The following is a 144,179-nucleotide window of genomic DNA, read 5'->3' on the forward strand; positions in this document are numbered from 1 at the left end:
GTCTTCTGTTGTCTGATGAGATAGGACTTCTCACTCAAAGTTTGCCCCCACTCCCCACAAACATGGGCCTTCTCCCGTGTGTGTCTTCTGGAGTCTAATGAGACTGGACCTCACACTGAAGCTCCACCCAGACCACTCACAAACTGGGCTTTGCCCCTGTGTGTTCTCTGGTCTCTAATGAGAACTGATTCTAACTGAAGCTTCACCCACACTCCCTACAAACATAGGGTTTCTCCCTGGTGTGTGTCTTCTGCTGTGTGAGGACACCTGGCTTCTGACTGAAACTTCGCCCACTCTCTCCACAAACGTAGGGCTTCTCCCCTGTGTGTGGCTTCTGTTGTCTGATGAGATAGGACTTCTCACTCAAAGTTTGCCCCCACTCCCCACAAACATGGGCCTTCTCCCGTGTGTGTCTTCTGGAGTCTAATGAGACTGGACCTCACACTGAAGCTCCACCCAGACCACTCACAAACTGGGCTTTGCCCCTGTGTGTTCTCTGGTCTCTAATGAGAACTGATTTCTAACTGAAGCTTCACCCACACTCCCTACAAACATAGGGTTTCTCCCTGGTGTGTGTCTTCTGCTGTGTGAGGACACCTGGCTTCTGACTGAAACTTCGCCCACTCTCTCCACAAACGTAGGGCTTCTCCCCTGTGTGTGGCTTCTGTTGTCTGATGAGATAGGACTTCTCACTCAAAGTTTGCCCCCACTCCCCACAAACATGGGCCTTCTCCCGTGTGTGTCTTCTGGAGTCTAATGAGACTGGACCTCACACTGAAGCTCCACCCAGACCACTCACAAACACGGCTCCACACCTGTGTGTTCTCTGGTCTCTAATGAGAACTGACTTCTAACTGAAGCTTCACCCACACTTCCTACAAACATAGGGTTTCTCCCTTGTGTGTGTCCTCTGCTGTGTGAGGACACCTGGCTTCTGACTGAAACTTTGCCCACTCTCTCCACAAAATTAGGGCTTCTCCCCAGTGTGTGGCTTCCCTGATCAGAGGGGAATTCTGACTGAACTTTGCCCACACTCCCCACAAACATGGGGCTGCTCCCCTGGGTGTGTCTTCTGGAGTCTGGTGAGACTGGACCTCAGACTGAAGCTTCACCCACACTCTCCACAAACAGGCCTTCTCCCCTTACTGTTGCTAGTCTCTAATGAGAACTGACTTCTAACTGAAGCTTCACCCACAGTCCCTGCAAACATAGCGTTTCTTTCACCCCTCCCCTCTGTGTGTACACTGGTGTGTGAGGACACCTGACTTCTGAGACTTGGCCCACACTCTCCACAAACATAGGCCTTCTTCCCAGTGTGTGGCGTCTCTTGTTTGATGAGATGGGACCTCTGACTGAAAGTGGGGGCCTACACTCCCCACAAACATGGGGCTTGTCCCCTGTGTGTCTTCTGGGGTCTGATGAGATTGGAACTCACACTGAACAGTCACCCACACCCCCCCCCCGGCCCAGACAGTGCTTCTCCCCTGTGTCTCCTCTGGCCTCTGAGAACTGACTTCTACCTGATTCTTCACCCAGACTGCCTACAAACGTAGGGCTTCTCCCCCGTGTGTCCTGTGGTCTCTGAGACCTGACTTCTACCTGAAGCTTCGCCCACACTCCCTGAAAACACAGAGTTCTCTCCGCTGGGTGTGCTCTGGTCTGTGATGACCCCTGACTTCTACCTGAAGCTTCACCCACACTCCCTGCAAACATGGGGTTTCTCCCCGGGGTGTGTCTTCTGCTGTGTGAAGACACCTGCCTTCTGACTGAAACTTTGTCCACACTCCCCACAACATGGGGCTTCTCCCATGTGTGTGTCTTCTGGAGTCTTATGAGACTGGAACTCACCTGAAGCTTCACTCACACCCCCAACAATCAGGGTTTTCCCCTGTGTGTCCTCTGGTCTGTGAGAAATGACTTCCAACTGAAGCTTCACCCGCACTCTCTGCACACTTAGCGTTTCTCCCCTTTTGTGTGCACTCTGTTGTGTGAGGGCACCTGCCTTCTGTGACTTCGCCTACAGTCTTCACCAACACGGGGCTTCTCCCCTGTGTGTGTCTTCTGGAGTCTGATGAGACTGGACCTCACACTGAAGCATCACCATCGTACCCCAGAAACAGGGCTTCTCCACTGTGTGTCCTCCGGTCTCTAATGAGAACGGACTTCTAACTGATGCTTCACCCACACTCCCTGCAAACATATGGTTTCGAACTGGTGTATGTGCCTTGCTGCGTGACGACACCTGCCTTCTGAGTGAAACTTCGTCCACACTCTCCTCAATCATAGGGTTTCTCCCGTGTGTGTCTGCTATTGTCTGGTGAGATGTGACTTTTGACTGACTTTTGCCCACGCTCCCCACAAACATAGGGCCTCTCCCCTGTGTGTGTCTTCTGTTGTCTGATGAGATGGGACTTGTGACTGAAGCTTTGTCCACTCTCTGCAAACATAGGGCTTCTCCCATGTGTGTGTCCTCTGGTTGTGATGAGACTTCACCTATCCTTGGAGCCTTACCCGCACTCTCCATACTTGACTCTTATAATCCCTGAGACCCCTGCCCCCATGAGTAATTTGCCTGTTTCTTCTACATTCAGTTTCTGACTTGTGCTGGGCTGTTATGTCATTCTCTCATGCACCTCAGAACTCCCCATTTGTCTTTTGGGTGAGTAGGAAGAGGCCATTGAAATCCTCTTCAGCCTTATGCAAAATGTGAGGCCTTTCAGCAAAGGATGGGGACTTTTCTTGCCCTCTCGTTGCTCCAGTTTGTCACTCGGGCTATGTAGATCAGAATAGCACAGCTGCTGATTTTGATCGCCTGGGCAGGGATCCTCTGGTTGGAGGTGGTCTCTTGCAGATGGTCTCAGGAGGATCTGAGTGGAATTTTTGACTTGAGAAGGCCAGAGAGCTGGATACACAGGGTAGACCTTAGGCTTTGGTTCTGGTGAAAGAGGAAGCTTTTAGTCAGGTAGCTGGTTTGCCATGGTACGGCCTGCCCCACTGATCATCTTAGTGTTGACAGTGCACGATTTGTCTCCCATCAAGTGTGCCTTTACAGTCCTCTTTTCCATTCCATTCTTATTCTCTACAACTACAGAAATCCAGGAAGCCTGTGTTAATGGCCTTTTCTACATATTACCCAGACTAGGGACCTTGCAGTAGCATCAGAGGCAGTGTCTCTCCTGATAGAGGTGGATCTGCAGGGACCTTTCCCTGTGTGTATCTGAAAAGTGATGTCACAGTGGCCATAGGTATTTTACCCTACTAAGAGATAAGACTCTTGGTGACTTAGGTGGAATCTCCCTGAAGGGCTCCCTGTGAGGGGAAAGAGACTGTTAAGTTAGGAGTGCCTGGCCTGGAGCTCACTGCATATGGGAGGCAACACAGGGGGTGATTAGAGCAGGTGTCAGTAAAACTGAATTTGAGACTCCTTGTTCAAAGAGTAGTCTTTGTGTTGATCTCTGCAGGAAGTGGGTTTCAGACTGGATGAGACCAAGAGGCCCAGGTCCCACTGACTACAGGTCTCTGGCTCCTGCTACCCCAATTGTTTCATAAATTGCTCCTCTCTGTTTTCCGTAAATCATAAAATAAAGATGTGTCCTTTCTCAAGCTCACCAGTACTCACTCCTCATTTATTTCACTCAGTTTTAGTCCATTTAACATGCACTAGGAAGCCCTGGTTAAAAATACATCTTCAATCAGACTCCTCACACCCTCACTCCCATGCATCTTCAGTCAGCCCACTCTTCCCTCATGTCTGGAAAGGAACTGACCTCTGAGGGTACTCCCTGCTGCTGTCTCTTTCCAAAAATGAGCTGCAGCATTGTCTTTGCACAGAAACCATGCCACTTGCAGCTGAAAGCTGCACGGTTGCTCTGTCTCCAGGAAGACCCCTGGGGGCCTGCACGTGGACATGGATGCCGAGGCTTTGGTGTTCCATCCAGCCTCCTTCCTCTCTCTCTGTGCTTGCTCCTGCTATCACTGGCATGACTTCTCTTCCCGGCCCTGTGGCTGCGCCACTGGTTGCTCCGCTGCCGGGAATCCTTACCCAGAAGTGTCATCTCTGCAGAGACCCTGCCCCACCATCCTCCACCACACCCAACCCTCTGCTCATACTGACCCAAGGCACTGTTCCTGCACTGGTCTTCCTCAGAGCACCAGCCCCTGTCTGGTATGAAGCCAATGCTGCCCCAAGGGAGTAGTTCTGTCTGTTTCAGTGCGTGGAGCCCTGTCTGGCACAGAGTATGAACTCACTTGACAACAAACTGAAACAGTACTGAATGCAAATCATTGTATGCATGTCACTCAGATATGTGTAGGAAATGAGGAAGAAACAGGTAAAGGTGAGAGGGCTGGTATGTGCTAGAAAACTTGCTTTTCACTTACACGCCTTTCAGCAGAAAGTGTATTACACATTTTTTTGCATGAAATATTGAACATTAGAACTAACATTTTTAATATAAACAATTTTCCTAACAGTCATATGAAATAAAGCAAATTCTGAGGCATTTTAGTTGCAACTTGACTGACTCTAGACTGGATTGTACTCTGCTTCAGAATTGGACCAAGGAGGCTCCCCAGGACGTGATGGAGGCACTGGAAGAGGGGTGGCACTCACCTTTCCCAGCCACGAGCTCGCTCTTTTCCCTGCTGTCCTGCTTCATGCCAAGTTCCTTGCCACACTCGTCTGCATATCAGACCTGAAGTTCACAGCCCGGCTGACCACCTGGCAGATTTGGTAGAAGATCTGCCATACTGCAAGGCCATCAGGTTCTGCTCCTCGTCGTCCCAGGCACAGTTCACATACCTGGGGTATAGGCCAGGAAGGGGAAAGAAACCACAGGAGACGAGTCCCCTCCACTGTCAGACCATGCCCAGCTCCTTGCCTTCAGGCTCTGAGGCCACCATGGCTCCCACCACCCCTCATAGGGGCCTTCTGTTCACACCTTCGACCAGGCCATGTGAATTCCCATTTCCAGATCCTGTTTCTGACCCTCTTCCTGGTTGGAATGCTTTTCTTTCCTTACCTAATTAGCCATTGTCCAGGGCCCAGTTCCAGACTTGTCTCCACCTGGACTGTCCGTAAGACTGGTGATCTCCAGCTCCTCTAAACTCTAAACTAAGTTCTCCTTCGTTCCACAGGACTTGGTGCTCCTAAGCTAGCATGCACCACTCAGCACTCTGCCCAGCCTGCCTTCTTTCCCGAGGCTTTTCTCCAATCTCCCCACATGTATCCAGGGTCCTATTCACTTGCCCACCCCCTCCCAAGGACACTTGGAGAGTGCTCTGACGTAGTTTGAGACACACAACAGTAAGAGTTTGTTCACTTTCTGCCTGCCCTGATGAAAGGAGAGGCACTCAGAAAATGGCCATGCTCATGGCCATCTTGCCCTCCGCTATTGCTTCCCAGGCCTCAGGGCCCTCTTCTCACTGGAACAGAGCCTGGAGAGGTTGTTGCCCACATGGACTCAACATCTCCCATGTTAGATTACCCTGGTGCTCTGGAGTTATTAAAAAATATAAAAATTAAGGTTACTACTCCTAAAACCGATTGGCTGAAGTCTGTCTGCAGTATGTTCTCCAAAAGAACATGGGTTGTGTGATCTGCTTCAGTAATGAAGTTCACTGTCTAAACTGGGACACAGAGTGCTTGGTAAGTGTCAATTAAGTGAGTTAAAGTATCCCTGGTGAATCTAAACTCCTCAAGTTGTTTTCAAGTACCTCAGTTTTGTTGAGAATATAGACCTATTTTGAGAGCACAAGCTATATTTTTCTTTCTAATGTCTTTTGAAATTAAAGAGCATGATATGGAGGGAAAAGAGGAAAGAAGATGTGAAAGCTAGTGAGGGAGATGGGTTGAGAAGGAAAGGGGTGTGGGCTTGAGGGAGGAACGTCGTCTACAAACTGCAGACTCACTGCACTCACCTCATCCAGTTGACCAAAGGTGTGTCCTTTCCACCCACATACTCATAGTGGTTTCTCCCTTTGGTAAGCTGAGTGTCAGAAAAGAGATACAAGCTTTCTTCTCTCTTTGATTTTTTTTTGGCAGCAAATAATAGAAGAGGTATTTCCCTCTGCTGTCACTGATGCTCTTCAGCCTGCATGGATTCAACTGTCAGTCGAACCATATGGTAAGCTCTTTAATCATCATTTCAAGTCTGAGTCTACTGAGATTGAAGGCAAGGGCTCCACAAGTGAGGAGTCACTTCTGTATTCCTGTACAACTGTCTCCCACCTCTCCTCTGATCTTTAGATAGAAGCCCTCTGTGCCTATACACTGATAGACATCCTATGTGCCTGTACCGCTGTCTCCCACCTTCTTCTGATCTTTAAACAGAAGTCCTGTGTTCATGACCAGTGCACACAGTACACAGGGCTGACTGTGTCATTGATGACCGTGTCATCATCATTTGCACCCTTGCATGTAGATATGAAGTACCCCCACTACCACACACAACCGATTAGAGGCCAGAGGACAGGGAAGCAGGGTTATTTCTCACCAGCCAGGAGCATCCACTGTTAGCGGCCTCTTCATCGTCTGGCCCTCTTAGGGGTCAAAGTGCAGGCCCAAAGACAGATCAGATGCTTCGCTCCACGCTCCAAGCCCAGCCGCAGGGATGCCTGATGGTCTGATACTTAACCCAGGGGGCAGAGTGAGGGCTGAGCATTTGGCGTGCACATTTTCCACTGCAGAGTCCTTTACAAAGGTCGGGGGCCTGTGGGCAGCACAGCTGTCAATCAAGAAGTTCTGACACTCCTCACAATCTGGAGACGAGAGCAACAGAGATGAGGGGAGGTATAGTTATGCTGCTGGTTGTAAAGACCTTCAGAAAGAACTGGGACACTCATAGCATTTGGCCTCGATCCTGTACCCCAAGTCATAGAGAAAGGGTACGATTGGGGTACAAATGGTGAGGTGAGGCTACTGTACCAAGGCCTTATAACCCCTTCTCTGTGAATGGGCCAGCGGGGTCGTCATCCTGGGGCCCTCTGACCTCTTAGTACACATGGCCCTTTCCTTCTCATAGACTATACCTCTTCACTTCAGTCTCCTTTCTTCTGAGTTCTAAGATGGAGAACAGAAGTGAAGCAAGGCTGGTGGGGCCTGGAGAGTTAGCCCTTGTTTTATCACAAAGTGTGAGATCTCCTACTTGTCCATCTACACACTTTGCCAAAACTTTTTTTTTATATTTATTTTTCAAACTTTTACTTTTATATTTTTAAGTTTCAGTGTTACATTATTTATTTATTGGCCACGCTGCATGGCTTGTGGGATTTTAGTTCCCCGAACCAAGAATGGAACCCCCACCTCCTACAGGGGAAGCATGGAGTCTTAACCATTTAACCATCAGGAAGCCCATTCTCCCTTTTAACTATGGTTCAGGAGACAGACGTGCCACACTGAACACAGATGCCCAGTTCAGTGTTAGCTTCCTGTGCTTCCCATTTGTAGGTTTAACTTCCCAACCTTCTTCCATAGGAAATAGTTCACCAACACATTTACTCAGAAAATACATGTGAAGGGCACATGACACATAAGGCAATGAGCAGAGATCTGGGCGTAAACACTAACAAAGCAGGGTCCCTATTATCACAGCTGGATTTATTGGACTACTTGTAGTGTCAGCAGTTTTGCATTTAATGGAATGCTTTCAAACACTGTATGAGTTATGTATTCTCACCTCCACTTCACAGATGTGCAACCAGGACCTCAGAAAATGTATAACATTTTCCAAAGGCCTTAAACCAACACCTACCCAAAGTCCACACCAGACACCCAGGCCATACTTATTAGCTTTTCTACAGGGATAAGAGGAACTAACTAGAGGAACTCCCCAGATTTTCTCTTGCCAAATGTTGTCTGGGGTGCTGTCCAGGGGTCCTTGATTCTCTGGGAGGGGGCACTGGTTTCTAAGCCTGCTTGGAGCCATTTGTATTCAGCAGCTTTGCTGCTCATAGCAATTTCCTCAAGCTAGATACCTTAATCAATAGTCACCTGGACATTCCCTTCCACGTGAGTAAAAGACAACAGGCATTTCTTTAGTTCTTTAGGATATTATGAAGTGTTTCACATGCATAATTTGCAGTACAGTTCAGTCGCTTACTCGTGTCCAACTCTTTGTAACCGCATGAATTGCAGCACTCCAGGCCTCCCTGGCGTCCATCACCATCTCCCGGAGTTTGCTCAAACTCATGTCCATCGAGTTGGTAATGCCATTCAGCCATATCATCCTCGGTCGCCCCTTTTTCCTCCCAGCATCAGGGTCTTTTCCAAGGAGTACTCTTCGCATGAGGTGCCCAAAGTCTTGGAGTTTCAGCTTCAGCAGCACTCCTTCCAATGAACACCCAGGACTGATCTCCTTTAGGATGGACTGATTGGATCGCCTTGCAGTCCAAGGGACTCTCAAGGGTCTTCTCCAACATCACAGTTCAAAAGCATCAACTTTTCAGCACTCAGCTATCTTCACAACCAACTCTCACATCAATACATGACCCCTGGAAAAACCATAACCTTGGCTAGACGGACTTTTGTTGGCAAAGTAATGTCTCTGCTTTTTAATATGATATCTAGGTTGGTCATAACCTTCCCTCTAAGGAGTAAGCATCTTTTAATTTCATAGCTGCAATTACCATCTGCAGTGATTTTGCAGCCCCCCACCCCCGCCCCCAAAAACTAAAGCCTGACACTGCTTCCACTGTTGCCCATTAATTTACCATGAAGCGATGGGACCAGATGCCCTGATCTTAGTTTTCAGAATGTTGAGCTTTAAGCCAACTGTTTCACTCTCCCCTTTCACCTTCATCAAGAGGCTTTTTAGTTCCTCTTCACTCTCTGCCATAAGGGTGGTGTTATCTGTATATCTGAGGTTATTGATATTTCTCCTGGCAATCCTGATTCCAGTTTGTGCTTCTTCCAGCCCAGCGTTTCTCATGATGTACTCTGCATATGTTAAATAAGCAGGGTGACAACATACAGCCTTGACATACTCCTTTTCCTATTTGGAACCAGTCTGTTTTTCCATGTCCAGTTCTCACTGTTGCTTCCTGACATGCATATAAGTTTCCCAAGAGGCATGTTAGGTGGTCTGGTATTCCCATCTCTTTCAGAATTTTCCACAGTTTACTGTGATCCATACAGTCGAAGGCTTTGGCATAATCACTAAAGCATAAATAGTTGTTTTTTTTTTTCCCTAGAACTCTCTTGCTGTTTCCACGATCCAGTGGATGTTGCCAATTTGATCTCTGGTTCCTCTGTCTTTTCGAAAACCTGCTTGAGCATCTAGAACTTCATGGTTCATGTATTGCTGAAGCCTGGCTTGGAGAATTTTGAGCATTACTTCACTAGCGTGTGAGATGAGTGCAATCATGCGATAGTTTGAGCATTCTTTGGCATTGCCTTTCTTTTTTTTTTCCCATTTATTTTTATTACTTGGAGGCTAATTACTTTACAATATTGTAGTGGGTTTTGTCATACATTGACATGAAACAGCCATGGATTTACATGTATTCCCCATCCCGATCCCGCCTCCCACCTCCCTCTCTACCCAGTCCCTCTGGGTCTTCCCAGTGCACCAGCCCCAAGCACTTGTCTCATGCATCCCACCTGGGCTGGTGATCTGTTTCACCATAGACAATATACATGTTTCAATGCTGTTCTCTCAAAACATCCCACCCTTGCCTTCTCCCACAGAGTCCAAAAGTCTGTTCTGTACATCTGTGTCTCGTTTTCTGTTTTGCATATTGGGTTATCGTTACCATCTATCTAAATTCCATATATATGTGTTAGTACACTGTATTGGTCTTTATCTTTCTGGCTTACTTCACTCTGTATAATGGGTTTCAGTTTCATCCATCTCATTAGAACTCATTCAAATGAATTCTTTTTAACGACTGAATAATATTCCATGGTGTATATGTACCACAGCTTCCTTCCCCATTCGTCTGCTGATGGGCATCTAGGTTACTTCCAGGTCCTGGCTATTATGAACTGTGCAGCGATGAACATTGGGGTACACGTGTCTCTTTCAGATCTGGTTTCCTCAGTGTGTATGCCCAGAAGTGGCATTGCTGGGTCATATGACAGTTTGTATGGAAATACAAAAAGCCTCGAATAGCCAAAGTAATCTTGAGAAAGAAGACTAGAACTGGAGGAATCAACCTGCCTGACTTCAGGCTCTACTACAAAGCCACAGTCATCAAGACAGTATGGTACTGGCACAAACACAGAAAAATAGATCAATAGAACAGAATAGAAAGCCCAGAGATAAATCCATGAACCTATCTTGGACACCTTATCTTCAACAAAGGAGACAAGGATATACAATGGAAAAAAGACAACCTCTTCAACAAGTGGTGCTGGGAAAACTGGTCAACCACTTGTAAAAGAATGAAACTAGAACACTTTCTAACACCAGACACAAAAATAAACTCAAAATGGATTAAAGATCTAAATCTAAGACCAGAAACTATAAAACTCCTAGAGGAGAACATAGGCAGAACACTCTCTGACACAAATCACAGCAGGATCCTCTATGACCCACCTCCCAGAATATTGGAAGTAAAAGCAAAACTAAACAAATGGGACCTAATGAAACTTAAAAAGTTTCTGCACAACAAAGGAAACTATAAGCAAGGTCAAAAGACAGCCCTCAGATTGGGAGAAAATAATAGCAAACGAAGCAACAAAGGATTCATCTCAAAAATATACAAGCAACTCCTGCGGCTTTTTTATTCCAGAAAAATAAATGACCCAATCAAAAACTGGGCCAAAGAACTAAACAGACATTTCTCCAAAGAAGACATACAGATGGCTAACAAACACATGAAAAGATGCTCAACATCACTCATTATCAGAGAAATGCAAATCAAAATCACAATGAGGTACCATTACAAGCCAGTCAGGATGGCTGCTATCCAAAAGTCTACAAGCAATAAATGCTGGAGAGGGTTTGGAGTAAAGGGAACCCTCTTACACTGTTGGTGGGAATGCAAACTAGTATAGCCGCTATGGAGAACAGTGTGGAGATTTCTTAAAAAACTGGAAATAGAAATATATATTATTTTCTTTGTTTCATTTAATTAATGTGCTTTAATTCCAGGTTACCTACTTTACAATTTTGTCGTTTTTGTTTTTTGGGTGGTGGTGGTGTTTTGCCATACATTGATATGAATCAGCCCTGGGTGTGTACGTGTGTCCCACCCCCGCCCCCCGAACCCAATCGCACCTCCTTCCACACCCCATTCCTCTGCACTTTCCCAGTAAACCAGCTTTGAATGCCCTGCTTCATGTAATGAATTTGCACTGGTCATCTATTCGACATATGGTAATAAACATGTTAAAATGCAGTTCCCTCATATTGTCCCACCTTCAGCTTCTCCCTCATAGTCCAAAAGAATATTTAACATCTGTGTCTCTTTTGTTCTCTTGCATAAAGACTCATCCTTACCACATTCCAAATTCCATATATACGTGCTAATATACTATATGGGCACTTCTGCTTCTGGTTTACTTCAATCTGTATAATAGGCTCCAATTTCATCCACCTCATTAGAACTGACTCAAATATGTTCTTTTTTATAGCTGAGTAACCAGCCGTCAAAAAGAATTCATTTGAACCAGTCCTAATGAGATGGATGAAACTGGAGCCCCTTATACAGAGTGAAGTAAGCCAGAAAGACAAAGAACATTACAGCATACTAACACATATATATGGAATTTAGAAAGATGGTAATGATAACCCTATATGCAAAACAGAAAAAGAGACACAGAAATACAGAACAGACTTTTGAACTCTGTGGGAGAAGGTGAGGGTGGGATGTTTCAAAAGAACAGCATGTATACTATCTATGGTGAAACAGATCACCAGCCCAGGTGGGATGCATGAGACAAGTGCTCGGGCCTGGTACACTGGGAAGACCCAGAGGAATCGGGTGGAGAGGGAGGTGGGAGAGGGGATCGGGATGGGGAATAAGTGTAAATCTATGGCTGATTCATATCAATGTATGACAAAACCCACTGAAACGCTGTGAAGTAATTAGCCTCCAACTAATAAAAAAATTAAAAAAATATATATATATATAGCTGAGTAACAATTCATTGTGTATATTTACTACAACTTTCTTATCCATTTGCAAACTGATGGACATCAAGAGTGCTTCCACTTCCTGAATATTGTAAACATTTTTCCACTTAACATTCAAGTACATATCTCTCTTTCAATTCTGTTTGCCCTGGTGTATATGCCCAGATGTGGGGTTGCTGGGTAATATGGTAGTCCTATTACAAGTGTTTTAAGGAATCTCCACACTGTTCTCCATAGTGGCCAAAGTACCTTGCAGCCCTACCAACAGTGTAAGAGGATCCCTGTTTCTGCACACCTTCTCCAGCATTTATTACTTATAGATTTTTTGATGGCAGCCATTCTGACCAGTGTTAAATGGCACCACATTGTGGCTTTTATTTGTATTTCTCTGTTCATGAGTGATGTTGAGCATCTTCTCATGTGTTTGTCAGCCATCTATATTTCTTCTTTGGGAAAAGGTCTGTTTGGCCATTTTTTTTTTTTTTTTAAATGGTCATTTATTTTTCTGGTGTTGAGCTGCATGAACTGCTTGCTCATTTTGGAGATTAATTATTTGTCCGTTGCTTCATCTGTTATTGTTTTCTTTTATTCACAAGGGTGCCTTTTCACCTTCCTTGTGAGCGAAAGCTTTTTAAGTTTCACAGAACAAGATAGTGGAGTAATAGGTGAACATGAAATGTATCTCTCTCCATGGATACGTCAGGAAAACCTTCAGACACAGACATGCATGAAGAACACCAGCTGAGAATGGACAGGAGGAGCTGACCAGAGGACAAGAAGATATAGAATCATGTAAAGTTATCAGAATGAAAGAACTAGGAGGAAAACCAGGAGTGTTAGCAGGACATGACCTGCTCAAGGTGGATGGGGGAACTGAAGCAAGGGTCCAATCCCCACATCAGGGTAACCGTCTGAATCAGAGAGGAAACATTTAAGACTGCCACTGAAACAGCTGTACTGTGGCAGCCTAAACAGAATGAGAAATCAGACAGTCCTTGCCACAGCCATACACACCCTGGACAACAAAATGGGTCCCCTGGACCCATGCCTGGGACCTGGAGTTTGGGGACTGTGAAGGAATCACAGGATGAGGGCCTATATTGACTGTGGAGAGACAAAGAGAGGGGATGTAAGGGAGGAGCCTGTGATGGGAAATGCTTGTGTAGAAAAGCCTGGCAACCATGGAAGCAAGGCAAATACTGCTGAGTCACGTGTAGGGGGGTGAAGGCATCACTATAGATTCTCTCTCCCCACACAGCAGCACTGGCAACTGAACAATAGAGAGGCTGGCACATCAAGAGCCTGACACACTAAACTACAGATAGGACCCCACCCAGGGTGTCCTTTTATGTGTCTGATGCACAGATCTACTGAATAGTATCCCAGGCAGAAGGTCCCTCTATGTGCCTAACCACATGGAGCGACAGAGAAGGAACCCAGGCAAGGGAGCCCTCTACTTGCCTGAGTGGGCAGAATCCCAGAAAATGACTGGTCAAAGAGGCCGTCTGATCGCCAGCTACAAGAGGCTCAAAGAAAGACTTGATAGGGCCATAATTCCTGTGGTGGAGGCAGTCCGTGTCCCTGCAACACTTGGAACCACCAGAGTGTCCTCAAGCCAATCAGCTATGCCACCTTCATTCTCAATACTCACTAGGTCAAAGCTGCCACGGGCAACACATATCTTGCGTCTATGCACTCAGGATCATTCGGGCAGTTTCCCACTCTTTTAGGCCCAGTAGACTGTGCCCCGTCAGACTTTTTCTGTCAGATGGGAGAGTGGTCTCCAGGCAAGAATACTGGAGCATATTTATCAATAATGGTTGCCATACCTTTCTAGAGCACTTTATTTCCTTCTGCCCTAACTGATAACTCCCCTCTGAGTAGCTGGTGCTGCCAGGATCCCTGGGACTCAAGCAGCTGTACCACCTCCACACCTAGCCCTAATGGGACAAACACATGTCCTCCAGGTCAGCCCCAAAAACAAACCCTAATGGCCAACCCGCATGCTGAGTTGGAAATAAAATCACAATTGAAACCCATGGGAAGAGGCTGTGGAAGAATAGACAAAAACCTCCCACCAGCTGTACAAGCTGCAGATTAAATCCACATGATCAACTAGTCAGACTCTGTGTCTAAGGAATATATAAAAGGTAACTGATAGCTCCCACAAAAGAAACCATACTGGTTCTGATAGCTGTGGGCATTTGAGCCAAGAACACACAGGAGTAGGTCCACATTGGAATCTGAGCTGCCTCCACAGCAGATCCAGAGATCAGCAGAGTGTTGGAGGGCATCCTAGGGAGGGGAGGTGAACTGTGACTCCCAGTGAGGGAAAGGACTCTGACAGCATTCACTCAAGAGAAACGTTTCTCTTTCTTATATTTTGACTTGTTCTGCAGGTCTTTCAGAATTTCTTTTTTTCTTCTCCCCCTGCCCCACCGCATCCCCTGTGTTGTAGTTGTTACCTTTTTTTTTTTTTTTGGCAATATGGAATCTAATTAAGCTTTTGAGGGTTTCTTTTCCCCAGTCACTCTGTTTTGTTGTTGTTGTTGTTATATACCTCTTCCTCTACGTTGGCCTTGGTAGTTTTATAGAGTTTGCCTTTCTCTTTCTTCAAATTTTAATTTTTAACCCTAGGATTATTTTCTACATTTACTCCTTTACTTGCTTTTCCTACTGTTCTTTCCCCCTTGCAGTTATCTTTAATGTGTATAAATCTTCCTTATCAGCCTCTATTTAACTTTGCAAAAACTATACTTTCATTCTTTACTTCCCTTTCCTCTCAATGTGTATGTTAGGCTCATTTTCATGGCTTTATTCCTCAATTGGCCCTTTGCTTTAGCTTTGTTTTCCAGTCCATGTTGTATTTGGTTAATTTTGTACCGGTGTATTTTTTTTTTTCCCTTTTATTTTTGAGGGAATGTTTTGATTTTGCTTGTGTGTCAATATGTACATGTATATATTTAGTCACATTTTTTATTGTTACTATAAACCTCTGCCTCTACATTGGGCTTTGGCACTTCTGTGGAGTTTTCCTCTTTTCTTTCATCTTCTTCTGTTTTTGTTTTTTCTTATTAAAATTTTAATTTTTTAAAACCTATCATATCTTCTCACATTCATTCATTTTTCTTTTCTATAGCTCTTTGCCCCATGCATTTAATCTTCAATGTATATAAAATTTCTTCATCTAATGCTATATAACTTTGCCTTTATATTTTTTTCTTTCTTCGCTTTTTTTTCTTTCCTCTAAACATATGTAAAATTTTATTTCATTGCTTTATAACCCACTCAACACCCTGCTTTAGTCTGTTTTCCAGTTTGGTTAGTTTTCTTAACATTTTAACATAACTTTTGTTTGACAGTTTTACCAATTCAATCTACTGTACTTTATTTTTTTGAACTGTTCTGACTTTGCTTATAGGCACATAAGTAAATGTGTATATTCCATTTTATTTAATTATTATGTGTCGTATCTTAAAACTGCCTTTTGTCTGGGATTCATCTTTTGTTTCTTATTTTTGGACACTTGTTTGATCTCACATAATGTCGTAACAAACCACTGGTGGAATCGTTATTTCTGACCAGAGATCAAGCCCTGAGCCATTGGAATGGGAGCACTGATTCCAAAACCCTATATGGTCAGATAATGCACCTTACTGAGTATTAAACAGAGAGAACTTACATAAACTAAACCACTTGAATACAAGACCCAGCATCACCCAAGAACAACCAGTGGTAGCACCCTCTGCAGGACTCATGTAAACAACAACAAAAAAAAAACAAAACAAAAATACAAACCCAATCATCAGCAGACAGGATTACTATAACTCATTTCAGCTAGCCCTTAAGAGGAAAAACAAACAAACAAAAATTCAGCACAAATCCCACCCTATACGAAGATCACAGAATCCACTAAAACAGCCTTCAGAGGGCAGAAACCAAACAAAAGAAAGAATTCAAACTTGAAGCCTAGGCAAAGGAGAACTCAGACACAGAAAGTTTACTTTAAAAAAAAAAAGAAAGAAAGAAAATGCAAGACCCATCACAAGCAAGGAAATCAAAACTGTAATCAAAAATCTTCCAGCAAACAAAAGCCCAGGACCAGATGGCTTCACAGCTGAATTCTACCAAAAATTTAGAGAAGAACTAACACCTATCTTACTCTAACTCTTCCAGAAAATTGCAGATGAAGGTAAGCTTCCAAACTCGTTCTATGAGGCCACCATCACCCTAATTCCAAAACCAGACAAAGATGCCACAAAAAAAGAAAACTACAGGCCAATATCACTGATGAACTTAGATGCAAAAATCCTTAACAAAATCCTAGCAAACAGAATCCAACAACATATTAAAAAAATCATACACCATGACCAAGTGGGCTTTATCCCAGGAATGCAAGGATTCTTTAATATCCGCAAATCAATCAATGTAATACACCACATTAACAAATTGAAAGATAAAAACCATATGATTATCTCAATAGATGCAGAGAAAGCCTTTGACAAAATTCAACACTCATTTATGATTAAAACTCTCCAAAAAGCAGGAATAGAAGGAACATACCTCAACATAATAAAAGCTATATATGACAAACCCACAGCAAGCATCACCCTCAATGGTGAAAAATTGAAAGCATTTCCCCTGAAATCAGGAACAAGACAAGGGTGCCCACTCTCACCACTACTATTCAACATAGTGTTGGAAGTTTTGACCACAGCAATCAGAGCAGAAAAAGAAGTAAAAGGAATCCAGATAGGAAAAGAAGAAGTGAAACTCTCACTGTTTGCAGATGACATGATCCTCTACATAGAAAACCCTAAAGACTCTACCAGAAAATTACTAGAGCTAATCAATGAATATAGTAAAGTTGCAGGATATAAAATTAACACACAGAAATCCCTTGCATTCCTATATACTAACAATGAAAAAACAGAAAGAGAAATTAAGGAAACAATACCATTCACCATTGCAACGAAAAGAATAAAATACTTAGGAGTATATCTACCTAAAGAAACAAAAGACCTATACATAGAAAACTATAAAACACTGATGAAAGAAATCAAAGAGGACACAAACAGATGGAGAAACATACCATGTTCATGGATTGGAAGAATCCATACTGTCAAAATGGCTATTCTACCCAAAGCAATCTATAGATTCAATGCAACCCCTATCAAGCTACCAACGGTATTTTTCACAGAACTAGAGCAAATGATTTCACAATTTGTATGGAAATACAAAAAACCTCGAATAGCCAAAGTAATCTTGAGAAAGAAGACTGGAACTGGAGGAATCAACCTGCCTGACTTCAGGCTCTACTACAAAGCCACAGTCATCAAGACAGTATGGTACTGGCACAAACACAGAAAACTAGATCAATGGAACAGAACAGAAAGGCCAGAGATAAATCCACGAACCTATCTTGGACACCTTATCTTCAACAAAGGAGGCAAGGATATACAATGGAAAAAAGACAACCTCTTCAACAAGTGGTGCTGGGAAAACTGGTCAACCACTTGTAAAAGAATGAAACTAGAACACTTTCTAACACCAGACACAAAAATAAACTCAAAATGGATTAAAGATCTAAATCTAAGACCAGAAACTATAAAACTCTAAAGGAGAACATAGGCAAAACACTCTCTGACATAAATCACAGCAAGATCCTCTATGACCCACCTCCCAGAATATTGGAAGTAAAAGCAAAGATAAACAAATGGGACCTAATGAAACTTAAAAGCTTTTGCACTACAAAGGAAACTGTAAGTAAGGTGAAAAGACAGCCCTCAGATTGGGAGAAAATAATAGCAAACGAAGAAACAGAGAAAGGATTCATCTCAAAAATATACAAGCAACTCCTGCAGCTCAATTCCAGAAAAATAAATGACCCAATCAAAAACTGGGCCAAAGAACTAAACAGACATTTCTCCAAAGAAGACATACAGATGGCTAACAAACACATGAAAAGATGCTCAACATCACTCATTATCAGAGAAATGCAAATCAAAATCACAATGAGGTACCATTACAAGCCAGTCAGGATGGCTGCTATCCAAAAGTCTACAAGCAATAAATGCTGGAGAGGGTGTGGAGAAAAGGGAACCCTCTTACACTGTTGGTGGGAATGCAAACTAGTACAGCCACTATGGAAAAGAGTGTGGAGATTTCTTAAAAAACGAATTACAACTGCCATATGACCCAGCAATCCCACTTCTGGGCATACACACTGAGGAAACCAGATCTGAAAGAGACACGTGCACCCCAGTGTTCATCGCAGCACTGTTTATATTAGCCAGGACATAGAAGCAACCTAGATGCCCATCAGCAGATGAATGGATAAGGAAGCTGTGGTACATATACACCATGGAATATTACTCAACCACTGAAAAGAATTCATTTGAATCAGTTCTAATGAGATGGATGAAACTGGAGCCCCTTATACAGAGTGAAGTAAGCCAGAAAGATAAAGAACATTACAGCATACTAACACATATATATGGAATTTAGAAAGATGGTAACGATAACCCTATATGCAAAACAGAAAAAGAGACACAGAAGTACAGAACAGACTTTTGAACTCTGTGGGAGAAGGTGAGGGTAGGATGTTTCGAAAGAACAGCATGTATATTATCTATGGTGAAACAGATCACCAGCCCAGGTGGGATGCATGAGACAAGTGTTCGGGCCTGGTGCACTGGGAAGACCCAGAGGAATCGGGTGGAGAGGGCGGTGGGAGGGGGGATCGGGATGGGGAATACGTGTAACTGTATGGCTGATTCATATCAATGTATGACAAACCCCACTGAAATATTGTGAAGTAATTAGCCTCCAACTAATAAAAAAAATTAAAAAAAAAAAAAAAAAACAAAAAAAAAAAAAAAAAAAAAAAAAAAAAAAAAAAAAAATCTATGGCTGATTCATATCAATGTATGACAAAACCCACTGAAAAATAAATAAATAAAGGAGAAATGGAAAAAAAAAAAAAAGTTAAGACAACCTAAAAACTGACTAGATAGTTAATGTTATTAAAGAATTATTATTAAAAAAAAAAAAAAAAGAAAGAAAGAAAATGCAGAGAAGTACTCCAAAATTGGAGGAACAAACTATAAACACAGGAGTTCAAATAAATGAAGTGGAAATAGGCAAACGACCTGAAAAAAAAAATAAAGAAAAATAACAGTAAAGATGATCAGAAACCTTGTAAACAAAATAGAGAACATGCAAAGATCAATTAACAAAGACCAATAAGAACTAAAGAATAAACATACAGCGACAAACAACACAATTACTGAAATTAAGACTACTCTAGAAAGAATCAACGACAGCATAACTGAGACAGACGAAGGCATCACAGAGCTGGAATGTAAAACTGTGGAAGTAACCTCTGAAGAGCAGGATAAAGTAAAAAGAACGAAAAGAACTGGGGATAATCTCAGCAGCCTCGGCGACAATAGGAAACTCACCAGCATTTGAATTATACAGATCCCACAGAACAAGACAGAAAGAAAGTGTATGAGAATATTTTTCAAAGGATTATTGTTGGAAATTTCCTTTTCCTTTGCTCAAGTTCAACCTCCACAAAAAGGTCTCCCCTGCCCATCCTGTTTTAATAACAATACCTCTACTTCTTCACCCAAGACTTTATTTTTCCTCACAGTACTCATCACTACCTACCAGTATATTACATTATTTATCTGTTTATTATTGCTCCATGGCAGCAGGGATTCTCTCTTCTCCGTGTGTACCTCCCACATCTAGAACAGTGCCTGGAATATAAAAGACCCTTTATTTCATCCCCACTCTCCAATACCATGATTCACCTCCAACACAGTAATAAGTTCTTTCACCGTATCTGCCTTTGCATAAAGTTCCTTCCAGTCTGAAATACCCTTTAAAGGCAATTCTGGTAAGAATTCAGGAATTTTTTTTTCCACAATCCATAAGTATATTCACACCTTCTCCAGTAAAGGTTACTGACCATTACTTCTTCCTGCTATGTTATCAGTTCAATGGAAAAATTCTTTGACTAGGAAACAGAATCTAGACTCTGGTTTTAGCTTTGTCATGAAGTACTGCATCTGTCCTCTAAGCTCCTATGACACTTTGGAACTATTAATGCCAGTTTTTAAAATCCAACCAATCTTCCACAGTCCACCTCAACTCTCAGTTACTCCAGCCTAAAGAGACTTTTTTTTTTTTTTTTTAACTTCTAAACATTCTTCACCATAGATAATCTACAGCAGAGGTTTAACTTTTTTAGGCTGGGAAGAATCTAAAGTCACAGTGCTTTCTGACACCTAAAACTCAAATTATAAACACATGTAAATAAAATGTCATTGTGTATTAGAACTAGAATAAAGTGATTTTTAAGTGTCAAAGATTAAACACACACACACACACACACTCTATTCTCAACACACAGTAGAGAAAGCTGAAGATGAGAAAATTGTAATTAGTTTCTTTCTTACACGTAGAGGGAAAACAGTGAGAGACTTTACTGTTGGGACAATTAATCTATTCTACCAAACATACAGTATGAAAACCACTAGTCTATACCACATAATTCAAAATTATATCATATACTCTTGTTCACAAGACTCAGCTATTTGACTTCAAATGTATCACCAAGAGATTACTCCATAAATATGCTGACAATATTTAAAGTGATAAACATCCATGTCAGTTGACAGTACTATGTTAAACACTTTCATGCAAAGTGGTAAAACCCATTTCAAGTAATTAAGTCTACCACACATCATATGCAAGCTCCCATATGATAAACAAACAAAAAAACCCAGCAAGCTGAAAATGTACCTATTTACAAAATTCTTCATCAAGCTTCATATTCTTTCACTGACCTTCTAAACTCTGAGTAGCAAGTAAATTAAAATTATGACAATGCTAGAGAAACTGTATTATACATTCTAAACACCAGAAAATCTAGAAATTAATCATTTGAAAGGATTTAAGTGAAAATATTCCCTTTGTTATAAACTCAAATTATATGTTAACTCTTTACATGTTACATGTTAACTATATGTTATATGTTAACTATTTATAAAGTCATGCTGATTTTGGAATGCAAAAGCGTGCTTGGTGTATCAGCTGAATAAATGAAAAATTTACCTATTAAATTTCAAAGCTATAAAATAAGGCATGTTCTCTAAAATCACTAATTTATACACTAAAAATATATCACCAAGTATAAGATACCGCCCTTCAACAAGATTAAAATGCAATCAACCAGCACAGTGTGTCATAAATGATAACACTGCTTTATTTGCATTATACGTCAAAAAATTATCCTGACAAATCAGTAATAGTGAATTCTACTTAGTAGAAAGGAAGTTGCTACTAAGAGTTAATTTTGTTATATTTATTTTTGAATGCTCACACACACAGACATGATTAAAAGATGAAAGATATATGCCCTTAAATAAACTTGCTGCAATCATCTCTTATTCAGATCACTCTATGAGCAAGAAATGGTTCCTATAAAACTGTTTCAGAAAAATATCTTTGTACTGATACATGAAAAGTGAAAGATTACTTGTCCAAATATACAATAAAATGTTAGGAAAGAGATGAAAATTTAATGTTTACAAAGATCAAAACAGGCTTTTCCAAGACTAAGCTGGCATATAAAGCAAAATACACAAAGTGACAAAAGATTTAACCTTTATCTTACAAATTATTAATGTAACAGTACAGAAAGTTTGAAACAGAAAGGTATGGGACACCTAACATTATTAATCTCACACCCTACCAAAACCATAATTAATTTGTGCACTAGCAAAGGCAAAGGAGAAGAAGAACCCTGAGATAAAGGTGGTACCAGAACCAAAGGGTCCTGCCAATCATACTGTGAGCAGATCCATTACTTTAAAAATCTACATGAACATTATGCAGATGAAGAGTTGGAATGTGAAGAATGAGACGAAGAAGAACAAGTAACAAGACCATGGAAGCTGAGCCCAGGATGATATACCAGCTGTGACAAGAGGCTAAAGTAGTAGCTGAAAACGGATGCCCGTGCAAAGCATCTAGCCTTGCAAAGGATAAAGCAAGACACAGTAATTTAAAACAGTAGATCATAAACCTGGCAAAGAAACAGAATCCTACAGAGACTAAGAGATTTCAATCAAGAGGATGAGAAGATAAGACAGACTGGAAGAAAATACTTACAAAAGACACATATACCTGGTAAAGGACTGCTATCCAAAATACACAAAGAATTTATAAAACTCATCAATAAATTTTAAAACTGGCAAGACCAGGACACCTCACCAAAAGGATATTCAGATAGCAAATAGGCATATAAAAAGATGTTCAGTCTGAATTAAAATAACAATGGGATGCCACCACACATCTATTAGAATGGCCAAAATCCAAAACAAGGACAACACCAAATTTGGTGAGGATGCAGAGCAAGAGGAACACTCAATCACTGCTGGGAGGGATACAAAATGATACGGCCACTTGGGAAGACAGTGGCAGTTTCTTACAAAACTAGACATATTCTTACTATGGGATCCAGAAAATTACGCTCCCCAGAATAAATACCAAAGGAGTTGACAACTTACGTCGCCATAAGATCCCCCACACTAATGTTTACAGCAGCTTTACTCGTAACTGACAAAACTCATAAGCAAACAAGATGCCCTTCAGTAGGTGAATAAACAAACTGCGGTACATCCAGACAATCGAGTATCATTCAGCACTAGAAAGAAATGAGCTATCAAGCCCATGAGAAAAAAAAACAAAAAGATGCAGAGGAACCTTAAGTACATACTACAACGTGAAAGAAGTCAATCTGAAAAGGCTACATACGATATGATTCCAACCACATGACCTTCTGGAAAAAGCATAACTAAAGAGACTGAAAAAAAGATCTGTGGCTGCCAGGGCTGAGGGTGAAAGGAAAAATGAATATGCAGAGTATAGAGGATTTTTAGGGCAGTGAAAATATTCTGTATGCTACTGTAATGGTATTTCATTACACAGTTGCCAAAACGTATAGAATAAACACCACCAAGAATAAACATCATGTAAATGATGGACTGCGGGTGATAATGATAAGTCAGTGTAAGTTCAACATTGTAACAATCATCAATACTGTAACAATCACACCACTCTGGCAGGGATGCTTGTGGTAGGGGAGACTGTACATGTGTCAGTGGGCATACAGGAAATCTCTACACCTTTTGCTCAATTTTGTGTGAATCAAAAACTGCTGTAAAAAATAAACTCTATCTTAAAAACCTTCTCTGGTAGCTCAGATGGTAAAGAATCCACCTGCAGTGCAGGAGACCTGGGTCAGGAATATCTCCGTAAGGAAACAGCAACCCACTCCAGTATTCCCGTCTGGAGAACTCCACGCACACAAGAGGAGCCTGGCTGGCCACAGTTTCATGGGGCCGCAGAGTTGCACACAACTGAGAGACTAACACACACACAAAAAGTCAAGGGCCCACACAGGATCTAAGAGAAAGAGAACCTGGGTATTTTTGTTTTTAAAGAGCTACCCAGGTGATTCTGATGTTAACAGCCAGGATTAGGGAGGGGACCACTGACTTAAAGAGCCACACCAGCCATTTCTGTTCCTTCCCTGTGCAAAAAGTTCCTCAACATGAATGTTTTTATATAGTTATAATAATAATAATCATACTATATGTGGCTCTAAGTGCGGATCTTCTTAAGCCATCGTTAACATTCAACATTAACTTTCACTTTAGGAGACAAATTTCCTGCTGTATCATTTCATTTCCAAAGCACCACAATAATTAAAGAAAAAGGGTATAGCAGAATGAAAAAAAAAGTCATCTGAGATTTAAACAATTTTCAACCTAACACCAAAAGCATGAGCCATAAAAGAAAAAAATGATAAAATGGGCTCCATCAAAATTGAAATCTTTTGTTCTACAAGTACTGTTAAAACAATTAAAAAGACAAACTACTGACATGGAGAAAGTATCAAATGACTTGTACCAAGAATAAAAACAAAAAACCCCAAACTCTTACAACTCAAGAAAGCAAGCAAACAGAACTTTTAAATGGCGGAAAGACTTGAACAGACACTCAACCAAGTAAGATATAAAAAGGCAATTTGGCACATGAAAAGATGTTCACCAACCTTAAGCAGAAAGGAATAAGGCAAATTAAAAGCATGATAAGATACCACTACACACACCCATTAGAATGGCTACAATACTGACAGTGTCAAGTCCTGACACAGATTCTGAACAGCTAAAACTTTCATACATTGCTAGTGTGGATACAAATGGCACAGTCCCACAAGAAAGCAGTCTGGCAGTATCTTATGAAGTTAAACACACACTCACCACATGACTCAGCAATCCCCCACTCCTAGGGATTTATCCTAGAGAAACGAAAACCTGTATCCACACAAAAACTTACACAAAAATGTTCACAGCAACTCTATCACAACCAGAAGCAACTATACAGCCCAAATGTCTTGCAATAAGCAGGTAAATGGATAAGCAAACTGATACACTGATAACAAGAGAGTATCACCCAGCAGTAACAAGGAACAAACTACTGATATACACAACAGACTGGCTCAATTACAAAATAATGATGTGAATGAAAGAAGTTAGTCTCAAAGGCTACGAACTGTATGATTCCATTTATATAACATTATTGACAAAACAAAACTACACTGACAGATCAGTGGTTGCCAAGTATTAAGGGTGGAAGAAGGATGTGACTACAAAGGAAAAACAAATTTTCTGGGGCTGAAGGATATTCCATACTGACTGTGATAGCAATTACATAAACCTATAAATGGGCTAAAATTCACAGAACCGTACATGAAATTAAAAGGCTCATTTTATTGTATATTGATTTTTTAAAATTTGCAATGTTTATGTTCTCAAATTGGGTCCTGTTTCATTACTGTATTATTTACATAAGCAATGATGCCACAACCATTATTCAAAAAAGCAACCTGAATGCCAAACAATGAAGAATCATTATTTTTGAGCACACCAACCTTTACTGAGGCCTCTGCAATAATTCAAATGGACATACTACATCCTCCATTTCTGTGAACACAGCTTTCCCTGTCCTTTTTATTACACCCTTGGCAAAGATTAAAGTGGATTAGTAAATCAAAACAAAACCTATATTTTTCAATGCCATAATAACATAAGTTCGCTGTGTTCAATGATAAACTGACATCCAAGCTGTAAGAAATACATCTTCAAATCAATCAAATTACTGGCGAAGGGAAGAAGGTGGAAAGGGTATGACAGGAGAGGCTAGCAGGTAGGAGCATGAGTGGGAGCTGAAAGGACTGACAAGGTCCTGACTGACCCAAGGTCCAGGAGCTCATGGCTAGAGAGCCGAAGGATATTAATAATCTATACATTAACCCCCCACCCTCTAACACACACACATTTATTTTTAATCATTAATTAAAGCTTTTTCACCCTCTAAGTTTAAATGCCTGGGGCAAATCCCAGCAAGCCAATCCTAATGTTTAGGTAACACCAAGAAATTTTATCAACTAAAAGTAATAATTCAGATTTTAATTCTCAGCTTTACTGAAACCAGAACTGAGCCATATAATTAATGATGATATGGACTACTGAAAAGGACTTTCTTCTTTAAAAAATCTTCAAACTCAGGACAAAACTTAATTCCAATATAGATAAACCTCTGAAAAATACAGACATTTGTATTTGGCACTATTTTGCACTGAAATATACACCATGTATTAAAAACATCAAATGGTACATGAATAATACGGTGCATGTGCTAAAAAGAAAAAAAAAAGAAAACGTTTAAGGTTACCACAGACACACTATCATGTTAAGAGGTGTGTGTGACTTCTTAGAAATCTGAAGCATTTCAGTGTTCACCCAGGAGCTAAACAATCAAATTTGTATTTGCAGACAGTTACCCAGGGCAGTTACAAAACTTTGACTAAGTTACTTAACCTATACATTCTGTAGTTCCTCTTCCTGTAATATGACAGGTTGATCAGATCAATGGCACTCAATGCAATGCCTCAGAACCATTCCAGGGTGGGCTGTTTCCCCTAATTGGTATGATTTATACTGGCTTTGTGTGATTTTAAAAGTAGGGTTTTCCACTGTTTTAAAAATATAGGCATACCTTGAAGATACCATGGTTCTGATTCCAAACCACTGCAATAAACCAAGCATTGAAATAAAGCAAGTCACACAAATTTTTTTGTTAAAGCGAGTCTCATGAATTTTTTGGTTTCCTAATGCAAATAAAACTTACATTTACATTATATAGGCTATTAAGTGGGCAATAGCATTATGTCTAAATAAACAATGCACATCTTAATTTTAAAATACTTTGTTGCAAATAAACACTAACCATCATCTGAGTCTTCAAAGTGTTATAATCTTGTTGCTGGTGAAGATCTTGCCAAGGTGTTGATGGCTGCTAACTGATCAGGGGTGGCTGGTGACTGCTGGGATGGCTGTGGCAATTTCTTCAAATAAGATAACAATGAAATGTGCCACATGAATAAACTCTTCCTTTCAACAATGATTTCTCTGTAGCATGCAACGCTGTTTCACGGCATTTTACCAACAGTAAGAAGTGGAGTCAGTCCTTTCAAACTTGCTTCATCAACTAAGTTTATGTAAAAAATCCTTCGTTGTCATGTCAACAGCCTTCACAATATCTGTACCAGAAGTACATTTCATCTTAAGAAACCATTTTCCACAAAAAAAACAAAGAAAGAAACCATTTTCCTTGTTCACCCATAGGCTTCCCTGGTAGCTCGGCCAATAAAGAATCTGCCTGTGATGCTGGCAACGCAGGAGACGCAGGTTCAATCCCTGGGTCAGGAAGATTCCCCTGGAGAAGGGAATGACAACCCACTCCAGTATTCTTGCCTGGAGAACACCATGGACAAAGAAGCTTGGCGGGTTCCAGTCCTTGCGGTCACAAAGAGTTGGACATAACTGAACGACTAACACAATTTAAGGTTCCAATACTAATTCTAGTTTTTCTGCTACTCGCACCACATCTAAAGTTACTTCTTCCACCCTGTGAGCCCTTCAAAGTCATCCAAGAGGGTTGGAATTAACTTCTACCAAACTTGTGTCAATACTGGTATTTTGACCTCTTCCCACCTATCAGGAATGTTCATCAGAAACACACTGAAAAGGGTTGCCATAAACCTTCAATTTGTAAAAAAAAAAAAAAAAAAATGCAGTTATCTGCTAAGTGCAGTAAAGCAAAAGCACAGTAAAACAAGGTATGCCTGAGACTGCCAGAGCCACTTGATACTCACTAAGTTATCTTTTCCTTGGCTCTAAATTCCAAAACATACTGCTTGTTTTACCTGATGAAACCAAGTATTCACAAAAATAGGCAACATTTTCCATGATCAAAAATAGCATTGAAGTTCTCACAACATTTGAATTTTTCAGAGCCCTACATATATAATAATGGGAACTTATCATTTTACAAATTTTACCAGTTACATAAATCCTGTTTTTCCTAAAAATGGGCTATCCTAGTGGCTTAGCAGGTGAAGAATTCGCCTGCTATGCAGGAGTCACAGGATACGCAGGTTCGATCGCTGAGTCGGGAATATTCCCTGGAGAAGGAAATGGAAACCCACTCCAGTATTCCTGCCTGGAGAACTCCATGGATGGAGGAGCCTGATGGGCTACATTCCAAAGGGTCACAGTCGGACACAACTAAGCAAGCAGGCAGGGATTTCCTAAAATTGCCATTAAAAAATAATTCCTGAAGATCTCAAAATACGAAGTGATGTGATATAAACCTATCAATAAATGTGGCTTAATATATAGGTGAATCTCAACAGCAGCCAAGCCATGAAGTGTAGAACGTATCTCTCCTAATCAAGACTACCCCCAAGAAAAAGAAAGGCAAAATGGTTGTCTAAGGAGGCCTTACAAATAGCCAACCAAAGATGAAAAGCAAAAGGCAAAGAGAAAAGGAAAGATATATATACCCATCTGAAAGCAGAGTTCCAAAGAACAGCAAGAAGAGATAAGAAAGCCTTCCTCAGTGATCAACGTAAAGAAATGGAGGAAAACAATAGAATGGGAAAGACTAGAGATCTCTTCAAGAAAATTCCGATACCAAGAAAACATTTCATACAAAGATGGGCACAATAAAGGACAGAAACAGTATGGACCTAACAGAAGTAGAAGATACTAAGAAGAGATGGCAAGAACACACAAAAGAACTATACAAAAAAGATCTTCATGACCCAGATAACCACGATGGTGTGATCACTCACCTTGAGCCAGACATCCTGGAGTGCCAAGTCAAGTGGGCCTTACGATGCATAACTACAAACAAAGCAGTGGAGGTGATGGAATTCCAGCTGAGCTCTTTCAAATCCTAAAAGGTGATATGTGAAAATGCTGCACTCAATATGCCAGCAAATTTTGAAAACGCAGCAGTGTCCCTGGTGGCTCAGACAGTAAAGCGTCTACCTGCAATGCGGGAGACGTGGGTTCTATCCCTGGGTTGGGAAGATCCCCTGGAGAAGGAAATGGCAATCCACTCCAGTACTCTTGCCTAGAAAATTCCATGGATGGAGAAGTCTGGTGGGCTACAGTCCACGGGGTCACAAAGAGTCAGACACAACTGAGTAACTTCACAGCAGTGGCCACAGGACTGGAAAAGGTCAGTTTTCATTCCAATCCCAAAGAAAGGCAATGCCTAAGAATGCTCAAACTACTGCACAATTCCACTCATCTCACACACTAGCAAAGTGATACTCAAGCGAGACTTGTAGACAACTGTAGACAATTACTTGGAGACAAGTAATTCTCCAAGCGAGACTTCAACAGTACATAAACCAAGAACTTCCAGATGTTCAGGCTGGATTTAGAAAAGGCAGAGGAACCAGAGATCAAATTGCCAGCATCTGCTAGATCATCATAAGAGCAAGAAAGTTCCAGAAAAACATCTACTTCTGCTTTAATAGCTAGGCCAAAGCCTTTGACTGTGTGGATCACAACAAACTGTGGAAAATTCTGAAAGAGATGGGAATACCAGACCACCTCACCTGCCTCCCGAGAAACCTGTATGCAAGGCAAGAAGCAACAGAAAAAACCAGACATGGGGAAAAGAAAACAAAAAAAAGAACCAGACATGGAACAACTGACTGGTTCCAAATTAGGAAAGGAATACGTCAAGGTGGTATACTGTTGCCCTGTTTTTTCAATCTGTGAAATGCCAGCTGGATGAAGCTCAAGCTGGAATCAAGACTGCCAGAGAAGTATCAATAACCTCAGATATGCAAATAACACCACCCTTACGGCAGAAAGTGAAGACGAACTAAAGAGTTTCTTGATGAAAGTTAAAGAGGAGAATGGAAAAGTTGGCTTAAAACTCAACATTCAAAAAACTAAGACCATGGCATCTGGTCCCATCACTTCATGGCAAATAGATGGGAAACCAATGGAAAGAGTGACAGACTTTATTTTCTTGGGCTCCAAAATCACTGCAGATGGTGACTGCAGCCATGAAACTAAAAGACACTTGCTCCTTGGAAGAAAAGCTATGACCAATCTAGACAGCATATTGAAGAGCAGAGACATCACTTTGCCAACAAAGGTCCATCTAGTCAAACCTATTATTTTTCCAGTAGTCATGCATGGATATGAGAGTTGGACTAGAAAGAAAGCTGAGTGCCGAAGAATTGATACTTCTGAACTGTGGTGTTGGAGAAAACCGTTAACAGTCCCTTGAACTGCACGGAGATCAAACAGTCCCTCCTAAAGGAAATCGGTCCTGAATGGTCATTGGAAGGAATGATGCTGAAGCTCCAATGCTTTGGCCACCTGATACAAAGAAATGCCTCAATGGAAAAGACCCTGATGCCGGGAAAGACTGAAGGCAGGAGGAGAAGGGGATGACAGAGGATGAGATGGTTGGATGGCATTACCGACTTCATGGACATGAGTTTGAGCAAGCTCTGCAAGTTGATGATGGACCTCCTGTCCATCCTGGACAGCCTGGCATGCTGCAGTCCGTGGCATCACAAACAGTCAGACACAACTGAGCAACTGAACTGATCTTCAGAATGCACCCGAAACTAAGTCCTCACTTCTTCCTCTGTTACTAATCTAGTCCAAACCACCATTATCTCTCAGATTACTACAACAGTCTCCTAATTGGTCTATTTCTGCTCTTGGCCCACTATCATAAAGCAATCCGAGTGACCCTTCTGAAAACAAGCCAAATCATGTCACTTGGTTGCTCACAACCCTCGGTGGGTGACTTCTCTTGGAGTTAAAGTCAGAGTCCTAAGCACTATCCTACCAACTCTTAATTGACCCGATAATCTCTGTTGACTTCATCTATCCTTCTTCCTTGCTCTGTCTATTCCAGCCCTACCAGCCTCCTTGTTATTCCTTGGAACATGATTAACAAGTTCACTTCAAGGTGGTTTTTGCTATTCTCTCTGTCTGGAAATGGCCTTCCCCCAGATATCTGCACGGCTCATGCCCTTATCAAACACTAACGCTGCTCAACCTTTAATGAAGTCACCTTAAAATGAAGTTTTAACTATCTACTCTATTTAAAGCAGCAGCCTCCTCCTACTTGCTGCTGTCGTCTCCCACTCTCTGCAACCCCATGGACAGTAGTCCACCATGATCCTCTGTCCATGGGGTTTCCCAGGCAAGAATACTGGAGTGGGTTGCCATTTCCTTCTCCAGGGGATCCTTCCTGACCCAGGGATGGAACCCATGTCTCCTGCATTGATTGGCAGGCAGATTCTTTACCACTGAGCCACCAGGGAAGCCCGTCCCTCCTACTAGTGACCATCAAATTCCAACCTCACATTATTTCTTTTCCTGGCCCCTCTCTTCCCAGTCAAATATCAGTTCCATGAAAGCAGGGATTTTCCTCACTACTGAATAAACTCAGCCATTAAAATAATACCTGGCATTTAATAAACACTTGTTGATAAATTTTCTACTTATCTCTCAGTAAGCAGCCACATAAAACCTACAAGTTCTCTGTTACAACCGGGGAAACACTACATCAATTACTCATCTGATTCATGTCTACTTCTGACTTGAAATGGATAAGATACTTAACTAATAAAATCCTCTCCAAACAGGGCTGGAAGAAAATTTGGAGGTGATGGATATATTTATTGCATATATTGCAATCTCTTCACAAATGAATACTTACCTCCAAGCTCATCAAGTTGCATATGTTTAATAGGTACAGCTTATCTCAATAAAGAAAGAGATTTTTTTTTAAGACATTAAAAAAAAAAAAGAAAAAAGAATCCTCTTCAAGTCCTGTCCAACGGGTATGAATGTGAAAAGAGGAAGGAGTAGGCAGGCAAAAACAGTTTTTTCAGTCAAACAAGTTCAACTCCCAGTCAAAAGGATTCTTAGGCAGATGACTCAAACTAAGTCTTATTATTTCTAATCTTTTCTGGAGAGCTTTAAAATGAACTCTTTAGAAAACAACAACTATCTTGTTTCTCAAACTTTATTCAAATCCAGGTCTATCAGAGACTGCTATGAAACAGCCTTAAGAGACTTTACTGTTATATCTAAACTACAACCTATTTGATACCCTCATACAGAGGATGCCATCCATATAAAATATAAATAAGATGTGGCTTTTTACAACTTTGCACAAATAAAGGCCACAAGACAATGTGATAATGATGGCCTCGAACAGTCCATACATGTGAAATGTGTTTTTTTTTTAACAGTTTGCTGACAGTATATATAGAGGTTACAATAAGGCAGACTAAGACACCATTCCTGAGGTTAAATACTGAACATACAAAGAAGAATGTTCGAAACAAAGAAAGAGCAGTTACTGTGGACTGAAAATGCCAGAGATAATTATACTGCTAAATAAAAGTTCAGCAAAACCTTAAATGATCTTTTCAGGCTCTGTAACAAAGATCCCATGGAAGCTAAAAATAACATATAGAAGGGTCTCTACTCAGCATGAATTACTAAATTTTCTATTAGAAAGTAAAGTATTTTTAAGATACTTTTAGTATAAAATGTAGAAGTTACTAAGATAAACTAATAAGTTTCAAGTACTGTACAAATGCTCTTACATTATAATGAAAGAATCATTTCTCACATATACAAATTATTTTAAAATCCAAGAAGTTCATGTATATTTTCCTCAGTATTTGTGCATTATAGGTAGAGGTGAAGACACAGGACAAAATGTTTCTTCTCGTGACTGCTGAAGCATAAAAATGCTCAAACAAAGACAAAAACAGACCCAGAGAAGTTAAATGACTTACCCCAAAATCAGAGAGCTGGAGTCAGAATCCATATTTTCAAATCACTGGACTCACCTCCCATCCCTCTGTGCTAACTGGGTAAAGCAGTACTATCAGTAATCACTGACAATCTTGGTAAACACAGTACAGTTTATTATTAATAGTAGAGAACACAGATTTTGCTGCCCACCATGCCTAGATTTGTCATGGCTTTGCTAAATGCACAAGCCATGCAACGCTGTGCAAAATTACTTAACTTCTCTAAATCTTTATTGAGGTTTCCCTAGTGGCTCACTGGTAAGGAATCCGCCTGCCAATGCACGACATGTGGGCTTGATCCATGGGTTGGGAAGATCCCCTGGAGGAAGAAATGGCAATCCAGTATTGGAGAATCCTTTAGACAGAGGAGCTACAGTACACGGGGTAGCAGAAGAGTGGAATGTGACTAACAAACAACAAACCTTTATTTCCTCACTTTAAAGTGGGTTTAATTTAATAACAACATCTATCTCAAAAGACTATCACGAGGATTAAATGCAAATATTGGTAAATTCAGCCCAGGCCAGGGCACCATATAGCCAGCCCTCCATATCTATGGAACTCACAGATACAGAGCAGACTGTACTCTGGCATCGTATACAAGGGACTTGAGCACCTTCAAGGGCTTCCCTGACAGCTCAGCTGGTAAAGAATCCGCCTGTAATGCAGGAGACCCCGGTTTGATCCCTAGGTCGGTGAGATCTGCTGCAGAAGGGATAGGCTACCTACTCCAGTATTCTTGGGCTTCCCTGGTGGTTCAGCTGGTAAAGAATCCACCTGCAATGCAGGAGACCTGGGTTCAATCCCTGGGTTGGAAAGGAAAGGCTACCCACTCCAGTATTTCAGTCTGGAGAATTCCACGGACTGTATAGGATAATCCATGGGGTTGCAAAGAGTCGGACATAACTGAGCGACTTTCACTTCACTGAGCACCCTCAGATCCTGGTATCTTCAGGGGTCCTATAACCAGTCCCCCACGGACACTAAGGGACTACTATATAATCCCTCACATGCTGACCAACAGTGACAGGATCTCTTAAACTCTCATCTACAGAAATCAAATGTCAGGGAAAAAACATAGTTTTTCAAGCTTAGCAAACAAACAGCTAAAACAAAAGTACCTTAAGAACACAACTGTGATTCTGAAGCCGAAGAAGATAAAGTCTGCCACTGTTTCCAGTGGGCCATAGTCCACAAGGAAGCCTAAAAGTCAGACACAACTTAAGGGACTGAACAAGAGCACAACTATGCTAAATGCAAGTCAATAAAATGTCGCCTTCTTTCAAAAACAGTATCCTCCTACTTCATATCGCCTATTCTTCCAGTGTCATTTACATGATTTTAATCCCTAGAGTTCTGTCCTTGGTTCTTCTATTCACTCTGCACTGGGTCCGCATGCATTTCCATTCATCATAATGGTCCCAACTACTATGAACAATCCCAGGATTCTAAAATGTACAAAGTTTTACGAAGTTCTGCAATGAAATCTTACTAAGAAATGACTGAATCAGAAAGCAATACAAGGCATCTTTATATTACAAACAAAATCAATGAAGACTTAGGAGGATAAACATCTAGCATTCTAAGAAATCCCCAATTCTGACTGCTCAGAGCGATAGGATTCTCACACTCTCTTTTTTTCTATTAAAGATCTCTTCCTGCTTGTTTCCAGACTTCTTTCACTCCTTTAATGCTTGCTTTCTTCACACATTTCCAGTATTCGTAAGACGAAAAAAGTATTCTTTAATGAAGACATGTTGGCATCTGTCAGAAGGCCTAGAATTAAAGAATGCTTTGACTTTGGTAAGATGGACAACCTGGTCATGCACAGTGTCTAAGCTGACTCAAGGTCAGATCAACCTGCGAGCCCCAAAGCTCCTGGAGGTAGATTAAGTGACAGCATTTCAGGTTTCCTACCCGTCCCTTATGTCTGAGACTTCTTTTATATATATTTCAGTGAGCTGTAAATTAGTTGTCTTCAAAGTAATATGTAAATTTCAGTATTCCACCTGGCAACTATAAAGTATTTATAAAGATAAAAAATAAGTAAATAAATAAAATGTACAAAGTTTTACTCTCCTCCACCGCTGCCGCCACCTTCTTCTGCCGCTCCTGGTGCTGCTTGTGTGCTCGTTCCGTGCGGACCTGGTACCTCTTTTGTGAAGCGGCAGCTGAGGAGACTCCGGCGCTCGCCATGGCGGACGAAAAGCCCAAGGAAGGAGTCAAGACTGAGAACAACGATCATATTAATTTGAAGGTGGCGAGGCAGGATGGTTCTGTGGTGCAGTTTAAGATTAAGAGGCATACACCACTTAGTAAACTAATGAAAGCCTATTGTGAACGACAGGGTTTGTCAATGAGGCAGATCAGATTCCGATTTGACGGGCAGCCAATCAATGAAACAGACACACCTGCACAGTTGGAGATGGAAGATGGAAGATACAATTGATGTATTCCAGCAGCAGACAGGGGGTGTCTACTAAAAAGGGAACCTGCTACTTTACTCCAGAATTCTGTTCCTTCAGACCAAGAAGACATTCTCAATTAGAAAACCGCAATTTGGTTCCACCACATCCTGACTACTACAGTATAGTTTCTCTATTCTTTCATTTTCCCCTTCCCCATTCCTTTATTGTACATAAAGTAACTGGTGTATGTGCACAAGCATATTGCATTTTTTTTTTTTAACTAAATGGCCAATGGTATGTTTTGATCGACATCAAATGGAGATGGGATGGGGAAAAATACTGATTCTGTGAAAATACCCCCTTTTCTCCATTAGTGGCATGCTCATCAGCTCTTATCTTTATATTCCAGTAAGTTATTTTGCTCTCACTGTTTAACAAAAAAAAAGAACAACATAAAAATTCTTGCATACCTTGTTCGATTGGAGAATTTTAATGTTTTTCATTTATCATTGTAAAACCAAGGACAATTTTATAACTTTTTTGTACGTAGCTGTTACATGTAGGGCAATCTGTCTTTAAGTAGGGATAAATTACTCTAAAAGAAATGAATCCTACATAGTTTTCCCTTCAAGTCAAGCGTCTTGTTGTTTAAATAAACTTCTTGTTTAAACTGAAAAAAAAAAATAAATAAATAAAATGTACAAAGTTTTAGACTGGCAATGGATTCTGGAGTCCCCTAAAACTGCATAGAAAATTTTGCAAAATTTTGTGTGTGCACTTCTTTTCTGGATGGTGGGTCAATAGCTCTTACCAGATTTCTGAAGAAGTTTGGTCCGTATCTCAAAGAAGATAAATTAGTGGCTAACGTGTTAATTACTCCCAAATCTATACTGCCAGCCAAGAAGTAATCCCAAAGTCTAAACTATGGTATGCTGGACATGCCCAACAAAATCCTCCAGACACAAATCAAATTTATCATGTCCAAACTTTCTGGTAAACTCACTCTTCAAACCCACCCAAATCTTTCTGTATTCTCTAGTTCAGTAGTGGCCAACACAAACCACCTAGTTATACAAGCTGAAAGCATAAGCCTTAACTTTTCTTCTTTCCTCTCTCTCATCCAATCACCAAGGGCTACCAACATCAGGCTCAAGAGATTTCTCAAACATGCTTCCAATCTTTCATCCTGAATACTGCTGCCCTAAAACTTTCTTCTAGATGACTGCAACAGTCTTCCAGGCATCATGAACTGAACTCTAAAAACCTTTTAGAAACTATTTTCCTCAAAATCCACCCTTTAAAATAAAACACATGAGCATCACAGCCCTGTTCAAAACCCAGCTCCTATTAGCACGGGTGGGAGGAGGCAGTGGCCCTTTAAAAAGCGAACACAACACTTGATGATCCAGTCTATGCCTACTTCATCTGTCACTCACTGCAACCTATCTTACATTCACTTCCTGCACTGCCATACCTCCCTTCCACACACCACCCTCTCATGTCTTCTTTATACGCCCCTCTTCTGCCTCTTGATATCTTATACAGCTTCTGAACACAGTTCAAGTGTCACATCCTCCAAAAATCTCTCCCTGAAATCCTCAAGCAAAGCTAACAACTCTTTCTCAACTTTTTCATAACACTCAGGTTATATCTATCACTACACTCACATGCTGCTGCTGCTAAGTCACGTCAGTCGTGTCCAACTCTGTGTGATCCCATAGACGGCAGCCCACCAGACTCCCGTCCCTGGGGTTCTCCAGGCAAGAATACTTAAGTGGGCTGCCATTTCCTTCTCCAGTGCATGAAAGTGAAAAGTGAGAGTGAAGTCGGTCAGTCGTGTCTGACTCTTCACGACCCCATGAACTGTAGCCTACCAGGCTCCTCCGTCCATGGGATTTCCCAAGCAAGAGTACCAGAGTGGGGTGCCATTGCCTTCTCCCTACACTCACATACTACTCCATAATTATCCATTTACAAATCTTTTTCCTCCATTAGACTATGAGATACTTAAGGGACTGTGCATTTTTCTTCAATGTCACTTAGAAGGCCATAAACAAATGTCTGGGGAATGCTGTTTTACCTATGTTATACCAATGCAATTTTGAAAACACAAACATTTGAGTTTACTAAGCACAATGAAACAGAAATATTTTAATGTGCTTATGTAATAGTGTAATTTTAATCTTAAAATAATCAACTACCTTTTCCAAATAATGTACAAAGGATTCTCAAATTTCATATATCAAGTATTTTCAGATTTTCCCACTCACCTAACTAAATGACTCAGAAGGATGTTTAATCATTAATTTTATTAGTTAATGTTAACTAGGAGAAAAACAGTGGATAAAAAGGCTCTTCAGGAGGAGCCCACAACTATAATCTTTCCCTAAATCAAGTAAGTCCAAAAACAATAAACCCAAGGAAATACACTTCAAGTGCAGGTTCCCACATGCTTTGGTCTTGGCATCAGTGAACATGTCAACAACAGTGGCCAGATAACTACACTGGTGATGAATTGATGCCATGAATGTCTCACCCATCTTTGATAGAGAACACAACTTTAACTGTCAGTGAAAGTTAAAAGGACTAAATGTTAAACTCTGAAGTCATCAATGTCAACCACTAAAAAACACCAGAGTCATTTAAAAGCCCTAACACTTTAAAGTAACTTTCCAAATTATTTGAGTAGAATTTTAATCGCATTGGAGAAACCGACTTACTCAAGTTGCAATAACTGCAAATACACTCAGCAATGTGCTAACAATGCTTCAGCAAAAGAATAAAATGCACACACATACACATCTATATACACATTTAATGTTTGCTAATTTCAGGTACATGGAGCTTCTCAGGTGGCTCAGTGGTAAAGAACCTGCCTGCCAATGGAAGAGACACGGGTTCAATCCCTGTGTTGGGAAGATCCCCTGGAGTAGGAAGTCCAACCCACTCCAGTATTCTTGCCTGGAGAATGCCATGAAGAGAGTAGCCTGACAGGCTACAGTCCATGGGGTCACAGAGTTAGACACAACCAAGCACACACAATTTTAGGAACATACTGCATGCTTCCCCAACAAGTTCAAGTTACAAAGTGTTCAGCAAAATAAATTCATTTAGCAAGAAAAGAAAGGTTTACTGAGACCTCTTAGAAACCAAATTAACACTATTTTTTAAAACTGACCTTCAAACAAATAAAATAAAATATTAAAAAAAAAAAAAAAAAAAGGGACTTCCTTGATTGTCCAGTGCTTACGACTCAAGCTCCCAATGCACAGGGCATGGCTTCGATCCCTTGTTGGGGAACTAAGATTTCACATGCCGTGTGGCCATAAATAAATTAATTTTTTTTAAGTGACCTTCAAAGAGTAATAAAAAGAGAAAAGAAAAAAAACAGTGACCTTTACTCCCTTACCTGTACCCAATCCAGGATTATAATGTCCCTGCTAGTAAGTATAAATAAGAAAAAATAACACTAACAATCTCTTTTCTTTCACAAACATCTGTCTTTTCATCTACATTAAAAGATATAAAAACATAACCTTCAAAATGCTACACTTAAAAGGATGTCAGTCTATTATATACTTACACATCTTGAAAGTTCTGTAATTACTGAGAGCTGGAGAACCGCAGCATGAGCCAATTAAAACTAAAATGAAGAAAACTGTCTTCTTCACATTCACTACACATAGAGGACAAGAAGTCTTTAGTCCCCTGTGAGTAATTTTCAACAAGAAATTTAGAACAGGGTGGGTGGGGGGAAAAGGGTGAGAATTCCCCCCTTCGAAATTCCAGGCAATTCAGAATGACACAGCTAGAAAAAAATAAACAAGGAAAAATGCTTGATCTTAATTTTGAGCTTCAGCTTCAAAAAAAAAAAAAAAGTTGCTTTGGTACAAGTATCTGTGGAATGGCAATATTCTAGACAAATATAACTAAAACCATAAATTCTGTAAGGACACTCCCTCCCAGATTATAAGCATCTCAAAGTAATATCAAGTCTGTTCTCTTATTTTACCATATCCTTTTTAATACATGTCATGATGCCTAGATAATGTGAAGGCATTCCCGTTAAGAGTTAGTAATAATGATGAATTTTATTTGATGACCCACGGCTACACAACGACTTATGATGTCTACAATAATCCCATTTGCTCATCACTTAATCTTTAAGTATCCTCAACCACCAAAAAGATAGTCACAGATCCAAGCTTTGAGGAAAACAGCGCAGTGGGACACACTCAGACTTTGGGCAAGTTATTTAAACTTTCCAACTTCACTTTCCTCATCTGCTTGTAAGAAGAGAAATGGGAGAAGATGGTATACTGTGCAGCAATTAAGAAAGTTTGTGAAAGCATCTGACATATAACCCTTGCTCAATAAATTTCTTTCTTTCCTACAAAGAAGAAACACACAGCCTTCTGTGCTGGAATTGTGCTGCCAAAAGTAACGACCGATGTCAAGGAAGGAAAGAAAGAGTATCAATTAGAAAAGCACAGTAGCCTGAAACAATACTATGAAATTACAAATTAAGTCTGATCTACACTCAACTGGCATCTAACATCACTAAATTACACAACAGTAACATTTATAAAGAGAAAGCTAAATCATCAACAGAAGGTTCAATTATTATAATCTGCATTTCAGTTCTCAACATGAGTGCTGTTCAAAAATCAATTTAAAATTTTGAAATAATTTCTTTCAGAAACGTAGGTTAAGTTTTCAGATTAGCCTGTAAAGTCAAGTCACAACTGACAACAAGTATGAACAATATTCTTTCAACTGTTATCTCTGTGAGTGATTTTATGTGAAAAAATGTATAACATGTCATAGTCTGATAAGGACCACAACAAGTAAGATGCAACTGTTACATATTTTCATTGAGTCAAGAAGGCTATCACTATTCTATTGGTGCTACTTCTCTGATAAAGACGTGTTACTCGGCATTCTGAAACACCTTTTATCCAGAGAATACAACATTTATATTCACTGGAACTCTTCAAAGACTCTCCTTGTTCAGAAAATTAGTTATTACACCTATAAGATCAACAATTTAAAATAAAAACATTTCCTATTTTCTTAATATACAATTAAATCCCAAACATTAACAATAAGAGGTCATGAGTATAAACCAACTCTTTAAACATCTACCCGGAAAACGAAAATAATAGAAAAGCAAGAATCATATATTTTGGATGGAATCCCAAAGTAGTAATAGCAATGCTTCAGACAGAAATACTTCATGTCTAAACGCATGTCTGAGTTTCATATTTCTATCCTACAATCTAAAACTATGAATTTCAATTAAAAAATGACAATCCTTTCTTCTCTGTAGCTTCATCTCTATAAAGTTTTATTCTTAGTGGGTAAACCCAGTTTTTCTAAAACTATGATAATGTGTGGGCTTCCCCTGTGGCTCAGCTGGTGAAGAATCCACCTGCAATGCCGGAGACCTGGGTTCGTTCCCTGGGTTGGGAAATAATGTGTACAGCTGTATACACTGTTTACACCATTAAATTAAATAAATTAATTAAATTTAATTAAATAAATTAGTTTACACCAGAATAAGCTACACATAATCCAAAGGGGGGGTGGGGGGAGTATAACAGTATAAGCTGCCACAGTTGCTTAGTTTTGTCTTTGAATGACTCTAACTATAAACCAAATGTGATAATGCAGCAAAAGGCCTAGCTCATAAAATTATTACAAAAATCTGACAACACATCTCAAAACTGCTCTAAAACTACCAACTTACAAAAAAAGAAGTATGTAAGAACATAATCAACTTTTCCGCTCCTTCGTATTAGCATTTAATCATCATCTAATCATTTAATCATCATCACTGAAACATACCATTCTTATTCTAAAGAAATTCTAAAGCTGAAAAGACAGGTGACATTTGCAACATCACAGAATGTTCTAAGGCACGGGAGAACACACCAGCATTCAGTTTCTAGACTGAAATTTTAAGAACAGAAATGAGCCTAAGGAAACCCCAATTTAAAACCTCTTAATTTTACAAATGAAGAAACTGAAGCTAGAGCGTTTATCCAAAATTATTCAGTTAGTTAAAGCAATGAAGGAATCCATGTGTCCTGAGCTAAGGAACCTTCTGTTAAACCATGTTAACTCAAATCACCTGAGTGTCTGATACTACAAAATCAACTAATAATTCATAGGCTAATGTTAACACCAAATTACCAAGGCTATATGCTTTTCTTTAGTTTGGCCTAGAGAAAAGAGTTTTTAACCAGAAACCAGGCTTTTAAGTCATGGTTCTTCTGTAAATTCAAGTCATGAGAATCCTCTGGGTAAATCCTCTCCAGTTCTCCGCTTCCCCGTCTATTACATAAGATTTAGAACAGATTCTCTCTAGCCTTTTTAGCTTTTAACAATTAAAATATGAAAACAAACAGGAGCAAATACATTACTAGAGATTTTTTCAAGAAAACTGGAGATATCAAGGGAATATTTCATACAAACACAGGCACAATAAAGGACAGAAACGGCAAGGATCTAACAGAGGCAGAAGAGATCTGCTTTCAGGAGGTGGCAAGAATACTCAGAGGACCTGTACAAAAAAAGGTCTTAAGGACTCAGATAACCACAATGGTGCCGTCATGCACGAGAGCCAGACATCTTGGAACGTGAAGTCAAGAGGGTCTTAGGAAGCATTACTACAAACAAAGCTAGTGGAGGTGGGGGAATTCCAGTTGAGCTATTTCAAATCCTAAAAGATGCTGCTGTTAAAGCGCTGCTGCACTCAATATGCCAGCAAATATGGAAAACTCAGCAGTGGCCACAGGACTGGAAAAGGTCAGTTTTTATTCCAATCCCAAAGAAAGGCCAATTCCAAAAAATGTTCAAACTCTCATTTCACATGATAGCAAGGTAATGCTCAAAATCCTTCAAGCTAGGCTTCAACAGCATGAACCAAGATCACAACAAACTTGAAAATTCTTCAAGAGATGGGAATATCAGACCACCTAACCTGCCTCCTGAGAAACCTGGTCAAGAAGCCACAATTAGAACCGAACATGGAACAATGGACTAGTTCAAAATTGGAAAAGGAGTACATCAAGGCCGTATACCGTCACGTTGCTTATTTATCTGCAGAGTACACCATGTGAAATGCTGGACTGGATGAATCCCAAACTAGAATCAAGATTGCCAGAAGAAATCTCAACAACCTCAGATATGCAGATAATACCATTCTAATGGCAGAAACCGAAGAGGAACTAAAGAGTCTCTTGATGAGGGTCAAAAGAGTGAAAAGGCTGGCTTAAAACTTAACATTCAAAAAACTAAGATCATGGCATCCAGTCCCATCACTTCAAGGCAAACAGATGGGGAAAAAGTGGAAACAATGATGGATTTCATTTTCTTGGGCTCCAAAATCACCACAGACAGTGATTGCAGCCATAAAATTAAAAGACGCTTGCTCCTGGAAAGAAAAGCTATGACAAATGACACATACTAAAAAAAAAAGCAGACATCGCTTTGCTGACAGAGGTTCATTGAGTCAAAGCTATGGTTTTTCCAGAAGTCATGCATGGATGTGAGAGTTGGACCATAAAGAAGACTGAGAGTCCAAGAATTGATGTTTTCAAATGGTGGTGCTGAAGACAACCCTTGAGTCTCCTGAAGCTGTCAATCCTAAAGGAAATCAGTCCTGAATAGTCACTGGAAGGACTGAGGCTGAAGCTCCAATACTGTGGCCACTGGATGCCAAGAGGCAACTCATTGGAAAAGACCTTGATTCTGGTAAAGACTGAGGGAAGGAGAAGAGGCAACAAAGGATGAGATGGTTGAATAGCATCACCCACACAATGGATATGAGTTTGAGCAAACTCTGAGAAATAGCGAAAGACAGGGAAACCATGTCCTCTACAAAGAGCTGGACATGACTTAGTGACCGAACAACGCTCATCAAAGTAATACACTTCTTTCATATCTCATTTGCATATACCATGAAGAAAAGCAAACTATTTTAAAGTATCTGATCCTTGTACTCCAAGATTCATACACTATTTAACCTACACTTCTTAGTATATTCTGAGACACAAAAAATTATATATAAAAGTATTTAAACACACTAACTTCAAGGAATCACTTTTTTGAAATATTTAACAAGATAAATTTCTAATAAATGAAAAAAGTTTAACAATGTGTACTATGAATCTTCTATGAATCTTCAACTTAAAAAGCAAAGTGTTAACTTAGAAATACATTAACTAATGTATCTTTCTTATAGGCTATGATTTTGACCACTTTATTAAAGTCAATACACACTAGGACCCCCTTAAGCACTATATATAGTCCAATTTTACTGAACAACATAGGATTCCATTGAGTTAAAGTTCTTATAACTTGCACGCAAGAGGTACACACACTTTGAATCTAGTGAGGTTTAAACTTGCAGAAGCTCCTTCCAAGACCTGAAAACTAATTTTAAATTCTTTTATAAAGAGAGCACTGAAGTGTATAAGTTTCAGGGGCCATGGATCCACCCCTTGGTAATCATTTAAAGGGCAAGCTTAGAATTAACTTCCCAATATATTCCTATTAGGAAAGTAAATATTTCAGAAACTAGTAAATTCTTTTTTTAAACCAGTACTTTTATTATATTTTGCAAGGCAGTTTAGTTGCTAAGTTGTGTTCTGACTCCATGCGACCCCATGGAATGTAGCCCGCCAGGTTCCTCTGTCCATGGGATTTACCAGGCAAGCATACTGGAGTGGGTTGCCATTTCCTTCCTCAGAATCTAGCAAGTTTTTGACTGAATATAATTAAGGCAGTGTGATGTAATGGAAAGAACATGAATTTCTGAGTCAGATACACCTGGGATCTGAATCCCAGCTCTGCCCTTCCGTAGGTGTATATGGAATACACATTACTTTACTAGAAATGGCAACCCAGTCCAGTATTCTTGCCTGAAGAATCCCATGGACAGAGAAGCCTGGTGGGCTACAGTCCATGGGGTCGCAAAGAGTCAGACCCAGCGGAGCGACTTTCACTTCACTCTGAGCCACAGGACAGATTTAAAACAGTTCAGTTCAGTTGCTCCGTCATGTCCGACTCTTTGCAACCCCATGGACCGCAGCACATCAGGCCTCCCTGTACATCACCAACTCCCGGAGTTCACCCAAACTCACATCCACTGAGTTGGTGATGCCATCCAACCATCTCATCCTCTGTCATCCCCTCCTCCTCCTGCCCTCAATCCTTCCCAGTATCAGGGTCTTTTCAAATGAGTCAGCTCTTCACATCAGGTGGCCAAAGTACTGGAGTTTCAGCTTCAACATCAGTCCTTCAGAAGTAGCATCTAAAGACTGTTGTGAAAATTTGAGATAATTATAGTTCACAGAGCCTAAATCAGAGCCGAGCTCAAAGGAGACATTCAACATGATGCAGTTATTAATCTCATAAATCAACTTCTCATACTATTAAATTGAAAAGGAAAGGGGGAAGAGTTTTTCATTATTACTTTCAAGAGGACGGGGAGAAGAGAAGACTGGCTAAGTATTGCTCAGTTAAGAGCTGCTTTAGATAAGAATGACTTGCAATCAGTATGTTAAAGCATTCCTCTTAGAAATGATGGCTTGCTTTTACAGAAAAGCATCTCTAAGGAATCTTGTATTTTCTTAAACTAGGTAAAAGGTATCTCTTTGAAGTCTTTATTCACTTGCTTAGCCAGAACCTTTCTCATCTAAAGAGCAAGCTCAGGTCCATATCCTACCCAAAGTTCACTTAAATAAATGGAAGTCAAATTAAGAAATTTTAATTACATTTTCAACTTTAAAAACAGAAAGAAGGCATGTTTTCTTGTAGCAAAAGGCTCTGGATTAGTGGTTAAAGCAACTTCAGAATCTGTTCTCAATTTCTCATTAATGGCATCAACTTGGGAAAGTAGGACTCTCAACTTTAAAAATGCTGGATTGTTCACTGATTTTAAAGCAACAGAACTTTTTAAAATGAAATCTTCTATACAAAGAACAATATGAAAATGGCTCTAAATGGCTAGAGAGGGAGATTTCTGAAGATACCTACTCCACCACTCTTAGGCTTCCCAGGTGGCTCGGATGGTAAAGAATCAGCCTGCAATGCAGGAGACCTGGGTTTGATCCCTCAGCAGGGAAGATCCCCTGGAGAAGGGAATGGCGATCCACTCCGGTCTTCTTGCCTGGAGAATCCCCATGGACAGAGGAGCCTGGCGGGCTACTGTCCATGGCGTCGCAAAGAGTTGGACATGACTGAGCGACTAAGCACAGAGACCCTATAAGAGTTTGACAATACCTGTTCTACATGAACACACTACGTTTATGCTTGGAAATACTAACTTTATGATTAGAAAATGATTTTAGCAGCCTCAGTGATCTTACTGTTTATTAGCAAGCACTTTCTAATATTTCTTTTATTCCTCACAGTTAATCTGTGAGAAAGACTGCTATAGTGCCCATCTAAAGGATGAGAAAACAAACTATAAAGAGTCTGTCAGCTCATTCACTCAACATTGTTGGATGCTACTGTACCTCAACTCTTCCCACCCTTCTAGGTCATCACAGGTCATCACAGAGCACCGAGTTGAGCTTCCTGTGCTTTACAGCAGGTTCCCACTTGCTGTTTTATACATGGTGGTGTATATATGTCAATCCTAATGTCCCAGGCCATCCCCTCCTCCCCTTCCCTGCCTGTGTCCACAAGTCCGTTCTCTAAGTCTGCATCTCCATTCCTGCCCTGGAACTATATTCATCAGTATCATTTTTCTAGATTCCACAATGTTTATTGCAACACTATTTACATTAGCCAGGATACGGAAACAATCTAAATGTTCAACAACAGATGAATGGATAAAGAAGATGTGGTACATGTTTTACAGTGGAATATTAACCCAGCCACTAAAAGAAATGAAATAGGGTTATTTGTAGAGACATGGATGGACCTAGTGTCTGTGATACAGAGTGAAGCAGGTCAGAAAGACAAAAACAAATATCGTATATTAATGCATTTATGTGGAATCTAGGAAAAGCATTACTTTTGAAAAAAAAACTTTAGGCATGCTTTATCTAGTAGTGGAACTGATGTCTTTGGGCTGAGAATGGGGTGCCATGGGGGCTTGGAGAGACAGCACAGAAACTCACTTCATATTCCATGGCTGGCTAGCTATCTATCTTGTCCATCCAAGCAGATGGCTAGTTTGATTTCTCTGTGTTTTTGTGTATTTCATTTCCTTTGTTTTTGAGGGCAGCATTTTGGTGGGTGGAGAGGCCTCTTCATGACCTGTCATGTTGCTCTGTGTGGGCACCCATCTTGTGCGCATTTGCCTGTGGTGATCCTGATCTACAGATCCCATTAAAGCAGGCAGCAGAGAATAAGCTTTCTTCAGTACCTCTGAGAGAGAAGCCTGTGACCCCTGAGAGAAGTCTGCAAGGGTGTGCGTACATGTGCACACCCGTGGCATGTATTTGAAACAAGCTGCATCTTCCTGTGGATCCCTGGCTATGATACACTTCTCTTTGATTTCCTTTTCTGGGTTTGAGAGCTATCCTTTCATTTCAGTGTAGGTTGAGGCCTGATATCATGCCCCTTTATTCACACACACACACACACACACACACACACACACACACACACACTTCCCTTTCCCTAAACTTAATCTCCATGTAGACTCTCTTCACAGATAAATAAATGTGTTCTGTACTAATAGTTGACTCCCAAAATCCATTTTACCCCAACGGTTAGTATAAACTAAGGTCACTCTCCTTGCTACTGAGTGGGTTAAAATACACATGTAATCTAGTCGTGGCCAATGAGCCACAAGAGAGTCTCCTGCTTCTGGGAACAGCTTTCTGGCTCATTACAGAGAGAGACAATTCTCTCCTTCCTGCACTGTTGACTTTGTTGTGTCTGCAGGTGATACAGACACAGACACAGAGGTGACTGCAGCCACCTCTCCATCAGCCCAAGACCAGGGCCAGGAAGACTGTCACAAGGCTGGGCTGGAGGCTTGATGTACCATACCTAGAGCCCACACTAACTTTGGAATTACTATGTGAGACAGCAGATTTGATTGTTGCATATGCCTATCTGAGTTGAGTTTTCTATTACTTGCAACAAAAATTAATTTGGCTGATTCAGATGCACTGGTTTTTAAAATTTCGTATATTATTTGTTTTTGCCTGCGCTGGGTTTTTGTTGTTGCATGCAGGCATTCTCTAGCTGTGGTGAGCGGGCTTCTCACTGCTATGGCTTCTCTTATTGCAGAGCACAGGCTCTAGGAACATGGGCTTCAGTAGTGCGGTGCAGGGGCTCATTAGCTGTGGCTCATGGGTCATAGAATATGCAGGCTTCAGTAGTTGTGGCTCACAGACTAGTAGTTGTGACACATGAGCTTAATTGCTTCACGGCAAGTGGACTCTTCCTGGACCAGGGATTAAATCTGTGTCCCCTGCATTGGTATGCAGATTCTTATCCACATCACCACCAGGGAACTCCTCAAGTGTGCTATTTTTACGGACAACCATAGCTGTTCCGTGGCTTTGGTATAACCACTTGATAACTGCTAACATTCCTTGAGTTTAGACCATATGCCAGGTATTTATATAAAGGAGAGTGTGCTGACTTGTTTTAAAAAGTGATGTTTCTCATAACCAGTTCATTCATAATCCTTCTCCATTCCTACCCACGGACACTTGTTACCACATTAGTTAGTATAACATCAAATGGTAGATGTGTAAATGCACCAAAAACTGATGGTAAATGAGTTGATCAAACAGGAGTCTTGTGGACCATTTCTATTACTTCTAAGAGTCTGGACACAATTATGGAAAGAACTGCCTACTTATCAATAGATATAAAAATACTTTAGATTTTAATATAGCATCATACTTTCAATCAAAACCATAAGGATGAAGTTATTATCTGAGATTAAATCAATGCAAGAGTGTCAAGAGGAGTTTGCTATCCACTAGTTTTAAACTGAGGCTTCCCAGGTGGCTCAGTAGTAAAAAATCCTCCTGCCAATGCAGGAGATGTGGGTTTGAGCCCTGTGCTGGGAAGACCCCCTGGAGAAGAAAATAGCAACCCACCCTAGTATTCTTACCTGGGAAATCCCATGGATAGAGGAGCCTGGCAGGCTACAGTACATACAGTTGCAGAGTTGGACACCACTGAGCGACTAAGCATGCACGCCTTTTAATTTTGCATCCTGTTGATATTATTGCCAAGTATTAGGATTAAATGAAAAATTAAAAACATGTGCTGAAATATAATACAGGTGAAAAATGATGAGAACACAAAAAGCTTAAGGATGAATTTAATTTGTCATGTACTTAACACTGACATGAGACATAAGTTTTCAGTTGTCATGATGTCAGTTTGAGCCTTGCTGCTAACTTCTGCACAACAAAAGTGACATGGCAGTGGAGAGAGAAAAGTGGAAGTGCAAATGATGATGAATTGCACCACATGTAATTTACATATCCAAGGTTTGTGCTTTGTGTGCCTTGGAAGGTAAGAACACAGCAGAAGACAGATCATGAGAAGGGACAGTCAGGTTACACTGCTTTGTGTGTTTATTTTTTCAAGTCCATTGTCGGCCCTTAAAATAAGCATAGCAGATTTACAATTTTAATTCTAGAATTGTGGTAAAATCAAATCTTAAAGTACAGAAAGGATATCTTAATAGTATAAAAGTTATTGAAGATTTTGACATGGCTGGAAAGTCAAAGCAAAATTCCCATCATTGTGTCTCCTTTTCGGTTGTTTTTAGAAAACTTGCTGCTCCTGAGTCTCCCTGGGAAGACAGATACCTTGGGAGCAACCTTCATAGGTTAAGGGACAGCTAGGAAATAGGCCTAGAGAAGCAAAAGTTGCAGGGAAAATGAAAAGCTGATTGGAAAGTGATATGACTGAGAGGATGATGGTAGTGTTAGGTACCAGATACAGATGACAGAAAGGCTACTGTGTAAGTGGTGATGGTACTGGTGCCACCGGGGACGAGATCAAGCAAACAGGATATGATGGTGGCTGCAGGGTTAGAAATCAACCATGGAACAATTGTTCATGTTCTTTGAGTTCAAACTGCCTGTCGGTGTTGTGCCAAATACTTTACCTCCACTGTTTCTCTTAATCCTCATGTTAGCCTTGCGAAGCTGGTATTATCATTAACCTAATTTCACTGATGAAAATAAATGGTACAATTATTGATACAATGGACATGAACCTGGGCACACTCCAGCAGATGGTGAGGGACAAAGAAGCCTGGAGTGGGGCAGTCCATGGGGTCTTGAAGAGTCAGACACAGCTAAGTGACTGAACAACAATAAAAACTGATGCCTTGCAGAATTTGGTTTAGAATCCAGGTGGTCTGATTTCGGGGTGGGCATGCTTAACCATGGTGCTATATTCTTTCATAGTTTAAAATTTTAATGTATGGGTAATGCAATCACTGTTTGTCTACATGGTAGGTTTTCAAAATAATTTTATTTAGTTGTGCTGCGTGGGCTTCTCGCTGCGGTGGCTCCTCTTGTTTCAGAGCACAGGTTCCCGGGCTCTAGAGCACAAGCTCAATAGTTGCGGCACATGGACTTCGTTCCTCTGTGGCACATGGGATCTTCCAGGACCAGCAATCAAACCTGCATCTCCTGCTTTGGCAGGTGGATTCTTTAACACCGAGGCACCAGGGAAACCCTATATGATAGTTTTAATACAAATTAGAAAAGACCAAGGGGCCCTGCCCACCACTGAGGGAAACACAGACTCACAGCTGAAGTTTAGCGGGCAGTTGGCACCTCTGATCAAGGAAATAGGTTTCCTTCCTTTAAGTAATGACAGCCCTTGCAAGTGCACCTGCTTTGGATATCAGTGCACCTGCTTTGGATATCAGTGCCTCCTCAGCGAGGCATCTTATTGCACACAGACTTTACAACTACATGAAGGGGTTTAAAAAAATGTGTATTTTAATCAGTTGAGTCTTATTCACAAGCACTCTGCACAGATATTCCCTGTTCCCTTCTCTATTCTGCTCTGTGCTCAGAAAGGCTGACCTTTATGGGCCCCATTAATGGGCTTCCTTGCCTTCTGGCTTCCAGTTAGCTTCATCCAATGGGAGGTTACCAGCCAGAAGTCTGGAGGAAGGAGAAGAGTGAGGCTGGGGTATTTTCTACCCTGTCTGCCTCCCTATTGAGCCAGAAGCTTGGGTCCTCTCCTAAGGTCTCAGCTTCTCAGACAGCTTTTGGTTCCATAGCTTCAGAGAGAATTCTGTCTCCAGGTCCTGGTGGCCACTTCTTGTAGCCCTTCTAGCCTGGAAGGGATGCAAAGTTCCCTTCTGTTGTTAAGTCTTCAGATGCTTCATCATTCCATGGTCACTCCCTAACTCTGCCCACACTTCTGTAAATAGTCCCTGAATTAAATTCGCCTCAGTTTCCCTGTATGAGTGAGCCATTTGTTTCTTGCCAGGACCCTACACAGTGGAAACAAACTTTGACTATTTTAAGTGAAAATAGAAATTGGGGAAAGCATGTTAGGAGTCACAGAAAGGCGTGGAGGTGGGAAGATCAGGGTGGGAGATAAAGCAGGAACCCAGGGACCTCTGGAAAGCTGAAGAGCAGAAATGACACTGAAGTCATTCAGTGGGAGGAGCCTAGGCCACCCACTGCCACTGCTTGTATGCCCACCAAATGTCCCTGTGTCCTTCAGCCACCAACTCAAGGAGAAGGCCCACTTGCCTGAGTCTACATGACACATCCCCATGTTGAGCTGGGCAGTGGAGAGTGGGCATCAGGCCCCTTTGGCTATTGTGATAGGAAATGGACTCCATTACCCATCAAGACCACACCCAAAAAAAAAAAAAAGACCACACCCAACAGTTGAATACTTTAAAACAAGGAATCAGGAGATGCTAATAGCAAGTACCACTCCCCAAACAAGGACAAACATAACTATAAAAATAAAATAGTGTGAAACTGCCTTAACAATACGAGCATCTAAAGCAAATTTTCCCAAAAGATGAAGCTTCATGCAGAGGTAGGCACTTCTCAACAAAGTGCCTCAGAGAGAAGGACCATACCTAAAGTTCTTATACATGAAAAAGCTTTACAAGGTTTTAACCTTGGCGAGATATAAAGTTGCCTGTTACATCTTAACAAGGTGTCCACATTGCCCCTTTCTTAGAACCATCCTTTCAGTGGATTGTCTGCCCAAAAACCAGCCATTCAAGAACCAGGAGGTTCAGATACCAGTAACTTCAAATCAACTTATTGCTAGGGATTAATTGATCATATCAACTTGGGGCTAGAAATCGGCCCCAACAATTTAAAAAAAAAAATCTGTAAGTTTCTTAAAGTTAATTCTTCATTTCTATCATCACTATTGAAAATGTAACAATAAAGAATATAGGTTTTACTGTGAACTCAAAACAAACAGCTTATTGAAGAAGTTGAAAGATAATACTATTTTATTATATTTGTTGACTGTTGTATTTATAGTTCACACAATTACCAAATCTAGCATAAAATTTAGACTATTTACATTTATAGCCCTCTGGAACTGCATTTTACCTCATCTTCAAAATTAACTTACTTCACAAAGACAGAGCTGAAGAGTTATAAATTTGAATATGCGTTTTACTCATCATGAAAGAGAGCGCAATACATATCCATAATTGCCCCCCAGAGGTTTCTTTATATAGTTACTGTTATCAGTAAGAGGAAATTATTTGTTTTCAAAATAAAATTACATTGACATGATGCCTATAATTTTTAATTGAGAATATGTATTCTGTTAAATTAGGTTTGTCGGTTGTATAGACATTTTTATTTTTAAAATATTAATTTACTGGATAAATGTGGAGTAAACAGAACATGTCCAGGCCAGTGAGAAGATTTCCAGAGCTGCCAGTGAGATGATTTTGTTTAGCATGACATGTGATAAACAATTGAGATGGGCTTTTATGATACAATGGGCATTTAAGATTTTAATTCAAGATGTAACCTGTTTCCTATGCTCATAGGTCTTACATGCTCTTGTGTAGACGATATACATACAAAAAACAGTAAAAAGTAGAAAAGATCTACAGTTTTTCTGTGATTATGTTGTCAATCCAATACTCCTATAACCTGTCATCTTATAAAGCAAACATGAATGCTACTGCTCTAAACATGTACAAATTTGATGGCCTACAATACTTACCAGTTGCCTGCTGGAGACAAGGAAGAAAGTAGATTGAGCCCTTCTTTTCAAGGAAGTGATAATATCTACGAATCGTTCCCTTCCAATTTGAAGAACGTGCATCTTCCCCTAACACAGCCTTTGCTGTTTAAAGCCAATGAGCAGATCTTTCCAAATAAATTGGTAGGCTGTCAGCTGTTTTAATAAGCAACATCTGCAAAATCAAATCACTAGGTACGATTCAGTGATTAATGTGGCTCGGTATCCTGGATACCTGGAAATTCACGGCCAAGAAGAAGCTATTGCCTTTCACTGGCTTCTCACAGTCTGTACTGCCCATCTCTAGACTGGGATGTAGAAAAGAGGCTGGTCCACTCAGCCTCCTGGCTTCTCTGACTGCACGTGCTCCCTGCAAATAAATGGAAATGGGCCACAATTCTCCTGTGTCAGGACACGGTCAGCATAAGTGGGAATACCAACTGGTAGGCCTGTAACATCTAGTAGGTTCCTAGTCCCGCGCTCCTTTCTCTGCTGGATCAGGTCGCACTTGAGAGAAAAAGGAATATCCTGAAAGTTCATTTGCTATTTGCAGGTCAGGGAACACGACTGGATTAGGAGAATGGTCTACTGCTGCTTTAGAAGATATTTCATAGGCATTTTTGAGGATGCTGATTTTCTAGGAAGGAAAAGCTCTGATTTCTGGACTACAGTGTACAAAAAAGTTATTGCCAAATCCAGCATGGACCTGTCATTTCCAAATTTTGGGGATGGGGGAGGGAGGAAGGGCTATGTATTGTGATGGTAGGTCTCATCTGTCTTATCTACCTTACCACCTGATATATGGCAGCCATTAACTAAATATTTCTTAAGTAAATGAATAAACAAATAAGCAGTAAAATTTTTTATGGCAGTGGCAGACAAATTCATTTTGAAGAATTTTTCTGGGTCTTTGTGGTTAACAACCTAAAGGGAGACAGTAGAGAGTGATTCTTTAAAATGCTGCTAAATTTTGCTTAAGTAAAACCATAAATGAAAATCTGAGTTCACAAAACAAAAGGAGATTATACGCTTCACAGTTACATGGACATATGCTTTAATGAAGGGGGGGTTCCTAAATGCTGGCTTTTAGTGTGGTGTTAATGCTGGTGTTTTCTCAGGTTCACACTCAAAGAAGAAAAATCAGCTCAATGCATTGTTCTAAAGAACTGTTCTTCATTCACAAACTGACCTTCCTCCATTTCTGTGGTTAAAATACTTAAAAAAGCAAAATAAAATAATGAAGCTAGTCTATACTTCTGGTTGTTTATTTTCTTTTAATGCTCTTTGTTGTTGCTGTTTTACTGGCTAAGTCGTGCTCAACTCTTTTGTGACACCATGGATTGTAGCCTGCCAGGCTCCTCTGTTCTTGGGATTTCCTGCGCAAGAATACTGAAGTTGGTTGCCACTGTCTTCTCTGGGGGATTTCCCCAGGCCAAGGATCAAACTGGCATCTCCTGTGACTCCTGCATTGGCAGGGGGATTCTTTACCACTGAGCCACCTGGAAAGCCCTCTAATGCTCTTACTTGCCAAATAAAGTTGACAACCCTACACGGGTTCTCTAGTGATTTAAAACACTACTTAATTGGTTTCTGAAATCCAAGTAAGATTCATTTTGTAAAAGCATACAGCATTCTTAAAGAAACCTACATATTGAATAAAGGAAGACAGTATAAGCTGGGCCTTAATTACTGAAGACAATAGCAGCCGACAGGTTTTGAGTGACTGCTCTGTGTTGAGCACTGCTTTCAGGGTTTTTAAAAATGTATTTATCATCTAAATTTTAGAGTAGCCCAAGGAAGAAACATTATTTTTATCTCCATTTCACAGATAAGGGACTCTAGACAAACAGCCTAGCCCTTGCCCCCAAAGACACAAACTATATCCAGTAAAAGAGTAGAAGGGCTTCCCAGGTGATTCAGTGCATAAAGAATCCTCCTGCAATGCAGGAGATGTGGGTTTGATCCCTGGGTCAGAAAGATCCCCTGGAGGAGGGAATGGCAACCTACTCCAGTGTTTTCGCCTGGAGAATCCCTTGGACAGAGCGGTGCTTACATTACAAAGAAATTGAGCGACCTGACATGGCAACCAATACAAAAACATTGCTTGTTAACATCGTCTAATGATTATGGAAATGAAGTTTCAATCAGCATACAGATTATAATCTCCTATCCAAGACTCCTAGTAATTTACATTTAAATCAGAGTCCCTCCCATTGTTAATTTATCAACAAAATTCTTGACCTATTTTCAGCTTCAGTATTTACATAGGTATTGCTTCAAGCAACATCCAAATTGCTTAGTGAAGTCGTTCAGTCGTGCACGCCTCTTTGCGACCCCATGGACAGTAGTCTGCACCAAGCTCCTCCATCCATGGGATTTTCTAGGCAAGAGTACTGGAGTGGGTTGCCATTTCCTTGTTTCTTAAGCTCTGTTTTATTAACAAGTAACAGAAAACAGAACAAGAAAATGTTTTCAGTGGAGCATTTCAACCAAGTAAGGGGTGAAAGCACAACACTGGTCAATCTAGTTATCAGGATTAAGTAAATTTAGGGAAAATCCAACTTACAGCGAACAAATCCAAAAGTTACATTCCAGTTCATTTATTAAAAAAAAAAATAAAACCCCCATCTTCCAAATGCTTAAAAAGAATTAAACTTCAGCTTAAAAAAAGCATTAAAATAAATTTAGAAAGTATTAATCTTCTATTAATATTCATCCCAACAGGTTCTTACTTAAAATGATATCGCAAACTTTAGTGGGAACTCACATATTCCTCTGCAGTCAGAAATCCAAATATAACAATACAAAGAGGTCAACTAGGATGCAAAATCCATAATAAATGAAAAGCAAAACTGATCAAACTAGACTTTTTGAACGCAATGCCAAACTTTCCTTTCCCCAAATTATCAGCAAACTGAAATGAAAGACAAAAATTTTTGCTTTCAAAACGTATCATACTCTTGTAATGGAAAAAATGATTTGGCAGGTTAAGGTTAGGTTTCTATCATTCTATTTTCTATTTAACACCATTAACCAAAATATTGCACTGCGTTAAGGGAGTTGTTATTTCAATGGCAACGAAATACAAATTTTAATACTAGTAAGTTCTAGGTCTCTCAGACAATAGTGAATCAAGAGCTTATGCAGTTTAAGGAAATTTTATGGATTTCCATCCCTCAATCCCGACAGCTGGAGTGTGCACATCCAATCCGAATACCTTGTTAGGCATACAGGACTCTACTTTCCGACACTGCATATATTAATAACTCCTGCACAAACTCTTTCAACTTTCTGGCTTCTGGTCAAGTACCCACCCCTAGTCCACATGCTCTAGAAAAACACAGGAACCAGTTTCAGGACATGGTTACCCACCTAGTACCCTACGCTCCACCCCGAGACTACCGTCCTCCCGCTCTAGCCCAGCCCAGCGAGGTCGGCCCAGCCAAGCGGAGCCGAACACTGCCTACTACGGCCCAGCTCCGGCTCTCGGAACTTCCCCCGCCCACTCCGTCCACGTGAGCAGCACCCCGCCCCCTCACCGGCGCTGCACCAATCAGCAGCCCCCTTAACCAGGCCAACGCTCGGCTTTCAAAAAGTCAGCTTACTCCTCCCACCTCAGTCCCGCCCCTTTCCTACCTCTCCGCCCCGCCGGCCCCTCCCACCTCCCCAAATCCTCGTTCCCTTCCTCCTCTCCCGTTGCCCGCTCCCTCTCTCAGGCTTCGCCCCGCCCCACCCGGGAAAGCGCGCTCGCTCTCTTCTCGCGAGATTTGAGCGTCCCCCTCCTCCTGCCGCGGCCGCCCGCCTCTCCCTCCGGTCCTCCCACCGCCCCTCCCCCCAATCTCGCCACTCTCAGGCTCTCCTCCCTCCCTCCTCCCCCGCTCCACCCTCTGGGCCGGATCTCGTCTCGCTGAGGCGGAGGAGGAAGAGAAGGAGGAGGAGGAGGAGGACGTTCGACCTGCGCAGTGAGATGTTTGTACGTCGCCGCCGCCGCCGCCATCGCGGAGGAGCGCGATAAAGAGCCGAGCTGGGCGTGAGGTGGGTACCCCGCGGAGCCGCCGCGCCAGCGCAGTCCCCCAGCCGAGCCCGAGGTGCCGGAGACCGAGCCGCCGCTGCCCCCGCCGCGGCCGCCCAGGGGCCGGCCAGCTCCCCAGCCCAGGCCGGGGGCCGCGCCGCCGCCTCCCCCAGCGTCGCCCCTCGCCTGCCTGCCCGCCTTAAATGTGACACCGGCGCCTCGGAGTGCGACCCGAAGCCGCCACCGGGGAGGGGACGAGCACCATGTCGAATCTAAGCAAAGGCACGGGGAGCCGGAAGGACACCAAGATGCGGACCCGGGCCTTTCCGGTGAGTCTCTTCTCGGCGCCTGGGACCCCGGGTCGGGGGACCCGGCCGACAGACGAACGCGAGGCCCGGGCTGACCTCCCCCCCCCGCCGCCCCCGAAACAGACCCCAGGCCCGGCCTCCCATCCCCCACGCCGCCGGTCGCGGGGCGCTAGCTTTCCCGGCAACCGGGTGGCGCGGGGCCCCGGCGCGGCCGCCCTCCCGGGCCGTTCCCCGCGCCCCCGGCGTCCTAGGCCGGCGCCGCGCCCCCCACCCAGAGCTGCGCCTTCGGTCGCCCCGCGGGCGTCGGCTGCGGCCGGGGCCCCTCAGCCGGTCCCGGCACCTCGCCGCGCTCCTGGGGTGTAGGCCCAACCCCTTGCACCCCGCTCCTCGCTGCTGCTCGGTCCCCGGGGCTCCCAGCCCTGCGAGGACGGGGACCGTCTACGTTCTCCCGGTGTGGGGTGTGTGTGTAAGTTTTCACGTGAGGTTTCGCAGCAGTTGAAAAAAAATCACCATGCCTAAAGGATGGCCTGCCAAAAGATGCCGGGGACGGACCTCTCCCGCTCTTCCCCTCCCCGGGAAGAGCTCTGCCGTCCACCTACCCTCGACGCGGTGACAGACGTTCCGCGCAGTGCTCTGTAGTAATACGCTAACAACGCCGGTGTGTTTACAGAATCTTTCATCCGCAACCTTCCAGTGCACTTTACAACCTCCTGTGCAGGAATGGCCTAGCCACTCAAGGGGAAGTAAGAGAAAACAAATGGGACGGTTGGTTCTTCATTTCCTAGCCATGGAAGCCCAAAAGAATAAGTAATCACCACCGTGAGTTGCTTTACTCTAGGTTTTAGTGACAGCAAAAGTATTTTTGTTTAGAAACTTTTTTGGCCTTAAATTAAGTCATACCCCTTTGGTGTTAAGTATTATAGGGTATAACTTTGGATGTCATGTGTGAATCAGATAGCCCATGGCAAGCAATTAGAGTGTAGTCTTGGGACAGAGAAACTGGGCATACTTGCTCGTGTCGCTTCTGTAACAGGTAGACGTCAAGGTGGACAGACTAGCAATTGAATAGAAGATTTTAAACCGGGACAACTAGAGAAGAAGCTGTGGTTTCCTGTCTTAGAATCACAAGCAGGTTATATTGTGTGGTGGGGGGCGGTGAAGAGAGGGTTTGTATTCACTTCTTAAAGCATGCTTTTTCTAAAGTGTAGTTTTCACTTCAGAGGAAAGATTAATGTAATTGTCTTAGTTGAGTAAGAAACCGCCCTAGAGAACTTGAGGACCTCCTTGGATTCTAAAAATTTAGAAGGAAAAAATAGACCTGATGCAGAATTCCCAGATGGTAATAAGAAAAATGTTAATGCCTATGTGAAGACTCTTCAGACTTTATGTAAATAAAGGTAGGCTATAATCAGGAGAATTAGATGTTTTAGTGCACATTAAAGGGATTTTGGATATCTGAAGTTTTTTCCCTAAGTAATCGTGAGAAAGTACAGAGAAAGTAACAAATGTTGACAGAAGAGCTCTGATCAAGCTCACTTGCACGTTTTCCTTTATAATGATAAAAAGTGAACTGGGTTTATGAATTTGTGAGTAGTGATAGTTTTCTTACTGAATCAGTTCCTACTAAATGAGCAGAATCTAGAATTATTCAGAATTTCAAATAGTGTTGTAAATTTTAAAGAAAAGTTTGCTGTTCTTGAAGTCTTGTCTTTTTCTAATAGAAGGTTATTGTTAAAAGGTGGAATAGCTCACATTTGACATCAACACAGTGTTGTGGATATTCTGATTAATCAGCTCTACCTTTATCTATGTGTAATCAACTCTCTGATCTCTTGTTTTGCCTGTCCCTACCTGTTCTTCCACTCCTTGATTCATTTAGGAAATACTGAGGACTGTGTGCCAGGAACTGTGTTATGCCCGATGTCCGAATCCCCGAGCGGGAAGAGAGAAGGCTTTCAAGACAATGCAGTTCGCAAAAAGGGAAGTTTATTGCTGACTCGAGTCAGGGCTCCTGCCGCACAGTGGCCGTGGGGTCAGAGAGCCCTGAGCCCACGCTGTTACCAAATTTATAGGGTGTGCATAAGCAGTTGGTAGCTGGCTTAAACGGATTGGTTACATGTTTGCAAAGCAATCTTATTGGCCCAAAGCTTGGCGTGCTTTTTTTCAAACTTGGGCGGTTGGCGGGCGTTTCAGCTTTCCCCTGATAGGTTCCCTCTTTCTTACTAGGCGCATGTTGATTGGCTGGCTCCAGGCCTGATAATCATGTTACCCCGGAAAACCAGGCCTACTCCTAATCTAGGCTGCCTGTCATGGCGTTAGCCCTGGCAGCCTTACACTGTTCTGGGGTCTTGGGATGTATCAGTACAGCTTCAGAGACCAATATCCCTCCTGTCTGAATCTTGTATTGTTGGGAAGAAGCTGTGGGAGAGAATTTTTCTTGTTTTAGCTGAAGAGTATCAGAGTATGTGACAGGTTACCACACAGCCCTGAAACTGACTTTTTTTTTTCAGGGGTATTATGGTCATGAGCTAATTGAGGCCTTTTCTTATCTGTAACTTGTTGCCGTCTTAAGTTTCTCTAAAATCCTTAAATGAGGTTTGCAAGTGGCTAGTGTTTGATATTCAGTACTTAGTTTCTGCTAATATTTAAAAGTGTCTAAGAGTTTTAAATTTTCTCATGGGTATTAACATCACTCATAAGTAGTTCTTACTGAAAAGAACCATTGCATTTTTTTAATATATACATTTAAAAATCACAGTTCTGTGAACTTTCATAAGGATGGCTACATAAAACCTCAGTGGTGTGATATTTCACTGATTTATTTGGTAAATAAACACGTAGAGAATTTCAGAATTTTTTTTTCCTTCCAGGTTAGCAGTCATTTACACAACTGTAGTCTGCATGGATTGCAAGTCAGAAGTAATAAATGCATCTTATTCCATAAAGAAAATGCTTTTTGTGTATTCATGTGTGCACACCTAAAACTACTGTATTTTACCATTTGAGATAAACAACTACTCTAAGGGAAATTGTAGTGTAAGCAGAGGCTTCAAATACTCCTTTCAGAGTGTGTTTTATAAAGCTGATGTGTGCAAAAGTATAAAAATATGTTTGAAGATTGTTTTGTTATCTTTACAAATTAGTAAGTGATGGTACAGGATATTTTGTAAATGTGTAAACCTACGGCAGTTGCAGTCTCATCAGTAAAATCAGGTTCTGAGAAGTTGGTTCTTTTTAAGACGGAAAACAATGAAGGACTTTCTGTATGTAACAGAGTGACGATGGAGGAAATATTTTATTTCAGTTTGTAAACTTTGCTGCAGTGGATAAAATATATAGCATCTCACATCTTTTGGGGTTTTTTGGTACCCAAAGTGACAGCAAGGGACACAAAACTTTTTAAAGAAAGGAAGCTGTAGTTGTGAAACTCCTGGAAACTCTGTGGCTTTGGACCCAAGAACGCTGTCCCAAGAAGTTCCTGCCCATATTTCCTTGCTGTTGCCATGTGTCTCACTCCTGCGCTTTTGTTTCACTCTGTAGGATTAGTTGCTGTCAGGTGAACTTTTTGTTCTTATCTTTGTAATAGTCATTCCTCACTGTCCGTACTGTAGTTGGGTGGTTTGTCCACATGGGCTTGAACAGCTTGGTTGTATTGGAGGGGACATGGTTGAATGGGAATACTGGTCTCTCCTCTGATTTGCCTTTTTTGACTTAGACCTCAGAGTTTCGGAGACAAATGGTGAAAGTGATTGTCATTAGAATGTGATCTGAAAATGGTTTCACTTATTGGTTGATAGACGCGTCCTCAGTCATGATAAGGAATCTCTGGCTGTGATGTGCATGCAATAATTCCACCTGTGTGGTATGGACAATTAATGGTAGAGAAGTTACTGTTAGATGGAACCCACAGAATGACTGATACTCGTTTGTTGTGTTCTTAAATACTTAAGAGCACAAGAATTTAAGGACAAGAGGGAAAGTTAATGTTTTTGTTTCTCTTAGCTGTAGTGATATTTGTTAGATTTAAGGGAATAGCTTTGATGTTCAAAATAGGTTTCTCTTATTTAGAATAAGTAGCTGTTGCCTAAACTACCTGGACTGTACATACAGAAAGATTGAATGAGTTGTGCAAATCGCACAGGGTGTGGAATTAACCTTTAAGTTTGGCTTGTTTTTTATTCTTTAATATTTTCTTACAGGGATGTTATGGAAATCTAGCATTCATTTAAGTATTGCTTTCACTTAGACTGACTTTTTTTCTATTTAATGGTTTTAGGCAGCTAAAACAGCTGGTTTTAGCCAGCTGTGTTATAGTTAGTATCTCACAGGCTTTAGAAGCTTAAAAATAAAAAGATACAGTAGTTATAAAGTGTCTTTGAAAACAGTTCTGAGGGGCCAAGAAAATTATTGCTACCAAATTATTAGTGCTAAAGTTATCAAATTTGAAACAGTTTTAATAGTATAGAGTATAACATGAGAATTTGACTTGTTAAAGAATACAGTAGTCACAGGGCAAGTTCGTTGAAACAAAGTAGAGAAAGTTTCATTCATTAAATGTAGCTAGGTAATAACAGTGTTTTCTCTGTTGCAACAAGATTATATTATTAAGGCTGGAGAAAATAGTGTGTCTTCCCTTTGTGATATAAATTGGGAGACCTCAGAGATAATTTTTGCTGTTATTTGAAAAAAATTATCTGTTAAGCTTAACAGAAAAAAAAATTTTGCTGTTAATCTTGGTGTTAGCAGTTTTGCTAGAGTTGTATAAAATATTATTGGACAATTTGTAGCTTTAAATAACGGAACTTTCATAGTAGTTCTTGTTTATCATTATAAAGTCAATAAAAAAGGTGCCACTAGTAAGAAATCGCTGAGCTAAAACATGAATTACAGTTAATGTGTCTATAAGTATATTGTGAAAATTATTCATTTGTAGTCTAGCAAAGCTATGAACTCATTTTAGTGGCTTTTCTAGTTATAAAAGTGATGCATATTCATGATAGAAAACTTAATAAGTGTCTGAACATCTAAGTAAGCTAATGAATCACCTGTAACCCTGCCACTTGGAAGTAAGCTGTATTAACATTTTGATGTGTTTCCTTATGATCTTACATATATGTGTAAGCACACAGTAAATTTGAGGTACCATCTTTTTATTTACTGCTTTTTAAAAAATACAGTATCTCACTATACATTTATTTCCATGTTAAATATATCAAAAACATGATTTTGAATCAGTACCTAATACTCTGCAGTATTTTGACTTATCCATTTCCTTGCTGACGGGTTTGATTGATGCCAGTGAATACGTGCTTTCTGTATTACAGAGAATGCAACTGTGGTTATTTAGGAGCTTCCTTGGTGGCTCAGACAGTGAAGAATCTGCCTGCAATGCAGGAGACCTGGGTTGAATCCCTGGATAGGGAAGATCCCTGGAGAAGGGAATGGTTTTCTACTGCAGTATTCCTAGTCTGGAGAATTCCGTGCACAAAGGAGCCTGGCAGGTTATGCAGTCCATGGGGTTGCAAAGAGTTGGACATGACTGAGGGACCAGATAGTTTCACTTTTTCACTTATGATTATGGAATTACTGGACTCAACATAACTAATACATTGACCAACCACTTTGACCTCTAGAAAGGTAGGAATAATAATAGTTGCACTTGCTGAATGCTTATAATGTGCCACACGCTGCTCTTTGTGCTTTGCATGTGTAAACTAATTTAATTTGGATAGCTCTAGGATTCTGTTATCATCTTTTTTACAAAAGAAGTCTTGAGACATTAAGTTTTGCTTAAGGTCACTTTGCTTGGAAGTAGCAGAACTTAAGGTTCTTTTTAACCTAGGCATTCTGGCTCTAAAGTGAATGCTTTAGGAATTAATTACATCTCAAGGTTGTATCAGTTTAACTTCTACTGTATCACAGTGTCTTAGATATCTTTAATTTCATAGGTGAAAAAATAGTACTTGAATGTTTTAATGTGTATTTCTTTGCCTACTTATAAGAGTAAAACTATGGATAGTCTGTAGGGAATTTTCATTTAGTTTTACATTAGAGTATTCAGCACAGGTTTTAGAAACCTGACTAAAAAGTAGAGAGACTAGAGAGCATGATAGTTAAGAGTGTGGGCTCATACACTATCAAGAGTTTGAATGTCAGCTCTACCTCTTTCTAGTTGTGTTATCTTCAACAAGTTACTTCGCCACTTCTAACCTCAGTTTTCTCCTCTGTAAAATGAGATTGTAGGACCTGTCTTACATGGCTGTTGTGAGATAGAGAGTCAAGCATTAGAACAGGACCTAACAAACAGTGAGCAATTGTTGTACCAATATTTAGTCATGATTCTGCCACAGTTTTGGAGAAGGGAATGGCACGGTATTCTTACCTGGAAAATTCCATGCAAAATTCCACAGAGGAGCCTGGTGGGCTCACAGTTCATGGGATCGCCAGGGTTGGACACAACTAAGTGACTGAGCACACATGCCACAATTTATATGTTAAAATTGAAGGTTATTTTTGCACGTAATTTTATTTACTATACAGTTATTTTTTAAGAAGCTTACAGATTCAATTTGTGGACCACGTTAAGAAATCAGTCTCAAAGTATATATGGGTTTGGTACTGCTGGGGTGTTTCAAAAGAATGCCACTGGCTCTTGCCGGGTAGGGGTAGATTCAAAAGAGAAAATACAGTAGTGATAGTTACTTAGACATTGGAGTAAGTGTATAACCTTCCTGGGATAACTTTATTGAAGGAGTAAATACTCACTTTGTGTGTACATTCTAATATGTACATTAAAGTAAGTGTTAGTCGCTCAGTCATGTCTCAACTCTTTGCGGCCCCTTTGACTGTAGCCCGCCAGGCTCCTCTGTCCGTGGGATTCTCCAGGCAAACGGGCTGCCATATCCTACTCCAGATATGTACATTAAGTGTTTATCTAAAACTACATTTTGTTTTTATTTCCTTCCTTCCTTTTCTTCCACCCTCTTTTTTTTTTTTTTTTTTTTGTTTCACTCATGAACTAGGTTGTGGTCCCTGCCCGAAGTTTATACCAGGTCCCCTTTTCAATCCTGAAGTATTAGACACAGTGTGGATGAGTAGTGAATGATTGATTAAATGAGCAACTAATCCTTGAAGCCAAACCACAGTAATCGATGACTTAGCTAAGTCGATTCTGGGAGTATTCCAAAATATTTGAACTCTTGCAGCTGTAAGTGAAGCCTTAATTTGTAGGTCATTAATGATCGTGTGGCAGTTTTCCTTAAAGGTTAGTTAGGCTAGTCTCCTAAAAACAGTGACTTGAAGGTAAAGATGTAGGTGTGTATTGGCAGTTACTTTGGATTGCGTGTCAGAAGACCTACTTGCTAGTCTAGTCTTTTCTGTTTACTAGCTTTCTCTACATTTTACTCGCTCCACTGTGACGCCTTCCTCCCAGCCAGTTAACCATACCTGGCAAGGCCCTTCTTTCATGGCAGATTGACTACCATCTGTCACCTCTACCTGTTGTGGGAATTTGTCACCCTCTTTTCATCTGAAATTTACCTTTGACCTGAGGATACAGGCTTATCTTCTTGAATTGAGGTGTCCTATTCCCTTGTAGCTCAGTTGGGAAAGAATCTGCCTGCAATGCAGGAGACCCGGGTTCGATTCCTGAGTCGGGAAGATCCCATGGAGAAGGAAATGGCAAACCACTCCAGTATTCTTGCCTGGAAAATCTCATGGACAGAGGAACCTGGCAGTCCATGGGGTCACAAGAGTCAGACATGACTTAGCGACTACACCACCACCATTTCCTTATAGTCCATGAATCTTTGGGCCCAGATGCTAATGATTGCCGCATCTATCACTCTTGTGGCTTGGGCCCTTCTGTACTGTTCTTTGAGTGATTCCTTTGACTGTCTCCTAACTTCTTACACATGTTCCCTCAGTCATTGAAGACTTGCATGCATTCTTCACAGATATTCTCTCTAGTTTAAGTTGTAACTTTATCCAGTGCGTGTGGGCAGACATTCATTTATTCATTTTAATGTATGTTTATTATGTGTTCCTACTGGCACTAAATAGTAATGGGGATAGATCTGGCCTCTTCTCTATTACTGTGGTCTTCACTCTGTCTTGAAACTTGTTTTCCAGCTACTTTAGAAATGTTAAAACTTCATACCACATTCTGTTCTAGTCCCTTCATTTATTAGGTGTAAGACTTAAGCGAACCACTTAACCTCTGCCTGTTTTCTCTTTTGTAAAAGAGAAGAAAACAACAGTACCTACCTCATAAAGTGGTTGTAAGGATAGAGTCGATAACATATAAAGTTCTTACAAGTGTCACATAATAAACACTATAAATAAATGCAACCTGTTATTATTGAATTATTCTATCCTACGTGTTGCTTGTTTTCTTCTCACATTAAATGTGCTCTGGGATCTCAAGAAGACCCAGACTTCATTCTCCCAGGCTCTGGGGCCTGTTACCAGTTGCCACTTTTCCTGTTGTCTCCCAGGGCAAGGTCGGAAATACAAGCGAAAAGCATCTTGAACCATTCCATTCATCTGTCTTCACTGCTCATATTTTTTAAGACTATGGGGCACTCCTGGAGAAAATTCCGAGATTGTGGTCTCTAACCTTGCTGGACTTTCAGTGCCTCTGGGCAATTTTTTGTGTCCCTGTAAGCTCCGGCTCACTTTTTGCTGCTTGAACTATTTCTGTCGTTGTCCTCAAGCTCTTTATTGAGAATTCTCTTATCTCTCTTCTTCAGGAAACTTAACTACCAACGTTATCTTGTGTAAGTACATTTAGCTTTGATCTTTTTCAGTTTCATTCATTAACCTGTATCTTTACTTATTCTCAGCTCCTTCCCTTGGGACTCAGAGAAGTAAGATGTTCCTTTTTCTGTCTTCTCTACCATGGTAACTACCATCCCATCTCCTTTGATAGCCCCATCTTCAGAGAATAGTCAGTATCTCCTTTATTAGAATATGATTTTCTTTAGAGAAGGCAGCAGGTCTCTTGGTATTGATCTTTGTCAGTGCTTTACAGTAGCATCCAACAATGTTGAGTGAATGAGCTGACAGACTCTTTATAGTTTGTTTTCTCATCCTTTAGATGGGCACTATAGCAGTCTTTCTCACAGATTAACTGTGAGGAATAAAAGAAATATTAGAAAGTGCTTGCTAATAAACAGTAAGATCACTGAGGCTGCTAAAATCATTTTCTAATCATAAAGTTAGTATTTCCAAGCATAAACGTAGTGTGTTCATGTAGAACAGGTATTGTCAAACTCTTATAGGGTCTCTGTGCTTAGTCGCTCAGTCATGTCCAACTCTTTGCGACGCCATGGACAGTAGCCCGCCAGGCTCCTCTGTCCATGGGGATTCTCCAGGCAAGAAGACCGGAGTGGATCGCCATTCCCTTCTCCAGGGGATCTTCCCTGCTGAGGGATCAAACCCAGGTCTCCTGCATTGCAGGCTGATTCTTTACCATCCGAGCCACCTGGGAAGCCTAAGAGTGGTGGAGTAGGTATCTTCAGAAATCTCCCTCTCTAGCCATTTAGAGCCATTTTCATATTGTTCTTTGTATAGAAGATTTCATTTTAAAAAGTTCTGTTGCTTTAAAATCAGTGAACAATCCAGCATTTTTAAAGTTGAGAGTCCTACTTTCCCAAGTTGATGCCATTAATGAGAAATTGAGAACAGATTCTGAAGTTGCTTTAACCACTAATCCAGAGCCTTTTGCTACAAGAAAACATGCCTTCTTTCTGTTTTTAAAGTTGAAAATGTAATTAAAATTTCTTAATTTGACTTCCATTTATTTAAGTGAACTTTGGGTAGGATATGGACCTGAGCTTGCTCTTTAGATGAGAAAGGTTCTGGCTAAGCAAGTGAATAAAGACTTCAAAGAGATACCTTTTACCTAGTTTAAGAAAATACAAGATTCCTTAGAGATGCTTTTCTGTAAAAGCAAGCCATCATTTCTAAGAGGAATGCTTTAACATACTGATTGCAAGTCATTCTTATCTAAAGCAGCTCTTAACTGAGCAATACTTAGCCAGTCTTCTCTTCTCCCCGTCCTCTTGAAAGTAATAATGAAAAACTCTTCCCCCTTTCCTTTTCAATTTAATAGTATGAGAAGTTGATTTATGAGATTAATAACTGCATCATGTTGAATGTCTCCTTTGAGCTCGGCTCTGATTTAGGCTCTGTGAACTATAATTATCTCAAATTTTCACAACAGTCTTTAGATGTTACTTCTGAAGGACTGATGTTGAAGCTGAAACTCCAGTACTTTGGCCACCTGATGTGAAGAGCTGACTCATTTGAAAAGACCCTGATACTGGGAAGGATTGAGGGCAGGAGGAGGAGGGGATGACAGAGGATGAGATGGTTGGATGGCATCACCAACTCAATGGATGTGAGTTTGGGTGAACTCCGGGAGTTGGTGATGTACAGGGAGGCCTGATGTGCTGCGGTCCATGGGGTTGCAAAGAGTCGGACATGACGGAGCAACTGAACTGAACTGTTTTAAATCTGTCCTGTGGCTCAGAGTGAAGTGAAAGTCGCTCCGCTGGGTCTGACTCTTTGCGACCCCATGGACTGTAGCCCACCAGGCTTCTCTGTCCATGGGATTCTTCAGGCAAGAATACTGGACTGGGTTGCCATTTCTAGTAAAGTAATGTGTATTCCATATACACCTACGGAAGGGCAGAGCTGGGATTCAGATCCCAGGTGTATCTGACTCAGAAATTCATGTTCTTTCCATTACATCACACTGCCTTAATTATATTCAGTCAAAAACTTGCTAGATTCTGAGGAAGGAAATGGCAACCCACTCCAGTATGCTTGCCTGGTAAATCCCATGGACAGAGGAACCTGGCGGGCTACATTCCATGGGGTCGCATGGAGTCAGAACACAACTTAGCAACTAAACTGCCTTGCAAAATATAATAAAAGTACTGGTTTAAAAAAAGAATTTACTAGTTTCTGAAATATTTACTTTCCTAATAGGAATATATTGGGAAGTTAATTCTAAGCTTGCCCTTTAAATGATTACCAAGGGGTGGATCCATGGCCCCTGAAACTTATACACTTCAGTGCTCTCTTTATAAAAGAATTTAAAATTAGTTTTCAGGTCTTGGAAGGAGCTTCTGCAAGTTTAAACCTCACTAGATTCAAAGTGTGTGTACCTCTTGCGTGCAAGTTATAAGAACTTTAACTCAATGGAATCCTATGTTGTTCAGTAAAATTGGACTATATATAGTGCTTAAGGGGGTCCTAGTGTGTATTGACTTTAATAAAGTGGTCAAAATCATAGCCTATAAGAAAGATACATTAGTTAATGTATTTCTAAGTTAACACTTTGCTTTTTAAGTTGAAGATTCATAGAAGATTCATAGTACACATTGTTAAACTTTTTTCATTTATTAGAAATTTATCTTGTTAAATATTTCAAAAAAGTGATTCCTTGAAGTTAGTGTGTTTAAATACTTTTATATATAATTTTTTGTGTCTCAGAATATACTAAGAAGTGTAGGTTAAATAGTGTATGAATCTTGGAGTACAAGGATCAGATACTTTAAAATAGTTTGCTTTTCTTCATGGTATATGCAAATGAGATATGAAAGAAGTGTATTACTTTGATGAGCGTTGTTCGGTCACTAAGTCATGTCCAGCTCTTTGTAGAGGACATGGTTTCCCTGTCTTTCGCTATTTCTCAGAGTTTGCTCAAACTCATATCCATTGTGTGGGTGATGCTATTCAACCATCTCATCCTTTGTTGCCTCTTCTCCTTCCCTCAGTCTTTACCAGAATCAAGGTCTTTTCCAATGAGTTGCCTCTTGGCATCCAGTGGCCACAGTATTGGAGCTTCAGCCTCAGTCCTTCCAGTGACTATTCAGGACTGATTTCCTTTAGGATTGACAGCTTCAGGAGACTCAAGGGTTGTCTTCAGCACCACCATTTGAAAACATCAATTCTTGGACTCTCAGTCTTCTTTATGGTCCAACTCTCACATCCATGCATGACTTCTGGAAAAACCATAGCTTTGACTCAATGAACCTCTGTCAGCAAAGCGATGTCTGCTTTTTTTTTTAGTATGTGTCATTTGTCATAGCTTTTCTTTCCAGGAGCAAGCGTCTTTTAATTTTATGGCTGCAATCACTGTCTGTGGTGATTTTGGAGCCCAAGAAAATGAAATCCATCATTGTTTCCACTTTTTCCCCATCTGTTTGCCTTGAAGTGATGGGACTGGATGCCATGATCTTAGTTTTTTGAATGTTAAGTTTTAAGCCAGCCTTTTCACTCTTTTGACCCTCATCAAGAGACTCTTTAGTTCCTCTTCGGTTTCTGCCATTAGAATGGTATTATCTGCATATCTGAGGTTGTTGAGATTTCTTCTGGCAATCTTGATTCTAGTTTGGGATTCATCCAGTCCAGCATTTCACATGGTGTACTCTGCAGATAAATAAGCAACGTGACGGTATACGGCCTTGATGTACTCCTTTTCCAATTTTGAACTAGTCCATTGTTCCATGTTCGGTTCTAATTGTGGCTTCTTGACCAGGTTTCTCAGGAGGCAGGTTAGGTGGTCTGATATTCCCATCTCTTGAAGAATTTTTAAGTTTGTTGTGATCTTGGTTCATGCTGTTGAAGCCTAGCTTGAAGGATTTTGAGCATTACCTTGCTATCATGTGAAATGAGAGTTTGAACATTTTTTGGAATTGGCCTTTCTTTGGGATTGGAATAAAAACTGACCTTTTCCAGTCCTGTGGCCACTGCTGAGTTTTCCATATTTGCTGGCATATTGAGTGCAGCAGCGCTTTAACAGCAGCATCTTTTAGGATTTGAAATAGCTCAACTGGAATTCCCCCACCTCCACTAGCTTTGTTTGTAGTAATGCTTCCTAAGACCCTCTTGACTTCACGTTCCAAGATGTCTGGCTCTCGTGCATGACGGCACCATTGTGGTTATCTGAGTCCTTAAGACCTTTTTTTTGTACAGGTCCTCTGAGTATTCTTGCCACCTCCTGGAAGCAGATCTCTTCTGCCTCTGTTAGATCCTTGCCGTTTCTGTCCTTTATTGTGCCTGTGTTTGTATGAAATATTCCCTTGATATCTCCAGTTTTCTTGAAAAAATCTCTAGTAATGTATTTGCTCCTGTTTGTTTTCATATTTTAATTGTTAAAAGCTAAAAAGGCTAGAGAGAATCTGTTGTAAATCTTATGTAATAGACGGGGAAGCGGAGAACTGGAGAGGATTTACCCAGAGGATTCTCATGACTTGAATTTACAGAAGAACCATGACTTAAAAGCCTGGTTTCTGGTTAAAAACTCTTTTCTCTAGGCCAAACTAAAGAAAAGCATATAGCCTTGGTAATTTGGTGTTAACATTAGCCTATGAATTATTAGTTGATTTTGTAGTATCAGACACTCAGGTGATTTGAGTTAACATGGTTTAACAGAAGGTTCCTTAGCTCAGGACACATGGATTCCTTCATTGCTTTAACTAACTGAATAATTTTGGATAAACGCTCTAGCTTCAGTTTCTTCATTTGTAAAATTAAGAGGTTTTAAATTGGGGTTTCCTTAGGCTCATTTCTGTTCTTAAAATTTCAGTCTAGAAACTGAATGCTGGTGTGTTCTCCCGTGCGTTAGAACATTCTGTGATGTTGCAAATGTCACCTGTCTTTTCAGCTTTAGAATTTCTTTAGAATAAGAATGGTATGTTTCAGTGATGATGATTAAATGATTAGATGATGATTAAATGCTAATACGAAGGAGCGGAAAAGTTGATTATGTTCTTACATACTTCTTTTTTTGTAAGTTGGTAGTTTTAGAGCAGTTTTGAGATGTGTTGTCAGATTTTTGTAATAATTTTATGAGCTAGGCCTTTTGCTGCATTATCACATTTGGTTTATAGTTAGAGTCATTCAAAGACAAAACTAAGCAACTGTGGCAGCTTATACTGTTATACTCCCCCCACCCCCCCTTTGGATTATGTGTAGCTTATTCTGGTGTAAACTAATTTATTTAATTAAATTTAATTAATTTATTTAATTTAATGGTGTAAACAGTGTATACAGCTGTACACATTATTTCCCAACCCAGGGAACGAACCCAGGTCTCCGGCATTGCAGGTGGATTCTTCACCAGCTGAGCCACAGGGGAAGCCCACACATTATCATAGTTTTAGAAAAACTGGGTTTACCCACTAAGAATAAAACTTTATAGAGATGAAGCTACAGAGAAGAAAGGATTGTCATTTTTTAATTGAAATTCATAGTTTTAGATTGTAGGATAGAAATATGAAACTCAGACATGCGTTTAGACATGAAGTATTTCTGTCTGAAGCATTGCTATTACTACTTTGGGATTCCATCCAAAATATATGATTCTTGCTTTTCTATTATTTTCGTTTTCCGGGTAGATGTTTAAAGAGTTGGTTTATACTCATGACCTCTTATTGTTAATGTTTGGGATTTAATTGTATATTAAGAAAATAGGAAATGTTTTTATTTTAAATTGTTGATCTTATAGGTGTAATAACTAATTTTCTGAACAAGGAGAGTCTTTGAAGAGTTCCAGTGAATATAAATGTTGTATTCTCTGGATAAAAGGTGTTTCAGAATGCCGAGTAACACGTCTTTATCAGAGAAGTAGCACCAATAGGATAGTGATAGCCTTCTTGACTCAATGAAAATATGTAACAGTTGCATCTTACTTGTTGTGGTCCTTATCAGACTATGACATGTTATACATTTTTTCACATAAAATCACTCACAGAGATAACAGTTGAAAGAATATTGTTCATACTTGTTGTCAGTTGTGACTTGACTTTACAGGCTAATCTGAAAACTTAACCTACGTTTTTGAAAGAAATTATTTCAAAATTTTAAATTGATTTTTGAACAGCACTCATGTTGAGAACTGAAATGCAGATTATAATAATTGAACCTTCTGTTGATGATTTAGCTTTCTCTTTATAAATGTTACTGTTGTGTAATTTAGTGATGTTAGATGCCAGTTGAGTGTAGATCAGACTTAATTTGTAATTTCATAGTATTGTTTCAGGCTACTGTGCTTTTCTAATTGATACTCTTTCTTTCCTTCCTTGACATCGGTCGTTACTTTTGGCAGCACAATTCCAGCACAGAAGGCTGTGTGTTTCTTCTTTGTAGGAAAGAAAGAAATTTATTGAGCAAGGGTTATATGTCAGATGCTTTCACAAACTTTCTTAATTGCTGCACAGTATACCATCTTCTCCCATTTCTCTTCTTACAAGCAGATGAGGAAAGTGAAGTTGGAAAGTTTAAATAACTTGCCCAAAGTCTGAGTGTGTCCCACTGCGCTGTTTTCCTCAAAGCTTGGATCTGTGACTATCTTTTTGGTGGTTGAGGATACTTAAAGATTAAGTGATGAGCAAATGGGATTATTGTAGACATCGTAAGTCACTGTGTAGCTGTGGGTCATCAAATAAAATTCATCATTATTACTAACTCTTAACGGGAATGCCTTCACATTATCTAGGCATCATGACATGTATTAAAAAGGATATGGTAAAATAAGAGAACAGACTTGATATTACTTTGAGATGCTTATAATCTGGGAGGGAGTGTCCTTACAGAATTTATGGTTTTAGTTATATTTGTCTAGAATATTGCCATTCCACAGATACTTGTACCAAAGCAACTTTTTTTTTTTTTTTGAAGCTGAAGCTCAAAATTAAGATCAAGCATTTTTCCTTGTTTATTTTTTTCTAGCTGTGTCATTCTGAATTGCCTGGAATTTCGAAGGGGGGAATTCTCACCCTTTTCCCCCCACCCACCCTGTTCTAAATTTCTTGTTGAAAATTACTCACAGGGGACTAAAGACTTCTTGTCCTCTATGTGTAGTGAATGTGAAGAAGACAGTTTTCTTCATTTTAGTTTTAATTGGCTCATGCTGCGGTTCTCCAGCTCTCAGTAATTACAGAACTTTCAAGATGTGTAAGTATATAATAGACTGACATCCTTTTAAGTGTAGCATTTTGAAGGTTATGTTTTTATATCTTTTAATGTAGATGAAAAGACAGATGTTTGTGAAAGAAAAGAGATTGTTAGTGTTATTTTTTCTTATTTATACTTACTAGCAGGGACATTATAATCCTGGATTGGGTATAGGTAAGGGAGTAAAGGTCACTGTTTTTTTTCTTTTCTCTTTTTATTACTCTTTGAAGGTCACTTAAAAAAAATTAATTTATTTATGGCCACACGGCATGTGAAATCTTAGTTCCCCAACAAGGGATCGAAGCCATGCCCTGTGCATTGGGAGCTTGAGTCGTAAGCACTGGACAATCAAGGAAGTCCCTTTTTTTTTTTTTAATATTTTATTTTATTTGTTTGAAGGTCAGTTTTAAAAAATAGTGTTAATTTGGTTTCTAAGAGGTCTCAGTAAACCTTTCTTTTCTTGCTAAATGAATTTATTTTGCTGAACACTTTGTAACTTGAACTTGTTGGGGAAGCATGCAGTATGTTCCTAAAATTGTGTGTGCTTGGTTGTGTCTAACTCTGTGACCCCATGGACTGTAGCCTGTCAGGCTACTCTCTTCATGGCATTCTCCAGGCAAGAATACTGGAGTGGGTTGGACTTCCTACTCCAGGGGATCTTCCCAACACAGGGATTGAACCCGTGTCTCTTCCATTGGCAGGCAGGTTCTTTACCAATGAGCCACCTGAGAAGCTCCATGTACCTGAAATTAGCAAACATTAAATGTGTATATAGATGTGTATGTGTGTGCATTTTATTCTTTTGCTGAAGCATTGTTAGCACATTGCTGAGTGTATTTGCAGTTATTGCAACTTGAGTAAGTCGGTTTCTCCAATGCGATTAAAATTCTACTCAAATAATTTGGAAAGTTACTTTAAAGTGTTAGGGCTTTTAAATGACTCTGGTGTTTTTTAGTGGTTGACATTGATGACTTCAGAGTTTAACATTTAGTCCTTTTAACTTTCACTGACAGTTAAAGTTGTGTTCTCTATCAAAGATGGGTGAGACATTCATGGCATCAATTCATCACCAGTGTAGTTATCTGGCCACTGTTGTTGACATGTTCACTGATGCCAAGACCAAAGCATGTGGGAACCTGCACTTGAAGTGTATTTCCTTGGGTTTATTGTTTTTGGACTTACTTGATTTAGGGAAAGATTATAGTTGTGGGCTCCTCCTGAAGAGCCTTTTTATCCACTGTTTTTCTCCTAGTTAACATTAACTAATAAAATTAATGATTAAACATCCTTCTGAGTCATTTAGTTAGGTGAGTGGGAAAATCTGAAAATACTTGATATATGAAATTTGAGAATCCTTTGTACATTATTTGGAAAAGGTAGTTGATTATTTTAAGATTAAAATTACACTATTACATAAGCACATTAAAATATTTCTGTTTCATTGTGCTTAGTAAACTCAAATGTTTGTGTTTTCAAAATTGCATTGGTATAACATAGGTAAAACAGCATTCCCCAGACATTTGTTTATGGCCTTCTAAGTGACATTGAAGAAAAATGCACAGTCCCTTAAGTATCTCATAGTCTAATGGAGGAAAAAGATTTGTAAATGGATAATTATGGAGTAGTATGTGAGTGTAGGGAGAAGGCAATGGCACCCCACTCTGGTACTCTTGCTTGGGAAATCCCATGGACGGAGGAGCCTGGTAGGCTACAGTTCATGGGGTCGTGAAGAGTCAGACACGACTGACCGACTTCACTCTCACTTTTCACTTTCATGCACTGGAGAAGGAAATGGCAGCCCACTTAAGTATTCTTGCCTGGAGAACCCCAGGGACGGGAGTCTGGTGGGCTGCCGTCTATGGGATCACACAGAGTCGGACATGACTGACGTGACTTAGCAGCAGCAGCATGTGAGTGTAGTGATAGATATAACCTGAGTGTTATGAAAAAGTTGAGAAAGAGTTGTTAGCTTTGCTTGAGGATTTCAGGGAGAGATTTTTGGAGGATGTGACACTTGAACTGTGTTCAGAAGCTGTATAAGATATCAAGAGGCAGAAGAGGGGCGTATAAAGAAGACATGAGAGGGTGGTGTGTGGAAGGGAGGTATGGCAGTGCAGGAAGTGAATGTAAGATAGGTTGCAGTGAGTGACAGATGAAGTAGGCATAGACTGGATCATCAAGTGTTGTGTTCGCTTTTTAAAGGGCCACTGCCTCCTCCCACCCGTGCTAATAGGAGCTGGGTTTTGAACAGGGCTGTGATGCTCATGTGTTTTATTTTAAAGGGTGGATTTTGAGGAAAATAGTTTCTAAAAGGTTTTTAGAGTTCAGTTCATGATGCCTGGAAGACTGTTGCAGTCATCTAGAAGAAAGTTTTAGGGCAGCAGTATTCAGGATGAAAGATTGGAAGCATGTTTGAGAAATCTCTTGAGCCTGATGTTGGTAGCCCTTGGTGACTGGATGAGAGAGAGGAAAGAAGAAAAGTTAAGGCTTATGCTTTCAGCTTGTATAACTAGGTGGTTTGTGTTGGCCACTACTGAACTAGAGAATACAGAAAGATTTGGGTGGGTTTGAAGAGTGAGTTTACCAGAAAGTTTGGACATGATAAATTTGATTTGTGTCTGGAGGATTTTGTTGGGCATGTCCAGCATACCATAGTTTAGACTTTGGGATTACTTCTTGGCTGGCAGTATAGATTTGGGAGTAATTAACACGTTAGCCACTAATTTATCTTCTTTGAGATACGGACCAAACTTCTTCAGAAATCTGGTAAGAGCTATTGACCCACCATCCAGAAAAGAAGTGCACACACAAAATTTTGCAAAATTTTCTATGCAGTTTTAGGGGACTCCAGAATCCATTGCCAGTCTAAAACTTTGTACATTTTATTTATTTATTTTTTCAGTTTAAACAAGAAGTTTATTTAAACAACAAGACGCTTGACTTGAAGGGAAAACTATGTAGGATTCATTTCTTTTAGAGTAATTTATCCCTACTTAAAGACAGATTGCCCTACATGTAACAGCTACGTACAAAAAAGTTATAAAATTGTCCTTGGTTTTACAATGATAAATGAAAAACATTAAAATTCTCCAATCGAACAAGGTATGCAAGAATTTTTATGTTGTTCTTTTTTTTTGTTAAACAGTGAGAGCAAAATAACTTACTGGAATATAAAGATAAGAGCTGATGAGCATGCCACTAATGGAGAAAAGGGGGTATTTTCACAGAATCAGTATTTTTCCCCATCCCATCTCCATTTGATGTCGATCAAAACATACCATTGGCCATTTAGTTAAAAAAAAAAAATGCAATATGCTTGTGCACATACACCAGTTACTTTATGTACAATAAAGGAATGGGGAAGGGGAAAATGAAAGAATAGAGAAACTATACTGTAGTAGTCAGGATGTGGTGGAACCAAATTGCGGTTTTCTAATTGAGAATGTCTTCTTGGTCTGAAGGAACAGAATTCTGGAGTAAAGTAGCAGGTTCCCTTTTTAGTAGACACCCCCTGTCTGCTGCTGGAATACATCAATTGTATCTTCCATCTTCCATCTCCAACTGTGCAGGTGTGTCTGTTTCATTGATTGGCTGCCCGTCAAATCGGAATCTGATCTGCCTCATTGACAAACCCTGTCGTTCACAATAGGCTTTCATTAGTTTACTAAGTGGTGTATGCCTCTTAATCTTAAACTGCACCACAGAACCATCCTGCCTCGCCACCTTCAAATTAATATGATCGTTGTTCTCAGTCTTGACTCCTTCCTTGGGCTTTTCGTCCGCCATGGCGAGCGCCGGAGTCTCCTCAGCTGCCGCTTCACAAAAGAGGTACCAGGTCCGCACGGAACGAGCACACAAGCAGCACCAGGAGCGGCAGAAGAAGGTGGCGGCAGCGGTGGAGGAGAGTAAAACTTTGTACATTTTATTTATTTACTTATTTTTTATCTTTATAAATACTTTATAGTTGCCAGGTGGAATACTGAAATTTACATATTACTTTGAAGACAACTAATTTACAGCTCACTGAAATAAATATAAAAGAAGTCTCAGACATAAGGGACAGGTAGGAAACCTGAAATGCTGTCACTTAATCTACCTCCAGGAGCTTTGGGGCTCGCAGGTTGATCTGACCTTGAGTCAGCTTAGACACTGTGCATGACCAGGTTGTCCATCTTACCAAAGTCAAAGCATTCTTTAATTCTAGGCCTTCTGACAGATGCCAACATGTCTTCATTAAAGAATACTTTTTTCGTCTTACGAATACTGGAAATGTGTGAAGAAAGCAAGCATTAAAGGAGTGAAAGAAGTCTGGAAACAAGCAGGAAGAGATCTTTAATAGAAAAAAAGAGAGTGTGAGAATCCTATCGCTCTGAGCAGTCAGAATTGGGGATTTCTTAGAATGCTAGATGTTTATCCTCCTAAGTCTTCATTGATTTTGTTTGTAATATAAAGATGCCTTGTATTGCTTTCTGATTCAGTCATTTCTTAGTAAGATTTCATTGCAGAACTTCGTAAAACTTTGTACATTTTAGAATCCTGGGATTGTTCATAGTAGTTGGGACCATTATGATGAATGGAAATGCATGCGGACCCAGTGCAGAGTGAATAGAAGAACCAAGGACAGAGCTCTAGGGATTAAAATCATGTAAATGACACTGGAAGAATAGGCGATATGAAGTAGGAGGATACTGTTTTTGAAAGAAGGCGACATTTTATTGACTTGCATTTAGCATAGTTGTGCTCTTGTTCAGTCCCTTAAGTTGTGTCTGACTTTTAGGCTTCCTTGTGGACTATGGCCCACTGGAAACAGTGGCAGACTTTATCTTCTTCGGCTTCAGAATCACAGTTGTGTTCTTAAGGTACTTTTGTTTTAGCTGTTTGTTTGCTAAGCTTGAAAAACTATGTTTTTTCCCTGACATTTGATTTCTGTAGATGAGAGTTTAAGAGATCCTGTCACTGTTGGTCAGCATGTGAGGGATTATATAGTAGTCCCTTAGTGTCCGTGGGGGACTGGTTATAGGACCCCTGAAGATACCAGGATCTGAGGGTGCTCAGTGAAGTGAAAGTCGCTCAGTTATGTCCGACTCTTTGCAACCCCATGGATTATCCTATACAGTCCGTGGAATTCTCCAGACTGAAATACTGGAGTGGGTAGCCTTTCCTTTCCAACCCAGGGATTGAACCCAGGTCTCCTGCATTGCAGGTGGATTCTTTACCAGCTGAACCACCAGGGAAGCCCAAGAATACTGGAGTAGGTAGCCTATCCCTTCTGCAGCAGATCTCACCGACCTAGGGATCAAACCGGGGTCTCCTGCATTACAGGCGGATTCTTTACCAGCTGAGCTGTCAGGGAAGCCCTTGAAGGTGCTCAAGTCCCTTGTATACGATGCCAGAGTACAGTCTGCTCTGTATCTGTGAGTTCCATAGATATGGAGGGCTGGCTATATGGTGCCCTGGCCTGGGCTGAATTTACCAATATTTGCATTTAATCCTCGTGATAGTCTTTTGAGATAGATGTTGTTATTAAATTAAACCCACTTTAAAGTGAGGAAATAAAGGTTTGTTGTTTGTTAGTCACATTCCACTCTTCTGCTACCCCGTGTACTGTAGCTCCTCTGTCTAAAGGATTCTCCAATACTGGATTGCCATTTCTTCCTCCAGGGGATCTTCCCAACCCATGGATCAAGCCCACATGTCGTGCATTGGCAGGCGGATTCCTTACCAGTGAGCCACTAGGGAAACCTCAATAAAGATTTAGAGAAGTTAAGTAATTTTGCACAGCGTTGCATGGCTTGTGCATTTAGCAAAGCCATGACAAATCTAGGCATGGTGGGCAGCAAAATCTGTGTTCTCTACTATTAATAATAAACTGTACTGTGTTTACCAAGATTGTCAGTGATTACTGATAGTACTGCTTTACCCAGTTAGCACAGAGGGATGGGAGATGAGTCCAGTGATTTGAAAATATGGATTCTGACTCCAGCTCTCTGATTTTGGGGTAAGTCATTTAACTTCTCTGGGTCTGTTTTTGTCTTTGTTTGAGCATTTTTATGCTTCAGCAGTCACGAGAAGAAACATTTTGTCCTGTGTCTTCACCTCTACCTATAATGCACAAATACTGAGGAAAATATACATGAACTTCTTGGATTTTAAAATAATTTGTATATGTGAGAAATGATTCTTTCATTATAATGTAAGAGCATTTGTACAGTACTTGAAACTTATTAGTTTATCTTAGTAACTTCTACATTTTATACTAAAAGTATCTTAAAAATACTTTACTTTCTAATAGAAAATTTAGTAATTCATGCTGAGTAGAGACCCTTCTATATGTTATTTTTAGCTTCCATGGGATCTTTGTTACAGAGCCTGAAAAGATCATTTAAGGTTTTGCTGAACTTTTATTTAGCAGTATAATTATCTCTGGCATTTTCAGTCCACAGTAACTGCTCTTTCTTTGTTTCGAACATTCTTCTTTATATGTTCAGTATTTAACCTCAGGAATGGTGTCTTAGTCTGCCTTATTGTAACCTCTATATATACTGTCAGCAAACTGTTAAAAAAAAAACACATTTCACATGTATGGACTGTTCGAGGCCATCATTATCACATTGTCTTGTGGCCTTTATTTGTGCAAAGTTGTAAAAAGCCACATCTTATTTATATTTTATATGGATGGCATCCTCTGTATGAGGGTATCAAATAGGTTGTAGTTTAGATATAACAGTAAAGTCTCTTAAGGCTGTTTCATAGCAGTCTCTGATAGACCTGGATTTGAATAAAGTTTGAGAAACAAGATACTTGTTGTTTTCTAAAGAGTTCATTTTAAAGCTCTCCAGAAAAGATTAGAATAATAAGACTTAGTTTGAGTCATCTGCCTAAGAATCCTTTTGACTGGGAGTTGAACTTGTTTGACTGAAAAAACTGTTTTTGCCTGCCTACTCCTTCCTCTTTTCACATTCATACCCGTTGGACAGGACTTGAAGAGGATTCTTTTTTCTTTTTTTTTTTTAATGTCTTAAAAAAAAATCTCTTTCTTTATTGAGATAAGCTGTACCTATTAAACATATGCAACTTGATGAGCTTGGAGGTAAGTATTCATTTGTGAAGAGATTGCAATATATGCAATAAATATATCCATCACCTCCAAATTTTCTTCCAGCCCTGTTTGGAGAGGATTTTATTAGTTAAGTATCTTATCCATTTCAAGTCAGAAGTAGACATGAATCAGATGAGTAATTGATGTAGTGTTTCCCCGGTTGTAACAGAGAACTTGTAGGTTTTATGTGGCTGCTTACTGAGAGATAAGTAGAAAATTTATCAACAAGTGTTTATTAAATGCCAGGTATTATTTTAATGGCTGAGTTTATTCAGTAGTGAGGAAAATCCCTGCTTTCATGGAACTGATATTTGACTGGGAAGAGAGGGGCCAGGAAAAGAAATAATGTGAGGTTGGAATTTGATGGTCACTAGTAGGAGGGACGGGCTTCCCTGGTGGCTCAGTGGTAAAGAATCTGCCTGCCAATCAATGCAGGAGACATGGGTTCCATCCCTGGGTCAGGAAGGATCCCCTGGAGAAGGAAATGGCAACCCACTCCAGTATTCTTGCCTGGGAAACCCCATGGACAGAGGATCATGGTGGACTACTGTCCATGGGGTTGCAGAGAGTGGGAGACGACAGCAGCAAGTAGGAGGAGGCTGCTGCTTTAAATAGAGTAGATAGTTAAAACTTCATTTTAAGGTGACTTCATTAAAGGTTGAGCAGCGTTAGTGTTTGATAGGGGCATGAGCCGTGCAGATATCTGGGGGAAGGCCATTTCCAGACAGAGAGAATAGCAAAAACCACCTTGAAGTGAACTTGTTATCATGTTCCAAGGAATAACAAGGAGGCTGGTAGGGCTGGAATAGACAGAGCAAGGAAGAAGGATAGATGAAGTCAACAGAGATTATCGGGTCAATTAAGAGTTGGTAGGATAGTGCTTAGGACTCTGACTTTAACTCCAAGAGAAGTCACCCACCGAGGGTTGTGAGCAACCAAGTGACATGATTTGGCTTGTTTTCAGAAGGGTCACTCGGATTGCTTTATGATAGTGGGCCAAGAGCAGAAATAGACCAATTAGGAGACTGTTGTAGTAATCTGAGAGAGAATGGTGGTTTGGACTAGATTAGTAACAGAGGAAGAAGTGAGGACTTAGTTTTGGGTGCATTCTGAAGATCAGTTCAGTTGCTCAGTTGTGTCTGACTGTTTGTGATGCCACGGACTGCAGCATGCCAGGCTGTGCAGGATGGACAGGAGGTCCATCATCAACTTGCAGAGCTTGCTCAAACTCATGTCCATGAAGTCGGTAATGCCATCCAACCACCTCATCCTCAGTCATCCCCTTCTCCTCCTGCCTTCAGTCTTTCCCGGCATCAGGGTCTTTTCCATTGAGGCATTTCTTTGTATCAGGTGGCCAAAGCATTGGAGCTTCAGCATCATTCCTTCCAATGACCATTCAGGACCGATTTCCTTTAGGAGGGACTGTTTGATCTCCGTGCAGTTCAAGGGACTGTTAACGGTTTTCTCCAACACCACAGTTCAGAAGTATCAATTCTTCGGCACTCAGCTTTCTTTCTAGTCCAACTCTCATATCCATGCATGACTACTGGAAAAATAATAGCTTTGACTAGATGGACCTTTGTTGGCAAAGTGATGTCTCTGCTCTTCAATATGCTGTCTAGATTGGTCATAGCTTTTCTTCCAAGGAGCAAGTGTCTTTTAGTTTCATGGCTGCAGTCACCATCTGCAGTGATTTTGGAGCCCAAGAAAATAGTCTGTCACTCTTTCCATTGGTTTCCCATCTATTTGCCATGAAGTGATGGGACCAGATGCCATGGTCTTAGTTTTTTGAATGTTGAGTTTTAAGCCAACTTTTCCATTCTCCTCTTTAACTTTCATCAAGAAACTCTTTAGTTCTTCTTCACTTTCTGCCGTAAGGTGTTATTTGCATATCTGAGGTTATTGATACTTCTCTGGCAATCTTGATTCCAGCTTGAGCTTCATCCAGCTGGCATTTCGCAGGTTGAAAAAACAGGGCAACAATATACCACCTTGACATATTCCTTTCCTGATTTGGAACCAGTCAGTTGTTCCATGTCTGGTTCTTTTTTTTTTTTTTTTCTTTTTTCTTTTCCCCATGTCTGGTTCTTACTGTTGCTTCTTGCCTTGCATACAGGTTTCTTGGGAGGCAGGTGAGGTGGTCTGGTATTCCCATCTCTTTCAGAATTTTCCACAGTTTGTTGTGATCCACACAGTCAAAGGCTTTGGCGTAGTTATTCAAGCAGAAGTAGATGTTTTTCTGGAACTTTATTGCTCTTATGATGATCTAGCAGATGTTGGCAATTTGATCTCTGGTTCCTCTGCCTTTTCTAAATCCAGCCTGAACATCTGGAAGTTCTTGGTTTATGTACTGTTGAAGTCTCGCTTGGAGAATTACTTGTCTCCAAGTAATTGTCTGCAGTTGTCTACAAGTCTCGCTTGAGTATCACTTTGCTAGTGTGTGAGATGAGTGCAATTGTGCAGTAGTTTGAGCATTCTTAGGCATTGCCTTTCTTTGGGATTGGAATGAAAACTGACCTTTTCCAGTCCTGTGGCCACTGCTGTGAAGTTACTCAGTTGTGTCTGACTCTTTGCGACCCTGTGGACTGTAGCCCACCAGACTTCTCCATCCATGGAATTTTCTAGGCAAGAGTACTGGAGTGGATTGCCATTTCCTTCTCCAGGGGATCTTCCCAACCCAGGGATAGAACCCACGTCTCCCGCATTGCAGGTAGACGCTTTACCATCTGAGCCACCAGGGACACTGCTGCGTTTTCAAAATTTGCTGGCATATTGAGTGCAGCATTTTCACAGTATCACCTTTTAGGATTTGAAAGAGCTCAGCTGGAATTCCATCACCTCCACTAGCTTTGTTTGTAGTTATGCATCGTAAGGCCCACTTGACTTGGCACTCCAGGATGTCTGGCTCAAGGTGAGTGATCACACCATCGTGGTTATCTGGGTCATGAAGATCTTTTTTGTATAGTTCTTTTGTGTGTTCTTGCCATCTCTTCTTAGTATCTTCTACTTCTGTTAGGTCCATACTGTTTCTGTCCTTTATTGTGCCCATCTTTGTATGAAATGTTTTCTTGGTATCGGAATTTTCTTGAAGAGATCTCTAGTCTTTCCCATTCTATTGTTTTCCTCCATTTCTTTACATTGATCACTGAGGAAGGCTTTCTTATCTCTCCTTGCTGTTCTTTGGAACTCTGCGTTCAGATGGGTATATATATCTTTCCTTTTCTCTTTGCCTTTTGCTTTTCATCTTTGGTTGGCTATTTGTAAGGCCTCCTTAGACAACCATTTTGCCTTTCTTTTTCTTCGGGGTAGTCTTGATTAGGAGAGATACCTTCTACACTTCATGGCTTGGCTTCTGTTGAGATTCACCTATATATTAAGCCACGTTTATTGATAGGTTTATATCACATCACTTCGTATTTTGAGATCTTCAGGAATTATTTTTTAATGGCAATTTTAGGAAATCCCTGCCTGCTTGCTTAGTTGTGTCCGACTGTGACCCTTTGGACTGTAGCCCACCAGGCTCCTCCGTCCATGGAGTTCTCCAGGCCGGAATACTGGAGTGGGTTTCCATTTCCTTCTCCAGGGAATATTCCCGACTCAGCGATCGAACCTGCGTATCCTGTGACTCCTGCATTGCAGGCGAACTCTTCACCTACTGAGCCTCTAGGGTAGCCCATTTTTAGGAAAAACAGGATTTATGTAACTGGTAAAATTTGTAAAATGATAAGTTCCCATTATTATATACGTAGGGCTCTGAAAAATTCAAATGTTGTGAGAACTTCAATGCTATTTTTGATCATGGAAAATGTTGCCTATTTTTGTGAATACTTGGTTTCATCAGGTAAAGCAAGCAGTATGTTTTGGAATTTAGAGCCAAGGAAAAGATAACTTAGTGAGTATCAAGTGGCTCTGGCAGTCTCAGGCACACCTTGTTTTACTGTGCTTTTGCTTTACTGCACTTAGCAGATAACTGCATTTTTTTTTTTTTTTAACAAATTGAAGGTTTATGGCAGCCCTTTTCAGTGTGTTTCTGATGAACATTCCTGATAGGTGGGAAGAGGTCAAAATACCAATATTGACACAAGTTTGGTAGAAGTTAATTCCAACCCTCTTGGATGACTTTGAAGGGCTCACAGGGTGGAAGAAGTAACTTTAGATGTGGTGCGAGTAGCAGAAAAACTAGAATTAGTATTGGAACCTTAAAGTGTGCTAGTCGTTCAGTTATGTCCAACTCTTTGTGACCCCAAGGACTGGAACCCGCCAAGCTTCTTTGTCCATGGTGTTCTCCAGGCAAGAATACTGGAGTGGGTTGTCATTCCCTTCTCCAGGGGAATCTTCCTGACCCAGGGATTGAACCTGCGTCTCCTGCGTTGCCAGCATCACAGGCAGATTCTTTATTGGCCGAGCTACCAGGGAAGCCTACGGGTGAACAAGGAAAATGGTTTCTTTCTTTTTTTTTTGTGGGAAATTTCTTAAGATGAAATGTACTTCTGGTACAGATATTGTGAAGGCTGTTGACATGACAACGAAGGATTTGTTACATAAACTTAGTTGATGAAGCAAGTTTGAAAGGACTGACTCCACTTCTTACTGTTGGTAAAATGCCATGAAACAGCGTTGCATGCTACAGAGAAATCATTGTTGAAAGGAAGAGTTTATTCATGTGGCACATTTCATTGTTATCTTATTTGAAGAAATTGCCACAGCCATCCCAGCAGTCACCAGCCACCCCTGATCAGTTAGCAGCCATCAGCACCTTGGCAAGATCTTCACCAGCAACAAGATTATAACACTTTGAAGACTCAGATGATGGTTAGCGTTTATTTGCAACAAAGTATTTTAAAATTAAGATGTGCATTGTTTATTTAGACATAATGCTATTGCCCACTTAATAGCCTATATAATGTAAACGTAAGTTTTATTTGCATTAGGAAACCAAAAAATTCATGAGACTCGCTTTAACAAAAAAATTTGTGTGACTTGCTTTATTTCAATGCTTGGTTTATTGCAGTGGTTTGGAATCAGAACCATGGTATCTTCAAGGTATGCCTATATTTTTAAAACAGTGGAAAACCCTACTTTTAAAATCACACAAAGCCAGTATAAATCATACCAATTAGGGGAAACAGCCCACCCTGGAATGGTTCTGAGGCATTGCGTGAGTGCCATTGATCTGATCAACCTGTCATATTACAGGAAGAGGAACTACAGAATGTATAGGTTAAGCAACTTAGTCAAAGTTTTGTAACTGCCCTGGGTAACTGTCTGCAAATACAAATTTGATTGTTTAGCTCCTGGGTGAAATGCTTCAGATTTCTAGGAAGTCACACACACCTCTTAACATGATAGTGTGTCTGTGGTAACCTTAAATGTTTTCTTTTTTTTTTCTTTTTAGCACATGCACCGTATTATTCATGTACCATTTGATGTTTTTAATACATGGTGTATATTTCAGTGCAAAATAGTGCCAAATACAAATGTCTGTATTTTTCAGAGGTTTATCTATATTGGAATTAAGTTTTGTCCTGAGTTTGAAGATTTTTTAAAGAAGAAAGTCCTTTTCAGTAGTCCATATCATCATTAATTATATGGCTCAGTTCTGGTTTCAGTAAAGTTGAGAATTAAAATCTGAATTATTACTTTTAGTTGATAAAATTGCTTGGTGTTACCTAAACATTAGGATTGGCTTGCTGGGATTTGCCCCAGGCATTTAAACTTAGAGGGTGAAAAAGTTTTAATTAATGATTAAAAATAAATGTGTGTGTGTTAGAGGGTGGGGGGTTAATGTATAGATTATTAATATCCTTCGGCTCTCTAGCCATGAGCTCCTGGACCTTGGGTCAGTCAGGACCTTGTCAGTCCTTTCAGCTCCCACTCATGCTCCTACCTGCTAGCCTCTCCTGTCATTCCCTTTCCACCTTCTTTCCCTTCGCCAGTAATTTGATTGATTTGAAGATGTATTTCTTACAGCTTGGATGTCAGTTTATCATTGAACACAGCGAACTTATGTTATTACGGCATTGAAAAATATAGGTTTTGTTTTGATTTACTAATCCACTTTAATCTTTGCTAAGGGTGTAATAAAAAGGACAGGGAAAGCTGTGTTCACAGAAATGGAGGATGTAGTATGTCCATTTGAATTATTGCGGAGGCCTCAGTAAAGGTTGGTGTGCTCAAAAATAATGATTCTTCATTGTTTGGCATTCAGGTTGCTTTTTTGAATAATGGTTGTGGCATCATTGCTTATGTAAATAATACAGTAATGAAACAGGACCCAATTTGAGAACATAAACATTGCAAATTTTAAAAAATCAATATACAATAAAATGAGCCTTTTAATTTCATGTACGGTTCTGTGAATTTTAGCCCATTTATAGGTTTATGTAATTGCTATCACAGTCAGTATGGAATATCCTTCAGCCCCGGAAAATTTGTTTTTCCTTTGTAGTCACATCCTTCTTCCACCCTTAATACTTGGCAACCACTGATCGGTCGGTGTAGTTTTGTTTTGTCAATAATGTTATATAAATGGAATCATACAATTCGTAGCCTTTGAGACTAACTTCTTTCATTCACATCATTATTTTGTAATTGAGCCAGTCTGTTGTGTATATCAGTAGTTTGTTCCTTGTTACTGCTGGGTGATACTCTCTTGTTATCAGTGTATCAGTTTGCTTATCCATTTACCTGCTTATTGCAAGACATTTGGGTTGTATAGTTGCTTCTGGTTGTGATAGAGTTGCTGTGAACATTTTTGTGTAAGTTTTTGTGTGGATACAGGTTTTCGTTTCTCTAGGATAAATCCCTAGGAGTGGGGGATTGCTGAGTCATGTGGTGAGTGTGTGTTTAACTTCATAAGATACTGCCAGACTGCTTTCTTGTGGGACTGTGCCATTTGTATCCACACTAGCAATGTATGAAAGTTTTAGCTGTTCAGAATCTGTGTCAGGACTTGACACTGTCAGTATTGTAGCCATTCTAATGGGTGTGTGTAGTGGTATCTTATCATGCTTTTAATTTGCCTTATTCCTTTCTGCTTAAGGTTGGTGAACATCTTTTCATGTGCCAAATTGCCTTTTTATATCTTACTTGGTTGAGTGTCTGTTCAAGTCTTTCCGCCATTTAAAAGTTCTGTTTGCTTGCTTTCTTGAGTTGTAAGAGTTTGGGGTTTTTTGTTTTTATTCTTGGTACAAGTCATTTGATACTTTCTCCATGTCAGTAGTTTGTCTTTTTAATTGTTTTAACAGTACTTGTAGAACAAAAGATTTCAATTTTGATGGAGCCCATTTTATCATTTTTTTCTTTTATGGCTCATGCTTTTGGTGTTAGGTTGAAAATTGTTTAAATCTCAGATGACTTTTTTTTTCATTCTGCTATACCCTTTTTCTTTAATTATTGTGGTGCTTTGGAAATGAAATGATACAGCAGGAAATTTGTCTCCTAAAGTGAAAGTTAATGTTGAATGTTAACGATGGCTTAAGAAGATCCGCACTTAGAGCCACATATAGTATGATTATTATTATTATAACTATATAAAAACATTCATGTTGAGGAACTTTTTGCACAGGGAAGGAACAGAAATGGCTGGTGTGGCTCTTTAAGTCAGTGGTCCCCTCCCTAATCCTGGCTGTTAACATCAGAATCACCTGGGTAGCTCTTTAAAAACAAAAATACCCAGGTTCTCTTTCTCTTAGATCCTGTGTGGGCCCTTGACTTTTTGTGTGTGTGTTAGTCTCTCAGTTGTGTGCAACTCTGCGGCCCCATGAAACTGTGGCCAGCCAGGCTCCTCTTGTGTGCGTGGAGTTCTCCAGACGGGAATACTGGAGTGGGTTGCTGTTTCCTTACGGAGATATTCCTGACCCAGGTCTCCTGCACTGCAGGTGGATTCTTTACCATCTGAGCTACCAGAGAAGCTTTTTAAGATAGAGTTTATTTTTTACAGCAGTTTTTGATTCACACAAAATTGAGCAAAAGGTGTAGAGATTTCCTGTATGCCCACTGACACATGTACAGTCTCCCCTACCACAAGCATCCCTGCCAGAGTGGTGTGATTGTTACAGTATTGATGATTGTTACAATGTTGAACTTACACTGACTTATCATTATCACCCGCAGTCCATCATTTACATGATGTTTATTCTTGGTGGTGTTTATTCTATACGTTTTGGCAACTGTGTAATGAAATACCATTACAATAGCATACAGAATATTTTCACTGCCCTAAAAATCCTCTGTACTCTGCATATTCATTTTTCCTTTCACCCTCAGCCCTGGCAGGCACAGATCTTTTTTTCAGTCTCTTTAGTTATGCTTTTTCCAGAAGGTCATGTGGTTGGAATCATATCGTACGTAGCCTTTTCAGATTGACTTCTTTCACGTTGTAGTATGTACTTACGGTTCCTCTGCATCTTTTTGTTTTTTTTTCTCATGGGCTTGATAATAGCTCATTTCTTTCTAGTGCTGAGTGATACTTGATTGTCTGGATGTACCGCAGTTTGTTTATTCACCTACTGAAGGGCATCTTGTTTGCTTATGAGTTTTGTCAGTTACGAGTAAAGCTGCTGTAAACATTAGTGTGGGGGATTTTATGGCGACGTAAGTTGTCAACTCCTTTGGTATTTATTCTGCGGAGCGTAATTTTCTGGATCCCATAGTAAGAATATGTCTAGTTTTGTAAGAAACTGCCACTGTCTTCCCAAGTGGCCGTATCATTTTGTATCCCTCCCAGCAGTGATTGAGTGTTCCTCTTGCTCTGCATCCTCACCAAATTTGGTGTTGTCCTTGTTTTGGATTTTGGCCATTCTAATAGATGTGTGGTGGCATCCCATTGTTATTTTAATTCAGACTGAACATCTTTTTATATGCCTATTTGCCATCTGAATATCCTTTTGGTGAGGTGTCCGGGTCTTGCCAGTTTTAAAATTTATTGATGAGTTTTATAAATTCTTTGTGTATTTTGGATAGCAGTCCTTTATCAGGTGTATGTGTCTTTTGTAAGTATTTTCTTCCAGTCTGTCTTATCTTCTCATCCTCTTGATTGAAATCTCTTAGTCTCTGTAGGATTCTGTTTCTTTGCCAGGTTTATGATCTATTGTTTTAAATTACTGTGTCTTGCTTTATCCTTTGCAAGGCTAGATGCTTTGCACGGTCATCCGTTTTCAGCTACTACTTTAGCCTCTTGTCACAGCTGATATATCATCCTGGGCTCAGCTTCCATGGTCTTGTTACTTGTTCTTCTTAGTCTCATTCTTCACATTCCAACTCTTCATCTGCATAATGTTCATGTAGATTTTTAAAGTAATGGATCTGGTCACAGTATGCTTGGCAGGACCCTTTGGTTCTGGTACCACCTTTATCTCAGGGTGCTTCTTCCCCTTTGCCTTTGCTAGTGCAAAAACTAATTATGGTTTTGGTAGGGTGTGAGATTAATAATGTTACGTGTCCCATACTTTCTGTTTCAAACTTTCTGTACTGTTACGTTAATAATTTGTAAGATAAAGGTTAAATCTTTTGTCACTTTGTGTATTTTGCTTTATATGCCAGCTTAGTCTTGGAAAAGCCTGTTTTGATCTTTCTAAACATTAAATTTTCATCTCTTTCCTACCATTTTATTGTATGTTTGGACAAGTAATCTTTCACTTTTCATGTATCAGTACAAAGATATTTTTCTGAAACAGTTTTAGAGAACCATTTCTTGCTCATAGAGTGATCTGAATAAGAGATGATTGCAGCAAGTTTATTTAAGGGCATTTGTCTTTCATCTTGTAATCATGTCTCTGTGTGTGAGCATTCAAAAATAAATATAACAAAATTAACTCTTAGTAGCAACTTCCTTTCTACTAAGTAGAATTCACTAATATATTACTGATTTGTCAGGATAATTTTTTGACGTATAATGCAAATAAAGCAGTGTTATCATTTATGACACTGTGCTGGTTGATTGCATTTTAATCTTGTTGAAGGGCAGTGTCTTATACTTGGTGATATATTTTTAGTGTATAAATTAGTGATTTTAGAAAACATGCCTTATTTTATAGCTTTGAAATTTAATAGGTAAATTTTTCATTTATTCAGCTGATATACCAAGCATGTTTTTGCATTCCAAAATCAGCATGACTTTATAAATAGTTAACATATAACATATAGTTATATGTTAATAAATAGTTAACATGTAACATATAAAGAGTTAACATATAACTTGAGTTTATAACAAAGGGAATATTTTCACTTAAATCCTTTCAAATGATTAATTTCTAGATTTTCTGGTGTTTAGAATGTATAATACAGTTTCTCTAACATTGTCATAATTTTAATTTAATTGCTACTCAGAGTTTAGAGGGTCAGTGAAAGAATACGAAGCTTGATGAAGAATTTTGTAAATAGGTACATTTTCAGCTTGCTGGGTTTTTTTGTTTGTTTAGCATATGGGAGCTTGCATATGATGTGTGGTAGACTTAATTACTTGAAATAGGTTTTACCACTTTGCATGAAAGTGTTTAACATAGTAGTCAACTGACATGGATGTTTATCACTTTCAATATTGTCAACATATTTATGGAGTAATCTCTTGGTGATACATTTGAAGTCAAGTAGCTGGTCTTGTGAACAAGAGTATATGATATAATTTTGAATTATGTGGTATAGACTAGTGGTTTTCGTACTGTATGTTTGGTAGAATAGATTAATTGTCCCAACAGTAAAATCTCTCCGTTTTCCCTCTACGTGTAAGAAAGAAACTAATTACAATTTTCTCAGCTTCAGCTTTCTCTACTGTGTGTTGAGAATAGTGTGTGTGTGTGTGTGTGTTTAATCTTTGACACTTAAAATCAATTTATTCTAGTTCTAATACACAATGACATTTTATTTACATGTGTTTATAATTTGAGTTTTAGGTGTCAGAAAGCACTGTGACTTTAGATTCTTCCCAGCCTAAAAAAGTTAAACCACTGCTGTAGATTATCTATGGTGAAGAATGTTTAGAAGTTAAAAAAAAAAAAAAAAGAAGTCTCTTTAGGCTGGAGTAACTGAGAGTTGAGGTGGACTGTGGAAGATTGGTTGGATTTTAAAAACTGGCATTAATAGTTCCAAAGTGTCATAGGAGCTTAGAGGACAGATGCAGTACTTCATGACAAAGCTAAAACCAGAGTCTAGATTCTGTTTCCTAGTCAAAGAATTTTTCCATTGAACTGATAACATAGCAGGAAGAAGTAATGGTCAGTAACCTTTACTGGAGAAGGTGTGAATATACTTATGGATTGTGGAAAAAAAAAATCCTGAGTTGTTATCAGAATTGCCTTTAAAGGGTATTTCAGACTGGAAGGAACTTTATGCAAAGGCAGATATGGTGAAAGAACTTGTTGGAGGTGAACCTTGTTGGAGAACCTTGTTGGAGGTGAATCATGGTATTGGAGAGTGGGGATGAAATAAAGGGTCTTTTATATTCCAGGCACTGTTCTAGATGTGGGAGGTACACACGGAGAAGAGAGAATCCCTGCTGCCATGGAGCAATAATAAACAGATAAATATGTAATATACTGGTAATTAGTGATGAGTACTGTGAGGAAAAATAAAGTGTAGGGTGAAGAAGTAGAGGTATTGTTATTAAAACAGGATGGGCAGGGGAGACCTTTTTGTGGAGGTTGAACTTGAGCAAAGGAAAAGGAAATTTCCAACAATAATCCTTTGAGAAATATTCTCATAGACTTTCTTTCTGTCTTGTTCTGTGAGACCTGTATAATTCAAATGCTGGTGAGTTTCCTATTGTCACCAAGGCTGCTGAGATTATCCCCAGTTCTTTTCATCCTTTTTACTTTATTCTGCTCTTCAGAGGTTACTTCCACAGTTTTACATTCCAGCTTATTGATGCCTTCGTCTGTTTCAGGTATGCTGTCGTTGATTCTTTCTAGAGTATTCTTAATTTCAGTGGTTGTGGTGTTTGTCGCTGTATGTTTATTCTTTAATTCTTATTGGTCTTTGTTAATTGATCTTTGCATGTTCTCTATTTTGTTTACAAGGTTTCTGATCATCTTTACTATTATTTTTCTTTATTTGTTTTTTCAGGTCATTTGCCTATTTCCACTTCATTTATTTGAACTCTTGTGTTTATAGTTTGTTCCTCCATTTGTGGAGTACTTCTCTGCATTTTCTTTCTTTTTTTTTAAAGTAAACTTTCTGTGTCTGAGTTCTCCTTTGCCTAGGCTTCAAGTTTGAATTCTTTCCTTTGTTTGGTTTCTGCCCTCTGAAGGCTGTTTTAGTGGATTCTGTGAGCTTCCTATAGGGTGGGATTTGTGCTGAATTTTTGTTTGTTTGTTTTTCCTCTTAAAGGGCTAGCTTAAATGAGTTAGTAATCCTGTCTGCTGATGATTGGGTTTGTACTTTTGTTTTTTGTTTTTTTGTTGTTTACATGAGTCCTGCACAGGGTGCTACCACTGGTTGTTTCTTGGGTGATGCTGGGTCTTGTGTTCAGGTGGTTTAGTTTATGTAAGTTCTCTCTATTTAATACTCAGTAAGGTGAATTATCTGACCATATAGGGTTTTGGAATCAGTGCTCCCATTCCAATGGCTCAGGGCTTGATCTCTGGTCAGAAATAAAGATTCCACCAGTGGTTTGTTACTACATTATGTGAGATCAAACAAGTGTCCAAAAATGAGAAACCAAAGATGAATCCCAGACAAAAGGCAGTTTTAAGATAAGACACATAATAATTAAATAAAATGGAATATACACATTTACTTATGCACCTATAAGCAAAGTCAGAACAGTTCAAAAAAATAAAGTACAGTAGATTGAGCTGGTAAAACTGTAAAACAAAAGTTATGTTAAAATGTTAAGAAGAAAACTAAATAAAGCCAAACTGGAAAACAAACTAAAGCAAGGTGTTGAGTGGGTATAAGGCAATGAAATAAAATTTTACATATGTTTAGAGGAAAGAAAAAAAAAGCGAAGAAAGAAAAAAATATAAAGGCGAAGTTATATAGCATTAGATGAAGAAATTTTATATACATTGAAGATTAAATGCATGGGGCAAAGAGCTATAGAAAAGAAAACACATGAATCAGTGTGAGAAAATGTGATAGGTTTTAAAAAATTAAAATTTTAATAAGAAAAAATGAAAACAATAGAAGAAGAAGATGAAAGAAAAGAGGAAAACTCCACAGAACTGCAAAAGCCCAATGTAGAGGCAGAGGTTTATAGTAACAATAAAAAATGTGACTAAGTATATACATGTACATATTGACCCATAAGCAAAATCAAAACATTCCAACAAAAATAAAAGGAAAGAAAAAATATATACTCCGGTACAAAATTACCCAAATACAACACGGACTGGAAAACATAGCTAAAGCAAAGGGCCAATTCAGGAATAAAGCCATGAAAATGAGCCTAACATACACATTGAGAGGAAAGGGAAGTAAAGAATGAAAGAATAGTTTTGCAAAGTTAAATAGAGGCTGATAAGATTATACACATTAAAGATAACTGCAAGGGGGAAAGAACAGTAGGAAAAGTAAGTAAAGGAATAAATGTAGAAAATAATAATATGGTTAAAAATTAAAATTTAAAGGGAGAGAGAGAAAGGCAAACTCGACAAAACTACAAAGGCCAACGTAGAGGAAGAGGTGTATGACAACAACAACAACAAAAGAGTGACTGGAAAAAAAAGAAAAGCTCAAAAGCTTAATTAGATTCCATATTGCCAAAAAAAGTAACAACTACAGCACAGGGAATGCAGTGGGGCCAGGGGGAGGGGGGAAGAAAGAAATTCTGAAAGATCTACAGAACAAGTCAAAATATAAGAAAGAGAAACGTTTCTCTTGAGTGAATGCTGTCAGAGTCCTTTCCCTCACTGGGAGTCACAGTTCACCTCCCCTCCCTAGGATGCCCTCCAACACTCTGCTGATCTCTGGATCTGCTGTGGAGGCAGCTCAGATTCCAATGTGGACCTACTCCTGTGTGTTCTTGGCTCAAATGCCCAAAGCTATCAGAACCAGTATGGTTTCTTTTGTGGGAGCTATCAATTACCTTTTATATATTCCTTAGACACAGAGTCTGACTAGTTGATCACGTGGATTTAATCTGCAGCTTGTACAGCTGGTGGGAGGTTTTTGTCTATTCTTCCACAGCCTCTTCCCATGGGTTTCAATTGTGATTTTATTTCCAACTCAGCATGCGGGTTGGCCATTAGGGTTTGCTTCTGGGGCTGACCTGGAGGACTTGTGTTTGTCCCATTAGGGCTAAGTGTGGAGGTGGTGCAGCTGCTTGAGTCCCAGGGATCCTGGCAGCATCAGCTACTCAGGGGGAAGTTATCAGTTATGGCAGAAGGAAATATAGTGCTCTAGAAAGGTATGGCAACCATTATTGATAAATATGCTCCAGTATTCTTGCCCGGAGACCACTCCCCCATCTGACAGAAAAAGCCTGACAGGGCACAGTCTACTGGGCCTGAAAGAGTGGGAAACTGCCCAAGTGATCCTGAGTGCATAGACGCAAGATATGTGTTGCCCGTGGCAGCTTTGACCTAGTGAGTATTGAGAATGAAGGTGGCATAGCTGATTGGCTTGAGGACACTCTGGTGGTTCCAAGTGTTGCAGGGACACGGACTGCCTCCACCACAGGATTTATGGCCCTATCAAGTCTTTCTTTGAGCCTCTTGTAGCTGGCGATCAGACGGCCTCTTTGACCAGTCATTTTCTGGGATTCTGCCCACTCAGGCAAGTAGAGGGCTCCCTTGCCTGGGTTCCTTCTCTGTCGCTCCATGTGGTTAGGCACAAACAGGGACCTTCTGCCTGGGATACTTTTTAGTAGATCTGTGCATCAGACACATAAAAGGACACCCTGGGTGGGGTCCTATCTGTAGTTTAGTGTGTCAGGCTGTTGATGTGCCAGCCTCTCTCTTGTTCAGTTGCCAATGCTGCTGTGTGGGGAGAGAGAATCTATAGTGATGCCTTCACCCCCTACACATGACTCAGCAGTATTCGCCTTGCTTCCATGGTTGCCAGGCTTTCCTACACAAGCATTTCCCACCACAGGCTCCTCCCTTACATCCCCTCTCTTTGTCTCTCCACAGTCAATATAGGCCCTCATCCTGTGATTCCTTCACAGTCCCCAAACTCCAGGTCCCAGGCATGGGTCCAGGGGACCCATTTTGTTGTCCAGGGTGTGTATGGCTGTGGCAAGGACTGTCTGATTCTCATTCTATTTAGGCTGCCACAGTACAGCTGTTTCAGTGGCAGTCTTAAATGTTTCCTCTCTGATTCAGACAATTACCCTGATGTGGGGATTGGACCCTTGCTTCAGTTCCCCCATCCACCTTGAGCAGCTCATGTCCTACTAAAACTCCTGGTTTTCCTCCTAGTTCCTTCATCTTGATAAATTTACATGATTCTATATCTTCTTGTCCTCTGGTCAGCTCCTCCTGTCCATTCTCAGCTGGTGTTCTTCATGCATGTCTGTGTCTGAAGGTTTATTCCTGACATATCCATGGAAAGAGATACATTCCATGTTCACCTATTACTCCCCTATCTTGTTCTTTTAAACTTAAAAAGCGTTTGCTCGCCAGAGAAACTATAAGGAAGGTGAAAAGGCACCCTTGTGAATAAAAGAAAACAATAACAAATGAAGCAACAGACAAATAATTAATCTCCAAAATGAGCAAGCAGTTCATGCAGCTCAACACCAGAAAAATAAATGACCATTTAAACAAACAAACAAAAAAATGGCCAAACAGACATTTCCCCAAAGAAGAAATATAGATGGCTGACAAACACATGAGAAGATGCTCAACATCACTCATGAACAGAGAAATACAAATCAAAGCCACAATGTCGTGCCATTTAACACTGGTCAGAATGGCTGCCATCAAAAAATCTATAAGTAATAAATACTGGAGAAGGTGTGCAGAAACAGGGATCCTCTTATACTGTTGGTAGGACTGCAAGGTACTTTGGCCATTATGGAGAACAGTGTGGAGATTCCTTAAAACACTTGTAATAGGACTACCATATTACCCAGCAACCCCACATCTGGGCATACACACCAGGGAAAACAGAATTGAAAGAGAGATGTGTACTCCAGTGTTCAGTGGAAAAATGTTTACAATATTCAGGAAGTGGAAGCACTCTAGATGTCCATCAGTTTGCAAATGGATGAGAAAGTTGTAGTAAATATACACAATGAATTGTTACTCAGCTATAAAAAAGAACATAGTCAGTTCTAATGAGGTGGGTGAAACTGGAGCCTATTATACAGATTGAAGTGAACCAGAAACAGAAGTGCCCATATAGTATATTAGCGCGTATATATGGAATTTGGAATGAGGTAAGGATGAGTCTTTATGCAAGAGAACAAAAGAGATACAGATGTTAAATAGTCTTTTGGACTATAAGGGAGAAGCTGAAGGTGGGACAATATGAGGGAACTGCAATTTAACATGTTTATTACCATATGTCAGATGACCAGTGCAAATTCATTACAAGAAGCAGGGCATTCAGAGCTGGTTTACTGGGAAAGTGCAGAGGAATGGGGTGAGGAAGGAGGTGCGATTGGGTTCAGGGGGCGGGGGTGGGACACACGTACACACCCAGGGCTGATTCATATCAATGTATGGCAAAACAACACCACCACCACCCAAAAAACAAAAACAACAAAATTGTAAAGTAGGTAACCTGGAATTAAAACACATTAATTAAATGAAACAAAGAAAATAATACATATTTCTATTTCCAGTTTTTTAAGAAATCTCCACACTGTTCTCCATAGCGACTGAACTCGTTTGCATTCCCACCAACAGTGTAAGAGGGTTCCCTTTTCTCCATACCCTCTCCAGCATTTATTACTTGTAGACTTTGGATAGCAGCCATCCTGACTGGCGTGTAATGGTACCTCATTGTGGTTTTGATTTCCGTTTCTCTGATAATGAATGAGTGATGTTGAGCATCTTTTCATGTGTTTGTTAGCCATCTGTATGTCTTCTATGGAGAAATGTCTGTTTAGTTCTTTGGCCCATTTTTTGATTGGGTCATTTATTTTTCTGGAATAAAAAAGCCGCAGCAGTTGCTTACATATTTTTGAGATAAATCCTTTGTCTGTTGCTTCGTTTGCTATTATTTTCTCCCAATCTGAGGGCTGTCTTTTGACCTTGCTTATAGTTTCCTTTGTTGTGGAAAAGCTTTTTAAGTTTCATTAGGTCCCATTTGTTTATTTTTGCTTTTATTTCCAATATTCTGGGAGGTGGGTCATAGAGGATCCTGCTCTGATTTGTGTCGGAGAGTGTTCTGCCTATGTTCTCCTCTAGGAGTTTTATAGTTTCTGGTCTTACATTTGGATCTTTAATCCATTTTGTGTTTATTTTTGTGGATGGTGTTAGAAAGTGTTCTAGTTTCATTCTTTTACTGCATTGGTCTTTACTGCATTAGTTTTCCCAGCACCACTTGTTAAAGAGGTTGTCTTTTTTCCATTGTATATCCTTGCCTCCTTTGTCGAAGATAAGGTGTCCATAGGTTCATGGATTTATCTCTGGGCTTTCTGTTCTGTTCCATTGACCTATATTTCTGTCTTTGTGCCAGTACCATACTGTCTTGATGAGTGTGGCTTTGTAGTAGAGCCTGAAGTCAAGCAGGTTGATTCCTCCAGTTCTAGTCTTCTTTCTTAAGATTACTTTGGCTATTCGAGGTTTTTTGTATTTCCATGCAAACTGTCATATGACCCAGCAATGCCACTTCTGGGCATACACACTGAGGAAACCAGATCTGAAAGAGACACGTGCACCGCAGTGTTCATCGCAGCACTGTTTATAAAAGCCAGGACATGGAAGCAACCTAGATGCCCATCAGCAGATGAATGGGGAAGGAAGCTGTGGTACATATACACCATGGAATATTACTCAGCCATTAAAAAGAATTCATTTGAATTAGTTCTAATGAGATGGATGAAACTGAAGCCCATTATACAGAGTGAAGTAAGCCAGAAAGATAAAGACCAATGCAGTATACTAACACATATATATGGAATTTAGAAAGATGGTAACGATAACCCTATATGCAAAACAGAAAACGAGACACAGATGTACAGAACACACTTTTGGACTCTGTGGGAGAAGGCAAGGGTGGGATGTTTTGAGAGAACAGCATTGAAACATGTATACTATCTAGGGTGAAACAGATCACCAGCCCAGGTTGGATGCATGAGACAAGTGCTCGGGCCTGGTGCACTGGGAAGACCCAGAGGGACTGGGTAGAGAGGGAGGTGGGAGGGCGGGAATGGGATGGGGAATACATGTAAATCCATGGCTATTTCATGTCAGTGTATGACAAAACCCACTACAATATTGTAAAGTAATTAGCCTCCAACTAATAAAAATCAGTGAGAAAGAAAAAAGAAAGGCAGTGCCAAAGAATGCTCAAACTATCGCACAATTGCACTCATCTCACACGCTAGTAAAGTAATGCCCAAAATTCTCCAAGTCAGGCTTCAGCAATACATGAACCATGAACTTCCAGATGTTCAAGCAGGTTTTCGAAAAGACAGAGGAACCAGAGATCAAATCGGCAACATCCGCTGGATCGTGGAAACAGCAAGAGAGTTCTAGAAAAAGACAAAAACGATTTATGCTTTAGTGATTATGCCAAAGCCTTCGACTGCATGGATCACAGTAAACTGTGGAAAATTCTGAAAGAGATGGGAATACCAGACCACCTAACACGCCTCTTGGGAAACTTATATGCATGTAAGGAAGCAACAGTGAGAACTGGACGTGGAAAAACAGACTGGTTCCAAATAGGAAAAGGAGTACATCAAGGCTGTATGTTGTCACCCTGCTTATTTAACATATGCAGAGTACATCATGAGAAACGCTGGGCTGGAAGAAGCACAAACTGGAATCAGGATTGCCGGGAGAAATATCAATAACCTCAGATATGCAGATAACACCACTCTTATGGCAGAGAATGAAGAGGAACTAAAAAGCCTCTTGATGAAGGTGAAAGGGGAGAGTGAAATAGTTGGCTTAAAGCTCAACATTCAGAAAACTAAGATCAGGGCATCTGGTCCCATCACTTCATGGTAAATTTATGGGCAACAGTGAAAACAGTGTCAGACTTTATTTTTTGGGGGTGGGGGTGGGGGGCTGCAAAATCCCTGCAGATGGTAATTGCAGCTATGAAATTAAAAGATGCTTACTCCTTAGAGGGAAGGTTATGACCAACCTAGATATCGTATTAAAAAGCAGAGACATTACTTTGCCAACAAAAGTCCGTCTAGCCAAGGTTATGGTTTTTCCAGGGGTCATGTGTTGATGTGAGAGTTGGTTGTGAAGATAAACCAACTGAGTGCTGAAAAATTGATGCTTTTGAACTGTGGTGTTGGAGAAGACCCTTGAGAGTCCCTTGGACTGCAAGGAGATCCAATCAGTCCATCCTAAAGGAGATCAGTCCTGGGTGTTCATTGGAAGGAGTGCTTCTGAAGCTGAAACTCCAAGACTTTGGGCACCTCATGCGAAGAGTACTCACTGGAAAAGACCCTGATGCTGGGAGGAAAAAGGGGCGACCGAGGATGATATGGCTGAATGGCATTACCAACTCGATGGACATGAGTTTGAGCAAACTCTGGGAGATGGTGATGGATGCCAGGGAGGCCTGGAGTGCTGCAATTCATGCGATTACAAAGAGTTGGACATGACTAAGCGACTGAACTGTGCTGCAAGTTATGCATGTGAAACACTTCATAATATCCTAAAGAACTAAAGAAATGCTTGTTGTCTTTTACTCACGTGGAAGGGAATGTCCAGGTGACCATTGATTAAGGTATCTAGCTTGAAGAAATTGCTATGAGCAGCAAAGCTGCTGAATACAAATGGCTCCAAGCAGGCTTAGAAACCAGTGCCCCCTCCCAGAGAATCAAGGACCCCTGGACAGCACCCCAGACAACATTTGGCAAGAGAAAATCTGGGGAGTTCCTCTAGTTAGTTCCTCTTATCCCTGTAGAAAAGCTAATAAGTATGGCCTGGGTGTGTGGTGTGGACTTTGGGTAGGTGTTGGTTTAAGGTGGCCTTTGGAAAATCTTATACATTTTCTGAGGTCCTGGTTGCACATCTGTGAAGTGAAGGTGAGAATACATAACTCATACAGTGTTTGAAAGCGTTCCATTAAATGCAAAACTGCTGACACTACAAGTAGTCCAATAAATCCAGCTGTGATAATAGGGACCCTGCTTTGTTAGTGTTTATGCCCAGATCTCTGCTCATTGCCTTTATGTGTCATGTGCCCTTCACATGTATTTTCTGAGTAAATGTGTCGGTGAACTATTTCCTATGGAAGAAGGTTGGGAAGTTAAACCTACAAATGGGAAGCACAGGAAGCTAACACTGAACTGGGCATCTGTGTTCAGTGGCACGTCAGTCTCCTGAACCATAGTTAAAAGGGAGAATGGGCTTCCTGATGGTTAAGTGGTTAAGACTCCATGCTTCCCCTGCAGGAGGTGTGGGTTCCATTCTTGGTCGGGGAGCTAAAATCCCACAAGCCATGCAGCGTGGCCAATAAATAAATAATGTAACACTGAAACTTAAAAATATGAAAGTAAAAGTTTGAAAAATAAATATAAAAAAAAAGTTTTGGCAGAGTGTGTAGATGGACAAGTAGGAGATCTCACACTTTGTGATAAAACAAGGGCTAACTCTCCAGGCCCCACCAGCCTTGCTTCACTTCTGTTCTCCATCTTAGAACTCAGAAGAAAGGAGACTGAAGTGAAGAGGTATAGTCTATGAGAAAGAAAGGGCCATGTGTACTAAGAGGTCAGAGGGCTCCAGGATGACGACCCCGCTGGCCCACTCACAGAGAAGGGGTTATAAGGCCTTGGTACAGTAGCCTCACCTCACCATTTGTACCCCAGTCGTACCCTTCCTCCATGACTTGGGGTACAGGATCGAGGCCAAATGGTATGAGTGCCCCAGTTCTTTCTGAAAGTCTTTACAACCAGCAGCATAACTATACCTCCCCTCATCCCTGTTGCTCTCTTCTCCAGATTGTGAGGAGTGTCAGAACTTCTTGATTGACAGCTGTGCTGCCCACAGGCCCCCGACCTTTGTAAAGGACTCTGCAGTGGAAAATGTGCACGCCAGATGCTCAGCCCTCACTCTGCCCCCTGGGTTAAGTATCAGACCATCAGGCATCCCTGCGGCTGGGCTTGGAGCGTGGAGCGAAGCATCTGATCTGTCTTTGGGCCTGCACTTTGACCCCTAAGAGGGCCAGACGATGAAGAGGCCGCTAACAGTGGATGCTCCTGGCTGGTGAGAAATAACCCTGCTTCCCTGTCCTCTGGCCTCTAATCGCTTGTGTGTGGTAGTGGGGGTACTTCATATCTACATGCAAGGGTGCAAATGATGATGACATGGTCATCAATGACACAGTCAGCCCTGTGTACTGTGTGCACTGGTTATGAACACAGGACTTCTATTTAAAGATCAGAAGAAGGTGGGAGACAGCGGTACAGGCACATAGGATGTCTTATCAGTGTATAGGCACGGAGGGCTTCTCTCTAAAGATCAGAGGAGAGGTGGGAGACAGTTGTACAGGAATACAGAAGTGACTCCTCACTTGTGGAGCCCTTGCCTTCAATCTCAGTAGACTCAGACTTGAAATGATGATTAAAGAGCTTACCATATGGTTCGACTGACAGTTGAATCCATGCAGGCTGAAGAGCATCAGTGACAGCAGAGGGAAATACCTCTTCTATTATTTGCTGCCAAAAAAAAATCAGAGAGAGAAGAAAGCTTGTATCTCTTTTCTGACACTCAGCTTACCAAAGGGAGAAACCACTATGAATATGTGGGTGGAAAGGACACACCTTTGGTCAACTGGATGAGGTGAGTGCAGTGAGTCTGCAGTTTGTAGAGGACGTTCCTCCCTCAAGCCCACACCCCTTTCCTTCTCAACCCATCTCCCTCACTAGCTTTCACATCTTCTTTCCTTTTTTCCCTCCATATCATGCTCTTTAATTTCAAAAGACATTAGAAAGAAAAATATAGCTTATGCTCTCAAAATATGTCTATATTCTCAACAAAACTGAGGTACTTGAAAACAACTTGAGGAGTTTAGATTCACCAGGGATACTTTAACTCACTTAATTGACACTTACCAAGCACTCTGTGTCCCAGTTTAGACAGTGAACTTCATTACTGAAGCAGATCACACAACCCATGTCCTCTTGGAGAACATACTGCAGACAGACTTCAGCCAATCGGTTTTAGGGGTAGTAACCTTAATTTTTATATTTTTTAATAACTCCAGAGCACCAGGGTAATCTAACATGGGAGATGTTGAGTCCATGTGGGCAACAACCTCTCTAGGCTCTGTTCCAGTGAGAAGTGGGCCCTGAGGCCTGGGAAGCAATAGCAGAGGGCAAGATGTCCATGAGCATGGCCATTTTCTGAGGGCCTCTCCTTTCATCAGGGCAGGCAGAAAGTGAACAAACTCTTACTGTTGTGTGTCTCAGGCTACGTCAGAGCACTCTCCAAGTGTCCATGGGAGGGGGTGGGCAAGTGAATAGGACCCTGGATACATGTGGGGAGATTGGAGGAAAGCCTCGGGAAAGAAGGCAGGCTGGGCAGAGTGCTGAGGGGTGCATGCCAGCTTAGGAGCACCAAGTCCTGTGGAATGAAGGAGAACTTAGTTTAGAGGAGCTGGAGATCACCAGTCTTACGGACAGTCTAGGTGGAGACAAGTCTGGAACTGGGCCCTGGACAATGGCTAATTAGGTAAGGAGAGAAAAGCATTCCAACCAGGAAGAGGGCCAGAAACAGGATCTGGAAATGGGAATTCACATGGCCTGGTCGAAGGTGTGAACAGAAGGCCCCTATGAGGGGTGGTGGGAGCCATGGTGGCCTCAGAGCCTGAAGGCAAGGAGCTGGGCATGGTCTGACAGTGGAGGGGACTCGTCTCCTGTGGTTTCTTTCCCCTTCCTGGCCTATACCCCAGGTATGTGAACTGTGCCTGGGACGACGAGGAGCAGAACCTGATGGCCTTGCAGTATGGCAGATCTTCTACCAAATCTGCCAGGTGGTCAGCCGGGCTGTGAACTTCAGGTCTGATATGCAGACGAGTGTGGCAAGGAACTTGGCATGAAGCAGGACAGCAGGGAAAAGAGCGAGCTCGTGGCTGGGAAAGGTGAGTGCCACCCCTCTTCCAGTGCCTCCATCACGTCCTGGGGAGCCTCCTTGGTCCAGTTCTGAAGCAGAGTACAATCCAGTCTAGAGTCAGTCAAGTTGCAACTAAAATGCCTCAGAATTTGTTTTATTTCATATGACTGTTAGGAAAATGTTTATATTAAAAATGTTAGTTCTAATGTTCAATATTTCATGCAAAAAATGTGTAATACACTTTCTGCTGAAAGGCGTGTAAGTGAAAAGCAAGTTTTCTAGCACATACCAGCCCTCTCACCTTTACCTGTTTCTTCCTCATTTCCTACACATATCTGAGTGACATGCATACAGTGATTTGCATTCAGTTACTGTTTCAGTTTGTTGTCAAGTGAGTTCATACTCTGTGCCAGACAGGGCTCCACGCACTGAAACAGACAGAACCACTCCCTTGGGGCAGCATTGGCTTCATACCAGACAGGGGCTGGTGCTCTGAGGAAGACCAGTGCAGGAACAGTGCCTTGGGTCAGTATGAGCAGAGGGTGGGGCGTGGTGGAGGATGGTGGGGCAGGGTCTCTGCAGAGATGACACTTCTGGGTAAGGATTCCCGGCAGCGGAGCAACCAGTGCCGCAGCCACAGGGCCGGGAAGAGAAGTCATGCCAGTGATAGCAGGAGCAAGCACAGAGAGAGAGGAAGGAGGCTGGATGGAACACCAAAGCCTCGGCATCCATGTCCACGTGCAGGCCCCCAGGGGTCTTCCTGGAGACAGAGCAACCGTGCAGCTTTCAGCTGCAAGTGGTATGGTATCTGTGCTAAGACAATGCTGCAGCTCATTTTTGGAAAGAGACAGCAGCAGGGAGTACCCTCAGAGGTCAGTTCCTTTCCAGACATGAGGGAAGAGTGGGCTGACTGAAGATGCATGGGAGTGAGGGTGTGAGGAGTCTGACTGGAGATGTATTTTTAACCAGGGCTTCCTAGTGCATGTTAAATGGACTAAAACTAAGTGAAATAAATGAGGAGTGAGTACTGGTGAGGCTTGAGAAAGGACACATCTTTATTTTATGATTTATGGAAAACAGAGAGAGGAGCAATTTATGAAACAGTTGGGGTAGCAGGAGCCAGAGACCTGTAGTCAGTGGGACCTGGGCCTCTTGGTCTCATCCAGTCTGAAACCCACTTCCTGCAGAGATCAACACAAAGACTACTACTCTGAACAAGGAGTCTCAAATTCAGTTTTACTCACACCTGCTCTAATCACCCCCTGTGCTGCCTCCCATATGCAGTGAGCTCCAGGCCAGGCACTCCTAACTTAACAGACTCTTTCCCCTCACAGGGAGCCCTTCAGGGAGATTCCACCTAAGTCACCAAGAGTCTTATCTCTTAGTAGGGTAAAATACCTGTGGCCACTGTGACAACACTTTTCAGATACACACAGGGAAAGGGCCTTGCAGATCCACCTCTATCAGGAGAGACACTGCCTCTGATGGTACTGCAAGGTCCCCAGTCTGGGTAATATGTAGAAAAAGCCATTAACACAGGCTTCCTGGATTTCTATAGTTGTAGAGAATAAGAATGGAATGGAAAAGAGGACTGTAAAGGCACACTTGATGGGAGACAAATCGTGCACTGTCAACACTAAGATGATCAGTGGGGCAGGCCGTACCATGGCAAACCAGCTACCTGACTGAAAGCTTACTCTTTCACCAGAGCCAAAGCCTAAGATCTACCCTGTGTATCCGACTCTCTGGCCTTCTCAAGTCAAAAATTCGTCTCAGATCCTCCTGAGACCATCTGCAAGAGACCACCTCCAACCAGAGGATCCCTGCCCGGGCAATCAAAATCAGCAGCTGTGATATTCTGATCCACATAGCCTGAGTGATAAACTGGAGCAACGAGAGGGCAAGAAAAGTCCCCATCCTTTGATGAAAGGCCCCACATTCTGCATAAGGCTGAAGAGGATTTCAATGGCCTTTTCCTACTCACCCAAAAGACAAATGGGGGGTTCTGAGGTGCATGAGAGAAAGACATAAGAGCCCAGCACAAGCCAGAAACTGAACGCAGAAGAAACAGGCAAATTACTCATGGGGGCAGGGGTCTCAGGCATTGTAAGAGTCAAGTATGGAGAGTGCGGGTAAGTCTCCAAGGATAGGTAAAGTCTCATCACAGCCAGAGGACACATACATGGGAGAAGCCCTATGTTTGCAGAGAGTGTGGACAAAGCTTCAGTCAGAAGTCCCATCTCATCAGACAACAGGAGAAACACACAGGGGAGGAGCCCTATGTTTGTGGGGAGTGTGGGCAAAAGTCAGTCAGAAGCGCATCTCATCTGACAACAGAAGATACACACAGGGGAGAAGCCCTATGTTGAGGAGAGTGTGGGCGAATTTCAGTCAGAAGTCAGGTGTCGTCACGCAGCAGGGGACATACACCGGGTCGAAAGCATATGTTGCAGGGAGTGTGGGTGAAGCATCAACTAGAAGTCAGTTCTCATTAAAGACCAGAGGACACACAGGGGAGAAGCCCTGTTTGAGGGTGCGAAGGTGAAGATTCAGTGTGAGGTCCAATCTTATTGGACTCAAGAAGACACACACAAGGGAGAAGCCCCGTGTTTGTGGAGAGTGTGGGCGAAGTCTCAGAAGTCTGGTGTCCTCACACAGCAGAGTACACACACAGGGGGAGAAACGCTATGTTTACAGGGAGTGTGGGTGAAGCTTCAGTTGGAAGTCAGTTATCACAGACCAGAGGACACAGGGGAAACGCCTGTTTGTGGGGGGTGTGGTTGAAGCTTCAGTGTGAGTTCCAATCTCATCAGACTCCAGAAGACACACACATGGGAGAAGCCTTTGGTGGGGAGTGTGGGTAACGTTTCAGTCAGAAGGCAGGTATCTTGATACACCAGAGGACACACACCGGGGAGAAACCCTATGTTTGAGGAAATGTGGGTGAAGCTTCAGGTAGAAGTCAGGTGTCATCACAGACCAGAGTACACACACCGCGGAGAACCCTGTGTTTGCAGGGAGTGTGAGTGAAGTTTCAGGTATAAATCAGGTCTCAAGACGAGAGGACACAGAGGGGAGAAGCCCTACGTTTGTAGGGAGTGTGGGTGAAGATTTGGTTAGAATTCAGTTTTCAGAGGCCAGAGAACACACATGGGAGAAGCCCTGTATTTGGCGGGTGTGGGGGACGGTTCCGTGTGAGTTCAAATCTCATCAGACTCCAGAAGACACACAGGGGACAAGCCCCATATTTGTGGGGAGTGTAGGCAAACTTTCAGTTAGAAGTTCCATCTCATCAGACGAGACGACACACACAGGGAAGAAGCCCTATGTTTGTGGAGAGTGTGGGCCAAGTCTCAGAAGTCAGGTGTCCTCACACACCAGAGTACACACAGAGGGGAGAAGCCCTATGTCTGCAGGGAGTGTGGGTGAAGCTTCAGTTAGAAGTCAGTTCTCATTAGAGAGCAGAGGCCACACAGGGGCGAAGCCCTGTTTGTGAGTGGTCTGGGTGAAGCTTCAGTGTGAGGTCCAGTCTCCTCAGACTCCAGAAGACACACACAGGGGAGCAGCCCCATGTTTGTGGGGAGTGTGGGCAAAGCTTCAGTGAGAATTCCCCTGTGATCGGGGAAGACACACACAGGGGAGAAGCCCTACGTTTGTGGAGAGAGAGGGCGAAGTTTCAGTCAGAAGCCAGGTGTATTCACACAGCATAGGACACACAGCAGGGAGAAACCCTGTGTTTGTAGGGAGTGTGGGCGAAGCTTCAGTTGGAAGTCAGTTCTCATTAGAGAGCAGAGGACACACAGGGGCGAAGCCCTGTTTGTGAGTGGTCTGGGTGAAGCTTCAGTGTGAGGTCCAGTCTCCTCAGACTCCAGAAGACACACACAGGAGAAGCCCCATGTTTGTGGGGAGTGGGGGCAAACTTTCAGTGAGAAGTTCTATCTCATCAGACAACACAAGACACACACAGGGGAGAAGGCCTATGTTTGTGGAGAGTGGGCAAAGCTTCAGTCAGAAGTTCCATCTCATCAAATAACAAAGGACAGACCTAGGGGAAAAGCCCTATGTTTGTGAAGAGTGTGGGCGAAGTCTCAGTCAGAAGTCAGGTGTCCTCACACACCAGAGTACACACAGAGAGGGGAAACGCTATATTTGCAGGGAGTGTGGGTGAAGCTTCAGTTCGACGTCGGTTCTCAGAGACAAGAGGACACACAGGGGAGACACTCTGTTTGTGGGGGCTGTGGGTAAAGATTCCGTGTGAGGTCCAATCTCGTCAGTCTCCAGAAGACAGACACAGGGGAGAAGCCCCATGTTTGTGGGGAGTGTGAGCAAAGTTTCAGTAAGAAGTCAGGTGTCATCACACAGGAGCACACACGCCGGGGAGAAATGGTATGTTCGCAGAGAGTGTGGGTGAAGCTTCAGGTAGAAGTCAGGTGTCGTCATACACCAGAGAACACTCACCGGGGAGAACCCTGTGTTCGCAGGGAGTGTGGGTGAAGCTTGAGGTAGAAGTCAGGTCTGGGAGACCAGGGGACACACAGGGAAGAAGCCCTACGTTTGTAGGGAGAGTGGGTGAAGCTTCACTTCGAAGTCAGTTCTCAGAGACGAGAGGACACAGAGGGGAGAAGCCCTGTATTTGGGGCTGGTGGGTGAAGCGTCAGTGTGAGGTCCAATCTCATCAGACTCCGGAAGACACACACAGGGCAGAAACCCCATGTTTGTGGGGAATGTGGGGAAAGTTTCAGTAAGAAGTCAGGTGTCATGACACAGGATCACACACAGGGGGAGATATCGTATGTTTGCAAGGAGTATGGGTGAAGCTTCGGTTAGAAGTCCATTCTCATTAAAGCCCAGAGGACACACAGGGGAGAAGCCCTGTTTGCGGAGGGATGTGGGTGAAGCTTCAGTGTGAGGTCTAGTCTCATGAGAAAGAAGAAGACACACAGGGGAGAAGCCCCCTGTGTGTGGAGAGTGTGGGCGAAGTCTCCGAAGTCAGGTGTGCTCACACAACAGAGTACACACAGAGGGGGAGAAAGGCTATGTTTGCAGGGAGTGTGGGTGAAGCTTCAGTTAGGAGTCAGTTCTCAGAGACACGAGGACACACGGGAGATTCTCTGTTTGTGGGGGTTGTGGGTGAAGCTTCAGTGTGAGGTCCAATCTCAATAGACTCCAGAAGACACAGAGATGGGAGAAGCCCCATGTTTGTGGGGAGTGTGAGCAAAGTTTCAGCTAGAAGTCAGGTGTCATCACAGGAGCACCCCCACCGGGGAGAAATGGTATGATTGCAGGGAGTGTGGGTAAAGCTTCAGGTAGAAGTCAGGTGTCATCACACACCAGAGTACACACACCGGGGAGAACCCTGTGTTTGCAGGGAGTGTGGGTGAAGCTTGAGGTAGAAGTCAGGTCTGAGAGACCAGGGGACACACAGGGAAGAAGCCCTAGGTTTGTAGGGAGTGTGGGTGAAGCTTCAGTTCGAAGTCAGTTCTCAGAGACAAGAGAACACACAGGGGACAAGCCCCTGTTTCTGGGGCTTGTGGGGGAAGCTTCAGGGGGAGTTCTAATCTCATCAGACTCCAGAAGACACACACAGGGCAGAAACCCCATGTTTGTGGGGAATGTGGGGAAAGTTTCAGTAAGAAGTCAGGTGTCATGACAGAGGAGCACACACAGCGGGTTGGAATCGTATGTTTGCAAGGAGTGTGGGTGAAGCTTCGGTTAGAAGTCCATTCTCATTAAAGGCCAGAGGACACACAGGGGAGAAGCCCTGTTTGTGGAGGGATGTGGGTGAAGCTTCAGTGTGAGGTCTAGTCTTATGAGAAAGAAGACGACACTCAGGGGTGAAGCCCCCTGTGTGTGGAGAGTTTGGGCGAAGTCTCAGAAGTCAGGTGTGCTCACACAACAGAGTACACACAGAGGGGGAGAAAGGCTGTGTTTGCAGGGAGTGTGGGTGAAGCTTCAGTTGGAATTCAGTTCTCACAGACCAGAGGACACACAGGGGAAAGCCCTGTGTTCGGGGTGTGTGTGGGAAGCCTTCAGTGTGACTTGCAATCTCATCAGACTTCAGAAGACACAGACAGGGGAGAAGCCCTATGTTTGTGGGGAGTGTGTGGAAAGTTTCAGTCAGAAGGCAGGTGTCTTCACACAGCAGAGGACACACACCGGGGAGAAACCCTATGTCTGCAGGGAGTGTGGGTGAAGCTTCAGATAGAAGTCAGTTCTCATTAGAGACGAGAGGACACACAGGGGCGAAGCCCTGTTTGTGAGTGGCCTGGGTGATGCTGCAGTGTGAGGTCCAGTCTCATCAGACTCCAGAAGACACACACAGGGGAGCAGCCCCATGTTTGTGTGGAGTGTGGGCAAAGCTTCAGCCAGAATTCCCCTGTGATCGGGGAAGACACACACAGGGGAGAAGCCCTACGTTTGTGGAGAGAGGGTGAAGTTTCAGTCAGAAGCCAGGTGTCTTCACACAGCATAGGACACACACCAGGGAGAAACCCTATGTTTGTAGGGAATGTGGGCGAAGCTTCAGTTAGAAGTCAGTTCTCATTAGAGACCAGAAGAGACACAGGGGCGAAGCCCTGTTTGTGAGTGGTCTGGGTGAAGCCTCAGTGTAAGGTCCAGTCTCATCAGACTCCAGAAGACACACACAGGAGAAGCCCCATGTTTGTGGGGAGTGGGGGCAAACTTTCAGTGAGAAGTTCTATCTCATCAGACAACACAAGACACACACAGGGGAGAAGGCCTATATTTGTGGAGAGAGTGGGCAAAGTTTCATTCAGAAGTTCCATCTCATCAAATAACAAAGGACAGACCTAGGGGAAAAGCCCTATGTTTGTGAAGAGTGTGGGTGAAGTCTCAGTCAGAAGTCAGGTGTCCTCACACACTAGAGTACACACAGAGAGGGGAAACGCTATATTTGCAGGGAGTGTGGGTGAAGCTTCAGTTCGAAGTCGGTTCTCAGAGACAAGAGGACACACAGGGGAGAATCTCTGTTTGTGGGGGCTGTGGGGAAAGATTCCGTGTGAGGTCCAGTCTCGTCAGTCTCCAGCAGAGAGACACAGGGGAGAAGCCCCATGTTTGTGGGGAGTGTGAGCAAAGTTTCAGTAAGAAGTCAGGTGTCATGACACAGGATCACACATGTGGGGAGAAATCGTATGTTTGCAAGGAGTATGGGTGAAGCTTCGGTTAGAAGTCCATTCTCATTAAAGCCCAGAGGACACACAGGGGAGAAGCCCTGTTTGTGGAGGGATGTGGGTGAAGCTTCAGTGTGAGGTCTAGTCTCATGAGAAAGAAGAAGACACACAGGGGAGAAGCCCCCTGTGTGTGGAGAGTGTGGGCGAAGTCTCAGAAGTCAGGTGTGCTCACACAACAGAGTACACACAGAGAGGGAGAAAGGCTATGTTTGCAGGGAGTGTGGGTGAAGCTTCAGTTAGAAGTCAGTTCTCAGAGACACGAGGACACACGGGAGATTCTCTGTTTGTGGAGGTTGTGGGTGAAGCTTCAGTGTGAGGTCCAATCTCAATAGCTCCAGAAGACACAGAGATGGGAGAAGCCCCATGTTTGTGGGGAGTGTGAGCAAAGTTTCAATTAGAAGTCAGGTGTCATCACAGGAGCACCCACACCGGGGAGAAATGGTATGATTGCAGGGAGTGTGGGTGAAGCTTCAGGTAGAAGTCAGGTGTCATCACACACCAGATTACACACACCGGGGAGAACCCTGTGTTTGCAGGGAGTGTGGGTGAAGCTTCAGGTAGAAGTCAGGTCTGAGAGACCAGGGGACACACAGGGAAGAAGCCCTAGGTTTGTAGGGAGTGTGGGTGAAGCTTCAGTTCGAAGTCAGTTCTCAGAGACAAGACACAGGGGACAAGCCCTGTTTCTGGGGGTTGTGGGGGAAGCTTCAGGGGGAGGCCCAATCTCATCAGACTCCAGAAGACACACACAGGGCAGAAACCCCATGTTTGTGGGGAATGTGGGGAAAGTTTCAGGAAGAAGTCAGGTGTCATGACACAGGAGCACACACAGCGGGGAGGAATCGTATGTTTGCAAGGAGTGTGGGTGAAGCTTCGGTTAGAAGTCCATTCTCATTAAAGGCCAGAGGACACACAGGGGAGAAGCCCTGTTTGTGGAGAAATGTGGGTGAAGCTTCAGTGTGAGGTCTAGTCTCATCAGAAAGAAGAAGACATACAGGGGAGAAGCCCCCTGTGTGTGGAGAGTTTGGGCGAAATCTCAGAAGTCAGGTGTGCTCACACAACAGAGTACACACAGAGGGGGAGAAAGGCTATGTTTGCAGGGAGTGTGGGTGAAGCTTCAGTTGGAATTCAGTTCTCACAGACCAGAGGACACACAGGGGAAAGCCCTGTGTTTGGGGTGTGTGGGGGAAGCCTTCAGTGTGACTTGCAATCTCATCAGACTTCAGAAGACACAGACAGGGGAGAAGCCCTATGTTTGTGGGGAGTGTGTGGAAAGTTTCAGTCAGAAGGCAGGTGTCTTCACACAGCAGAGGACACACACCGGGGAGAAACCCTATGTCTGCAGGGAGTGTGGGTGAAGCTTCAGGTAGAAGTCAGGTCTCAGAGACGAGAGGAAACACAGGGGAGAAGCCCTACGTTTGTAGGGAGTGTGGGTGAAGATTTGGTTAGAATTCAGTTTTCAGAGGCCAGAGAACACACATGGGAGAAGCCATGTCTTTGGGGGGTGTGGGGGACAGTTCCGTGTGAGTTCCAATCTCATCAGACTCCAGAAGACACACAGGGGACAAGCCCCATATTTGTGGGGAGTGTAGGCAGACTTTCAGTCAGAAGTTGTATCTCATCAGACAAGAGACGACACACACAGGGAAGAAGCCCTATGTTTGTGGAGAGTGTGGGCCAAGTCTCAGAAGTCAGGTGTCCTCACACACCAGAGTACACACAGAGGGGAGAAGCCCTATGTCTGCAGGGAGTGTGGGTGAAGCTTCAGTTAAAAGTCAGTTCTCATTAGAGAGCAGAGGACACACAGGGGCGAAGCCCTGTTTGTGAGTGGTCTGGGTGAAGCTTCAGTGTGAGGTCCAGTCTCCTCAGACTCCAGAAGACACACACAGGAGAAGCCCCATGTTTGTGGGGAGTGGGGGCAAACTTTCAGTGAGAAGTTCTATCTCATCAGACAACACAAGACACACACAGGGGAGAAGGCCTATGTTTGTGGAGAGAGTGGGCAAAGCTTCAGTCAGAAGTTCCATCTCATCAAATAACAAAGGACAGACCTAGGGGAAAAGCCCTATGTTTGTGAAGAGTGTGGGTGAAGTCTCAGTCAGAAGTCAGGTGTCCTCACACACTAGAGTACACACAGAGAGGGGAAACGCTATATTTGCAGGGAGTGTGGGTGAAGCTTCAGTTCGAAGTCGGTTCTCAGAGACAAGAGGACACACAGGGGAGAATCTCTGTTTGTGGGGGCTGTGGGGAAAGATTCCGTGTGAGGTCCAATCTCGTCAGTCTCCAGCAGAGAGACACAGGGGAGAAGCCCCATGTTTGTGGGGAGTGTGAGCAAAGTTTCAGTAAGAAGTCAGGTGTCATGACACAGGATCACACATGTGGGGAGAAATCGTATGTTTGCAAGGAGTATGGGTGAAGCTTCGGTTAGAAGTCCATTCTCATTAAAGCCCAGAGGACACACAGGGGAGAAGCCCTGTTTGTGGAGGGAATGTGGGTGAAGCTTCAGTGTGAGGGCTAGTCTCATGAGAAAGAAGAAGACACACAGGGGAGAAGCCCCCTGTGTGTGGAGAGTGTGCGCGAAGTCTCAGAAGTCAGGTGTGCTCACACAACAGTACACACAGAGGGGGAGAAAGGCTATGTTTGCAGGGAGTGTGGGTGAAGCTTCAGTTAGAAGTCAGTTCTCAGAGACACGAGGACACACGGGAGATTCTCTGTTTGTGGGGGTTGTGGGTGAAGCTTCAGTGTGAGGTCCAATCTCAATAGACTCCAGAAGACACACAGATGGGACAAGCCCCATGTTTGTGGGGAGTGTGAGCAAAGTTTCAATTAGAAGTCAGGTGTCATCACAGGAGCACACACACCGGGGAGAAATGGTATGATTGCAGGGAGTGTGGGTAAAGCTTCAGGTAGAAGTCAGGTGTCCTCACACACCAGAGTACACACAGAGGGGAGAAGCCCTATGTCTGCAGGGAGTGTGGGTGAAGCTTCAGTTAAAAGTCAGTTCTCATTAGAGAGCAGAGGACACACAGGGGCGAAGCCCTGTTTGTGAGTGGTCTGGGTGAAGCTTCAGTGTGAGGTCCAGTCTCATCAGACTCCAGAAGACACACACAGGGGAGCAGCCCCATGTTTGTGGGGAGTGTGGGCAAAGCTTCAGTGAGAATTCCCCTGTGATCGGGGAAGACACACACAGGGGAGAAGCCCTACGTTTGTGGAGAGAGTGGGCGAAGTTTCAGTCAGAAGCCAGCTGTCTTCACACAGCATAGGACACACACCAGGGAGAAACCCTGTGTTTGTAGGGAGTGTGGGCGAAGCTTCAGTTGGAAGTCAGTTCTCATTAGAGACCAGAGGACACACAGGGGCGAAGCCCTGTTTGTGAGTGGTCTGGGTGAAGCTTCAGTGTGAGGTCCAGTCTCATCAGACTCCAGAAGACACAGACAGGAGAAGCCCCATGTTTGTGGGGAGTGGGGCAAACTTTCAGTGAGAAGTTCTATCTCATCAGACAACACAAGACACACACAGGGGAGAAGGCCTATGTTTGTGGAGAGAGTGGGCAAAGCTTCAGTCAGAAGTTCCATCTCATCAAATAAAAAAGGACAGACCTAGGGGAAAAGCCCTATGTTTGTGAAGAGTGTGGGCGAAGTCTCAGTCAGAAGTCAGGTGTCCTCACACACCAGAGTACACACAGAGAGGGGAAACGCTATATTTGCAGGGAGTGTGGGTGAAGCTTCAGTTCGAAGTCGGTTCTCAGAGACAAGAGGACACACAGGGGAGACTCTCTGTTTGTGGGGGCTGTGGGTAGAGATTCCGTGTGAGGTCCAATCTCGTCAGTCTCCAGAAGACAGACACAGGGGAGAAGCCCCATGTTTGTGGGGAGTGTGAGCAAAGTTTCAGTAAGAAGTCAGGTGTCATCACACAGGAGCACACACGCCGGGGAGAAATCGTATGTTCGCAGAGTGTGTGGGTGAAGCTTCAGGTAGAAGTCAGGTGTCATCATACACCAGAGTACACTCACCGGGGAGAACCCTGTGTTTGCAGGGAGTGTGGGTGAAGCTTGAGGTAGAAGTCAGGTCTGGGAGACCAGGGGACACACAGGGAAGAAGCCCTACGTTGTAGGGAGAGTGGGTGAAGCTTCAGTTCGAAGTCAGTTCTCAGAGACGAGAGGACACACAGGGGAGAAGCCCTGTATTTGGGGCTGGTGGGTGAAGCGTCAGTGTGAGGTCCAATCTCATCAGTCTCCAGAAGAGACACACAGCGGGGAAGCGCCATGTTTGTGGGGAGTATGGGCAATGTTTCAGTCAGAAGGCAGGTGTCTTCACACACCAGAGACACACACTGGGAAGAAAGCCTATGTTTGCAAGGAGTGTGCGTGAAGCTTCAGTTAGAAGTCAGGTGTCATCACACACCTGAGTACACACACCGGGGAGAACCCTGTGTTTGCAGGGAGTGTGGGTGAAGCTTCAGGTAGAAGTCAGGTGTGAGAGACCAGAGGACACACAGGGGAGAAGCCCTGTTTGAGGGTGCGAGGGTGAAGATTCAGTGTGAGGTCCAATCTCATGAGACTCAAGAAGACACACACGGGGGAGAAGCCCCGTGTTTGTGGAGAGTGTGGGCGAAGTCTCAGAAGTCAGGTGTCCTCACACAGCAGAGTACACACACAGGGGGAGAAAGGCTATGTTTACAGGGAGTGTGGGTGAAGCTTCAGTTGGAAGTCAGTTATCACAGACCAGAGGACACAGGGGAAACCCCTGTTTGTGGGGGGTGTGGTTGAAGCTTCAGTGTGAGTCCCAATCTCATCAGACTCCAGAAGACACACACATGGGAGAAGCCTATTTGTGGGGAGTGTGGGTAACGTTTCAGTCAGAAGGCAGGTATCTTGATACACCAGAGGACACACACCGGGGAGAAACCCTATGTTTGAGGAAATGTGGGTGAAGCTTCAGGTAGAAGTCGGGTGTCATCACAGACCAGAGTACACACACCGGGGAGAACCCTGTGTTTGCAGGGAGTGTGAGTGAAGTTTCAGGTATAAATCAGGTCTCAAGACGAGAGGACACAGAGGGGAGAAGCCCTACGTTTGTAGGGAGTGTGGGTGAAGATTTGGTTAGAATTCAGTTTTCAGAGGCCAGAGAACACACAAGGGAGAAGCCCTGTATATGGCGGGTGTGGGGGACGGTCCAGTGTGAGTTCCAATCTCATCAGACTCCAGAAGACACACACAGGGGAGCAGCCCCATGTTTCTGAGGAGTGTAGGCAAACTTTCAGTTAGAAGTTCCATCTCATCAGACAAGAGACGACACACACAGGGAAGAAGCCCTATGTTTGTGGAGAGTGTGGGCCAAGTCTCAGAAGTCAGGTGTCCTCACACACCAGAGTACACACAGAGTGGAGAAGCGCTATCTCTGCAGGGAGTGTGGGTGAAAATTCAGTTAGAAGTCAGTTCTCATTAGAGAGCAGAGGACACACAGGGGCGAAGCCCTGTTTGTGAGTGGTCTGGGTGAAGCTTCAGTGTGAGGTCCAGTCTCATCAGACTCCAGAAGACACACACAAGGGAGCAGCCTCATGTTTGTAGTCAGTGTGGGCAAAGCTTCAGTGAGAATTCCCCTGTGATCGGGGAAGACACACACAGGGGAGAAGCCCTACGTTTGTGGAGAGAGTGGGCGAAGTTTCACTCAGAAGCCAGGTGTCTTCACACAGCATAGGACACACACCAGGGAGAAACCCTGTGTTTGTAGGGAGTGTGGGCGAAGCTTCAGTTGGAAGGCAGTTCTCATTAGAGACCAGAGGACACACAGGGGCGAAGCCCTGTTTGTGAGTGGTCTGGGTGAAGATTCAGTGTGAGGTCCAGTCTCATCAGACTCCAGAAGACACACACAGGTGAGCAGCCCCATGTTTGTGGGGAGTGTGGGCAAAGCTTCAGTGAGAATTCCCCTGTGATCGGGGAAGACACACACAGGGGAGAAGCCCTACGTTTTTGGAGAGAGTGGGCGAAGTTTCAGTCAGAAGCCAGGTGTCTTCACACAGCATAGGACACACACCAGGGAGAAACCCTATGTTTGTAGGGAGTGTGGGCGAAGCTTCAGTTAGAAGTCAGTTTTCATTAGAGACCAGAAGACACACAGGGGCGAAGCCCTGTTTGTGAGTGGTCTGGGTGAAGCTTCAGTGTGAGGTCCAGTCTCATCAGACTCCAGAAGACACAGACAGGAGAAGCCCCATGTTTGTGGGGAGTGGGGGCAAACTTTCAGTGAGAAGTTCTATCTCATCAGACAACACAAGACACACACAGGGGAGAAGGCCTATGTTTGTGGAGAGAGTGGGCAAAGCTTCAGTCAGAAGTTCCATCTCATCAAATAACAAAGGACAGACCTAGGGGAAAAGCCCTATGTTTGTGAAGAGTGTGGGCGAAGTCTCAGTCAGAAGTCAGGTGTCCTCACACACCAGAGTACACACAGAGAGGGGAAACGCTATATTTGCAGGGAGTGTGGGTGAAGCTTCAGTTCGAAGTCGGTTCTCAGAGACAAGAGGACACACAGGGGAGACTCTCTGTTTGTGGGGGCTGTGGGTAGAGATTCCGTGTGAGGTCCAATCTCGTCAGTCTCCAGAAGACAGACACAGGGGAGAAGCCCCATGTTTTTGGGAGAGTGTGAGCAAAAGTTTTCAGTAAAGAAGTCGGTGTCATCACAACAGGAGCACAACACGCCGGGGAGAAATCGTATGTTTCGCGAGTGGTGTGGGTGAAGCTTCGGTAGAAGTCAGGTGTCATCATAACACCAGAGTACACTCACCGGGGAGAACCTGCGTTTGCAGGGAGTGTGGGTGAAGCTTGAGGTAGAAGTCAGGTCTGGGAGACCAGGGGACACACAGGGAAGAAGCCCTACGTTTGTAGGGAGAGTGGGTGAAGCTTCAGTTCGAAGTCAGTTCTCAGAGACGAGAGGACACACAGGGGAGAAGCCCCGTATTTGGGGCTGGTGGGTGAAGCGTCAGTGTGAGGTCCAATCTCATCAGTCTCCAGAAGAGACACACAGCGGGGAAGCGCCATGTTTGTGGGGAGTATGGGCAATGTTTCAGTCAGAAGGCAGGTGTCTTCACACACCAGAGACACACACTGGGAAGAAAGCCTATGTTTGCAAGGAGTGTGTGTGAAGCTTCAGTTAGAAGTCAGGTGTCATCACACACCTGAGTACACACACCGGGGAGAACCCTGTGTTTGCAGGGAGTGTGGGTGAAGCTTCAGGTAGAAGTCAGGTGTGAGAGACCAGAGGACACACAGGGGAGAAGCCCTGTTTGAGGGTGTGAGGGTGAAGATTCAGTGTGAGGTCCAATCTCATGAGACTCAAGAAGACACACACAGGGGAGAAGCCCCGTGTTTGTGGAGAGTGTGGGCGAAGTCTCAGAAGTCAGGTGTCCTCACACAGCAGAGTACACACACAGGGGGAGAAAGGCTATGTTTACAGGGAGTGTGGGTGAAGCTTCAGTTGGAAGTCAGTTATCACAGACCAGAGGACACAGGGGAAACCCCTGTTTGTGGGGGGTGTGGTTGAAGCTTCAGTGTGAGTCCCAATCTCATCAGACTCCAGAAGACACACACATGGGAGAAGCCTATTTGTGGGGAGTGTGGGTAACGTTTCAGTCAGAAGGCAGGTTTCTTGATACACCAGAGGACACACACCGGGGAGAAACCCTATGTTTGAGGAAATGTGGGTGAAGCTTCAGGTAGAAGTCAGGTGTCATCACAGACCAGAGTACACACACCGGGGAGAACCCTGTGTTTGCAGGGAGTGTGAGTGAAGTTTCAGGTATAAATCAGGTCTCAAGACGAGAGGACACAGAGGGGAGAAGCCCTACGTTTGTAGGGAGTGTGGGTGAAGATTTGGTTAGAATTCAGTTTTCAGAGGCCAGAGAACACACATGGGAGAAGCCCTGTATATGGCGGGTGTGGGGGACGGTTCAGTGTGAGTTCCAATCTCATCAGACTCCAGAAGACACACACAGGGGAGCAGCCCCATGTTTGTGGGGAGTGTAGGCAAACTTTCAGTTAGAAGTTCCATCTCATCAGACAAGAGACGACACACACAGGGAAGAAGCCCTATGTTTGTGGAGAGTGTGGGCCAAGTCTCAGAAGTCAGGTGTCCTCACACACCAGAGTACACACAGAGTGGAGAAGCGCTATCTCTGCAGGGAGTGTGGGTGAAAATTCAGTTAGAAGTCAGTTCTCATTAGAGAGCAGAGGACACACAGGGGCGAAGCCCTGTTTGTGAGTGGTCTGGGTGAAGCTTCAGTGTGAGTTCCAATCTCATCAGACTCCAGAAGACACACACAAGGGAGCAGCCTCATGTTTGTAGTCAGTGTGGGCAAAGCTTCAGTGAGAATTCCCCTGTGATCGGGGAAGACACACACAGGGGAGAAGCCCTACGTTTGTGGAGAGAGTGGGCGAAGTTTCAGTCAGAAGCCAGGTGTCTTCACACAGCATAGGACACACACCAGGGAGAAACCCTGTGTTTGTAGGGAGTGTGGGCGAAGCTTCAGTTGGAAGGCAGTTCTCATTAGAGACCAGAGGACACACAGGGGCGAAGCCCTGTTTGTGAGTGGTCTGGGTGAAACTTCAGTGTGAGGTCCAGTCTCATCAGACTCCAGAAGACACACACAGGGGAGCAGCCCCATGTTTGTGGGGAGTGTGGGCAAAGCTTCAGTGAGAATTCCCCTGTGATCGGGGAAGACACACACAGGGGAGAAGCCCTACGTTTGTGGAGAGAGTGGGCGAAGTTTCAGTCAGAAGCCAGGTGTCTTCACACAGCATAGGACACACACCAGGGAGAAACCCTGTTTTTGTAGGGAGTGTGGGCGAAGCTTCAGTTAGAAGTCAGTTCTCATTAGAGACCAGAAGACACACAGGGGCGAAGCCCTGTTTGTGAGTGGTCTGGGTGAAGCTTCAGTGTGAGGTCCAGTCTCATCAGACTCCAGAAGACACAGACAGGAGAAGCCCCATGTTTGTGGGGAGTGGGGCAAACTTTCAGTGAGAAGTTCTATCTCATCAGACAACACAAGACACACACAGGGGAGAAGGCCTATGTTTGTGGAGAGAGTGGGCAAAGCTTCAGTCAGAAGTTCCATCTCATCAAATAACAAAGGACAGACCTAGGGGAAAAGCCCTATGTTTGTGAAGAGTGTGGGCGAAGTCTCAGTCAGAAGTCAGGTGTCCTCACACACCAGAGTACACACAGAGAGGGGAAACGCTATATTTGCAGGGAGTGTGGGTGAAGCTTCAGTTCGAAGTCGGTTCTCAGAGACAAGAGGAGACACAGGGGAGACTCTCTGTTTGTGGGGGCTGTGGGTAGAGATTCCGTGTGAGGTCCAATCTCGTCAGTCTCCAGAAGACAGACACCGGGGAGAAGCCCCATGTTTGTGGGGAGTGTGAGCAAAGTTTCAGTAAGAAGTCAGGTGTCATCACACAGGAGCACACACGCCGGGGAGAAATCGTATGTTCGCAGAGTGTGTGGGTGAAGCTTCAGGTAGAAGTCAGGTGTCATCATACACCAGAGTACACTCACCGGGGAGAACCCTGTGTTTGCAGGGAGTGTGGGTGAAGCTTGAGGTAGAAGTCAGGTCTGGGAGACCAGGGGACACACAGGGAAGAAGCCCTACGTTTGTAGGGAGAGTGGGTGAAGCTTCAGTTCGAAGTCAGTTCTCAGAGACGAGAGGACACACAGGGGAGAAGCCCTGTATTTGGGGCTGGTGGGTGAAGCGTCAGTGTGAGGTCCCATCTCATCAGTCTCCAGAAGAGACACACAGCGGGGAAGCGCCATGTTTGTGGGGAGTATGGGCAATGTTTCAGTCAGAAGGCAGGTGTCTTCACACACCAGAGACACACACTGGGAAGAAAGCCTATGTTTGCAAGGAGTGTGCGTGAAGCTTCAGTTAGAAGTCAGGTGTCATCACACACCTGAGTACACACACCGGGGAGAACCCTGTGTTTGCAGGGAGTGTGGGTGAAGCTTCAGGTAGAAGTCAGGTGTGAGAGACCAGAGGACACACAGGGGAGAAGCCCTGTTTGAGGGTGCGAGGGTGAAGATTCAGTGTGAGGTCCAATCTCATGAGACTCAAGAAGACACACACAGGGGAGAAGCCCCGTGTTTGTGGAGAGTGTGGGCGAAGTCTCAGAAGTCAGGTGTCCTCACACAGCAGAGTACACACACAGGGGGAGAAAGGCTATGTTTACAGGGAGTGTGGGTGAAGCTTCAGTTGGAAGTCAGTTATCACAGACCAGAGGACACAGGGGAAACCCCTGTTTGTGGGGGGTGTGGTTGAAGCTTCAGTGTGAGTCCCAATCTCATCAGACTCCAGAAGACACACACATGGGAGAAGCCTATTTGTGGGGAGTGTGGGTAACGTTTCAGTCAGAAGGCAGGTATCTTGATACACCAGAGGACACACACCGGGGAGAAACCCTATGTTTGAGGAAATGTGGGTGAAGCTTCAGGTAGAAGTCAGGTGTCATCACAGACCAGAGTACACACACCGGGGAGAACCCTGTGTTTGCAGGGAGTGTGAGTGAAGTTTCAGGTATAAATCAGGTCTCAAGACGAGAGGACACAGAGGGGAGAAGCCCTACGTTTGTAGGGAGTGTGGGTGAAGATTCAGTTAGAATTCAGTTTTCAGAGGCCAGAGAACACACATGGGAGAAGCCCTGTATATGGCGGGTGTGGGGGACGGTTCAGTGTGAGTTCCAATCTCATCAGACTCCAGAAGACACACACAGGGGAGCAGCCCCATGTTTGTGGGGAGTGTAGGCAAACTTTCAGTTAGAAGTTCCATCTCATCAGACAAGAGACGACACACACAGGGAAGAAGCCCTATGTTTGTGGAGAGTGTGGGCCAAGTCTCAGAAGTCAGGTGTCCTCACACACCAGAGTACACACAGAGGGGAGAAGCCCTATGTCTGCAGGGAGTGTGGGTGAAAATTCAGTTAGAAGTCAGTTCTCATTAGAGAGCAGAGGACACACAGGGGCGAAGCCCTGTTTGTGAGTGGTCTGGGTGAAGCTTCAGTGTGAGGTCCAGTCTCATCAGACTCCAGAAGACACACACAAGGGAGCAGCCTCATGTTTGTAGTCAGTGTGGGCAAAGCTTCAGTGAGAATTCCCCTGTGATCGGGGAAGACACACACAGGGGAGAAGCCCTACGTTTGTGGAGAGAGTGGGCGAAGTTTCACTCAGAAGCCAGGTGTCTTCACACAGCATAGGACACACACCAGGGAGAAACCCTGTGTTTGTAGGGAGTGTGGGCGAAGCTTCAGTTGGAAGGCAGTTCTCATTAGAGACCAGAGGACACACAGGGGCGAAGCCCTGTTTGTGAGTGGTCTGGGTGAAGATTCAGTGTGAGGTCCAGTCTCATCAGACTCCAGAAGACACACACAGGTGAGCAGCCCCATGTTTGTGGGGAGTGTGGGCAAAGCTTCACTGAGAATTCCCCTGTGATCGGGGAAGACACACACAGGGGAGAAGCCCTACGTTTTTGGAGAGAGTGGGCGAAGTTTCAGTCAGAAGCCAGGTGTCTTCACACAGCATAGGACACACACCAGGGAGAAACCCTATGTTTGTAGGGAGTGTGGGCGAAGCTTCAGTTAGAAGTCAGTTTTCATTAGAGACCAGAAGACACACAGGGGCGAAGCCCTGTTTGTGAGTGGTCTGGGTGAAGCTTCAGTGTGAGGTCCAGTCTCATCAGACTCCAGAAGACACAGACAGGAGAAGCCCCATGTTTGTGGGGAGTGGGGGCAAACTTTCAGTGAGAAGTTCTATCTCATCAGACAACACAAGACACACACAGGGGAGAAGGCCTATGTTTGTGGAGAGAGTGGGCAAAGCTTCAGTCAGAAGTTCCATCTCATCAAATAACAAAGGACAGACCTAGGGGAAAAGCCCTATGTTTGTGAAGAGTGTGGGCGAAGTCTCAGTCAGAAGTCAGGTGTCCTCACACACCAGAGTACACACAGAGAGGGGAAACGCTATATTTGCAGGGAGTGTGGGTGAAGCTTCAGTTCGAAGTCGGTTCTCAGAGACAAGAGGACACACAGGGGAGACTCTCTGTTTGTGGGGGCTGTGGGTAGAGATTCCGTGTGAGGTCCAATCTCGTCAGTCTCCAGAAGACACACACATGGGAGAAGCCTATTTGTGGGGAGTGTGGGTAACGTTTCAGTCAGAAGGCAGGTATCTTGATACACCAGAGGACACACACCGGGGAGAAACCCTATGTTTGAGGAAATGTGGGTGAAGCTTCAGGTAGAAGTCAGGTGTCATCACAGACCAGAGTACACACACCGGGGAGAACCCTGTGTTTGCAGGGAGTGTGAGTGAAGTTTCAGGTATAAATCAGGTCTCAAGACGAGAGGACACAGAGGGGAGAAGCCCTACGTTTGTAGGGAGTGTGGGTGAAGATTCAGTTAGAATTCAGTTTTCAGAGGCCAGAGAACACACATGGGAGAAGCCCTGTATATGGCGGGTGTGGGGGACGGTTCAGTGTGAGTTCCAATCTCATCAGACTCCAGAAGACACACACAGGGGAGCAGCCCCATGTTTGTGGGGAGTGTAGGCAAACTTTCAGTTAGAAGTTCCATCTCATCAGACAAGAGACGACACACACAGGGAAGAAGCCCTATGTTTGTGGAGAGTGTGGGCCAAGTCTCAGAAGTCAGGTGTCCTCACACACCAGAGTACACACAGAGGGGAGAAGCCCTATGTCTGCAGGGAGTGTGGGTGAAAATTCAGTTAGAAGTCAGTTCTCATTAGAGAGCAGAGGACACACAGGGGCGAAGCCCTGTTTGTGAGTGGTCTGGGTGAAGCTTCAGTGTGAGGTCCAGTCTCATCAGACTCCAGAAGACACACACAAGGGAGCAGCCTCATGTTTGTAGTCAGTGTGGGCAAAGCTTCAGTGAGAATTCCCCTGTGATCGGGGAAGACACACACAGGGGAGAAGCCCTACGTTTGTGGAGAGAGTGGGCGAAGTTTCACTCAGAAGCCAGGTGTCTTCACACAGCATAGGACACACACCAGGGAGAAACCCTGTGTTTGTAGGGAGTGTGGGCGAAGCTTCAGTTGGAAGGCAGTTCTCATTAGAGACCAGAGGACACACAGGGGCGAAGCCCTGTTTGTGAGTGGTCTGGGTGAAGCTTCAGTGTGAGGTCCAGTCTCATCAGACTTCAGAAGACACACACAGGTGAGCAGCCCCATGTTTGTGGGGAGTGTGGGCAAAGCTTCAGTGAGAATTCCCCTGTGATCGGGGAAGACACACACAGGGGAGAAGCCCTACGTTTGTGGAGAGAGTGGGCGAAGTTTCAGTCAGAAGCCAGCTGTCTTCAAACAGCATAGGACACACACCAGGGAGAAACCCTGTGTTTGTAGGGAGTGTGGGCGAAGCTTCAGTTGGAAGTCAGTTCTCATTAGAGACCAGAAGAGACACAGGGGCGAAGCCCTGTTTGTGAGTGGTCTGGGTGAAGCTTCAGTGTGAGGTCCAGTTTCCTCAGACTCCAGAAGAGACACACAGGAGAAGCCCTATGTTTGTGGGGAGTGGGGGCAAACTTTCAGTGAGAAGTTCTATCTCATCAGACAACACAAGACACACACAGGGGAGAAGGCCTATGTTTGTGGAGAGAGTGGGCAAAGCTTCAGTCAGAAGTTCCATCTCATCAAATAACAAAGGACAGACCTAGGGGAAAAGCCCTATGTTTGTGAAGAGTGTGGGCGAAGTCTCAGTCAGAAGTCAGGTGTCCTCACACACCAGAGTACACACAGAGAGGGGAAACGCTATATTTGCAGGGAGTGTGGGTGAAGCTTCAGTTCGAAGTCGGTTCTCAGAGACAAGAGGACACACAGGGGAGACTCTCTGTTTGTGGGGGCTGTGGGTAGAGATTCCGTGTGAGGTCCAATCTCGTCAGTCTCCAGAAGACAGACACAGGGGAGAAGCCCCATGTTTGTGGAGAGTGTGAGCAAAGTTTCAGTAAGAAGTCAGGTGTCATCACACAGGAGCACACACGCCGGGAGAAATCGTATGTTCGCAGAGGTGTGAGGTGAAGCTTCCAGTAGAAGTCAGGTGTCGATCATAACCAGAGTACATCACCGGGAGAACCCTGTGTTTGCAGGGAGTGTGGTGAAGCTTGAGGTAGAAGTCAGGTCTGGAGAACCAGGGACCAAGGGAAGAAGCCCACGTTGCAGGGAGTGTGGGTGAAGCTTGAGTTCGAAGTCAGTTCTCAGAGACGAGGACACGCAGGGGAGAATCTCTGTTTGTGGGGGTTGTGGCTGAAGCTTCCGTGTGAGGTCCAATCTCATCAGTCTCCAGAAGACACACACAGGGGAGAAGCCCCATGTTTGTGGAGAGTGTGAGCAAAGTTTCAGTAAGAAGTCAGGTGTCATCACACAGGAGCACACACATGGGGAGAAATCGTATGTTTGCAAGGAGGGTGGGTGAAGCTTCGGTTAGAAGTCCGTTCTCATTAAAGACCAGAGGACACACAGGGGAGAAGCCCTGTTTGTGGAGGGATGTGGGTGAAGCTTCAGGTAGAAGTTAGGTGTGAGAGACCAGAGGACACACAGGGGAGAAGCCCTGTTTGAGGGTGTGAGGGTGAAGATTCAGTGTGAGGTCCAATCTCATGAGACTCAAGAAGACACACACAGGGGAGAAGCCCCGTGTTTGTGGAGAGTGTGGGCGAAGTCTCAGAAGTCAGGTGTCCTCACACAGCAGAGTACACACACAGGGGGAGAAAGGCTATGTTTACAGGGAGTGTGGGTGAAGCTTCAGTTGGAAGTCAGTTATCACAGACCAGAGGACACAGGGGAAACCCCTGTTTGTGGGGGGTGTGGTTGAAGCTTCAGTGTGAGTCCCAATCTCATCAGACTCCAGAAGACACACACATGGGAGAAGCCTATTTGTGGGGAGTGTGGGTAACGTTTCAGTCAGAAGGCAGGTTTCTTGATACACCAGAGGACACACACCGGGGAGAAACCCTATGTTTGAGGAAATGTGGGTGAAGCTTCAGGTAGAAGTCAGGTGTCATCACAGACCAGAGTACACACACCGGGGAGAACCCTGTGTTTGCAGGGAGTGTGAGTGAAGTTTCAGGTATAAATCAGGTCTCAAGACGAGAGGACACAGAGGGGAGAAGCCCTACGTTTGTAGGGAGTGTGGGTGAAGATTCAGTTAGAATTCAGTTTTCAGAGGCCAGAGAACACACATGGGAGAAGCCCTGTATATGGCGGGTGTGGGGGACGGTTCAGTGTGAGTTCCAATCTCATCAGACTCCAGAAGACACACACAGGGGAGCAGCCCCATGTTTGTGGGGAGTGTAGGCAAACTTTCAGTTAGAAGTTCCATCTCATCAGACAAGAGACGACACACACAGGGAAGAAGCCCTATGTTTGTGGAGAGTGTGGGCCAAGTCTCAGAAGTCAGGCGTCCTCACACACCAGAGTACACACAGAGGGGAGAGGCCCTATGTCTGCAGGGAGTGTGGGTGAAAAATTCAGTTAGAAGTCAGTTCTCATTAGAGAGAGAGGACACACAGGGGCGAAGCCCTGTTGTGAGGAAGCCCCATGTTTGTGGGGAGTGTGAGCAAAGTTTCAATTAGAAGTCAGGTGTCATCACAGGAGCACCCCCACCGGGGAGAAATGGTATGATTGCAGGGAGTGTGGGTAAAGCTTCAGGTAGAAGTCAGGTGTCATCACACACCAGAGTACACACACCGGGGAGAACCCTGTGTTTGCAGGGAGTGTGGGTGAAGCTTGAGGTAGAAGTCAGGTCTGAGAGACCAGGGGACACACAGGGAAGAAGCCCTAGGTTTGTAGGGAGTGTGGGTGAAGCTTCAGTTCGAAGTCAGTTCTCAGAGACAAGACACAGGGGACAAGCCCTGTTTCTGGGGGTTGTGGGGGAAGCTTCAGGGGGAGGCCCAATCTCATCAGACTCCAGAAGACACACACAGGGCAGAAACCCCATGTTTGTGGGGAATGTGGGGAAAGTTTCAGGAAGAAGTCAGGTGTCATGACACAGGAGCACACACAGCGGGGAGGAATCATATGTTTGCAAGGAGTGTGGGTGAAGCTTCGGTTAGAAGTCCATTCTCATTAAAGGCCAGAGGACACACAGGGGAGAAGCCCTGTTTGTGGAGGGATGTGGGTGAAGCTTCAGTGTGAGGTCTAGTCTCATGAGAAAGAAGAAGACACACAGGGGAGAAGCCCCCTGTGTGTGGAGAGTTTGGGCGAAATCTCAGAAGTCAGGTGTGCTCACACAACAGAGTACACACAGAGGGGGAGAAAGGCTGTGTTTGCAGGGAGTGTGGGTGAAGCTTCAGTTGGAATTCAGTTCTCACAGACCAGAGGACACACAGGGGAAAGCCCTGTGTTCGGGGTGTGTGGGGGAAGCCTTCAGTGTGACTTGCAATCTCATCAGACTTCAGAAGACACAGACAGGGGAGAAGCCCTATGTTTGTGGGGAGTGTGTGGAAAGTTTCAGTCAGAAGGCAGGTGTCTTCACACAGCAGAGGACACACACCGGGGAGAAACCCTATGTCTGCAGGGAGTGTGGGTGAAGCTTCAGGTAGAAGTCAGGTCTCAGAGACGAGAGGACACACAGGGGAGAAGCCCTACGTTTGTAGGGAGTGTGGGTGAAGATTTGGTTAGAATTCAGTTTTCAGAGGCCAGAGAACACACATGGGAGAAGCCCTGTCTTTGGGGGGTGTGGGGGACGGTTCCGTGTGAGTTCCAATCTCATCAGACTCCAGAAGACACACAGGGGACAAGCCCCATATTTGTGGGGAGTGTAGGCAGACTTTCAGTCAGAAGTTCCATCTCATCAGACAAGAGACGACACACACAGGGAAGAAGCCCTATGTTTGTGGAGAGTGTGGGCCAAGTCTCAGAAGTCAGGTGTCCTCACACACCAGAGTACACACAGAGGGGAGAATCCCTATGTCTGCAGGGAGTGTGGGTGAAGCTTCAGTTAGAAGTCAGTTCTCATTAGAGAGCAGAGGACACACAGGGGCGAAGCCCTGTTTGTGAGTGGTCTGGGTGAAGCTTCAGTGTGAGGTCCAGTCTCCTCAGACTCCAGAAGACACACACAGGGGAGCAGCCCCATGTTTGTGGGGAGTGTGGGCAAAGCTTCAGTGAGAATTCCCCTGTGATCGGGGAAGACACACACAGGGGAGAAGCCCTACGTTTGTGGAGAGAGAGGGCGAAGTTTCAGTCAGAAGCCAGGTGTCTTCACACAGCATAGGACACACACCAGGGAGAAACCCTGTGTTTGTAGGGAGTGTGGGCGAAGCTTCAGTTGGAAGTCAGTTCTCATTAGAGAGCAGAGGACACACAGGGGCGAAGCCCTGTTTGTGAGTGGTCTGGGTGAAGCTTCAGTGTGAGGTCCAGTCTCATCAGACTCCAGAAGACACACACAGGAGAAGCCCCATGTTTGTGGGGAGTGGGGGCAAACTTTCAGTGAGAAGTTCTATCTCATCAGACAACACAAGACACACACAGGGGAGAAGGCCTATGTTTGTGGAGAGAGTGGGCAAAGCTTCAGTCAGAAGTTCCATCTCATCAAATAACAAAGGACAGACCTAGGGGAAAAGCCCTATGTTTGTGAAGAGTGTGGGCGAAGCCTCAGTCAGAAGTCAGGTGTCCTCACACATCAGAGTACACACAGAGAGGGGAAACGCTATATTTGCAGGGAGTGTGGGTGAAGCTTCAGTTCGACGTCGGTTCTCAGAGACAAGAGGAGACACAGGGGAGACTCTCTGTTTGTGGAGGCTGTGGGTAAAGATTCCGTGTGAGGTCCAATCTCGTCAGTCTCCAGCAGACAGACACAGGGGAGAAGCCCCATGTTTGTGGGGAGTGTGAGCAAAGTTTCAGTAAGAAGTCAGGTGTGCTCACACAACAGAGTACACACAGAGGGGGAGAAAGGCTATGTTTGCAGGGAGTGTGGGTGAAGCTTCAGTTAGGAGTCAGTTCTCAGAGACACGAGGACACGGGAGATTCTCTGTTTGTGGGGGTTGTGGGTGAAGCTTCAGTGTGAGGTCCAATCTCAATAGACTCCAGAAGACACAGAGATGGGAGAAGCCCCATGTTTGTGGGGAGTGTGAGCAAAGTTTCAATTAGAAGTCAGTGTCATCACAGGAGCACCCACACCGGGGAGAAATGGTATGATTGCAGGGAGTGTGGGTAAAGCTTCAGGTAGAAGTCAGGTGTCATCACACACCAGAGTACACACACCGGGGAGAACCCTGTGTTTGCAGGGAGTGTGGGTGAAGCTTCAGGTAGAAGTCAGGTCTGAGAGACCAGGGGACACACAGGGAAGAAGCCCTAGGTTTGTAGGGAGTGTGGGTGAAGCTTCAGTTCGAAGTCAGTTCTCAGAGACAAGACACAGGGGACAAGCCCTGTTTCTGGGGGTTGTGGGGGAAGCTTCAGGGGGAGGCCCAATCTCATCAGACTCCAGAAGACACACACAGGGCAGAAACCCCATGTTTGTGGGGAATGTGGGGAAAGTTTCAGTAAGAAGTCAGGTGTCATGACACAGGAGCACACACAGCGGGGAGGAATCGTATGTTTGCAAGGAGTGTGGGTGAAGCTTCGGTTAGAAGTCCATTCTCATTAAAGGCCAGAGGACACACAGGGGAGAAGCCCTGTTTGTGGAGAAATGTGGGTGAAGCTTCAGTGTGAGGTCTAGTCTCATCAGAAAGAAGAAGACACACAGGGGAGAAGCCCCCTGTGTGTGGAGAGTTTGGGCGAAATCTCAGAAGTCAGGTGTGCTCACACAACAGAGTACACACAGAGGGGGAGAAAGGCTATGTTTGCAGGGAGTGTGGGTGAAGCTTCAGTTGGAATTCAGTTCTCACAGACCAGAGGACACACAGGGGAAAGCCCTGTGTTTGGGGTGTGTGGGGGAAGCCTTCAGTGTGACTTGCAATCTCATCAGACTTCAGAAGACACAGACAGGGGAGAAGCCCTATGTTTGTGGGGAGTGTGTGGAAAGTTTCAGTCAGAAGGCAGGTGTCTTCACACAGCAGAGGACACACACCGGGGAGAAACCCTATGTCTGCAGGGAGTGTGGGTGAAGCTTCAGGTAGAAGTCAGGTCTCAGAGACGAGAGGACACACAGGGGAGAAGCCCTACGTTTGTAGGGAGTGTGGGTGAAGATTTGGTTAGAATTCAGTTTTCAGAGGCCAGAGAACACACATGGGAGAAGCCCTGTATTTGGCGGGTGTGGGGGACGGTTCAGTGTGAGTTCCAATCTCATCAGACTCCAGAAGACACACAGGGGACAAGCCCCATATTTGTGGGGAGTGTAGGCAAACTTTCAGTTAGAAGTTCCATCTCATCAGACAAGAGACGACACACACAGGGAAGAAGCCCTATGTTTGTGGAGAGTGTGGGCCAAGTCTCAGAAGTCAGGTGTCCTCACACACCAGAGTACACACAGAGGGGAGAATCCCTATGTCTGCAGGGAGTGTGGGTGAAGCTTCAGTTAGAAGTCAGTTCTCATTAGAGAAGCAGAGGAACACACAGGGGCGAAGCCCTGTTTGTGAGTGGTCTGGGTGAAGCTTCAGTGTGAGGTCCAGTCTCATCAGACTCCAGAAGACACACACAGGAGAAGCCCCATGTTTGTGGGGAGTGGGGGCAAACTTTCAGTGAGAAGTTCTATCTCATCACACAACACAAGACACACACAGGGGAGAAGGCCTATGTTTGTGGAGAGAGTGGGCAAAGCTTCAGTCAGAAGTTCCATCTCATCAAATAAAAAAGGACAGACCTAGGGGAAAAGCCCTATGTTTGTGAAGAGTGTGGGCGAAGTCTCAGTCAGAAGTCAGGTGTCCTCACACACCAGAGTACACACAGAGAGGGCAAACGCTATATTTGCAGGGAGTGTGGGTGAAGCTTCAGTTCGAAGTCGGTTCTCAGAGACAAGAGGAGACACAGGGGAGACTCTCTGTTTGTGGAGGCTGTGGGTAAAGATTCCGTGTGAGGTCCAATCTTGTCAGTCTCCAGAAGACAGACACAGGGGAGAAGCCCCATGTTTGTGGGGAGTGTGAGCAAAGTTTCAGTAAGAAGTCAGGTGTGCTCACACAACAGAGTACACACAGAGGGGGAGAAAGGCTATGTTTGCAGGGAGTGTGGGTGAAGCTTCAGGTAGAAGTCAGGTGTCATCATACACCAGAGTACACTCACCGGGGAGAACCCTGTGTTTGCAGGGAGTGTGGGTGAAGCTTGAGGTAGAAGTCAGGTCTGGGAGACCAGGGGACACACAGGGAAGAAGCCCTACTTTGTAGGGAGAGTGGGTGAAGCTTCAGTTCGAAGTCAGTTCTCAGAGACGAGAGGACACAGAGGGGAGAAGCCCTGTATTTGGGGCTGGTGGGTGAAGCGTCAGTGTGAGGTCCAATCTCATCAGACTCCAGAAGACACACACAGGGCAGAAACCCCATGTTTGTGGGGAATGTGGGGAAAGTTTCAGTAAGAAGTCAGGTGTCATGACACAGGATCACACACGTGGGGAGAAATTGTATGTTTGCAAGGAGTATGGGTGAAGTTTCGGTTAGAAGTCCATTCTCATTAAAGCCCAGAGGACACACAGGGGAGAAGCCCTGTATGTGGAGGGATGTGGGTGAAGCTTCAGTGTGAGGTCTAGTCTCATGAGAAAGAAGAAGACACACAGGGGAGAAGCCCCCTGTGTGTGGAGAGTTTGGGCGAAGTCTCCGAAGTCAGGTGTGCTCACACAACAGAGTACACACAGAGGGGGAGAAAGGCTATGTTTGCAGGGAGTGTGGGTGAAGCTTCAGTGAGAAGTCAGTTTTCAGAGACAAGAGGACACGCAGGAGAATGTCTGTTTGTGGGGGTTGTGGGTGAAGCTTCAGTGTGAGGTCCAATCTCAATAGACTCCAGAAGACACAGAGATGGGAGAAGCCCCATGTTTGTGGGGAGTGTGAGCAAAGTTTCAGCTAGATGTCAGGTGTCATCACAGGAGCACCCCCACCGGGGAGAAATGGTATGATTGCAGGGAGAGTGGGTGAAGCTTCAGGTAGAAGTCAGGTGACATCACACACCAGAGTACACACACCGGGGAGAACCCTGTGTTTGCAGGGAGTGTGGGTGAAGCTTCAGGTAGAAGTCAGGTCTGAGAGACCAGGGGACACACAGGGAAGAAGCCCTAGGTTTGTAGGGAGTGTGGGTGAAGCTTCAGTTCGAAGTCAGTTCTGAGAGACAAGAGAACACATAGGGGACAAGCCCCTGTTTCTGGGGCTTGTGGGGGAAGCTTCAGGGGGAGTTCCAATCTCATCAGACTCCAGAAGACACACACAGGGCAGAAACCCCATGTTTGTGGGGAATGTGGGGAAAGTTTCAGTAAGAAGTCAGGTGTCATGACAGAGGAGCACACACAGCGGGGAGGAATCGTATGTTTGCAAGGAGTGTGGGTGAAGCTTCGGTTAGAAGTCCATTCTCATTAAAGCCCAGAGGACACACAGGGGAGAAGCCCTGTTTGTGGAGGGATGTGGGTGAAGCTTCAGTGTGAGGTCTAGTCTCATGAGAAAGAAGAAGACACACAGGGGAGAAGCCCCCTGTGTGTGGAGAGTTTGGGCGAAATCTCAGAAGTCAGGTGTGCTCACACAACAGAGTACACAGAGAGGGGGAGAAAGGCTGTGTTTGCAGGGAGTGTGGGTGAAGCTTCAGTCGGAATTCAGTTCTCACAGACCAGAGGACACACAGGGGAAAGCCCTGTTTTTGGGGTGTGTGGGGGAAGCCTTCAGTGTGACTTGCAATCTCATCAGACTTCAGAAGACACAGACAGGGGAGAAGCCCTATGTTTGTGGGGAGTGTGTGGAAAGTTTCAGTCAGAAGGCAGGTGTCTTCACACAGCAGAGGAGACACACCGGGGAGAAACCCTATGTCTGCAGGGAGTGTGGGTGAAGCTTCAGGTAGAAGTCATTTCTCATTAGAGACCAGAGGACACACAGGGGCGAAGCCCTGTTTGTGAGTGGTCTGGGTGAAGCTTCAGTGTGAGGTCCAGTCTCATCAGACTCCAGAAGACACACACAGGAGAAGCCCCATGTTTGTGGGGAGTGGGGGCAAACTTTCAGTGAGAAGTTCTATCTCATCAGACAACACAAGACACACACAGGGGAGAAGGCCTATGTTTGTGGAGAGAGTGGGCAAAGTTTCAGTCAGAAGTTCCATCTCATCCAATAACAAAGGACAGACCTAGGGGGAAAGCCCTATGTTTGTGAAGAGTGTGGGTGAAGTCTCAGTCAGAAGTCAGGTGTCCTCACACACTAGAGTACACACAGAGAGGGGAAACGCTATATTTGCAGGGAGTGTGGGTGAAGCTTCAGTTCGAAGTCGGTTCTCAGAGACAAGAGGACACACAGGGGAGAAACTCTGTTTGTGGGGGCTGTGGGTAAAGATTCCGTGTGAGGTCCAATCTCGTCAGTCTCCAGCAGACAGACACAGGGGAGAAGGCCCATGTTTGTGGGGAGTGTGAGCAAAGTTTCAGTAAGAAGTCAGGTGTCATGACACAGGATCACACACGTGGGGAGAAATCGTATGTTTGCAAGGAGTATGGGTGAAGCTTCGGTTAGAAGTCCATTCTCATTAAAGCCCAGAGGACACACAGGGGAGAAGCCCTGTTTGTGGAGGGATGTGGGTGAAGCTTCAGTGTGAGGTCTAGTCTCATGAGAAAGAAGAAGACACACAGTGGAGAAGCCCCCTGTGTGTGGAGAGTTTGGGCAAAATCTCAGAAGTCAGGTGTGCTCACACAACAGAGTACACACAGAGGGGGAGAAAGGCTATGTTTGCAGGGAGTGTGGGTGAAGCTTCAGGTAGAAGTCAGGTGTCCTCACACACCAGAGTACACACAGAGAGGTGAAACGCTATATTTGCAGGGAGTGTGGGTGAAGCTTCAGTTCGACGTCGGTTCTCAGAGACAAGAGGACACACAGGGTAGACACTCTGTTTGTGGGGGCTGTGGGTAAAGATTCCGTGTGAGGTCCAATCTCGTCAGTCTCCAGAAGACAGACACAGGGGAGAAGCCCCATGTTTGTGGGGAGTGTGAGCAAAGTTTCAGTAAGAAGTCAGGTGTCATCACACAGGAGCACACACGCCGGGGAGAAATCGTATGTTCGCAGAGAGTGTGGGTGAAGCTTCAGGTAGAAGTCAGGTGTCGTCATACACCAGAGTACACTCACCGGGGAGAACCCTGTGTTCGCAGGGAGTGTGGGTGAAGCTTGAGGTAGAAGTCAGGTCTGGGAGACCAGGGGACACACAGGGAAGAAGCCCTACGTTTGTAGGGAGAGTGGGTGAAGCTTCAGTTCGAAGTCAGTTCTCAGAGACGAGAGGACACAGAGGGAAGAAGCCCTGTATTTGGGGCTTGTGGGTGAAGCGTCAGTGTGAGGTCTAGTCTCATGAGAAAGAAGAAGACACACAGTGGAGAAGCCCCCTGTGTGTGGAGAGTGTGGGCGAAGTCTCAGAAGTCAGGTGTGCTCACACAACAGAGTACACACAGAGGGGGAGAAAGGCTATGTTTGCAGGGAGTGTGGGTGAAGCTTCAGGTAGAAGTCAGGTGTCATCATACACCAGAGTACACTCACCGGGGAGAACCCTGTGTTTGCAGGGAGTGTGGGTGAAGCTTGAGGTAGAAATCAGGTCTGGGAGACCAGGGGACACACAGGGAAGAAGCCCTACGTTTGTAGGGAGAGTGGGTGAAGCTTCAGTTCGAAGTCAGTTCTCAGAGACTAGAGGACACACAGGGGTGAAGCCCTGTATTTGGGGCTGGTGGGTGAAGCGTCATTGTGAGGTCCAATCTCATCAGAATCCAGAAGACACACACAGGGCAGAAACCCCATGTTTGTGGGAAATGTGGGGAAAGTTTCAGTAAGAAGTCAGGTGTCATGACACAGGATCACACACGTGGGGAGAAATCGTATGTTTGCAAGGAGTATGGGTGAAGCTTCGGTTAGAAGTCCATTCTCATTAAAGCCCAGAGGACACACAGGGGAGAAGCCCTGTTTGTGGAGGGATGTGGGTGAAGCTTCAGTGTGAGGTCTAGTCTCATGAGAAAGAAGAAGACACACAGGGGAGAAGCCCCCTGTGTGTGGAGAGTGTGGGCGAAGTCTCAGAAGTCAGGTGTGCTCACACAACAGAGTACACACAGAGGGGGAGAAAGGCTATGTTTGCAGGGAGTGTGGGTGAAGCTTCAGTGAGAAGTCAGTTTTCAGAGACAAGAGGACACGCAGGAGAATGTCTGTTTGTGGGGGTTGTGGGTGAAGCTTCAGTGTGAGGTCCAATCTCAATAAACTCCAGAAGACACAGAGATGGGAGAAGCCCCATGTTTGTGGGGAGTGTGAGCAAAGTTTCAGCTAGAAGTCAGGTGTCATCACAGGAGCACCCACACCGGGGAGAAATGGTATGATTGCAGGGAGTGTGGGTGAAGCTTCAGGTAGAAGTCAGGTGTCATCACACACCAGAGGACACACACCGGGGAGAACCCTGTGTTTGCAGGGAGTGTGGGTGAAGCTTCAGGTAGAAGTCAGGTCTGAGAGACCAGGGGACACACAGGGAAGAAGCCCTAGGTTTGTAGGGAGTGTGGGTGAAGCTTCAGTTCGAAGTCAGTTCTCAGAGACAAGAGAACACACAGGGGACAAGCCCCTGTTTCTGGGGCTTGTGGGGGAAGCTTCAGGGGGAGTTCCAATCTCATCAGACTCCAGAAGACACACACAGGGCAGAAACCCCATGTTTGTGGGGAATGTGGGGAAAGTTTCAGTAAGAAGTCAGGTGTCATGACAGAGGAGCACACACAGCGGGGAGGAATCGTATGTTTGCAAGGAGTGTGGGTGAAGCTTCGGTTAGAAGTCCATTCTCATTAAAGGCCAGAGAACACACAGGGGAGAAGCCCTGTTTGTGGAGGGATGTGGGTGAAGCTTCAGTGTGAGGTCTAGTCTCATGAGAAAGAAGAAGACACACAGGGGAGAAGCCCCCTGTGTGTGGAGAGTGTGGGCGAAGTCTCAGAAGTCAGGTGTGCTCACACAACAGAGTACACACAGAGGGGGAGAAAGGCTGTGTTTGCAGGGAGTGTGGGTGAAGCTTCAGTTGGAATTCAGTTCTCACAGACCAGAGGACACACAGGGGAAAACCCTGTGTTTGGGGTGTGTGGGGGAAGCCTTCAGTGTGACTTGCAATCTCATCAGACTTCAGAAGACACAGACAGGGGAGAAGCCCTATGTTTGTGGGGAGTGTGTGGAAAGTTTCAGTCAGAAGGCAGGTGTCTTCACACAGCAGAGGACACACACCGGGGAGAAACCCTATGTCTGCAGGGAGTGTGGGTGAAGCTTCATGTAGAAGTCAGGTCTCAGAGACGAGAGGACACACAGGGGAGAAGCCCTACGTTTATAGGGAGTGTGGGTGAAGATTTGGTTAGAATTCAGTTTTCAGAGGCCAGAGAACACACATGGGAGAAGCCATGTCTTTGGGGGGTGTGGGGGACGGTTCCGTGTGAGTTCCAATCTCATCAGACTCCAGAAGACACACAGGGGACAAGCCCCATATTTGTGGGGAGTGTAGGCAGACTTTCAGTCAGAAGTTCCATCTCATCAGACAAGAGACGAAACACACAGGGAAGAAGCCCTATGTTTGTGGAGAGTGTGGGCCAAGTCTCAGAAGTCAGGTGTCCTCACACACCAGAGTACACACAGAGGGGAGAAGCCCTATGTCTGCAGGGAGTGTGGGTGAAGCTTCAGTTAGAAGTCAGTTCTCATTAGAGAGCAGAGGCCACACAGGGGCGAAGCCCTGTTTGTGAGTGGTCTGGGTGAAGCTTCAGTGTGAGGTCCAGTCTCATTAGACTCCAGAAGACACACACAGGGGAGCAGCCCCATGTTTGTGGGGAGTGCGGGCAAAGCTTCAGTGAGAATTCCCCTGTGATCGGGGAAGACACACACAGGGGAGAAGCCCTACGTTTGTGGAGAGAGTGGGCGAAGTTTCAGTCAGAAGCCAGCTGTCTTCAAACAGCATAGGACACACACCAGGGAGAAACCCTGTGTTTGTAGGGAGTGTGGGCGAAGCTTCAGTTGGAAGTCAGTTCTCATTAGAGACCAGAAGAGACACAGGGGCGAAGCCCTGTTTGTGAGTGGTCTGGGTGAAGCTTCAGTGTGAGGTCCAGTTTCCTCAGACTCCAGAAGAGACACACAGGAGAAGCCCCATGTTTGTGGGGAGTGGGGGCAAACTTTCAGTGAGAAGTTCTATCTCATCAGACAACACAAGACACACACAGGGGAGAAGGCCTATGTTTGTGGAGAGAGTGGGCACAGCTTCAGTGAGAAGTTCCATCTCATCCAATAACAAAGGACAGACCTAGGGGAAAAGCCCTATGTTTGTGAAGAGTGTGGGCGAAGTCTCAGTCAGAAGTCAGGTGTCCTCACACACCAGAGTACACACAGAGAGGGCAAACGCTATATTTGCAGGGAGTGTGGGTGAAGCTTCAGTTCGACGTCGGTTCTCAGAGACAAGAGGACACACAGGGGAGAATCTCTGTTTGTGGGGGCTGTGGGTAAAGATTCCGTGTGAGGTCCAATCTCGTCAGTCTCCAGCAGACAGACACAGGGGAGAAGCCCCATGTTTGTGGGGAGTGTGAGCAAAGTTTCAGTAAGAAGTCAGGTGTCATGACACAGGATCACACACGTGGGGAGAAATCGTATGTTTGCAAGGAGTATGGGTGAAGCTTCGGTTAGAAGTCCATTCTCATTAAAGCCCAGAGGACACACAGGGGAGGAAGCCTGTTTGTGGAGGGATGTGGGTGAAAGCTTCAGTGTGAGGTCTAGTCTCATGAGAAAGAAGAAGACACACAGGGGAGAAGCCCCCTGTGTGTGGAGAGTTTGGGCGAAGTCTCCGAAGTCAGGTGTGCTCACACAACAGAGTACACACAGAGGGGGAGAAAGGCTATGTTTGCAGGGAGTGTGGGTGAAGCTTCAGTGAGAAGTCAGTTTTCAGAGACAAGAGGACACGCAGGAGAATGTCTGTTTGTGGGGGTTGTGGGTGAAGCTTCAGTGTGAGGTCCAATCTCAATAGACTCCAGAAGACACAGAGATGGGAGAAGCCCCATGTTTGTGGGGAGTGTGAGCAAAGTTTCAGCTAGAAGTCAGGTGTCATCACAGGAGCACCCACACCGGGGAGAAATGGTATGATTGCAGGGAGTGTGGGTGAAGCTTCAGGTAGAAGTCAGGTGTCATCACATACCAGAGTACACACACCGGGGAGAACCCTGTGTTTGCAGGGAGTGTGGGTGAAGCTTCAGGTAGAAGTCAGGTCTGAGAGACCAGGGGACACACAGGGAAGAAGCCCTAGGTTTGTAGGGAGTGTGGGTGAAGCTTCAGTTCGAAGTCAGTTCTCAGAGACAAGAGAACACACAGGGGACAAGCCCCTGTTTCTGGGGCTTGTGGGGGAAGCTTCAGGGGGAGTTCCAATCTCATCAGACTCCAGAAGACACACACAGGGCAGAAACCCCATGTTTGTGGGGAATGTGGGGAAAGTTTCAGTAAGAAGTCAGGTGTCATGACAGAGGAGCACACACAGCGGGGAGGAATCGTATGTTTGCAAGGAGTGTGGGTGAAGCTTCGGTTAGAAGTCCATTCTCATTAAAGGCCAGAGGACACACAGGGGAGAAGCCCTGTTTGTGGAGGGATGTGGGTGAAGCTTCAGTGTGAGGTCTAGTCTCATGAGAAAGAAGACGACACACAGGGGAGAAGCCCCCTGTGTGTGGAGAGTTTGGGCGAAATCTCAGAAGTCAGGTGTGCTCACACAACAGAGTACACACAGACGGGGAGAAAGGCTGTGTTTGCAGGGAGTGTGGGTGAAGCTTCATTTGGAATTCAGTTCTCACAGACCAGAGGACACACAGGGGAAAGCCCTGTGTTTGGGGTGTGTGGGGGAAGCCTTCAGTGTGACTTGCAATCTCATCAGACTTCAGAAGACACAGACAGGGGAGAAGCCCTATGTTTGTGGGGAGTGTGTGGAAAGTTTCAGTCAGAAGGCAGGTGTCTTCACACAGCAGAGGACACACACCGGGGAGAAACCCTATGTCTGCAGGGAGTGTGGGTGAAGCTTCAGGTAGAAGTCAGGTCTCAGAGACGAGAGGACACACAGGGGAGAAGCCCTACATTTGGAGGGAGTGTGGGTGAAGATTTGGTTAGAATTCAGTTTTCAGAGGCCAGAGAACACACATGGGAGAAGCCCTGTATTTGGCGGGTGTGGGGGACGGTTCAGTGTGAGTTCCAATCTCATCAGACTCCAGAAGACACACAGATGGGACAAGCCCCATGTTTGTGGGGAGTGTGAGCAAAGTTTCAGCTAGAAGTCAGGTGTCATCACAGGAGCACCCCCACCGGGGAGAAATGGTATGATTGCAGGGAGTGTGGGTGAAGCTTCAGGTAGAAGTCAGGTGTCATCACATACCAGAGTACACACACCGGGGAGAACCCTGTGTTTGCAGGGAGTGTGGGTGAAGCTTCAGGTAGAAGTCAGGTCTGAGAGACCAGGGGACACACAGGGAAGAAGCCCTAGGTTTGTAGGGAGTGTGGGTGAAGCTTCAGTTCGAAGTCAGTTCTCAGAGGCAAGAGAACACACAGGGGACAAGCCCCTGTTTCTGGGGCTTGTGGGGGAAGCTTCAGGGGGAGTTCTAATCTCATCAGACTCCAGAAGACACACACACGGCAGAAACCCCATGTTTGTGGGGAATGTGGGGAAAGTTTCAGTAAGAAGTCAGGTGTCATGACAGAGGAGCACACACAGCGGGGAGGAATCGTATGTTTGCAAGGAGTGTGCGTGAAGCTTCGGTTAGAAGTCCATTCTCATTAAAGGCCAGAGGACACACAGGGGAGAAGCCCTGTTTGTGGAGGGATGTGGGTGAAGCTTCAGTGTGAGGTCTAGTCTCATGAGAAAGAAGTCGACACACAGGGGAGAAGCCCCCTGTGTGTGGAGAGTTTGGGCGAAATCTCAGAAGTCAGGTGTGCTCACACAACAGAGTACACACAGACGGGGAGAAAGGCTGTGTTTGCAGGGAGTGTGGGTGAAGCTTCATTTGGAATTCAGTTCTCACAGACCAGAGGACACACAGGGGAAAGCCCTGTTTTTGGGGTGTGTGGGGGAAGCCTTCAGTGTGACTTGCAATCTCATCAGACTTCAGAAGACACAGACAGGGGAGAAGCCCTATGTTTGTGGGGAGTGTGTGGAAAGTTTCAGTCAGAAGGCAGGTGTCTTCACACAGCAGAGGAGACACACCGGGGAGAAACCCTATGTCTGCAGGGAGTGTGGGTGAAGCTTCAGGTAGAAGTCAGTTCTCATTAGAGACCAGAGGACACACAGGGGCGAAGCCCTTTTTGTGAGTGGCCTGGGTGATGCTTCAGTGTGAGGTCCAGTCTCATCAGACTCCAGAAGACACACGCAGGGGAGCAGCCCCATGTTTGTGTGGAGTGTGGGCAAAGCTTCAGCCAGAATTCCCCTGTGATCGGGGAAGACACACACAGGGGAGAAGCCCTACGTTTGTGGAGAGAGGGTGAAGTTTCAGTCAGAAGCCAGGTGTCTTCACACAGCATAGGACACACACCAGGGAGAAACCCTATGTTTGTAGGGAATGTGGGCGAAGCTTCAGTTAGAAGTCAGTTCTCATTAGAGACCAGAAGAGACACAGGGGCGAAGCCCTGTTTGTGAGTGGTGTGGGTGAAGCCTCAGTGTAAGGTCCAGTCTCATCAGACTCCAGAAGACACACACAGGAGAAGCCCCATGTTTGTGGGGAGTGGGGGCAAACTTTCAGTGAGAAGTTCTATCTCATCAGACAACACAAGACACACACAGGGGAGAAGGCCTATGTTTGTGGAGAGAGTGGGCAAAGTTTCAGTCAGAAGTTCCATCTCATCAAATAACAAAGGACAGACCTAGGGGAAAAGCCCTATGTTTGTGAAGAGTGTGGGTGAAGTCTCAGTCAGAAGTCAGGTGTCCTCACACACTAGAGTACACACAGAGAGGGGAAACGCTATATTTGCAGGGAGTGTGGGTGAAGCTTCAGTTCGAAGTCGGTTCTCAGAGACAAGAGGACACACAGGGGAGAATCTCTGTTTGTGGGGGCTGTGGGGAAAGATTCCGTGTGAGGTCCAGTCTCGTCAGTCTCCAGCAGAGAGACACAGGGGAGAAGCCCCATGTTTGTGGGGAGTGTGAGCAAAGTTTCAGTAAGAAGTCAGGTGTCATGACACAGGATCACACATGTGGGGAGAAATCGTATGTTTGCAAGGAGTATGGGTGAAGCTTCGGTTAGAAGTCCATTCTCATTAAAGCCCAGAGGACACACAGGGGAGAAGCCCTGTTTGTGGAGGGATGTGGGTGAAGCTTCAGTGTGAGGTCTAGTCTCATGAGAAAGAAGAAGACACACAGGGGAGAAGCCCCCTGTGTGTGGAGAGTGTGGGCGAAGTCTCAGAAGTCAGGTGTGCTCACACAACAGAGTACACACATAGAGGGAGAAAGGCTATGTTTGCAGGGAGTGTGGGTGAAGCTTCAGATAGAAGTCAGTTCTCAGAGACACGAGGACACACGGGAGATTCTCTGTTTGTGGGGGTTGTGGGTGAAGCTTCAGTGTGAGGTCCAATCTCAATAGACTCCAGAAGACACAGAGATGGGACAAGCCCCATGTTTGTGGGGAGTGTGAGCAAAGTTTCAATTAGAAGTCAGGTGTCATCACAGGAGCACCCACACCGGGGAGAAATGGTATGATTGCAGGGAGTGTGGGTAAAGCTTCAGGTAGAAGTCAGGTGTCATCACACACCAGAGTACACACACCGGGGAGAACCCTGTGTTTGCAGGGAGTGTGGGTGAAGCTTGAGGTAGAAGTCAGGTCTGAGAGACCAGGGGACACACAGGGAAGAAGCCCTAGGTTTGTAGGGAGTGTGGGTGAAGCTTCAGTTCGAAGTCAGTTCTCAGAGGCAAGACACAGGGGACAAGCCCTGTTTCTGGGGTTTGTGGGGGAAGCTTCAGGGGGAGGCCCAATCTCATCAGACTCCAGAAGACACACACAGGGCAGAAACCCCATGTTTGTGGGGAATGTGGGGAAAGTTTCAGTAAGAAGTTAGGTGTCATGACACAGGAGCGCACACAGCGGGGAGGAATCGTATGTTGCAAGGAGTGTGGGTGAAGCTTCGGTTAGAAGTCCATTCTCATTAAAGGCCAGAGAACACACAGGGGAGAAGCCCTGTTTGTGGAGGAATGTGGGTGAAGCTTCAGTGTGAGGTCTAGTCTCATCAGAAAGAAGAAGACACATAGTGGAGAAGCCCCCTGTGTGTGGAGAGTTTGGGCGCAATCTCAGAAGTCAGGTGTGCTCACACAACAGAGTACACACAAAGGGGGAGAAAGGCTATGTTTGCAGGGAGTGTGGGTGAAGCTTCAGTTGGAATTCAGTTCTCACAGACCAGAGGACACAGGGGAAAGCCATGTTTTGGGGTTTGTGTGGGGAAAGCCTTCATTGTGACTTCAATCTCATCAGCTTCAGAAGACAACGACAGGGGAGAAGCCCTATGTTTGTGGGGAGTGTGTGGAAAGTTTCAGTCAGAAGGCAGGTGTCTTCACACAGCTGAGGACACACAGCGGGGAGAAACCCTATGTCTGCAGGGAGTGTGGGTGAAGCTTCAGGTAGAAGTCAGGTCTCAGAGACTAGAGGACACACAGGGGAGAAGCCCGTGGAGAGTTTGGGCGAAGTCTCCGAAGTCAGGTGTGCTCACACAACAGAGTACACACAGAGGGGGAGAAAGGCTATGTTTGCAGGGAGTGTGGGTGAAGCTTCAGTGAGAAGTCAGTTTTCAGAGACAAGAGGACACGCAGGAGAATGTCTGTTTGTGGGGGTTGTGGGTGAAGCTTCAGTGTGAGGTCCAATCTCAATAGACTCCAGAAGACACAGAGATGGGAGAAGCCCCATGTTTGTGGGGAGTGTGAGCAAAGTTTCAGCTAGATGTCAGGTGTCATCACAGGAGCACCCCCACCGGGGAGAAATGGTATGATTGCAGGGAGAGTGGGTGAAGCTTCAGGTAGAAGTCAGGTGACATCACACACCAGAGTACACACACCGGGGAGAACCCTGTGTTTGCAGGGAGTGTGGGTGAAGCTTCAGGTAGAAGTCAGGTCTGAGAGACCAGGGGACACACAGGGAAGAAGCCCTAGGTTTGTAGGGAGTGTGGGTGAAGCTTCAGTTCGAAGTCAGTTCTGAGAGACAAGAGAACACATAGGGGACAAGCCCCTGTTTCTGGGGCTTGTGGGGGAAGCTTCAGGGGGAGTTCCAATCTCATCAGACTCCAGAAGACACACACAGGGCAGAAACCCCATGTTTGTGGGGAATGTGGGGAAAGTTTCAGTAAGAAGTCAGGTGTCATGACAGAGGAGCACACACAGCGGGGAGGAATCGTATGTTTGCAAGGAGTGTGGGTGAAGCTTCGGTTAGAAGTCCATTCTCATTAAAGCCCAGAGGACACACAGGGGAGAAGCCCTGTTTGTGGAGGGATGTGGGTGAAGCTTCAGTGTGAGGTCTAGTCTCATGAGAAAGAAGAAGACACACAGGGGAGAAGCCCCCTGTGTGTGGAGAGTTTGGGCGAAATCTCAGAAGTCAGGTGTGCTCACACAACAGAGTACACAGAGAGGGGGAGAAAGGCTGTGTTTGCAGGGAGTGTGGGTGAAGCTTCAGTCGGAATTCAGTTCTCACAGACCAGAGGACACACAGGGGAAAGCCCTGTTTTTGGGGTGTGTGTGGGAAGCCTTCAGTGTGACTTGCAATCTCATCAGACTTCAGAAGACACAGACAGGGGAGAAGCCCTATGTTTGTGGGGAGTGTGTGGAAAGTTTCAGTCAGAAGGCAGGTGTCTTCACACAGCAGAGGAGACACACCGGGGAGAAACCCTATGTCTGCAGGGAGTGTGGGTGAAGCTTCAGGTAGAAGTCATTTCTCATTAGAGACCAGAGGACACACAGGGGCGAAGCCCTGTTTGTGAGTGGCCTGGGTGATGCTTCAGTGTGAGGTCCAGTCTCATCAGACTCCAGAAGACACACACAGGGGAGCAGCCCCATGTTTGTGTGGAGTGTGGGCAAAGCTTCAGCCAGAATTCCCCTGTGATCGGGGAAGACACACACAGGGGAGAAGCCCTACGTTTGTGGAGAGAGTGGGCGAAGTTTCAGTCAGAAGCCAGGTGTCTTCACACAGCATAGGACACACACCAGGGAGAAACCCTATGTTTGTAGGGAGGGTGGGCGAAGCTTCAGTTAGAAGTCAGTTCTCATTAGAGACCAGAAGAGACACAGGGGCGAAGCCCTGTTTGTGAGTGGTCTGGGTGAAGCTTCAGTGTGAGGTCCAGTCTCATCAGACTCCAGAAGACACACACAGGAGAAGCCCCATGTTTGTGGGGAGTGGGGGCAAACTTTCAGTGAGAAGTTCTATCTCATCAGACAACACAAGACACACACAGGGGAGAAGGCCTATGTTTGTGGAGAGAGTGGGCAAAGTTTCAGTCAGAAGTTCCATCTCATCCAATAACAAAGGACAGACCTAGGGGAAAAGCCCTATGTTTGTGAAGAGTGTGGGTGAAGTCTCAGTCAGAAGTCAGGTGTCCTCACACACTAGAGTACACACAGAGAGGGGAAACGCTATATTTGCAGGGAGTGTGGGTGAAGCTTCAGTTCGAAGTCGGTTCTCAGAGACAAGAGGACACAGAGGGGAGAATCTCTGTTTGTGGGGGCTGTGGGTAAAGATTCCGTGTGAGGTCCAATCTCGTCAGTCTCCAGCAGACAGACACAGGGGAGAAGCCCCATGTTTGTGGGGAGTGTGGGGAAAGTTTCAGTAAGAAGTCAGGTGTCATGACACAGGATCACACATGTGGGGAGAAATCGTATGTTTGCAAGGAGTATGGGTGAAGCTTCGGTTAGAAGTCCATTCTCATTAAAGCCCAGAGGACACACAGGGGAGAAGCCCTGTTTGTGGAGGGATGTGGGTGAAGCTTCAGGGTGAGGTCTAGTCTCATGAGAAAGAAGAAGACACACAGGGGAGAAGGCCCCCTTGTGATGTGAGAAGTGTGGGCCAAGTCTCAGAAGTCAGGTGTCCTCACACACCAGAGTACACACAGAGGGTAGAATCCCTATGTCTGCAGGGAGTGTGGGTGAAGCTTCAGTTAGAAGTCAGTTCTCATTAGAGACCAGAGGACACACAGGGGCGAAGCCCTGTTTGTGGAGGGATGTGGGTGAAGCTTCAGTGTGAGGTCTAGTCTCATCAGAAAGAAGAAGACACACAGGGGAGAAGCCCCGTGTGTGTGGAGAGTGTGGGCAAAGTCTCAGAAGTCAGGTGTGCTCACACAACAGAGTACACACAGAGGGGGAGAAAGGCTATGTTTTCAGGGGGTGTGGGTGAAGCTTCAGTTGGAATGCAGTTCTCACAGACCAGAGGACACACAGGCGAGCGCCCTGTTTTT

The 144,179-nt window shown here is 43.7% G+C and overlaps 2 protein-coding genes and 3 long non-coding RNA genes across 6 annotated transcripts in view; 3 read left to right on the forward strand and 2 right to left on the reverse strand.

Moving 5' to 3' along the window:
• Positions 1-1,697: 1,697 nt before the first annotated feature.
• On the reverse strand, positions 1,698-38,397 carry LOC122436469. Its single transcript, XR_006268019.1, has 4 exons — positions 38,374-38,397; positions 6,495-6,759; positions 4,613-4,801; positions 1,698-2,935 (listed from the first exon to the last, which is right to left on the reverse strand). It is a non-coding gene; the product is annotated as an uncharacterized LOC122436469 (long non-coding RNA).
• Positions 34,461-35,460, forward strand: LOC122436462 (small ubiquitin-related modifier 2-like). The gene has a single exon (XM_043460256.1). It carries the CDS (start codon positions 34,577-34,579, stop codon positions 34,829-34,831), a length of 255 nt encoding a protein of 84 aa, XP_043316191.1. The 5' UTR covers positions 34,461-34,576; the 3' UTR covers positions 34,832-35,460.
• A 17,496-nt stretch (positions 38,398-55,893) lies between the features above and the next one.
• On the forward strand, positions 55,894-105,710 carry LOC122436465. The gene is made up of 4 exons (XR_006268013.1): positions 55,894-56,333; positions 100,397-100,661; positions 102,349-102,537; positions 104,218-105,710. It is a non-coding gene; the product is annotated as an uncharacterized LOC122436465 (long non-coding RNA).
• On the reverse strand, positions 75,184-76,181 carry LOC122436463 (small ubiquitin-related modifier 2-like). Its single transcript, XM_043460257.1, has one exon. The coding sequence runs from the start codon at positions 76,065-76,067 to the stop codon at positions 75,813-75,815; it is 255 nt and encodes an 84-aa protein (XP_043316192.1). The 5' UTR covers positions 76,068-76,181; the 3' UTR covers positions 75,184-75,812.
• An 18,667-nt stretch (positions 105,711-124,377) lies between the features above and the next one.
• LOC122436468 overlaps positions 124,378-144,179 on the forward strand; it is a 26,946-nt gene continuing 7,144 nt past the window's right edge. Inside the window, exons 1-2 of one of the 2 annotated variants that reach the window (XR_006268018.1) lie at positions 124,378-124,403; positions 144,053-144,179. The exon at positions 144,053-144,179 is cut by the window's right edge and continues 1,989 nt beyond it. This is a non-coding gene — a long non-coding RNA (uncharacterized LOC122436468). Of the gene's footprint in view, positions 124,404-144,044 lie in introns of those variants that run through there. The other variant, XR_006268017.1, reaches the window with a different exon arrangement.

The sequence above is a fragment of the Cervus canadensis genome, chromosome Y, assembly GCF_019320065.1.
Source record: "Cervus canadensis isolate Bull #8, Minnesota chromosome Y, ASM1932006v1, whole genome shotgun sequence".
Classification (NCBI taxonomy): Eukaryota; Metazoa; Chordata; class Mammalia; order Artiodactyla; family Cervidae; genus Cervus; species Cervus canadensis.

Coding starts and splice junctions, on each gene's coding strand:
- LOC122436463 (XM_043460257.1), bottom strand. CDS start 76,067: ATGGCGGACGAAAAGCCCAAGGAAGGAGTCAAGACTGAGAACAACGAT.
- LOC122436462 (XM_043460256.1), top strand. CDS start 34,577: ATGGCGGACGAAAAGCCCAAGGAAGGAGTCAAGACTGAGAACAACGAT.